Source organism: Chionomys nivalis, chromosome 5 (assembly GCF_950005125.1).
Source record: "Chionomys nivalis chromosome 5, mChiNiv1.1, whole genome shotgun sequence".
Taxonomy (NCBI): domain Eukaryota; kingdom Metazoa; phylum Chordata; class Mammalia; order Rodentia; family Cricetidae; genus Chionomys; species Chionomys nivalis.
In genome coordinates, this window is record NC_080090.1 from 33,738,709 (window position 1) to 33,880,466 (window position 141,758).

The following is a 141,758-nucleotide window of genomic DNA, read 5'->3' on the forward strand; positions in this document are numbered from 1 at the left end:
GTGTCTCACATATACTAGGCAAGCACCCTACTACTGAGTCATAAGCCCTTGCCCCTAAGGACTTCTTAGAAGCCTTAATTTTCCCAAGAATTCTTTTATTTGTTATTTACGGATGTGGGAGTGGTTGTGCTCTGTGGGTGCTGACACCCCTGAGGCCACAAGAAGGTGTCAGATCCCCTGAAGCTGGAGTTCCAGGCCTGTGACAGTTCAGCACTGGTGATGGGAACCCAGCTTAAGAAGATCAAGAACTGAGGACCGCTGAGTCATCCCTATGTCCCAGAAGCAGTAAGTGAACTGTGTATAGAAGCAGCTGCCCCCTCTGTTCAGGCTGCTGTAACAAATCCCTAGACTGGGCGGTTATGAACAACAGGAATCTATGGCTCACAGTTTTAAAGCATAAAAGAGGGACAGGTGTCAGCAGATGAAATGTCTCGTGTGAGGACCTCCTCCAAGGTCAGAGGTTGTTCTTTTCAGCTATGACGTCAGAGAGAAAACAGGGAACTGGGATTTGAATGTGAATTTTGAGGAATGAAAAAGATCCAGACTATTTTTTATGAAAGAGATAACTTAGGAAGTCATAGTTTAAACTGACGTGAAGGAGGAGGACACGAGAGGGGCCTTGACTTCCAGAGAAGCCTGGAAGCCCAGCGTGCTCATTCTGAGGAACTGTGTCACTAACAAATCCTAAGCCATGAGCTCATGTAAATCTGAATGACTGCCAAACAGCTTGTGTTGGCAACAATTCTAAGCATTGTCTGCACCTTTTGGCAGAACCATTGCCCTTCCAAAGAGATGGCATAGAAACGATGGGTCAATCCATTGCGCCAGAAATGAGCATGGACACGCTCTTGACAGATGCCACCTCCTGTCCCCCAGTGCGAACACCAGAGTTGTCAGGAACAAAGCCAGAGTCAGGCAGATCATTGATTTATTAACTCATCCATTTATTATTTCTTTCAGCAGATACCTGTTGAGTGTCTATTGCGTGTCTGCCTTGTCTGAGGTGATGGGAATACAGCAGGGAACAGACAGCAAACTCCTGCTCCTTCTAGTGAGGAGCACTACAGTGAACAAGGCAGATCTGTATGCTACTTATTATACAGGATGGAGAAAAGTACTCGAGTGGTGTGTGTGTGTCTGTGTCTTTGTGTGTCTGTGCCTGTGTGGGTCTGTGCCTGTGTGTGTCTGTGTATATTTGCGTGTGTGTATCTCTCTGTGTGTGTGTGTTTATGTGTCTGTATTTGTGCACAAGTAGCAAGATTAAGTTGAAACTGGACATGAAGAGACTAGGCCAGACTCAAGTTCCAATCTTTGAGTCGTGCCGTATGCTCCATGATCACGCTAGCTAAGCAGACATGCAGCATGCTGGATGAGACAGACTCAGATCTGGAGGTTACAGGGTTTTGTTCTTCCAACGATACACCAAAGTCTTGGAGAAGTCGTCAACCTTTTCAAGTTTGTCCTATAGTATTGTGGGGATGGTATGAAAATATAAAGTGCCCCCTGGGGACCTTATTCTGAGTGCCCTCCAGTTGCTCCTTCCTGTCCAACTCAGGATCACAAGGAAGGATGGGCCCAGAAATCATGCTGAACAAGTGATGTATTTCTGTTTTCCTCCTCACATATTCACAGTGCAAAGACCGAGATGATGGAGGAAGGTCATTGGAGTAAACAGAACAGAATGCTGGGAGGAAGAGGAGCTGCCCTGCATCTGAGCTCACTTCCTCTTCCTCCCCGCATTCTGTTCTGTTTACTACACCCACCTATGTTCTAACCTATGAGGGCCAAGCAGTTTCTTTATTATTTAACCAATGACCTTCCTCCATCACCGAGAGAACAGGACGGGTGAATTGCTAACCACTCCCTTATTATGGATTCAGCCAGGTCACTTTCCCACTTGGTCACGTTGGGCCTGGATTTACACTGACCCAGAGGTTAGGTTTGTGACCCAGGCAGAGGCAGGGAATCTAGATGGGCATTTTGGCTGCCATCAGGTGTTCCCAGCTTCACTGTGTGACCCAGCAGGGACGGGGAATAGACTTGAATGCAGCCTGAGCATGTCTACCATGTCAGGCTCACCCTCAGCTTTGCTGCAGGCTCGTGACAGAGAAACAGAGTCCTCGTTCACCCCTGAGATTTCACAAGTAATGTCGTTGACCAGCACAAGCTGTGTCCATGAGCCCCATGCGCTCGGTGCTCACAGCCTACCAGGAAACGAGCTGGCCGCTTCCCACACACCTTCCTCAAGACCGATGACATTCTGCTAGTGCACCACTTTAAAACAAGAGAACTGAGGGTCGGCAAGTTAAACAGATCCAAGTCCGCGGCTCAGCAGTTAAAGAGCCCAGACTGAATGCAGGATTGCTGGTCAGAAAAGCCAAGGTGTTGTGTCCATGTGCTCCAGGCAGAGCACTGGGAGCAGAGCCAGGAACAGCCCTGCACCCCGGGTCATGGATCCCCTTATCCCCTAATCCCATGAACAAAGCTCACGATTTCAATAAATGGCTTTCCAGGAAAACACATCACAAGGGCCGGGGGACATCTGACAAATTATAACTGAGCCATTCACCTGGGAAGCAAAGGGAACAACCTTGAAGACACCTGTGACCACCTTCTCAATGCAGGCCAGGAGTCGCCGGTGCCTCACCACTAAGCACCAGATACTATGGCCATCAGGTTCCTCCTTAGCCACCCCTAACTGTGTGACGTCATATGTCTAGAAAGATGGTGGCGCTCCCGGAAGTACTCATGGCAAATGGGGCAAGTGAGAACTTCCTCTCTGCGCTTCTTAGAATGTGGGTCAGGGCCTCCATGCTCCCTTTTGTGATGGGACCGCATGTGGAGGACCAGGTCAGCCGTCAGACGGAAGGCGAGGTTACACTTTGCACACCAGTTCTGAGTGGGCAAGCCTGGGGATGAGAGTGTGGGTGGCAAGAGAACCCGGCAGGCCGTGGTGGAAGGTGTCGAGGATGTGGAAGCTTGCACCTGGGAGTGATCCAGCCATGGTGTGGGAGCCCCGTGGAAAGTATTGCAGAATAGAATGTTCTGGGACAGCACGTGCAATCTCCAGAAATCTCCTGTGAGCTTGAAAGCTGACAGCTGAGCCCAACATGGGATATCCACTGTGGTGATGAGTCCTGAGAGCTCCCATGGGCCCTCTGCATTTCCACTGTCCGGAAATGCAGGAGAGCACCTGGGCTTCTCCACGGGGCGGGAGGCTGGCCTCCTGAAAGCGCTTCTCTTCCCACTCCGGCCTGCACCCGGCCATAATGAGCACTCTGTGCCATCAGCCGAGGCTCCGGGGAGATCCTGGGGCAGCTGCTGAGTGCCAAGCTGGCCTTTTGGGTCCTCTGGCTTCCTCTTCAAGGCTTGAATGTCGCCTGGCCTCTCCTGGAGACAGGACAGCTCTGTGAAGGAACCCTGCCTCTGCTCTGTGCAGGCCTTGTAGCCCAGAGGCCTCTGCAGTCCAGGCTTGTCCAGTGCTGTTGATAGGCTCAGTTCAGAATGGGCCAGATCTTGGCCACCCTTCCCTGCAGCAACTCCAGAGTCCAGGAGGCTTGCTTTCTTGAGCAGCCCTGCCTGAATCTGCTTAGGTCCCACGAGCCTCCATCTTTTGTCAACTGAAGGACTCAAAGAAGCTGCTTTTTCCTCAGCCATGTGATCAGAGGGGCCTGACAGGCTAAGCCAGGTGCATGTTCCAGCGACCATTAGTCTATAGGGCTTCGAAGTTCCAAAGGACTGGTCCCTAGCTCAAAGAGAAGTTATGTGATCAGAAAGTCCCCGGTGAAGGTGCAGAAAAAGAGAGCGACAGTGAGGCGGGCACTGGTCATTCAGTGTCCCCTGTAGGCTGACACCAGACAAACCCACTTTTCCTGGCCTTCCTTTGATGTCTGTGAAGTAGGAGCAGGGTCATCTGAGGAGAAAGAGAGACAATGAACTCAGATAGTTTAGACACCAGCAGCGTGCAGAGGCAGCTTTTTGCAGAGAGAGCCCTGGAGCTGCGACGCCAGATTAATATGCCATGGCTCCATGCAGGGAAAGGCAGGGAAGCCTCAGAAACACCGACTGGTTAATAAGTCTGGTTCAGAACCACAGAAGCTGGAGAGGTAGGGAAGGGCACCTGCTCTGGGACAGAAAATGGGAGATCCTGACACCTACCAATAACCTGACCCGGCAGGGAGAAAGAATGTACCACAGCTCCCCCTCCAGAAAATGTCTGGCCTTGGCCGATCCAGAGTCCGGAGGAAGCTACAGCATCGGGGGAGGCAATGTGGACGGTTCATGGCTTCACTACCTTGGTGCCTGTGGCATGCCTTTCCTTCCCTGTCTCCTACACTAGCAGCCCCTTTCTCTACATCACATCTCCAGCCTGCTTCCACTGGCTGTTTGGATTCCTCTGGACCAATCTTAGATCCTTGTCCCTGCTTTCCTCCTACTCCCACCCAAGCCTTGTATGGTCCGGCTGCTTTCCCTGTGGACCCTGCTCTGGCGGAGACCATGCAGTGACCACTGCTAGCTTTATGCACTCTTTTCCCTGCTCTGGTCCCTGATAGGGAGTGGAGTCCTTTGGGAGTCAGGGACTTGATAGACAAGCTAAGGATTGGGGGGGAAAAGGTGGGGTTCTGTTGGGGGGAGATTTGGGGGCTGTTTCATAGAGACATCGCTTTCACCTCACCTGGATATGGCCACCCTGAGTCTCAAAAGCAAAGCTATAGAGGACTCACAGTACAAGTGGAAGGGAGGAAGAAGGGCAGCCACAGCGGGGTGCAACAGCAGAGGATGAAGGCCCCAGGGTCCCGAGGGATGCCAGTGCAGGGTCCTATGGACGTTCTTCCCACACTGTGGGAGCTAAGCACCAAACACGTGCTTAGAAATGACTTTTGCTCCCAGTGCAGCTTATAACTCAGCACCACTTCCTTTGAGAGCTGCTGTGCAGACATGAGGGTCGCTCAGGAGCCTGCCTACCAAGCGAAGCCATGGCCCCCAACAGCGCCATGGCCTCTCCTGCCTTAGTCACCATATTGCCCAGCTGCAGCCCTAGGCACAGCCTTCCCTGGGCAGAATGAGAGCCACTTCTATTCTGCTGACCTCTCCGGCCCAGAAGAAAAAGCCTACGCTGCTGTCTACCCTCTGCAGCCCCCAGAGGAGTCCTAGGTGAGGCATACAGCAAGCAATCAGAAGGTACTGTCTGAATCAAAGAACCCCTAAGTTAGCCAAAAAAGAGGTGGGAGATTATTGCTTCTTGGGACAATAGAGCAGATATCTGATCGTTTGTGTCACCTAGCATTTTCCCAGCCAAGTCCTGCTCCTACTACCAAGGTTCTCTGCAGCTACTCAGTCCCTGTCTTTCTCCAGCCCAGGTCTCCAGCTACCCCTCCGATGGTGGGACCTACTCTCGCCCCTTATCCTAATAAATTCCTTCTCTGAGTTGGCCAGAGTGACTTTTGCCACTTCTATCCAAAGCACCCTGACTGTTCTAGAAGTGACAACCCCACCCAACTCCGAGAGCTCGCCTCCAGGACTCTATCAGGGAGGATGTCAACACAACACACACTCACATGTGCACACGTGTGAGCAAACACACCGGCCGAGGCTAGCACCCAGTGGCACCATTCCTGCAGCCGTCAGTACTGGGACAGCCTCTACCGTATTAGCCGAGTCTAGACAGCGTCAGCTGCCAGCTTGACTTTTCTGACAATTCTAATGTGTTTATACCCACATTAGCAGGTTTTCTTGCTGGTTGGCAGGCTGATTTTAATGCCTGTTGTCAGGTGTGCTAGGCCACTTCAGGTCTGAGGAACACTTGGCAGGGTGGGTGTGGGCTGTGTCTGGCCTTTGCCTTACACTGAGGCACAGTCCACTCTCCACCTGGCCTTGTTCCTGTCTAGAGCCTCCTTCTCACCACTCACCAGGCTCACTCTTGAGCCATTCCACAATTAACCCCACTCACTTCTCCTTGATCCATGTCCACTGTCTACTTGTCCCAAACCACTGGGCATTCACAGATGAACTAGCTTCTGACTGTGCCCTGGAGGTACTGGTTGAAAGGGAGACGCCTAGGAGGCAATGCCATCAGCTCTCTGAGGAAGGCCTTCAGCACTGCCCTATCTCTGCAGGCCCAGCCATCTGGTTCCAAAACTAAGAAATAGAACCAGACCCTCTCCTTTCACAGGTACTGGTAGAGCCACAGTGATGACTGGACCAGAATTCTAGAGGCTTCATCACTGGAACGACTTCCCCTGAACCAGAGTATGCGGAAGTGACTGGGCTCCTTACTCCCGGGGACTCGGGGGCTAGTTGGGCAGCTGCTTCCACTAGATGCCTTCTGCCTCCCTGTGCAGGGAGCACTCAGCACATGCATCTCCCACCTGCCCCTTTCTTTCAGAAGTCCCCGAGGAGATTAAAGCAGCATCAACTTTCTGAGAGAGTTAAAATACAGAAGTTACCCAAAGTGCAGGAAAGGGAACCTCAACACACTCTTCTCTGACTAAAGCGTTTGTTTGCACAGCCGCTATGGCAAAAATAAATGCAAACACAGTCGTAGCCCCCATGTGGGTCTGGGTCCTGAAGTCCCTCATCATGCATACTGTGTGCTAACGGGATGAAGTGGGTCACCTCAGCATTCTTTCTAGACCACAGCTTCAGCAGGCTGCTTCTAGCATCAGACATCATGTTGACCAGTATCTTGAGAGTGCAGAGGTGACAGCAGGCACAGGGTAACCCTGCGCAAAGCAGCCAGCCCCTCAGTGTCCCAGGTTTCTACCTGTAAAATGCGCTAAAAACATCTCCAAGTCCATGCCTGATCTCCCAGGTGTAATTAATTGATAAATTGCTCCTCCCTCTCTCAAATAATAGCAGGTCTGTTTGAATCCCCACCAGTTTCTATTCCATGAGCCCACACAGACACACATGTACATTTACATAGGCACACTTGTGCACACACACACAAACACTTAACACATATGCTTAACACAGACAAATACACATATACTTTCACACAAACAAACACTAACTCACACATGTTTGCACAAACATATTCATACACATTAATACAAACACTCCCACGATACACTAAAACACACTGTCTCCTCTCTAATCTCAGATACTTCTCCAAAGTCAGCTGGGTCTAGATAATGTTATATCCAAGGATGTTCAAGAACCTGCATCAAAATTCCCTGATCTCACCTCTGCAGAGACCCTACAGTGCCACCTTCATGGTCTAGGCAGCATTTTCCAAGCAGAGACAGCTCATGCCAGGAGCCAGAACTTTCAGTGGCATGCAAGCAGATATGACTGCCCTCTTCTGAGGGGCATGCAGGGCAGAAAGGTGGTCACCAGGATGTTCCATTATATAAAAAGAAAAGTAGTGATAATCTTCTATTTAAGTGTGTATAGACCAAAGGTTCCTTGTATTTGATTTCATTTAATTTTCACGCAAAAATTGTGGTGCATTGTGTTTCTCAACCCAACATTTTTTGCCAACCTATCCCATGTCATTTTGCTCAACTCCACAGGGTAGCTTTTGACACCACTGTGAAACTGGAGAATGCCAGATTTTGAGTTAGATATCCTATCCCACCACATGTCCCATTGATGCCATCATCCCAAACCTTAAAAATGGGGTGGGCGAGAAAAGGGGAGGAGAATAAATGATACTAAGGAGAAAGCGAAAACAGAATTGGAACAGACAAAAGCAAACTAAAACTAAATAGAGGAAGGAATAACGAAGGATGTGTATGTGTGTGTGTGAGTGAGAGAGAGAGAGAGCGAGAGAGAGAGCAAGAGAGCTATGTGTGTGTGTGTGTGTGAGAGAGAGAGAGAGAGAGAAAGAGAGAGCTATGTGTGTGTGCTTATATGAGAGTGCACACCTATCAGCATGTGCATTTGGCTGTACATGCCTTTGTACATGATTGTGTGCACGTGTATGTGGACATGTGGAATCTTTGCCTGCCTCCCTGAGACTACCTTCGGCTCGTGAATCAGCATTGTTTGGGGTTAATTGCAGGCAAGTCTCAGGATTTCCTATAAAGCCCGTCTCAGGCCCTGCTCCCACATCTACTTCCATGAAAACTGCGGGATGGAAGCCTCTCAAAATGGAAGATCATGTGAGGCTGCTGTGCCTTACTCCTGCCGGAACCCTGCTGCCTCTGTGTGCTCACCTCTCCTGTATGGACTCCCAACCCTTCCTTTAACACCGGCGTCTGTCTGAGGGCCGGGGTCAGTCTCATCCTTCTGCAGCCGCATCTACAGCCCCTCATCCCTGTGCTTCCCAGATGGCCACCACAGATGGGGGAGCTCATCTCCACATCCCGACCACAGAGCTCTGTGGGTCAGAAGTCTGACCCTGTCTCCCACCTCACCTGCACCCTCACCACCCTGTGTGTCTGTGGACCCGTGCCCTACCCCTGCGCAGCTGTTTTCTGGACAGACTGGAACTGACCCTTCCCCTTTCTCCTCCCGCAGACGCCAGCTGCCCTAGGCAGTGACGGATCTATGCAGCCCTTGTTACTTGCTCTGCACCTCATATGAAAAGACTCTTTGTTGTCCCGGGCTGTCCTCAATGGCCTCAGTTCATCCCGGGCTCTCCATCCTGACACTCTTTATGGGTGCGCATCACTCCATCATTGTATCTGCTCCACTAAAAGGCTTTTCTTATCATTCTTGGCTCTGTTCACTCTGGTGTCCACAAGGCACAAATTGAACAAAATGGTTCAGAGCCACTCACTCCATGTTCTTCTATCTGGAAAAAAAAAAAAAAAGATGACATCCTAAGACCCTTCCACTATTCTCGGAGTCCTCAGATCATATGATAATCCTATGATCCAGAGTGCTTTCTGACACCAGGATCCCCAGATCAACAAGGTAGATATCTTACCATGACCCATCTTTCCTGTCATAGATACTTCTCCCTGTAGTGCCTATCTCGTGAGCTGCCAATCGGAGTACTGCTATTGACTAACACAGCAAGTGCTACATTTTGAGAGATCAGTCTGTTTCCAGTCTTATTACTCATGCTTGAGTACAAACTGCAGCCTCATCGGTCCAATGTCTAAAGGGCTCTGGTTATATTCTCCCATGCAGCCTTGCTGTTCCCTCTGCTGTGGAGCCCCATTTACATCATCAAGGTCAAGTGCACAGACTCCAGGGACAGAAGACCTGGACTCCATCATTCTCTGCCATTATCCACACTAGGACCTCTGCTTCCCCCTCTGTAAAGGGAATGTATGGATACTCCACCCCCATGGATTGCCATGAAGATTGGTTACAATGGTCTATCTAAAGTGCCAAGGAACCTGGCTCAGCACTCGGTGTGAAGACAAATTGGGTGTCATTCTTATCACAAAGCGACAGAGTCACCTCATAGCTACCTTTCCATTGCTTGTGAACTCAAAGAAACTAGCACACAGTGCTGTTAAACGAATAAACGAATAGCAAGGGCACTTCTTTCCTTGTGCTCTGTTTATAGACGCTAAGATTCTTGTTAAACTGGATGCCTCCGAGTCTGAAAGTCCTCTGAACACTGCGTTAACTCTCACGGATCTGAGTTGCAGTTCAGAAGGTAGTTCTGCTCCAAGACACCGGACACCCGCTAGTCTGTCTCATTCATTTGCTTCTCTGTTGAAACAAAAGAAGGCATAAAACAACCCCAGTGTTCCAGTCTTTGGGTGTCCCTAGTCTCTGGAATCTTCCCTTTTGGAAGATTCCAGAATAGAATCATATATTCATATCTGTATAAGAATGGTGAGGGCCTGTGTTTTCCTGTGGGAAGTGCTCATGTAGGCATCTGATAGCTCTGGGATATTAGAAACGTTGGGAACATAAAGAGCTTTCCAGGCTTCCATAGAGAAGCAGAGCTGAGGGCTGTCTAGCCAGCTCCTAGGGGTTTCCATGTCCAGCTAAAGCTTTAGTCTTCTAGAGTAAGGCAGCTCAAACTCAAGCAACGTCAGTTCCCAGGACTACAGTGAAGCTAGACTCAGGACTAACCCAGCTTGGCCATGTAGAGCCACAAACAGGTAGATGACATATCTTCACCCCTCCAAGCCCAGGAATCTCAGAAACAGAGCCAATGAACTCAAAGGGCAAAAATGATGCTTCACAGGGGCTCTACTGGGTGGATTCAGAGTTAGCTATGGCCAAGGCTGGCCAGGACACTAAAGCAATGAGCAGTTCTCCAATAAACATCAACTGGCCAGCAAGTAGTGTTATCTGGGGTGATATTTAACTAGAACCTGTGGGGCTGAATTAGTTCTATGGACTCAGATTTCAAAGCATAGCTTGAGCTGCAGTCTCAGCCCAGCCATTCACTAGGTGCAGTACCCAGGGCAACCACTCAGGGTGTTAATCACCTTATAAATAATGCTGGAATAGTGATGTCTACTTCAGGGTGCTTCTAGTTGGATTCAGTGGGGGTGTGTGTAAGATCTCAATACAGGAGGCTCTTGCTGCTGGTACTACTGGAAAGGAAGAGCAGGTGTCGTACCCTAGGTAGGGTTTTACCTCCAGGGCAGCATTCACAGGATAAAGTACATAGCTTATCTACCAGGCTGTTCAGCAGAGACCCTTTTATACTCAAGCAGTAGCATTGTCTAAAGAGACAAGAGTAGGGACATTTTTATAAAGATATAGACTGTGCAATGAAGGGAAATAAAACTTAAAACCCCGAGGCTCAAGATTTCACTTCGTATACTTTTTAAATGGCTTATCTGTTCTAAACATGTCGCCAACTCCTGGATTTCTGGAAAAGAAATCTGCTAAACAAAACTGCCACGCGATTCTAAATCAGCCGGAAAGCTCCCCTTTCCCCACTGCCACTGCCTGTTCTGTCTCTCTGGCAACAGCGGTTGGAGGACTCACAAGACAACTGCACTCTCCACCGCGGAACATTCTCCAATCCAAAGCTCCCAGCTCATGCTCATCGATTGTCCTAACTCTTTAGTATAACACTGCGTACTCTTCTACCAACCCCACCACCACCCTCATTGACCAGATTCTACTTCCGCTCAGGTTTCTGTGGCTTACATGTTGTCAAGCTTCCTTTTCTGCATCAGTGAAAAGTTAAGCTGGCAGAATTATCATCAGAGGCACAATAGACTACAAGGTCAATTTAAATTGTGTCTAAGAAGCCAAGGCTGCCAACCTCAATGGGTAATTAACATATTCGAAAACAAGCAAGTTTGTGTATGCTTTGTATGTGCTTTTGAATAGAAAGACATACCATAAATATCATTAAACGTGAAATTATGCTTTTGCCAAGACTAAACCTTTAACAAAGCGCTTAAAATCGCTTTGATATGCATGCTGCATTTGGTTCCCTAACAATTTAAGCAGGCTGACTCTCCTAGATTTCTTCCCTTTAAAATGTATGTAAGGTAATCTTTGAGGGCAAAGTGAAATGACTTCACATCTGTCCCTTCTGTCTCATGGAGACGGAACACACCCAGCCCTGGGCTCCCATTGTCTTCCTACAGTCCAGTCCAGAACGCCACCCCCTCGGTGCCCCAGAACCTGACAGACACAGCTTGCCCAACAGGCACGCATGATTGCAGCTGTCCCCTCAACGCTACTTGGCTTTCCTGGCGTGCTGTCTGTGCCTATTAGGAAAGAAAACGGTTTCAAGGAAAGGACACAGCATCTTATCAAAACAAGGTATTTTCTTTCTGCTCACCCTGAAGACTCAGACATTAATGTATTTTTCCACACCAGACATTGAGTTACCTTTCCAGATCTTGGTAAATATCTGTCGAAGAACACATCTGTGATCGGGTCATGGTTCTTACCATGGCACTCAGCTCAAGCCCTGTTGAGAATAATAGAGTGCAGGGATGCATGCATGAAAACATAAAATCAAGAACTGCAACACACAAACACACAAATGCGCGCGCACACACACGCACACAAAGAAGTCACAGAATTATGCACAGAAAAGAAACGGGGGCAGAGGGAAGAAAAGATGAGGAAGAGAAGATTTAAAAAAAAAAAACAACGAAAGGAAAGGAAAGGAAAGGAAAGGAAAGGAAAGGAAAGGAAAGGAACGGGAGTGCAAGAAGGAACCGCCAATAAAGATAAATTTCTACAAGGAGAAAAAGTGAGAGGAGAGAGACACAAGAAGATGGGCCCCAGGGAGTGGACTAGAGAAAGATGTAGGAGGAGCAGGCCACAGACGGCAGGGAAATCCCGGCCCCAGAGCCTTGCGAATTCTGCCCGGGCAAAGGCCATGAGATGGAGAGGCATTCCACCGCCGCCCTCTCCCGCTGGCGAGTCTCCTGCCGGCGCTAGTCTCACCTGGGCTCTGCGCAGCATCAGCGAGCCTGGCGGGTACCAGCTGCAGGGCGGCCAGCCTGAGCTGCAGAACTTGGCTGGGGAGCCCAAGGGAGTCCAGGCCCCGCCTCGGGGGCGGTACCTTCAGGTCGCTAGCCCATAGGGTCCCCACCCCTGGCCCTTCTAAGCTCCCAGGGACCTAGCTCCCTGGGACTCTCCCGCCTTACCCTCAGGCTCCGGAGACTGAAGGACAGTCAGGAGCTCTAGGCTCAGTCCTGCTGCGTTTGAAAGTCGCGTCTTCTCTCACCTCTGAGCTGTTGCACAGTACACTTCAGCATCTAGGCTCTTGAACCCTCCTGGCCCTGGCTGTAGTGACAGTTTGGTGGCGCGTACCCTGCATGAGATGTACAAGGACCCGTCTGCTCTCAAACTGATTTCCCCTAACGGTCAGAAAAGCCTCCTGGGCTGCAGTTTCACAGCGCTCTCCTGGCCTTCCCTGGAGTATCCGCTGACCTCCTGCTTTATCAAGTTGTGGACAGCGGCAAGGTCCCTGGCTGCTGTCAATCAGCAAGTGTCCTCTAGAGAACTATTCTGGAAAAAGGGGTAGAGGCAGGCAGAAAGGGTCTCTGTGAGAGAGATGACTGAGATGGGTGCCCATAAGGCCATGTTCTGCAGGACCAGGGATTTTCCGGGAAGATGGGGTAGAGTCAGGGGCAGGGTGGTACTTGGCCCAGCTGCAGCACTCCTGTGTATGAACCCTGATGTTTGAACCTGGGTCGCTAATCCTCTTAAAGTCAAAAAAAAAAAAAAAAAAAAAAAAAAAAAAAAAAAAAGTCAGTAGGGAAAGGAGACTAAAAGGAAAACCGCACCAGTTCCCCAGCTCCTTCTTTCGCTCATTGATTGACACAATTACTATGAGGTCACCAGGGATCCAGGATGCACTGAGATAAACAGAGCCTTCCCCGGGGCTTTCAGAATCTGTTACCAAAGTAAATGGGAGGTGGGTAAGGTTGGAGCTGCACATCCCTTAGAATCACAGGTCTTAGTCAATGTTCTATTCCTGTGACCATGACCACGGTAACTCTTTTAAAGGAAAGCATTTAGTTGGCAGCTTGCCTAAGGCTTCCGAGGTTGAATACATTATTATCATGGTGGAGAGTTTAGCTGCATGCAGGCAGGTGGTGGAGCAGTAGCTGAGAGCTGCATCCAGGTCCACAGGCAGAGAGGTAGACTCTAGGCTTGGCATGGGCTTTTGAGACCTCAAAGCCCATCTCCAGTAACACACTTCCTCCAATAAGGCCACCCTTTCTAATGCTTCTAATACATTCAAATGCATGAGCCCATGAGAGCCATTCTTATCTAAATTACCACAAGGATGTTTTCACAGCAATTCTTTTTGTTAACAGAGAGGAGAATAGAAATTAAGCACCTGACCAGAACTCCAACCATCCACACAGACAATCATCAAGGTCAGAGAAACACATTTGCGAAGCCAGTAAGCTCAAAACATGGATTGCCGAGGAGATGCTGTCAAATAGCCACTAGTGTTCGTGGACACCAGGTTGGAAGGTCTCTGGGTGCCTTGGAAAACAAGGTACATATTTACACTTAGCTGTCCACCTGCACTGTTACTCAGGAGTGAGTACAAAGCAAAGATATCTTCAGAGGTGCAAAACCACCACCAATGTTGGTTTAAAAAAAAAAAAGCTATGCAGTACAAAGAGGCTAAAAGCATGCTAAGCTAAGTGAATGATACATTAGCATCAGTTGGAAAGTTCTTTGAAGATGAAGGAGTGGAGGAAACAGGACTGGGGAAGAAGACGCAGAGTGCTGACTGCAAGGAAGTTGTACCAGGGCAGATAGGGCATCTGAAGTTATTAACATGGGCTGACCTCCCGACTGCTGGGCCCAGCCATTGGCTAGAAGCAAGCAGCCTGGGAGGTGGTCAGTTTGATGGGGTTGTATTGTAGAGTGAGAGAATGGGGTAGATGCTAGTAATACTCCCCTCCAGCTACACACACACACACACACACACACACACACACACACATACACGGTAGAGATCTGAATGGTGACATTAAATGACACACACAGAAGGGAGAACCAAATGGTGACATTGAATGACACACTCAGAAGGGCAGGTAAAACTCATTTTGTCAAGCTACATACATTTAGAAGAGACATACCTAAGGACAAGCAAAATACAAACAAGAAGCGGTCATAAATAGGACAGGGATGGTGAGCAGACCAAAAGAAATAGTCTTCAACGTTGGAAACTTAAAGAGAACAAGTTCCTAATGAAAGTGATTTATTAACCAAGAAAACAGCAAACTTTCTAAATGTGTATGCATCTATAAAGAAAGCAAATTATATCTAAAAAGTGGCATTTTGTCAAATTCTCCATTACGCTGAATGTCAATACTACACTAGAACACGTGCCAAAATTTAGAAGATTTAAACAGTAAGACAATTACTAGGTTCTATTCAATGGGTCTCCCCCGAATCATGTGTTAAGATAAATTCTCCCCAAAAAATAAACTTAAAAGAAATTGTGCAAGTCAGGTTCTCTGATTACAATGAAATTAGTGTGGAAAGTGATGGCAAACAGAATGTTAAACACATACACAAAACTGAAAGCTTTAATCAATATATATAATTCTGTGTCTTAGGAGAAATCACTCAAAACAATGCACATAAAAATTTTAAATATTCTATGAAAGAAAAAATGGGGTTTGTAACCCAAAAAGTTTATATTAACCAAAAAGGGGAGAAATAAATGAACTAGAAATCTAACCAAATATATTAGAAAATGAATAGCAAAACAAATCTCAAAGAACTGAGAAGAAATGATTTTAAAAAGGAACATATATGTTAAATAAATAACAACAATACAGTAGATCTTAGAGCCTGTGCTCCAGAGTTTGTATCATTGCAAAGGCCCAGGGTAGAACTGACACCAACAGACACGGCAGAAGTCATGTCAGGTCACCAAGATCTCCATTTTGTCCTGGACAAGCAAATGTCTGCCCAGTCCAGCCTCCCAGTGACTCTGGTAAAGTAACAGCTATTCTCCTTGTCACTGTACTGTCACAGAAGCTCAGGGACCCCCGTTTCTACGGAAGAACAGGCAAGGCCATTGTGGTCAGACCCCGTATCACAGCCCTCTGTGACCAACTTACTTCCTGAAGGCAAGGAGCCCACTCTAGGGCTTCTGAGCACTGTACCAATGTCTTGGCCCCATCTGGGTCTTTGATACTTCTCAGCCCATTGACTACCAGAGATTTCCTTCTCAGCCATCTGGGAAGGCCACCAGGGCCTATGTGGAGATTGCAGCCACTACTGTGGCTTCTCTCTGACACTCAGAGCCCCTTGCCTTTGTAATGTGGAATTTCCCTCTGTATTCTATGATTATCATTGATTAATAAAGAACTGCTTTGAGCCTATGGCAGGGCAGAACAGAACTAGGGGAAAGCTAGGCTGTATGCTGGGAGAAAGAAGGGCAGAGTCAGAGAGACATCGTGGAGCCACAGGAGACAGACGCTGGTCAGAACTTTAGCAGGTAAGTCACAGCCACGTGGCCATACACAAATTAATAGAATTGGGTTAAATTAAGATGTAAGAGTTAGCCAATAAGAAGCTAGAGTTAAGGGGCCAAATAGTGATTTAATAAGTACAGTTTCTGTGTGATTATTTTGGGTCTGAGCCGCCGAGCAGCCAGGAGCTAACTAGCGGCCTTCCTACAACACCTTTGCTTTCTGCATTTGATTGTTTCCTGTCCTAAGAGGAGTCTAATCTGTCTAAAAGTAGAGCTGGGTAGACTGCACTGACCCTCAGGCCCTTCCTGGCTGTCAAAGGAGGGCAAAGGGACTGAATTTGAAAGAGCGGCCTGAATTCCTTCCTTCCTGAGCAAGCTGAAGACGGCAGAAGTGCAGCCAATAGAAGGTTCAGGGAGTCCTGGCTGGCTGAGTGCTTTTTTCCTTGTTGTCTGCATCCTTTTAACACCCCAGGCGGTTGGTGTCCTGGGTGTGGTGCTCGCAGGATATCCAAGGCATCCTAGGTGTTGATGACAAGATGGAGGTTTTCTTCTGGTCTGGGTTCCTTCTGTCACCCTCTCTCTCATATCTCCTTCTTCTTGGAAATCATGGTCCTAGACTTCAGCTCCCAAGCCAGGCCAGCAATCTTCCCTCTGAAAGAGAATCCCACCCTCTGCCTAGCCCAGGAACAACAAACAGATCATTGGTGGCTAAGCCAGCACAGGTGGGGAGGTGGAGGGTGAGTTTTTGGAAATGACAGTCTCATTGGGTCAGTTGTTCCAGAGAGTGCCTGTGAGGCCAAAGAAAATACTCAATGGCCACCCTGTTACCTGTGTCTTACCTTCTCCCATGGAAGCCTGCTGTGAGGGCCAGTGGGGCTAAGCCACACTCTGGGATGGATGGGAGGGCTGTTGACCCAAGGGAAGATGTGAAATATCTTTGAACTACGTACAACTGCTCTGGGCACCCCTTAGGTGATGCACTGCCAGGCAAAGACATTCTAAAGCCAGGAAGTGCACTGCTTAGACAGGGTCATAGGTCTATCTGACAGAGGCAATTCCGTTCCTCAGTTGAGTTTCTATCTTTCCCGGGGATTCGAGTCTGTGTCGAGTTGATTAAAACACCTAACCAGCACAGGTTCTTACAGGCACTCTGGAAATGTGTCTGAAAATGGGGTCAACATGAAGTTCTTCATCCTCCAAGAGGTTACGCACACAGATGCAAAACCCACAGTATATCAACTTAAGATCCACAGTGTAGCAACTGCTGGCCTCTTCTGTCAGCTCCTGTGTGCCTAGCAGCTGGGTGGTCACGTGGGCACAGTTGGGCATGCTGGGTGGTTGCACTTCACACAAGGCACCGCTCTCATGGAACATACATGATACAGACGAAGGATACAATAGATATTTGTCTCCTCCAGAGAACCCTCTAAAACCTGCTGGACTTATGGTGGGTCATAGGAAAGAGAAGTCTTGATCCTGAAATGGCCTTCCCCCCCTCTAGATTGTTTCTAGCCTAAAGCTAGAGACCAGGGTCACAGTGATGGGGAACCTCCTTCAGCCAATAACCTCTAAGAGGCTGGACCAGGTTAGGGTGTGACCTTTTGGGTACCCAGAGAAAACCACCAGCTTGCCCAGGGATCGATCTCTCTCTCTCTCATTCCTGTGTTACACACCTGAGGTTGGACTTCCCATTCCTATTCCATGAGTTTGCCCCTTACAATAAAGAAATGTAATTGGAATCAACTTGAGATTCTTTGACTTATGTCCTCGACTCAAGTAACCTCACAGAATCCAACAAATGAGAAATTCAAATGCTTTCCTTTATACAAATTGAAGGAAGGAGACTAAACTTAGTCTTTGTAACTCAAAAATTGGGAGAAAGGGAGTATTACAGAAATGTTTTCCTTTTGGGACAGATAAAGTTGTCAGAACTAACAGTGCCTTGTCTAGTCATATGGTACAAGAGATCCCTGTCCTGGCAGGTGCATGTATCTCAAGAAACAGAGCATCTCCCTGAGCAACGGATTTGTTAATGAGTAACAAGTTACAATCTATTATTTCTTTTATTAAACTCCTAGCCTGATACCTAGGATACAGCAGCAAAGATCTCTCAATCTTGGCTCTGTGGCACCTGAGAGGTACAGTACATTGACATCCGGGCTCTAGGAACCCAGGAAGGAGGGGTGACCGATGGCAACCTGGACGGAAACCTGGAGCAGCTGACTGGGAACTGGTGGCACTGGGAGCAGGAAGCTAGAGGCAGATACTCTTGGCTCGGTGGCAGGCTGACCCTGGGACTGCAGGAGTCCTGAGCACAAAGGGCCTCCAGGAGGGCAAAGTTGGTACACCGCCCCTGCAGGAGAGAGGAGAGACAGAAGGCTGAGATACCACAGCAAACAGCCCCTAAAGCTGCAGTAGCTTGGTTACCAAGTAGCGGGAAGCACCACCAAAACCACCGGGTAAACTTGGGTGACCACTCTTCTCCCCTGGGTCCTACCCTCCCACCTGCACTCTCCTTCCAGATCTGCTGCAGGTAGTGGGAGTCTGAATGGTGTGAAGACAGAGAGATCCGCAGGCTCTGACTTTGAAAAACTTTGTCCTTTGTGTCTTACCCAGCAGAAGGATTTCTGGGAAGGCGATTAGGGATTTGCGGGTGGGCTAGAGATGTCAGAGGATCTTATGCAAACCCCAGCAGGAGACATTGCCACCGTGAGATGGTGGGGGGGGCTCCTGAGGCTATGGAAGGTGAGGCCTTAGCTCCAGGGGTCAGGGCAAGGTAATGTACTCTCCTACCACCTCAGCAAGCAAGGGTTCCTGGACACAACTTGGTTTTAGCTCACAGGTAATTTGAAGCATAGCCATTCAAAGGGAAGGACCCTGTTTTCTCACACAGTAGGTGCAAGGAAGCCAGAAGTCTCTATCTCATTCTATTTCCACCCACACTGTGCACAGTCCTAGGATCCCCCCCCCCCGCCCCCGCAGACACACACACACCAGCCTGGAAGCCCTGAGTCACACAGACTGGATTCACTCCACATTTGCCTATATGTCCCTCTGCCAGCATCTTGTGCCCAGATAACTGCCTGGAGGTCTTTATTAGGCCTTTTACAAAAGTCTTCCATGTTGCTCACTCCAAGTCAGAGCAGAGGGGCCGCTTCTGAGCCCGTCTCTGCTCTGCTGTCTGTGTAACTCAGCTCTTCAGGGGGTTGGCAAGGAGCCTATGTCACGTACCCTCTGAGCAACAGCAAGCGGACTTTGCCAAAGGATGCAGGGTGCTCAGCTGGGCAGTGGCGTGTCCCAAGATGGCTAAGGGAGTTCAGCTGGGAAGTGGTGTGTCCCAAGATGGCTAAGGGAGTTCAGCTGGGCAGTGACATGTCCCAAGATGGCTAAGGGAGTGAGCTCCGGCAAGCGGAAAGCAGACAGGAATTGTGGGGTAGCGTTTCTCAAGAAGCCTCCTCCCTGGGGTACTGTTGCGTGTATCTGAGCACGAGCAGACACTTTGTAAGGGTGGGAAAAAATCATGAGTCTGGCTGACCAAAGAATTTGTCAGGCCTGCGTGTGGAATGCGCGGCTGCAGATGTAAGATGAGGCCATTTCGATAAAATTTCTTGGTGGCACTAAGCTTTCTCAAGTCAGTGTCTTCCAAAATGAAGCTTGTCTCACAATTCCTTTCTCTTTGTACTTTTTTGGTTTGGTTTGGTTTGGCTTTTCAAGACAGGGTTTCTCTGCATAGCCTTGGCTGTCTTGGAACTAGTTCTGCAGACCAAGCTTGGCTCTAACTCACAGAGATCCCCCTGCCTCTGCCTCCTGAGTGCTAGGATTAAAGGTGTGCGCCACCACTTGACTTTCTTTGGTACTTTTAATATATTTTATAACACAGCTTAGAGACCTTATACATAGACTTGCAGGCCCCTCTGTTCACTTTCTCAGACCTTGTACTCTGCCACACATCACATTCCTAGCTCCAGAGCAGCTACAGACCTTGGACTGGAGAAAGCAAAGGACCCTCTTTTTTCTAGGCTCAAGACAGAATTCACACACCACTCTTCCAACCACAATTATTGTCTGGGATGCAGACAATAAATTGGGCAGCCAGAGCCCAGGAAGGACCATTAGGATGAGCCCAGACTGGAAGCCACTCTGGAAAAGTGACCTTAGTCACATCCCCTGCACCTACATAAAAGCTGGGCATAGTCATGTATGTTCTTAACCCCAATACCGGGCAAGGCATAAGCAGATTCCATGCGACCACTGGCAGAGCAGTATAGTAGAAACAGCAAGTTACAGGTTTCATAAGAGACCCTGTCTCAGAAATTAAGGGCAGAACAATAGAGGAAGACACGCATTGTTGACTTCTGGTCTCCATTCGCTCACATACACAGGCAAGAATACATGCTTATACATGTGTATGCGCTCTCTCTCTCTCTCTCTCTCTCTCTCACACACACACACACACACACACACACAAAAGACCTTTACTACTTGCTCAATGAGGTCACTATTGTTCAGACAGACCTGTCAACCATGGCCAAAGTGACCAGTCATCGACTTCATGGAGGCTCTAGAAGGCTCTTGAGTACCAGGTCTCATGTCTTGAGAATTCTTCCTCTGCTCATGCTGGGGCATGGTTCTGAGCCGCCACAGTCCCAGAAAGTCACTATCACAGGCAACAGAAGTTGCCATTCTGCCCCTTTGTAGTAGCCTTGGGTCCCACTTACCTGGTCACCAGGATGAGGCCACATCAATGGCAACTGGTGACAGCTTAGGGGGTTGAAGTTGCACACGGTCACATTGCCCTGAAAAACGGATACATATAGTCATGAGGAAGACTAAGGGCATGGGCTCTGCCCCAGAAGGCACAAGGATCCTTGTTCTGTGCTCAAGGAATTCGGAGGAGCTGAAATGTGCTCCTGGAGAGAGGAGCCTACAACCTTGAGTGCCTGGAATCACCACTGTGGGACATAGTTTAAAAGTCTGGGATGAGACAAAGTAGTGTTTCTGTTGGAAAAGAAGCCAGCAGCTGACTTTAGAGAAGTTTAGAGGCTGGAGGGGTGTGTAGTGGCAAGCAGAGGCCTTTAGGAGAGCCTTGATGTGGGCACAGAGCTGGGGAGGGGACACACGGGAGAGGCAGGTAAACAGCCTATGTCTTGCTCAGAGGCAGGCGACACAGACCAAGGCAGAAGCGTAGAGAGTAGAAAAGCCTTAGCCCTAGGGGTTGAGAACCCCACAGCCTCAGTTCTAAAGTTCACATTCAATAAGTCTAGTGCGGTGGGCTGGGCCAGGCGCTCTATGCCAGGTTTGTCCTATGGCCGGTAGCTCTTTCTCTAGAAAACTTGTGTTGGCTTCTTTTCATGCCATAGGGAGGAGGTAGGCAGAACTGGGCTTCAGCTAGTCTGGGCGGCTACAGAGGAACTAAAAGCTTCCAGAGGCAAGCAGGGACCATCACAGAGGCAGGGCCAAGGAGGAAGAGGACTATCCAGGAAGAAACTAGAGACGAGAGCCCAGGCTGCTTTCAGGCCAAATTCTTTCTCCTTCAGACCGAGACCTCATAGATGAAAGCAGGCTTGGACTGTCTGCCCACCGGGGGTCGACTCTACGGAGGTTTCCTGTGACACCCATTAGGGTCTCCGTGCCATCCGTAACTCTTTGCCCCATCTTGGCAATAGAACCACTGAGTCAACTCTTTTCTGTGGACCCATAGAACTTGGAGCTAGTTGGCCAGGGACACTGGATTTTTCCCAGTTTTCATAGTAGGTGGATGTGTTTTGGGATTGGTGTTTCTTTTTCTATTGTCCCTAGATTTGCAAACCTCCTTGTCATTCAGTTTATCTTGACTTATTCACCTGCATGAGAGGCTCTGTCAGAGCTAAGAAAATGACCCTGAGGACCGGGCCTGGCCAGATGAGGCAGTAGTGGTCACTGTCCTGTTGTTGGGAGTTTCTTTGGGCCGCCAACCAACCCCCAAATAATGACATGAAGACTTACTTGTCAATGATGAACGCCCAGCCTTTAGCTTGTGTTTGTCTCACTAGCTCTTATAACTTAATCCAACCTGTTTGTATTGATCTGTATTTTGCCTTGGGGCTTTTTACCTTCCTTTTATTCTGTATGACCTGCTTTTCTATTTTGTCCATGGCTGGCTGGCAGGCCTCTGGCATCTCCCTGGTTTCTCCTTTTCTCCCTGTCTCTGTCAAGTCTAGATTCTTCCTCCTACTTAACTCCCTCTGCCAGAAAGTCCTGCCTATACCTCCTGCCTAGCTATTGGCCATTTGGCTTTTTATTAGCCCCATTAGCTGCCTTAGGCAGGCAGGGTAAACAAATGCAATACATCTTTGCACAGTTAAGCAAGTATTTCATAAGCAAATGCAACATGTCGCTACATAGCTGAACTAATATTCCACAACATTGGCAAATGCAATACAGCCTTGCATAGCTAAACTGATATCCCACAACAGTCCTAGAGTCTGGATGCTGCCAAAGAAGAGGGCAGGTGGTAGAAGAGGGCAAGTGGCCTTGGGACCCTCGTGCATGCTCTTCTCCCTAGGATAAGGGAAGGACTCCATGCAGTTGTCCTCAGACACATATCAGTTCAGATCCTATTCTCTAGAGATGCACCCTCCCACACCCAGGCAGGAGGGAGTCACAGCCCCCATGGGGTCCTCTCACCTCCATGTCTCTGCTAACAGTCAGGCCACGACAGGTGCAGCAACAGACGATCACAATGGGAGACGGGTTTACAGGTGGCGCTGCGGGAGACACTGGAGGAGGGGGCTGTTGCTTCCTGGGCTGATAGAAGAGAGAAAAATCTGTCTGATCCTTGTCTGTGCTTTGTCCCACACTTGGCACTGTGGGGCCACTCAGCTTTTGTTTTGGGGTAGATGGAAGGGTATGTTCCACAAGTTGGGAAGGTCTTCCACTAGAAGGAAAGCAGAGAGCTCCCTCCTCACAGTTTTCAGATATGGAGCTTCACAAAGTAAGATCAGCCCATTTCTGAGGCCAGCCTGGCTGGTAGAAACCTGGCCTGGTTGCTGTATAGTAAGCCAGCACTAGCAGGCAACTGTCCCATCCATCTGTCTCCGGCCTTTGCATAGGCTTCCTCACCCAGGCCACTCTGCAGCCAGCACAGTCTCACCAACAAAGGGAGCCTGTTGCTATGTCAGCCCAATCATAGGTCCACCAGCCCCAGCCTCTCACTATGACTTCTGATCCTCACCCGACATGAACCACAGATGGTCATCCATCTTGTTCCTGTGTTTCCCTGGTGACATCCCTCACATCTCAGGGCCATCTGGGACTCTTTCACTATCCTTATCCCCCAAAGTCCTAGGCTGACCTCAGCCAGCTTCTCTACCCTGCCAGGAGACAGGGATGAAGACAGATCTAATGGAGCAAGAAGACCTCCAACATGGGGATGGGGACCAGAGCTTGACAGAGAAGCCTGTTCTCAGGATGCTGCAACCTCAGCCTCAAACAGAGTCCTTTGAGGTCTGCTGAAAGCCACCGAGTCTGTAGAAACAGCTGCTCCCACTGAAACAGCTCCCCATGGTGCTGATTGTGTGGCCAAGGCAGGAGGCCCTAAAAGTCTGGGTGATGTCACCATGAGTCTCATCCTAGACCCTTTTAGATCCTCTGTCCTTCTTCCTTCCTGAGTACGGACAGGTCTTCCGATACCTCTTTTGAAGGTCATTGTCCTTCGACCCATGACAGAGTCAGCATCCAAAGTACAACTTACCAGTGGTTGGGGCTTAGGTGGGGGTGGCTCCTCGACAGGCTGGAGGGTAAAACAGACAAAAGAAGCTAGTAGATGTAGAATGGGCTCTGCCTTAGCTCTGCAGACTGGGGCGCCTGATGCCGCTGGGATGTCTCACAAATCCTGGAATCTGCGTGGGTGTCCATGCCTGTGCAGTTGTGCACAGCAGGGCCCACCTGATCTACTAGAGCCCCAGCTCTTCTCTGCACAGGGAAGTGATGAGCCCGGTCGAGGTGCTGATCCTGGTGAAACCCGGCAATTGAAATACTGCATCCTTGCCCTAGCCCCACCTGCATCAGCATCTATAGTCCCAGTGTCTTGCAGTATCCCCTGACCTCCAGGCTGACATCAGATTTCTCTAATGCCTGCACCTCTAGATAGAAATGGGACCTGACAGTTCTGCCTCTGTCATCCCCAGGGTCATGGCGCCACCTTGTGTCTATGCCTCTTGGATGGAGGGCGTGTTCCTGGGCTCCAGACTGAGCAGGTTAGGGAACTCACCGGAAGGCAGCACAGCTGCCATAAACAACCAGTCAGCAACAGAGTCAGCAACAGGCCCAGGAGTATTGGGGCAAAAATGAATATATCGCCGCTAGGCTTCAGTTCCTCTGTGACCAGCGGGATGGTGGTGGAACTTTCAGTGGTCGTCAGTGAGGTGGTTGCTGTAGCTGTGGTTGTGGTAGGTGTAGTTGTGGTCGCGGGTGTCGTTGTCGTGGTAGATGTTGTCTTGGTGGTAGTGGTACGTGTTGTTTTAGTTGTGGGCCTCCTAGTGGTTGTAGTTGTGGTGGTAAATGGTTCTTTGCCCTGTGAGAGGGAAAGGTCAGATGCCACCAGCGCCAGAAGCACATCCCACAGAGACCAAAGGCAATTGTGCAAGGCCCTCGTAGTTATCCACAGCTTGGCTTCTCATTCTCTCTCTTACTCCTGGGCTTCTCAGAACTGATCGTTAACCAGTAGATTCTTGGCCCTGCTCCAAGGCTCTTGCCAAGTTAAGAATGGTTCAGGATCCTCTGTGGTCTGAAGATCATGACCTTCAGGTGGCTTCGGCTGACAGTGCACTGGGCTATGGGTAACCAAATCTCTAGGAAAGGCTGCAACTCTGGGATGGGCGGGGCTACAAGACTAATATTTCTCTTCCTACCTCTCAACTCCACAGCCTAGTACTCACCTTTTCTCCTTCCATCTTGTGACCTAAATAATGCCCATCTTTGTGGGCACTTGGCAAGGTCAGAGTTCACAGTCCTGGTTCAGGTTCAGATACAGGTACAGAACTTCAGGATGGGGACTATTCTCCCAGTTACCTCCTAGAGTGGGTTGCAGCCTGTCCAACCCTACAGAGTCAGAGGCTTGTTAAGGGAAAGCTATAGAAATCACTGGAGGTGCCTGGACCCCGTGGTTGCCTGACTGAAAGCAGAGAGCACTTGGGAGACGTAACAGTAGCTGCTGCTGGGAACTGAAGACATGGGGCTTCTCTGCCTCTGCATTAGGTCTGGGATGTTAGTGAGTGAGAGCCTAAGAGGCAGAAATCTAAATTCATTCTCTCAACCTATGTGTGGATATGAGGGATGAGCCAGGGAAACCCAGAGATGCCACTCAACTCTGTAGGCTTCTTATAAGCCGAGCGAAACAACCTTTTCCTGGACACACTCTGGTCACACTGCAATGGACTTTGGTACCACCAAATATGATTGGGGACAGGGGGTCTAAAGTATGTTTGGGGCCACATTAGTGTCCAGGGCTCCCATTCTTTACCACACCCGCCCTGACTGCAACAGTGAACGTCTAAATTCCTGGACCTGGGACACCCACGTGGAAAGGCCACCTGCCCTAGACATCATGGGAAGGCCCTGGCAGACAGATTGATACACGCCTCACTGGCCCTTCTGGAAACTGGGCTGGGTCACCTAAGTTGCTTGGGTATACAAGCTGCCCTTGGGGCCTGCCTGGAAGCACCCCCTCTCTGCCACTCTGACCTAGAGGGTAGATCTGCACCAGCCAGAGGATCTGCACAGATGGGATCACAGCCCGACCCTGGTACTCACACATAGCTTGCTGGCAACGAATGCATTGTTGTTATTCAGGAAGTTCCTTCCATTGTCCAAGCTGAGTAGAATATAGATCACTCTAACACAGAGACAGACACTTAGAAACAGCCTGGTAACAAGGACCTTGGGCTTGACTGAAGAAATACTCCCAATTCTTCTCGTGGGCTATCCTAAATTGCAGACACTCTGAACTGCTGGAGAGTGGACTTGTGGGCAAAAAGCTCATTTCCAGAGGAGGTAGGACTGAGCCTATGCAATGACAGTGAAGAGCTGCAGATTAGACCATGAGAGGCAGCTGCATCACAGAGCTAAGGCATTAGGGAGGTGTGCATAGTACCACCAGGCTGGCTTGTCCCAGAAAGATGGTCAGAGAACATGTTCTGGTTGTCAGTTCCATCATCTCCTGAATCCTGCCCTCAGTAGAGCCTGGGCATTGTGCACCACTCAGCACCACGAGGGTCCACCAACAAGGCCAGGTGGGAGGGTACTGGAGCCCACCTGCAGGCAGATAGGTACTCTGCCACACCTTATATCCCACACTACACTGGTCAATACTGCCCACTGACCTCTTCCCTCCAACAAGGGGCACTTACTTTCCTGGTTCGTCCACGATTGGTCCAGGACAAGAAACTGTAGTCTTGGTTAAATTGCTGGCTTTTACATCTGAAAGAAAATGACAAACGTTGCTAATGGATGTGTCCATCCACCTCTGTTGCAATCTCATCTCTACCGTCTTCAACCCAAGGACATCCTGTAGGCCCCAACTCTGCCCAGCACCCCAGCACCAAACAGCACCCTGGTGCCTAGTAGAAGCAAGCAGAAAGAACCTCTGCTCCTCAGGGCTCACCTACTGGGGACTGAGATCAAATTTCCCTTTCATAAGCTAAGTGCACATGAGTGAGCATCTCTCTCTCTCTCTCTCTCTCTCTCTCTCTCTCTCTCTCTCTCTCTCACACACACACACACACACACACACACAGTGGGTGGAGAGAATCTTCTTGTGAGAGAAAATGTGTCATTTGTCTTTCTGGATCTGGATTATTTTGCTTAACATGATCTTCCATCCATTCTCCTGAAAAATGACATCATCTCATTTTTATTTTTAGCTGAAAAATCCATTGTGTATTTATTTATTTAGAATAAGTATCAGAATAGTAAACAAGATAAAGGACAAGATAAAGGGGAGAGGGGACAAAGGAAGTTTTTAAGTAAGTACAGGAGTTTAGGAAAAAACTATGGACAAGGAAGAAGAAAATAGTGTGAGATTAGCAAAAAAGGGGGGGGGGTCAAATTTCTCAATAATGAGAAAACCTGAAAACAGAGAAGAAGAAAAAAAAAACTGCCACACAAGGAAAAAAATCTATAGGCCACTAAGGGGTTCTGAGAGTGGGAGGGTGAAGAAGTCTCCCCAGGGCAGAGCCCTCCATGATTATCCAATGCGAATGGCCCAGCCCTGGAGTCATGCACAGGCGACAATGGTGGATCCAGCAGGTCGTATCTTTATATGTGTAACAATAACAAAGCAAAGCAGGACAGGAATTGGAGAGGGAATGAGGTCTAGGGAGATAGTAGAAGTTTAAAGAAGTATAGGAAATAATAGAAAATTAGGAATAAATGTAAAGGTCGTCCCATAACAAAAATGTGTAAGAATTGGATGAATGTAGGGCAAAGAATAAAGAATATAACATATGTTTTCTGGTATGAAATAGGTTTAAAGGAATACTGGCGAAGTGCCAACGAAGGAGGGGAGGTCCCAGGTGTCTCAGTCAGGGCTTCTTTTCGTTTCTGCACACTTTCCACTTCCAGCAGGACAGTCAACGAAGGCGGGGAGACTTGACCGAGAGAAGTGACTCCACTTACCTTCGAAACTCTTATCCATGTCGTGGAAATGGAACCTGCAAATAACCTCCTCTTTACGCACGGCAAAGTCAAAGCCATATCCACGAAGTATGACTGGGTTTGATTCTGTAAGGACAATGTTCACACTGTGAGGAGATCTGGATGCTTTGTTCTTTCTAATCTACCTTTTCAGGGCTCTCCACTCCCTAAAATGGAATTTCCAGGTGCCCTCCAACAAGGGAGAATTTGTGTGTGAACCAGCATTCGTATTGGTTCCCACTTGTTGGCAGACCCTTCCTCACAGTGGGGTAGCTGCTTGTGGACACTGATGCTCACATACAGGAGACAAAGAGTAGGCAGCAGGCTGGCTGTTACCACAAGAGCTAGGCAGAATTCCCTCAGCCCAAGCCTTTGCTCAGCTGCCTCAGGGCCCAGACAGCTGATCCCTGTACCCTTCCTTGCACAGGGTACACTGTGAAGTGCACAGATAGATACCCAACGGTAGCAGACCAAAGATGTGCCTCCCTCTTCACACCCCTGGAACCTAGGCTGACTGAAATGGGCCACTCTGCTTTGTTTGGGGTGCAGCATCCTGCCTTGGGCTTCCCCTCAAACAACAGGCACTCTGTAAGCGCCAAGTTCACACAAGATGGCCGACAGTTTCTCAGCTCTGTGGTCTCATTGGAGACAACTCATGCTTTCTTCTGGGGTTTGCCTCAGATGCCCGGACACCAAGGCCAGACACCACGGGACAATCAGAAACATGCAGGAAGGTTGCATGGCTGGGCTTCTGAAGCAGAACAGAGCCTGTAGGGAAGGCAGCTTCTTCCCTTTCCTTCTCCACACAGCTGTCTCCTCTCTCTTACACAGCATAAGGAAGGACAACGGGCAGAACAGAGCCAAGTACTAAAATGGAAATACCAGGCTCAGGTTCTGTCTTTAGCACCTACAGTCTTCTAGATGCTGACCTGTCATCTTTTTTCCATCCTTTGTATCTAATCTCATCCACAGCCTGTGCCTGCCATTTCTTTCCATTAGAGGATACACTTTGACTTAGGCTGATTGTCACAGAGAGCAGGGCTCAGCCATGATCATAGTCCTTTCTGTCCACGTCTAGAGCCTTGGGGCTCCCTGGGAAGACACAGATGTCAGGATCCACCTGCCTAGACTGAAGGAAGCAGAGCCAGACTTCCTTGTCCTGTCTTCTTTTGCAGGACACAAATGCCAGCCTTGTGGAGACCAAGCCTGGATGTACCATGATCCTGACAAAGAGGGGCAGCCGTCTCCCAAGATTATACCAAGGTGTGACCTCTGTAAACTGTCCTGGGGGGCGCGCTAGAATGGATAGATGCCACCCTGTCCACTCCAGTCCTTGGGATCAGACATCTACTATTTCAGTGCTGAGGTGAGCATAGCTATTTTTGTAGACAGTAAGAGTCCCTCATGCTTCTAGTAACATTGTGGATATCCTCTGTTCCCAATTCTTTCTCTTCATTCCTCAATGTGATCACCATTTTGTGAGTGTTGAATGCTTGACTTTTCTGGAAGGAACCAAGCTTCTCTGGGTTTACTGGTAGCTACATCTGGGCTTCAATGAGAGTTTTGTGCCCTTTTTCTAGTTTAGCAATTACACTTTTGTTATGAGATAAATCAGCAGAAATTATACACATACTGCTATGCCATCATAGAATATACCTTCCAAATGTGCATTCCATTATACCCAAATCAAAGTTACCCCATACATGTTCATCCCCGCATATACACATACCCCACCTATCCATACTCCAACACCCATAAAGTCCTTGTACACACAACACATCCAAATATACATATCATGAACCATATATATAACACAAAAATCTATACATATAGACATACAATAACAACAGCACAAAACACATGCACACAGAATATATACCCATATAAACCACATGCACACAAAACTTTACATGCCATTCAGAAACTGCACATACTCATTGCACACGTATCACCCCCACATCACAAACCTCATGCATTTGTACACAATACATTTGTCTGCCGACAATGGTGCCCTCAGCCCTTACCTCTGATACATATAATGCGTGTATCTGAAGTTTGAAGGGATGGACAGGCCTTGGAAGCTATCTGGAACATAGAGAACAGTAAACAAGGTTAGAAAAGTAAGCTGCAGGAATCCTGCGAGATGGCACACCTCTGCCTATACCCATTGCACTCACTGGGAGAATGAGGTCATGCAGGTGTTCAGCTTTCTTTTCTATATATGCATTTTCTGGTTTCTCTGCAATTCCCAGTATCTAAAAAAGAGACGTGACTTGAGCATCCAGTCGTGAATCTTTTGATTCAGTCTTAGACACTGGCTCCTGGCCACAGTCTAGATTGGAAACAGCAAGCTCTCTTCTCACCTTACCTGGGGGAAGAGTCTCAGTCATGTTTGCCACTGCATACTGCTTCAGTGAGCACCTGTTGCCTATACCACCGGGGTTCATGATGACTACCTTTGCAAGGGCTTGCTTTAACTGGGGCTCAAACCGTTACCTGATTTTTGTCAGAGTGGCCCACACCCACACAGTAAACAGACACTCCCATTTTCCGAGCATCATCAGCCTAAGAGAAAGACAGGAGTTACATATAAGCCACCAACATATACAGCGTGCAAGATATGCAGTTGAAGACAGCTGGGCTCACCTCTTCCATCGAAAACTTATAGATGTCATCGCCCAGAGGACTGTTGAGTAAGGAGATAATCATGCTGGGACGCTGGACATCTGCAGGAAAGCAAGTGACTTGGTGCTTGGGGTTCCAGGAGAGGTCTGCAGAACCATCGGGGCCCACCTTCCAGGCTATCAAACCCAGCACTACTCAACGTAGGCCCAGTTCCCTCAATCCCTTAGTTACTTGGGTCAGGAAGCCAGACCCAGAACCCACCTAGAGTGAAAAGAAACTTTTTTCACTACCTGTTCTACAGATTAGGAGGTAGAAGGGTCAGGAGCAGTCTTTGTATGAGTGGTCTATCTGTATGTACACCTTTACACTAGAAGAGTGCATCAGATCCCATCATGGACGATTATGAGCCACCATGTGGTTGTTGGGAATTGAACTCAAGACTTCTGGAAGAACAACCAGTGTTCTTAACCGCTGAGCCATCTCTCCAGCTCCAAGGAGCAGTCTATAGACTGTGAACCCCAGTCTCTACTCAGCCTATCCTTGATGCTGAGGATGCCCAGTGAGGTGGGAGAGGCTGGTGCTAAGTCTGGACACAGTCCTAGAGATGTCCTGTGGTAATAGTGGGCATGGTAATCAGGACCATAGGTCAGAAGGAGTTAGGTAACAGACTCCACACTCTCAGCATCCCGCCCCCTGCTCCTACCTACTCCAGACAAGTGCTATGGGCTTACAACTCTCTGTCCTGGGTCCTGGCTATGCATTGCCCCTTGTACTGCCTGACACGTGGGTACAAGAGACAGGTCAGGAGAAAAAAAGAATTGGAAAAGGAAGATTTGGCAGCCAAGGGGACACCAAGCCCTGGTTTCATTCATGAGTCACTGTACCTTACCCTTTTCTGCTCACAGGGCCATCTGTAGGACAAAGACCTCAGCATAACCGAGACCCACACACCCTTCTCAGAAGCATCTCAAATACAGTGCTGTGCTCACAGGGGCCTGAAGCTCAGAGAAGGGACCACAGAGTCATTCCTAGCATCAGAAAGGCATTAGAAGAGGCCTAGGGAGCTGCACATGTGCTTTCCAGGGCACCCAAGCTCTGTGAGAACCCACCCAACTAAAGTGCAGCCAGCTCACCTCCTGAGTTGATCTTTCTTATCTGCTTGTTTGCCTAAAAAGAAGCAACAACAAAAAAAGGGAGTCATTGTGAGATGACCCGATGGTTCTTAAAGCAAAGGTAGCTCCATCCAGCCCTCCGCACCTTCCACAGTCCTAGGTAAATGAGTTCATGTCCCGCAGGTATGCTATACTTCAGTCTTTCAATGCCCTTAAGGATTTCTTCTCTGGAAAAAAAAAATCAGAAATAAAGGTGACATGAAGACTATGGGTGGTGACAAAATACCTTCAAGCTTTCCCTGGGCCTTTCTTTGTCTCTGATGCCATGAGTACACAGGCAGTTTAGGACAGGGGTAGGCACCGGAGAAGTTCTCAGCCAGAGTCAGAGCCAAGGCTCTCATGGGGACCCACATCCCCGATCAAAACCCTGATGCCAAGGCCATCCTCAGGAGCAGACTATTACTCAGTGGGTAGGGCTTCAGGGGGACCATGTCACCCTGCTGAGCTACTGGCCAGCTCCCATCTCCACTGTTGCAGAGCCCTGACCTGACTTCCTCCCCTCCAGCCTGCTAGAGGCAGCAGCCAAGTCTACTTAGATATGAGCCCAGCTGTGGACTCCACAAGCGCTCAACAGAGAAGCCTAAAGGCTTCCATGGGGGCTTTCCACGAGGTATCTGTGTTGGTCTCTGGACTAGAAGCAGCATGGCCTGTGAGGTGCTGTTAAAACAGATGGAGCACACTGAGGCAGGCAGGGCTGGGTCTAGAGGCTGTTCTGGGACAGGAAGTGGGGGGTTGAGGAGAATCCAATGTGACAAGACTGCACAGACACAGCAAGATGACTCACAGTGGTCTCTAAGGTGGCTTCCTGTTGGGGATAAAGAGATCTTGCCATAAGTCGAGCTCTGAAGAAGACCTTATGCCTGGCCTAGCCCAGCCTAGACCAGCCTAGACTAGCCTAGGCAGTATGAGGGTAACATCCAGGAGGCCCAATGGAATCAAATCACAGCCTGTCAACCTCAGCCCAGCCCCCATCCATCTGCCCAGCTCCTACTGCTCCTCTGGGCTTCCGACACAAATCCTTCCCATAGGTGTTCTTTCCGCCACCTCAAACCCATTCAGGTCTCTCCAAGCCTAAGCCACAGGACACATCATTTTTTCCCTGGATTCTTGGGGCCAGTACCCCTGCTCCTTTTCCCAGATGAAAAGGAACTGCCATCTTCATAGGTATGGAACATGTTCTCTTTCACTCATTGAGCCTGGCTTTTCTCCCAGGCCCTGGACAGGGGGTTCCTAGACCTCTGCACATCCCTAATCCTAAATGCCCATGCCTCTTTCTCTCTGTTTCTCTTGCTCTATATGGAGTTCCAGGCCAGGCATCCAAAGCTCTTCCTCCCAGAAGTCCTCAACATCCTTTCCCTGGTACTCTGGGGACAAGTGGGTCAGAATTCAAGGGGCTGACAGGCTGGAGTTAGCAGAGAATAACAGGACATAGGCACACGGCAACAGCCACTGTGGATTCCATAGGAGCCCTCGTGGAGGTCTCTGCGAGCCCTCAGTTCCACGGAGGACTGAATCATCAAGCCTGAGCCAGCCTCCACATGAACACGTACCTGTCTCCAGTGATGGGCAGGATGATGTTGCCCTTACAGGAGAAGGTGATGATGGACACTCGCAGATCCTGACTGGGAGGAAGCAGGTGTTTATGAGAGGCCACCACCTCGACATGATGTCATCAAGATGTCAAGGAAGGTACTCAACAAAATTCTCTTTCCCCTGTTCTCATCACTTGCCCTTTGAGGCCTTAGCAGGCATAGTGACGCTGAGGAAACTTTGTGAAAGATTCCGAACCCTATGGAAATGTGACCCCTGAGAAAGGGAGGCCGCCAAATCTACCCCCTACTCCATCCCTGGGCTCAAACACGTGCACACTTATATGCCTTACACTCGTGCACTTACACACACTCATACACACCCACCCATGCTTAACAAGCCAAGACTCCTCCATAAGATCCTCCCTCTTGTGCCTCCCAAATCCAAAAAGTGTGTCCTCTGCCCGAGAGGACACGCCCCCTGTATTACAAAGGAGCCTGCACCATCAAGTCGTACTTTGATAATCTCTGCACCATATCCGCCACAAACTTGTAAACGTGTGGCCAGGAGTCTGCCATGCGGTCCGACCTGAAGACAAAGGATATATCCTTCAGTGGATACAGGGTTCCAGTGGATCAGCCCACTTCCTCCATTCCCAGCCTTCCACAGGCTTCTTAACTAGAGGTTTCTGCACCAACAGTGCCAGCCATACTAGAACAGCCTGAGAGGTAACTTTCTCCAGGGCCAGCAATGGGCAGAGGGTGACTACAGAGCCCCCATCTGGTGGAACAGAAAGGACTCCATGTTAGAGGCTTATTGGTGTGTCTGGCTGAGCACAGCAAGGTACGGACTGTAGTCTTGAAATCGGGAAGGGTCCTTTGTTTGGAAAAGCCCCTGAGTTCTTGTAGGTAGTCTCTCTGGATTCCCCAGTTACCCCTGGTTTTCTGTTTCCCTTTTCATCACTTAACACAACTGTTGCCAAAAGTCCTTGCTTGCTATAATCCAGGCCCAGAGGATGGCTCAGGCCTGGGTCATATTTTCTTTGTTATACTCTTGAGTTCTTGAACATCAGGTTTCCCCCAACATATACAGATCCTTTTTCATACCTGTGTGTTCTTTTTTCATGGCATTCCCCTGTTTCCAAACTCCTCCACCTTTCCCAGCATCCACAAAAGAGGCATTTTCTCTGGGAGATGGTCCTTAGCTATGGTTAGTGGCCATGAAAGTCTGTTTCAGAACCTAGTCTTCAATCAGCCTACACAACCCAGTCAACCTGGGCTAAGAAGGGCTCCTCCAGTCAACACTGCTAGGAGAAGCAGATGCAGGATCAGTCGCGCTACCATGACATCATAGTTCCCAGTCCTCATGAGAGCTGTGGGAATCTTCCAGTTCTTATACTCAAATCCCTGCTCTGTTCCTACCTCCACCGGTCTTGGTCCCTGGATGGAAAGCAAACAGTTGTGAAGGAAGTGGCCTTTGTGGCCTTCCATAGGATTCACCTCTGACCCACATCCCCCAAACAAAGGATTCTGTAATCCACAGCTTCACTGGTCTTCACTTCCATGAAGACACAAAAGGTACTTGAGATGTGGGACTGGGGGAGTGCTCAGTGGCTGTCTATTCTTTCTGAAATCTGAATAGTGGTGTGGAGCGAATCTGAGGCTGGCATAGCCTCTGGATTCTGTTGGCTCGTGTTTTAAATGCTGAGTCAGAAGCACCTACTAACAGAAATGTTCTTACCTCCAGTGACATGTGTGTTCATGAGTGTGACCTTCTTGAAGGTTATGTCCATATAACTGACTCTGAATTAGTCACTTCTCTTGCTGCTGTGACACAATATCAGGCAAAAGCAAAAAGGAAGGGAGGGAGGGAGGGAGGGAGGGAGGGAGGGAGGGAGGGAGGGAGGGAGAGAGAGAGAGAGAAAGAAAGAAAGAAAGAAAGAAAGAAAGAAAGAAAGAAAGAAAGAAAGAAAGGCTTGCTTTGTGGCTTGCATCTTGAGAATACAGTATAATATCGTGGACAAGACCTGGTCTACAAGAGCTAGTTCCAGGACAGGCTCCAAAACCACAGAGAAACCCTGTCTCGAAAAACCAAAAAAAAAAAAACATCGTGGACAAGTAAGCAGGAGCACGAGGCAGTTAAACCTATGGTGTCCATAGTCAAAGAGCAAAGAGAGCCAGGTGGTGGTGATGCACACCTTTAATCCCAGCACTCAGGAGGCAGAGATGATCTTTATGAGTTCAAAGGTAGCTTGATCTACAGAGAGAGTTCCAGGACAGCCAAGGCTAGAAAGAAAGAAAGAAAGAAAGAAAGAAAGAAAGAAAGAAAGAAAGAAAGAAAGAAAGAAAGAAAGAAAGAAAGAAAGAAAGGGGGAGGGAGGGAAGAGAAGAAGAAGAAGAAGAAGAAGAAGAAGAAGAAGAAGAAGAAGAAGAAGAAGAAGAAGAAGAAGAAGAAGAAGAAGAAGAAGAAGAAAGAGCAACAAGAGATTGCTGCAGTGCTCAGCTTGCTAGTTCTTTGGATTCAGTCTGAGACTCCAGCTTATGAAACAGTGTTACCCTCATTTACCATGGATCTTCCCACCTCAGGTAGCCTGACATAGATATTCTCTAATATCCATGTCCAGAAATGTGTCTCCTAAGCAACCCTGAAAGGTTGATAATGCTAACCATCACATGTCCAAACCTTGTCAACTGACACCAAACAAAACCAACACCCTTTCTTTGTCAGCTCACGGCTATCTCAGAAGACAAAAATGCATTCGGTCTAACTCCAAAAGTCCAGCAGCCTTTTACAGTCCCAGTACTTCTCAGAAGTGTAGACACATAATCTTTTCGGACTGAGACAGTGACACCCAATAACACCCAGAAACAAATTACATGTTTCTAACATACACTAGCACAGAGTAAAATTTTACTGTGTCAAATGGAGACACAGCAAGGATCAGACTAAAGCAAAGCCAAAACCAAGCAGGACAGACATCATTCCCAGCGTCTGGTGTCTTGAAATCATCTCCCTTGGGTAGCCCTGGCCCACAAGCTCTGCTGCCTTCAACAGAGATGCCTTCAGCTTTTCTCAGCATGTGCCCCTTGGATCTCCATTGAGACTTAGACTTCACCTCCTCAGCTTCATGTACTCAGATCCAGCCACACGTTGTCTGGACTCAATGGGTTCCTAGAACCATGGCATCATGGACCATGAACCCTGAAATCTAGCATCTTTGTGTCTACAAACATTTGTGTACTAAACCTTGCTCCTTTAGACCATCTGTCTCTGTGGGCTGGCCCCATAGAAACACTTCGGTGGACGGCTGAACTACTGCAGTGGCATTCCCAATGTAGATGTTCCCCTTCTGGTGAATCTGTACTTTTCAGAAGACCAAGTCTTTGCTAGGTAGCCTTTTTGTTCTTGGGGCATCTTTTCTATTGTTTCGGTGCAGAGAAGGTTTTTCTTTAAAGATGTTTGTTTTCATACCAATTCCAACTGCTTTCTCAGCACCCACCTTGTCTTCTGCAACTTGAACTTTCTCCTTTCCTGACAAGTCACATTTGTGTGTGTGTGTGTGTGTATCTTGCTCCCTTGTTTGCTATTTCTCACTGGACACCTGGACAAGAACAATGGGCAATATCCTTGCTATCCTGTCTTGAAATTTCTTCCACCAAAAAAATTAGTCCTTTACTTAAAAAAACAAAAAAGTCTCATGTATAGTGGTACTTCAATTGTATTTTAACAAATAAAGACTGCCTGAAGATCTGAGAGTGAACAGTCCCACTGACTGGACAACCTCACAGACCAGGTTATAGTAACACACACCCTTAATTTCAGTAGCCACAATGCTATGCACCTTTAATACCAGTAACCACACTAGTTGCCATAGAAACTGAGAAGTGCATGCCTTTAATGATGGTGGTGCACACCTTTAATCCCAGCCGTAGAAAGGATTATAAAATGGGAGGAAACAATTCTCAAACGATATTCTCATTCTGAGATTACAGGAGGCAAGATCGCCATTTCAGACTTAGGTCGAAGTAAGAGTCAGTGGCTGGCTGTTTTACTTTTCAGATCTTCAGGTTGAACCCCAATTTCTGACCCTGAGTTTTTATTAATCATGTTTCCCTCACAAATCCTGGGCTGCCCTCAAACTTGTTATGCAGAATGACCCCAAACTCATGATCTTCTTGCCTCTATTTCCTAAGTGCTATGCACCACCAAGCCTCTTTTATGTGACTCTGAGCATAGAGCCAAGGGCTTTGTGCATTTTAGTCCAAGTGCTCTGCTGACCAAGCTATCAGTTAAACACTTTCTCCCACTCAAGTTCTCAGAACCTAAGTGTAATGCAAACATATTCTTTCCCAGATCCCAGAGTCCCCATCCCTCTCTGAAACCTCGGGAGCAGATCCATCCCATTCCCACATACATCTTGGCATTGTGGTCTTCCCAGCAGCCACTGGAATACCCATGAAGCTCTGTTTTACAGCACTGTAGAGATTTTCTAGCCCAAATGTCCAAATTCTTTCACATTTTTCTATTGCAAATCAGTTCTAAAAGTCTTAAAAATCATATAGTCCAGTTTATCACAGCAGCTATCCCACATCTCAGTAGCTGGAACAAAATTGCTGACAGGAGCAGTTCAGGGGTAGTCCATCACGGAGGCAGGAAAGTCATGGGTGCAGAACTAGAGGGCAGCTGGTCATGTTGTAGCCGCAGTGCAGAAGCAAACAGGAAACCGATGCTAGTTAGCAGCTCTCTTTCTCCTTCTCTATCCACTCTGGGACCCTTGGCATGGTGCTGCCAATTTTTAAAGAAAGTCTTCCCGAACTCAGCCCAGTCTAGAAATTCCCCCATCAACATCCCCTACGGTATGTCTCCTAGGTGATGCTTAGCCCTGTCAAGTTAACAGTCAATATTAACTATCACAGTTCCACGCCAAGTAGAGATCACCACATTCGCACCCTGCTGCTGCCTCTACCCAGCTGAACTCTGTGTGGAGATGATGGGCAAACTCACTGCTAGATGATACTAACGCGACACCCACGTTCCTACCGATAAACCCCATGATATCAGCTAAGCTCTACAACAGAGAGAAGAATAAAGCTCTGAAAGGTAGAGCCGGTTTTTACAGCATTCTAACCAACTACAGGAGAATCTAGAACTTTCTCCAAATCCCATGTGTTGCTCATTGCTTCCGGAATAGTTTGTTTCAGTTGTGAATAGCTAAGTTTTGACTCTAAAAACTGAACACAGCGCTGTGCTCTGGGAACATCCCAGACCAATGTGGCAGACGAGTCCTTTTCCCTAATAGGAGGTGACAGGGCTTCTGCTTTTGTCCCTTTGTGAAGAGTCACAAGGACCCAGAGTATCTATCCTGCTCACAAACTCTGAAAGTTTTCAACCTGAGATTATACTGAAGGAGAATCTTGATTCCAGAACTCAAGACAAATTGAGGGTTCAAAGACAGTGGGAAGAAAGACCATATGACATTCAGGGGTGTAGAACTTCAGAACACAGCCTCATTTGTGGATTAATGCTGCTCTTTAAATGAAACAGTGGTGCCCTGGTGTCTGGGAATGCCTTTTGTGCTGAAATCTGAGACCTAAACGTAGTCATGTAAACATGATGGAGGGGGAGGGGTGTGACAGAATCTTTCAGGAAAAGCAAGCTACGAAAAGCTAAAGAGTTTTCCTTTAGCTATGGGTTGATAGAGGAGCTATAAACTCCAAACAGAAATGGAAGGTACTTGGTATAATCCTGCTAGCGCAGACAAGGCCGTAATACCAACAGGAAAGATCTAGCCATGCATGTACCCGCCTTGAGGGAGTGGGATCAGAAGTAACGAGTCTGACAGGTGCCTTGAGCTATGATACTCTTTGTAAGTGTTGGCATTAAATTTACCCTCATTCTCTTGTGAACCAGCAGGCTGCATTAACAGGCTACATGATTAATCATCTTTCACCACCCCTCTTTGTGCTCATAGTCCTTTCTGTGCATCATAGAGAAGGGCTCATTCCTTTCAGCACCCCACAGGGTCCCTAGAGAAGTAGCTGGGACACATACAACAGGCTAACCGTGAAAGGGCCACTCTGTAGAAGGACTGGCTCCACCAGGCTGTTGGCCCCACAATACCATAGGGCCCATCCTCATCTGGCCCTGATACCCAAGGGAAAACACCAACCTCAGCAGTGCTAACTATCAAAGGGACAGGATGTACCCATTCTTTTCAGAGTCCCTGGGCTGGACAGAGAAAAGGCTTCTCTTTGAATCCCTAGGAAGGCTCTCTATGTTGCTGGCCTCGCTTAGAAACAAGGAGCTAGGCCCATGTCCTATCACCCACCTGTCTTCAAGGAGAATGACAGAAATGAGAAGATCCAAGCCTGAACTGATGAGCAGAGCCCAGTCTTGCCACCAGAGCTCAGGAAGCAAGGTCTTGTCACCACCAAGGTTTCCTTGCCAACCCAAGAGAGCACTCCAAAATAAAAGCCCCAAGCTCCTCTGCAGCCCAGGATGTTTGATGAGGCAAGCCTTTAAGAGAGCCCAGACAGGCCTTCCCCAACCTGGCTCTGGTTGGATGAGCAGAAAATCCAGGCCCAGCCTACCAGGAAATTCGGAGAAGTGAATCCAGGCTAGCTCTTCTAACACTGGCCCACAACCCCTTCCTACTGAGAGCCACGCAGAGGCAAACAGCACAGGAACTGTCTCTGGCTCTTTGTATAGGAGAAAGTTGATCACTTAGGATAGATAAGCAAAGGCCACATGGTGCCAGCAATTATCTCTGTAGAGCCCCTGAGTGGGCTCCTAACTGGGCTGAGAAGTCAGCTCCTAACAGTCAGTAGGCTGGAGGACAGTGTAAACCCAGATGGGGACAAGACACTATAGTCAGAGTCACCAGGAGGCACCACAGTAGCCTCCCTGACCTCAGGAAATAAGTCAGTCATAGCGACTGGGTTCTGACCACCATGGCCCCTATGGAGGCTGGGCCTTCAGTGTGCCCTGTAAGGAAAAGCCACTCACTTATCCAGGACGAAGTAGATGTCAGGGGTGGCCTGGCATGGTGTCTGTTTCGAACTCCTTCGGTGCCACATATGCCTTTGGTTCTGGGCTTCATGGTGGTGGAAATTTCTGGAGCCCAAGGCCAGGCCAGGGTAGCTTTCCCAGTTAGGGTACTGGGACAGGAAGTTCCCTGTGCTGAGCAGTGATGGAAGCAGCAGCAGCAGGAACAGGAACACAGAGTGAGATCCTTGGGGGCAGCTGGCCAGCATCTTGGTGGTCTTAGGAAGGTCCCAGATAGATGGGCCACAGGCCACCTCTGACTTCCTTCTCGGTTTCTGCTGCCACTGCTTGCACTTAGGGACAATAGCCCTTGTGTCTTCTCACCAATGCTCACTGCTGCTGTCCACTCAGTGACCTCAGAGCATAGGGACTGGGGACATAGCTGCTCTGGGGGTTCCTGCCTCTCAATACCTGCATAGCCCTTCACCCAACACTCTAGGGTTATGATGGGCAGGAAGGTTGACATGGTGACTTTGTGACCTGCCCCTCTGTTCAATGTCCTGCATGCTGACAGTGCCAAGAGGCAGTCACAGATCATGTGGTGTCAGATAAAGGCTCCTTGTCCCTCACCTGTATTCCTGTATGTCAAGGAATCCAGACATTTGTTAACTGAGATGGTATTTCAAAGTGGTCAAGATCATGGGTCATCATTAGTGAGGAAGTCCCTAAGTCAGCTGACAAAGTCTAGAAGGGGGTGGAGGTACCACAATCTTCTGTGAGCAGGGGCAGTTCAGTTGTTCACTGCCGTGTGACAAGCTGCCCAAACTCAGTGATTTAACCATTTTACTATATTTGCAGGGTGGGGCCCTCAGAAGGACAGGGTATATTTCAGGACAGGGCTTCTTGGGGAGAGTTCTGGCAGGAGTCAGAATTGTCTGGTGGCTTCCTCAGCAGCCGCTGGGTTAACGCTTATCCCCTGCTCGGACCCAGCTGCATCTCTCAGTTGTGATTCAAGAGATCCACAGTATGCTAATGGAATCTTATGAATTCTAAAATACCAAATATTCAAGATATTCTCTCAAATAATTCCTGAAACAAAACAAAAGCCCACCAATTCAACACAGTGTGCTGTGAGGCATTTGCATGTTATATGAATTAAAAAATCTATTTTAGACTTACTAAGAACAATTTTATCAGATTTGTTTTCATGCATAAAGAACAAAGAAAAATTGATTGGGGGTAAATCTAAGCTTGTTCACCCTTCACTGGAAGGTTCTTAAACCTTTTTAAATGCAACTGCCTCCCCATTGCAAATCCCCTTGCCACTGCAAGTGCTATGATGTCATTGTGGACCAAGACCACCCTCAATGCTCCAAGAGCCGGGGGCCATGTCCTTGTTTCTAACTGTTCTCTGCTGCAGGAGCTCTGATCTACAAACATAGGTGTCATATTTTAATGTTGGCCCCTGTAGATGCTCTCGAAAAGATGCGCCTCCGTAAGGATAGTAGACCTCCTCTTGATGTTACCACATGTGAGGAGCCCCAAGTCAGATATCCACGGATACAAGGGTTCTGTGAACAGCTGCAGATGAGCCTTTAGAGTCCTCCAGACCAATTACCACAGGCAGTAGTGAGGATGCTTCTGGATAATTTCAGTCTCCATCACACAAGTCCTGCCTCAGTGCTGACGTTTTTCCAGGAGCTCTGTCATGCCACACTCCCCAAGGGTCTGATCCATGGAATGCGTGAGCACAATAGATGGTTCTGTGTTGTCACCAAGATCGGTCAGCTTGTCACATGGCCAAGAATGCCTGGACTGCTTCCATCCACAGAGGATGCTGACAGCAGTGCACGATCTCCATCCCTTTCTAGACCCTGCTACTGCCTGGCTGACTCGAGGGCACACAATTGGCCTCATGTGTCCCATACGTAGGCTTTCCGGTCCTTTGGCCTCCTCACCCTTAGTGATCTGGTAACCTCACTCCCTCTGCTACATTCTTAGTGAAAAAAAATGATGAGGTCCTTGAGGTGACCCCTAAGGATCTCTGTGAGGAGAGCTGTGCTGAGGGACAAGGAGGCCTTATTTGAAACCTCTGCAAAGGTCCTATGACTGCCTCTTGGCACTGTCAACATGAAGGCAGTGAGCAAAAGGGCAAGTCACAAAGTCACCATGTCAACCTCCCTATCCATCATAGGTATTGGAGGCAGGGTGATAGAGGCAGGGAGAGGAAGGATGATCCAGAGCAGCTACATACCCAGTCTCTAGGTTCTGGGGCCCCCGAGTAGACAACAGCAGGAAGGACTGGTGAGAGGGCACAAGGGTTTTGTTCAGGCAGAGGAAGACGAGAAGGAAGTCTGAGGTAGATAGAGCTCGGCCTGCATAGACTCTGGCACAGAGTCCCCATTTCTAGTAGAGTCACAGGGTCAGCCAAGAAGATGCGAGACCATAGTCCCCAGGTGTCCCGTTCGGTGCACCTGCTGCTACTGCTGCTGCTGCTATTGTCTGTGCCACTTGTCTCAGTCCAGAGTTCCCGGCATCCTCACTCTGGCCAAAATCCCTATCATGAGTATGCTGCTAGGTTCTATGGTTATGAAGACTGGAGGTCAAGGCAGGCTACGGTGGAGGCGGAAGAGGTTCTGCAGTATTGTGACGGTGACTTTGATGTTTATTTCGTCTTTGACAAGTGAGTAGCCCTTGCCACCCTGGCCCTAGATAACCCCCATGTGTTTCTATGCCCTGGTGGAACAAGGCCTACAGCATGGTACCTTCTGCCAGGAGAGAATCAGGAAAAGTCTGTGAGTGACTAGCCAGGCAGGGATGGTGCACGCCTTTAAACCCAGAACTCAGGAGGCAGAGGCAGGTAGAGTTCTGTGAGTTTGAGGCCAACCTGTCTACAGAGTGAGTTCCAGGGCAGCCAGGGCTACACAGAGAAATCCTCTCTTTAAAAACCAAAGAGGGGAAAAAAGACCAGAAAATTGGATCTCTCTGATTTCCTTTATTCCTAGACAGGGGAAACCTCAGGAGGTCCTTTGGTAGATTTTGTCTGGTATTTTTTTTTTATTTATCATCTTTCATTGGTGATGGAGGTGGGTATAAACAAAACAAAATACTAAAAAAAAAAAGCCGAGTCAATGAGTCGCCATGATTCTCCCACTCCAGACAGATACAGGTTAAAATCTTTCCTGGTAAGCCAGCTCATGGTACTACACAAAATATTAAAAATGGGTTAAATCAATATATAAGAGCTAGCCAATAAGAGGCTAAAACTAATGGGCCAGACAATAATTAAAAAATACAGTTTCCGTGTAATTATTTCGGGACATAAGCTAACCATGCGGGCGGCTGGGTGCCGGGGACGCAGCCCAGCCGCTCCTATTACAACACATTGGTTTCTTCATTGAATTTGAAGAAAACAAGTGTGCGCCTGCTTTCTAGTTCAAGTAGCTTTTGAGGACGGGGGGGGGGGGGCACCTGGACAAAGACTCTGAGATTCAAACTTCTGACGATTGCAGTAGGGTCACAGTATAAGGAGACGGGATTAGGGGGCAAGATAAGAGGGAAGACAGATATAACGGGTGTCGCTAAGAAAAAGGAGGGGGGCTCCAATATGTGTTTTCTGAGGAGCACTTTGTCTGCCTGGATGGCTGAAGGGTGGATCTGGGGGTGCAGAGCAGTGGGCTTCAGAAGCCCACGCAGTGCCTGGGAGATGTCAGATTGCAAGCTCTGTGCTGGCCATACATAATGAAGGGGGCAGGGAGATAGAAGCCAGGATGTCACTCATAAGCCTGAAGTGGACAGAGAAGAGAAGCTGGCGCACAGGAGCGAGGTCGTGCTGATGGCCGCCTGCTCTGAGAGCTAGGCTCAGCACAATGCAGCCCTGATTCACTGGAGAGAAGAAATGCTCCCCGTGGCTGTGCTGGTTGGCTTTTGTCAACTTGTCACGAAATAGTCATTTGAGAAAAGGGAGACTTTGATTGAGAAGGTGCCTCCATCAGATGGCCGGTGGACCTGTCTTGATTAATGATTGACGTGGGAGCGCCCAGCCCACATGCCCCTTCTAGACGGGTGTTCCTAGATTGTATAAGAAAGAAGACTGAGCCAGCCACGGGAACAAGTCAGCAGGTGGTGCTCCCCATGGCCTCTAACTCAGTTCCTGCCTTGAGGTTCCTCCTTGAGTTCCTCTCCTGACTTTCTTTCATGATGAAATAAACCAAGATGAAATAAACCCTTTCTTCTCCCAAGTTGGGCACAGCAAGAGAAAGCCAACTAAGGCTCCATGGCTGGTACCTGCCATCTCAGCTCCACTTCTCCCTGCTTCCTTTGGGTACGGTGACTATGGGAGCTGCCGGATAAAGCACATCTGAGTCATTGAGCTCTAGAGGCAGAGGCTCCAGTTTTCTTCCTTCTCTGCAGCACATCACCAGGGAGTCTAAGTGAGAAAAGGGTGACTTTGCTTTAGACTGTCCTACAAAGGGAAAGAAAAGGCTGGGGTGGGATGGTGGGCCCAAGGCACGAGGCTTTCTAGGTCTGTGTTTCCTATCTTCTACTGTCTGTCTTTGTAGTGAATATGGACACCCCTAATCCTAATCCCTGCATAGCCCGTAATTCTTACCACCCAGGTTTCTCTATGTCAAGGCTTTGCCTCGGTGACAGCGATGCACAAGGGACAAGATGCTGGCCTGGCTCTGTGAGGATTGAAAGCCTTTTGCTCTTAGAACTCAGTAATGTGGAGGCAGTGTTTCTGAGTCACTCCGTGATTCTCTGCTTAATGCCTCCTCCTCTGGCCTGGCTTTCTTCTCTCTGCTGTTTCCCTCCGCAGTCAGCAACCTGTGGGCAAGTTTCTACCAGTAAAGGGGCCTCAGCATCTGAGTGTCAGCCTTTGTTGGCTTCGGGACAGATGGTTGAACAGCAGCTTGAGAAAAAACCACTGCTTCTTATGGAAAAAGAAGAAGAACCTTCCTTTTGGCCCTCTCATGGCACCTGTCAGCTCCCCGCAGGTGTCTTTTACCAGTGAAGCCCCCTTTATACTTTCCTTGGACACTTCACAGATGACTGAAGGAGATACAGCAGCTGCTTGTATTTCCTCTGATAGCATAGCACTTATTTTCCTTTCATTTTCTAGCTCTCTGTGTTGTAAAATCCCTATGCTAACTGCACATCTATCCCCACACCACCACTTATCCAAATTCTTAAAATTATTTTTTTTATTTTTGAGAATTCTAAGCTTGGTGTTGTGGCTTAAAAGAAAAAGAAAAGTCTCATATATGCTTAATCCATGCCCAGTGTCTCAGATCATTTCCTGTTGCCTGTTGGTCAAGATCTAGCTCAAACTTCACTCTCAGGTCCTTCTCCAGCAGCATATTTGACTGTGTGCCCATGTCTCACCATGATGGTAATGGACTTAACCTCTGAAACTATAAGCCACCCCCAATTAAATGCTTTCCTTTATAAGAGTTGCCATGGTCATGGTGCCTCTTCAGTACAATAGACAGAATTTGGTACCAGGGATTGGGGTATTGCTGTGATAGGTCTGACCATGGTTTTATTTGAAGGAATATAGAACATGAGACTGTGGATTATAAAGGTAGTTGGATACTTTAAGTGTTGCTTAATGGGGCATGCTAATAGGAACATGGAAGATAGTGGTGTTGAGTATGATTTGATGAACTGTGACTAGGATAGCTGCTGAGGTCAGGCACATGTCAGGAGTATCCTGAATGGAAGTCTAGAGAGGCCATTTCATGAAACCTGAATTGCCTTGGAGACCCCAAGATGTTGGAGATGTCAGAACTGTGGGATTTTTCCCAAGGAGAGTTGCTACCAGGGAATGGAACCAGCCCAAGATAAAGAAGTGTGTTGCAGTCAACAAAGCTGAAAGGAGTTGGAGATCTGAAACGCATTTTTGACATCAGATATGGAGATGTAGAGTTTGGAGTTTGCCCAGCTGTTTTTCAGTCTTGCTTTAGGCCAGTACTTCCTCACTATGCTCCATTCCCTATGTTTTGGAATGATAATGTATATCCTGTGCCATTATATGTTAAATGTCTGTGATCTGCTTTTTGTTTTTTAATTTTGGTTTTACAGGAAATTACAGTTAAGAGATTGCATGAATCTCAGAAAAGACTTTGAACTTTAGACTTTTAAATAAATTTGAGATTGTTATAGACTATGGGGACTTCTGAAGTTGGATTGAATGCATTTTTGCATTATAACATTGCTACAAGTCTTTGGGAGCCAGGGAGTAGAATTTGACGTTTTGAAAGAAAATAGCCCCCAAATGGAGTGGCACTATTAGGATACGTGACCTTGTTGGAGTAGGTGTGGCCTTGTTGGGGGAAGTGTGTCACTGTCAGAGGGGTGGTGGACTTTGAGGTCTAAGCTCAAGCTATACACAGTGTCACAGCAGATCACACAGAGATCTCCCAATACCTTCTCCAGCAGCATGCCTGCCTACATGCCACCATGTTTTCCACCATGATGATAATGATGCATGTGTGCCTAGTACAATGTGTACCATGAGTAATGATGCTGCTGGTATAGGATCTTCTAGCACCAAGTTTGAGACACAGCCTGGCAGAGACAATGGAGAGGACGAGGTTGCTTATGGGGTGTAGCAATCACGTATATGAGCAACACCTTCTGAAAGGGCACATTTGTGATCACCAGGAAGAGATATAAAGCATAGTGCTAGATGCCTCTGATTCAGATAGCATCAAAGGTCTAAATCTAACACAGTACCAGAAAAGAGACTAGGTCAGGCCCAGTGTCAGTTCACCTCAAACTATCTCCAGGACCAAGATATGTAAATCATATCTAGAGCCTCATACTACTGCCCATATTTGGAATGGTCTTCCAAAGAACATGGCCCTAAAATTTCTACTAAATAGAAGGCCATGAGGAGGGCTAGCAGACAGAACTGGAGAGACCTGTGCTCATGGGACCTGTTGGATGTAGTCAGAGGCTGTTTGTTTTCCAGCCACCCAGACCCAAAATAATCACACAGAAACTGTATTAATTAAAGCACTGTTTGGCCTATTCACTTAGCTGTCGTATTAACTTAACTTTTATAACCTAAGTTAACCCATTTCTTTTAATCTGTGTATCATCACATGATTGTGGCCTACTGGTAAGATTCTGTCTGGTGTCTGTCTCCTTTGGTGACTACATGGCATCTCCTTGACTCCACCCACTTTTCCCCTCTATCACTGCTTGGAATTCCCACCTTGCTCTATTCTGTCCTGCTATAGGCCAAAGCAGCTTCATTCATTAACCAACGGTAACAAAACATATTCATAACGTACAGAGGGGAAATCCGCATCATCTCCCCATATCTATATAAATAAAAAGGAAGGTTTCAACTTTAGCATAGAAAAATTACATATAACAAAATAGGTATTAAGCAATAATTACAGTTAGAGCATTTATATCTGTTTTATCTTTTATCATAACTAAGAAAAACTGTAATTATAACTATCTATTCTTCAACTCCACCAAAGAATCCAGAAAGATATAAAATTACCTAAGTAAACAGGAAGTACATGTAAGCATCTTCCAAAACTCTAGAATTGACAGAGACATCTCACTGCCTAGACAGTCACCCAAAGTTCTTCTGTAACATTGGGGCACCCATCTTCAGCCTAAAGGCCCATAGTATCTGGCAGACTTTTCCATGAAGCAGGGAATTTCAAAGACAGTTCTGCCTATATTGGCAGTTTATCAGTCACTTTCTTCTGTGTCCTGCAGAATGTCTGGCAGACTCTTTCATGAAGCCAGAACCCTGAAGGACACCTTCTTTAGGCAACTTTAGCAGCCATTTTTCTGTGGGTCCTTCATGTCCAATTTATGTAACATACCATCAAGCAGTCCAGGCAGAAACAGTTTCTCTTGGCTAGCAAACTCCGTAAGGAGCCTCTTCACTGCCCATCGTCCTCTTGAACTAGATTGGTGCCGGCAGGAGCAGATGTGCCTCATTGTTGAGAAAAGCTCTAAGTTCTTAAACATTTTAAATGCCATATTCTGTTAGTTTTTTAAAGGTTTGACATATATCTGCACCTCTAGAAAACCTAACTAACATGACTACAAGCTTGACTATTATAGATTACTATCTATTAACCTATATTTATTAATTTACATTACATTTTTAAATTAGCTGCATAAACACAATACCTTAATCAAGAGCAGAAATATACATATAACAAAATTGACATTAAATTTGTATCAATAAACCAAGATTCATAACAATGAATTTGCATATCATATCTCCCCTTAAATGTAAACAAACATTTATAAACAATATTTGTAAATTTGGACATAGTTCTTCCCAAACTGCTTCCTAGTTCTGGTTGGGTAAAGTATTTTGGGGAATTATGGAGATCTTCTGGAGGGATCTTGGTTCAACAAGCCACATTAGCTGGAAGGAATCCATAGGTTCTTATCCTCTGTGGAAACAAAAGCAAAATCTCTTTTCCAAAGCAACATATCCTTACACCCAAATTTCGAAATCAAGATACCTTTAAAATATATATGTTGGTTTAGCTTAGCAGCCCATACAATGAAATGTCTCTCTGTACTTAGCTCAAGCTCATTTAGTCAAAAAATTCAAAGAAAACACAATCATATACAAAATCCGGGCTCTCTGTGTACATTCCATCTTTATGTATTTTTTACTCTGTTACTTTTTAAAAAAATATTTATTTATTTATTTATTATGTATACAATATTCTTTCTACGTGTATGCCTGCAGGCCAGAAGAGGGCACCAGACCTCATTACAGATGGTTGTGAGCCACCATGTAGTTGTCGGGGAATTGAACTCAGGACCTTTGGAAGAGCAGGCAATGCTCTTAACTGCTGAACCATCTCTCCAGCCCCCTCTGTTACTTTTTTTTACAAGTTTAATATTTATTTTATTATTCTTACTTCTTTAATTTATAACTGTCTGTACTCTTTTATAACTGTCTATACTCTTTCCCCCTTCTCTTTCCCCCTTCTCTCTCAAGTCTACATACATTTATCCAACACTGTGACCCATTTAGAAGTCTTTTTCATCTGAATTTGTTTTTATTGTGTGTGTATCTGTAATTATTTTCTGACCAAGAGTGGGCTCTTTTTCTTTTAAATGTTAAGCACTCATAGCTAGAACCAACTCCAGAGCCCTGCTTGCTTGCCTTGCCCAGTTCACCATGGGTGGAGGCATATTCGCTGCCTCTGAGAGCCATGCGTACTGACCCAGCTCCAGAGTTGTAGCAGATCTATGTTACCATTAAGCACTTTGTAACATGCTGTTCATAGACCCCATTTAAGTGCTCAGCCTTCTGAAAGAGCCAGAGCTATTCTCACAACTAGCACAAACCAGGAAGCCTCTCCTAAAGAAGCTGCACAGCTTTCACTGCCAATGCTGAGTCAGAAAGACATCTCTTAAAGGAGTTGCGGTGCCCTGCTCACGGTCAGCAAACAGAGCCCATCTGGAAAAAAAAATGCAGCTACCAAGAAGCTGTGATGAACTCTGTTTTTTTATTAATTTATTATGTATACAATAATATATATATTGAAGGCCAGAAGAAGGCACCAGACCTCATTACAGATGGTTATGAGCCACCACGTGGTTGCTGGGGATTGAACTCAGGACCTTTGGAAGAACAGGCAATGCTCTTAACCTCTGAGTCACCTCTCCAGTCCTGAACTCTATTTTTATTGTGTGTCTAGAATTTATTTTTAAGCTCTCTCGGGTTTTGTGTGAATGTATTTAGCCCTACATTGGGCGCCAGTTTGTAGGTGGAAGCTGTTTGTTCATTTCCTGGCTGCCTAGACCCAAATAATCATATAGAAACTCTATTAATTAAAACACTGATTTGCCTATTTGCTTGGGATTCTTATTAACAAGCCTTTACATCTTAAATTAACTCATATCTATTAATCTGTGTATTGTCATGTGACTGTGACCTACTGGTAAGGTTCTGTCTGGCATCTTTCTCCTTAGGTGACTACATGGCATCTCCTCAACTCTACCTACTTTTCCCCTCTATCTCTGCTTGGAATTGCTGCTTTGCTCTATTCTGCCCTGCTGTAGGCCAAAGCAGTTTTATTCATTAACCAATGGTAACAAAACATATTCACAGCATACAGAGGGGAGTCCCACATCAGCTGAGAACTATGATATCAGGGTAGCAGTGACCAGGCCTGTACCCACCCTCAAGTGAAGGTGCCTGAATGAAGCAGCCTTCCCAATCAGAATGTCCAAGTTCGGCAGGCTCCTAGGAAACTGGGATACTAAGTAACTTCAGCATGTGCAGAACCTTTCTGTGTGTGTGTTTGTGTGTGTGTGTGTGTGTGTGAGAGAGAGAGAGAGAGACAGAGACAGAGAGACAGAGAGAAAGAGGGGAGAGAGAGAATGTGTTGATGATGTGTTGATGAGAAGGAGGAGTAAGAAAGACCATGGGAGAGGGGAGGGAAGTTGATAGTGGGCAATATGAGAAAAGTAGAATGATGTGTGATCCACTTGGCTCTCCCATCATCCACTTCACTCTTATGATTCAAGTCTCACCTCCTTGCAGGTCCAGTGCCGTGGCAGACTGGGCTGGCATATTCACAGCCTGGGAAGATATGGTGGAGAAATACGTGAAGTATGTCTGTGCCCTAAAGATTCCTGTCAGGAGGGGTCCATTGGCAGGCAGATTAGGTTGGGGGGGCGGGATGGGAATCCCTTGTGGAGTGAGCACAGATCAAAGATAGCATGCTAGGCAGGCCAGGAAACAGAGCAGATTGGTCCCATGGATCTCTTCAGAATTAGATAATCCTGCCTCAGAAATGGGGAACAAGAATGAGAAAGGGTGATTGAATAAGTGAAGGACATGATGGTCCAAGTGCCAGGTGGGTGGGAGGGACCCATGGGGAAATATTGTTGTCGACTTGCCTGTTCAGCATGTATGTTTTATATTAGCTCCCACCACCTAGAACTGCCTGGGAAGAGAGTCTCTTTTTTTTTTTTGCAATCTTTTCTCATTTTACATAGCTATCCCATTTCCTACTCCTTCTCCTCCCACTCCCCCTACATTCCCCCATCCATTCCTTAGAGAGGGTAAGCCTTACCATGGGAAGTCAACAAAATCTGACTCATCACTTTGAGGCAAGACCAAGGTCCTCCCTCCTATATCTAGGCAGAACAAGATATTCCTCCAAAAAGAATGGGTTCCAAAAAGCCAGTTCAAGCACTAGGGATAAAACCTGGTCCCACTACCAGTGGTCCCAAAGACTGCCCAAGCCTCACAATTGTCCCCTATATTCAGTGGGCCTAGTTTTGTCCTATGCAGGTTCCCCAGCTTTCAGTCCAGAGTCGGTGAGATCTCACTAGATCAGGTCAGCTGTTTCTGTGGGTATCACCATCATGATCTTGACCCTTTTGCTCTTCTTCCTCTCTTGAACTGGTCTCTGGAAGCTTGGCCCAGTGCTTCACTGTGGATCTCTGTATCTGCTTCCATCAGCTGCTGAATGAAGGTTCTATGATGGCAATTAAGGTAGTCATCAATCTGATTACAGGGGAAGAACAGCATAGGTGTCCTCTCCACTGTTGGTTATAGTCTTAGCTGGGGTCATCCTCATGGATTCCTGGGAATATCCCTAGTGCCACACTTCTTGTTAGCCCTTTAATGGCTTCTTCTATCAAAATACCTCTTTACTTTCTCTCCTCTGTCATTCCCCCTTCTTGAGCATACTCTCTCATGTTTGAGTAATTATCAGATTGACCTGTGGGTATGTACATCTTTGGGGGCTTGCCTTGATCATTAATTGAAGGTATGCAAGGACCCAGCTCATAGTGTCCTGCACTACATAGACAGGTGAAGCAAGGCAATCATGGGTGTATTTGTTCCTCTCTGCTCTTGACTGTGGATGTAATTTGAGCAGCTGTCTCAAGATCTCATTGCTGTGATTTCTCTGAAATTATCACCTATAACCTAGAAGTGTAAGCTAACAATCCCCTTTTCCTCCCCCTGAGCTGCCTTTGCTCAGGGTTTTCTGTCACAGAAAGTTGGAATCTATTTAAGTATGTGTCTATGTGTACGTGTGTGTGTGTGTGTGTGTGTGTGTGTGTTGGGTTTAGAGCACAGGAAGGGAGCATGGGGTCATCTTAGCAATCTTTCTTCCCAAGAGCCCTACATCTCCATAGGCTTCAGAATCCTTCACTGAATTTGTCTGGACTCCCCACCTATGAAATGTCCCCCATGCAGAAGAGATGGGGTGAGAGCAGAGATTTGGCTTATTCCGCCCCCGTTGCTTCCTATCAGGCTGCTGACTTGTTATATCAGCTTCTCCCAACTGTGTTTTGTCCTCAGCCCCAATCTGCGGATGTCCTTCATTCTCTTTGATGACAAAGTCACAGTCAAAATGCCACTCACTGCAGACAGGTAGGTACCGTCTGACTGCAAACCTTGCCTTGTGGGTTGGACAAGACACCTCCAGCCTCCAGAAGACCTCCGTGTGGCTTCCATTGTTCCTAGTGTGGCTGGCCAGCACCAAACTGACTTCCAGCCCCAGATCACCAGTCCCCTTAAATCCTTGCTTCACTAGAACCCACAGCCCCTGCAATTCCAGAAATTCTCCACTCTTTCCCTCCATCACACTCCAGAATCTTCCCTTGGCCCTGATTGTGAAAACTCATAGGATCTGGGGAGCCAGCAGGGCAGGTATGTGTATCCCCTCAAAGTTTTGCCTATGTATGTTCTATTCTGAGTTGCTTTACATCTACCTGGACCAGTAGGGTGAGCAGGAAGATATAGAGACTGCATCTAGTACCCCCTTTGACTATAGGCAGAGAAACCTCAGCATAAGACTATGAATGCCCAGAGCTAGGTACTAAGAGGAAGTGTGAGGGACAGGGAGGCAGCCACTGGGTGAGGGTGGCCCTTTTGTGTCCACAGTCCCAGATGCTAAAAATTGGAGATCTCTGTCTGTCTGAAATGGAAAATTTTGGATGCCCTGTCTGGGATTCCTACAGAACAAGGGGGGCAGAGAAGGAGGCATGGATATGTGGACCTGGAGGTATACTGAATTGTGGGACCCTCTGTCCAGGGCCCTTGGAGAAAGCTAGAAATATGGAGGGCAGTGGGACAAGCCCCAGACTTATAGAGATAGCACCCCAGCAGGAGTAGGGAGGGGATCTCTTCGGGGCCTGGTGGTTTGGGTCTGGTGTTGGGGATAAGCCACGACAAAAATACCTCTCGCCAGGGTAAAGGTGTGGGGATTTAGAAAAGTAGCAAAAAATGTGAAGACGCAAATGAAAATAATAAAATAGAGAAATATATAGGATAGTATTGGGAGGGAATTCCAGTGAGTACTAAAATTCACCCACGTTTAATTTCCAACTGCTTAAAATACCCCTGACTCCAAAAGGTAGGAGTAAGACAAAAGATTGCATTAACATGATACAAGGAAATGAACAACCGGTAAGCTCCAGTCCTAGTTAAACATTCCTTGCTAGAACAAAACAAGTCACGCTTACACCCCAGACCAAAACAGTCTGTAGGCAAACCACTCCCTGGGTGGAATCCCATGTTATCTCTATTAAGAGAACTGGAACTTAGTTGGGTCCTTAGACTCTTGTTTGAGGTTGGAACACATCTACTTCTCTATTCCTGGAGCACGAGGTCTGGCCATTAGCCTCACCTGTTGACAACAACCTTGAGAGAGCAGAACTCTCTGGTCAACAACCAGGTGGGACCTTTGTTTTGAGGTAGACGCACAATGACCTTGAAGGAACGAGAGGAAAGTCCCAACTCTCTGACCTTTGCTCCCTGTGGAAACAGGCTCACCAGCCTCCTGACTGAGTGGGAGGGAGCAGGGAGGGCAAGGAGAGTAGTAGGAACCCAGAGAGCCAGCACGGACTGGGCTGGGCAGAGTAAAAGGCTAACCTGAGCAGAAAGGAAGCAGCTGACCTAGGCAGAGGGAGGATGGCTGGACTGGATCAGGGAATAGAGCGAGGCTGGACAGGAGAAAAAAAGCTGGACTGGACAGAAGGGAAAGGCTGGAGTAGGGTGGGCAAGGCCTGGTTAGGCCCGCACTGAGGATTGTGGGCATGTTGTTCTCAGCTTCTAGGCAGGGCTTAGCTGGGTCAGGCATGGGACCCTTGAAGCTTAGTCCACAGCAGGGTCTCACTGTCCCAGAAGCAAGTCACTCGGGGTTTATTCTCGGTCACTTGCTGAGCCTGCTCAGCCTTGTCACAATGGATTATCCTAAATCCCACGTGCATCTCCTTCCTGCCCTAGAACAGTCACAGAGTCAGTGCTGACTCCAGTGTGTTCTGTCCACTTTAATAGCACCCGACAGACCGTGTTCCTTTCCAGCCTTAGGAGCACAAGCCTCATGGACAGTCCTTGGGTCTCACTCCCAACGTCGGGTCTTCTGGACATGGAGTCTGCAGCAGGGCCCAAGTTTAAACAGACTGACCACTGCCTTAAGTAGAACAGAAGGAAGCGTGGCAGGCCAGGGCTCTGTGACCACGGGATAGGAGCCAGGCAGTGGTTCAACCTCACCGCAGGAGAGTGGCATGGACCTCCTCAACACCATCCACAGAAGGAAAGGAGAGCATCTATGGCATTAGGTTCTCCATTAGAAGTGTAGTGCCCCGTGACTCAGTCACACGTCCCTAAGATGCCATCCTATGCCTCAAGGGTGATACAAGTAGGGCCTTTATCAAGGTACCCAAAGTCTGAATGACCTCAGAGAAAACCAAACCTTTCTTTGGGACCCACTGGGCAACACTGTCACCTTCTGAGCTTCCTCAATGCTAAGGGGCCAGAGAAAGACTCAGGAAAGAAAGACAGAAAGACAGGGTGATGGGACCTGGTGCTCGCCCCAAGCTTGCAGTCTGTACAATGAATGAATCTGTGCAACAGCTTGGAGCAAACTTGGCACTGCCCGCATGCCTCACCTAACCCTTGTTCCACTTCAGAAAAGAAATCCGCAATGAGCTCACCAGCGCAGAGACGATTCTGATACACGGATTAACATATCTTGACGAAGCACTGGAAAAGGTTCGGAGGCCTAGAACCACATGTGGGCGCTGGCACCGCATAGACTACCACCGGGGCCATCTCACCCCATTGTCACTGAGTTTTCTTCATTTTTTGATAGGTGAATGAACAGATCCAAATGGCCAACGCAGGAGGTGAGCTGCTTGCGCACCTTCAGTGGGGCAGGACCCACAGAGCTGGGCTTCCTACAGGGTCTTGGGGCAGATCCTGAGCCTCTTCAAGTCGGACTCTGGAAGCCGGTGTGCTGCCCCCCCCCCCCCCCCCCCCCCGTATAGCACAGCACCCGACTCACGAAGCTCCTAAGAGGACCGGGTTGGCTTTGTTCCCACTAGGGTCCTTGGTATACATACAGATGAGAATACAAAGAAGAAAACACAGGGTCTAAGCAGACTGAAGACCCTGTGCTTGGAAGCCAGGGCTTAATTACCCCCCTAGGCTATTAGGCTACTTTCACCTCCTCCTTTGTTTGACTTGCCTCCTGGGCCCAAGTATCAGCCAGCACAACTTTCACGCAAAGCTAGGACCCCTGTTCCTCCCGAGGGGAGGTCTGTGGCATTTGCCTGGAATAGGTTGAACCATGTAGAAAAAAAAAATGTTAAGGGAATTGAGATTCTTTTGTCCAAAACACACCAATTTGTGATGCTGACTCACTGTGCCCACCATTACCAGAAGGGCAGCCCTGGGAATGCGCCTAGCGTTGGCACAAACCTCTCTGACATAAGGGCTGCCCTTTCCTCCTGCCATCCAGGGTAGGCTGGACTTATGGTATGTGACTGGAAGTCCTGGTCACTGGATAGCCAGGCCCTAACTCTCCAGGAGTTGTATTTAGTGGGTGATGTCCCAGGAGGCCGAGTAGTGGGGACCACCAGGCCTGCCTGTTGTAAACAGTACAGGGCTGCAGCCCCATCCAACCTGCCACTCTTCGCTTCTTTGTCAGCCACTACGAGATCTAGTCTGATTATCATTGTGGTTTGGGGGAAAATGTCGCCACGAGTATTGAAGGCATCTAAGAAGGAGGTGAGTCTGACCCATCCTCCCAAGCAGTTTGTGCATTTTGCCTGTTTAATCAATACTTCCTTTCTCTTAGGCTGATAGAGCTCGGAGCATGGGGGCTTATGTTTACTGTGTCGGTATGGACTTCTATGACAGAAATAAGGTATCTTGGCCCAAGTAAGCAGGTGCTCTCTTGAGCCTACTGGGGGAAGGTCTCAAAGGCAGCTACCCTACCTCCCAGAGGATGGTGTGTGCCTGTCCCAGGAGACACAAACAACAGGTCCCACTGCAGAAATACCTAATGGTTGAATAAGTTGTCCTCAGTCACTGGCACCTCGTAGTCATCATCACTTGAGGGCAAGAGGTTGTGTCTCACATCTAGAGATCCCCTTTGTCCCATGTCTCCTGGCTTGGGTCTCAAGATGCCTCCTCTCTCTTGTAGCTGAATGGAATTGCAGACAGCGAAGACAAGGTGTTCATTGTGGAAGGTCCAGCTATGATGTTTCATGAGTTAGTAGACTCGGTGAGTAGGGTAGAAAGAAGCAGCGTGGGTCACAGCATCTCACTGGGCCCCAGGGTTCTCATTGCCTAGCCATTCTTCTCTTTCTCCATCAGATTGGAACACTGACCTGCCTTGAACTCAGAAGTATTGAGCCTTCCTCTCTGTGCATAGAAGGTGAGATCTGAGGAGTAGCTGCTTGAGTACAGGTCATTTGTGTGTATGCAAATGGGTACTTGGGATGCATGGAATGAGCATGGCATGTTTGTACAAGCTCTGTGTGATATATGTGCCAGTGCAGATATGGGTGGATGTGGTGTAAGTAGTCTACATGGCATATGATGTGGGTGGCAGAGTGTGTTCATATTGTGTGTATTTGTTTTTTAATACCCCTACTTGTAGTATGAAAATATGTGTATATAGTATATATGATATGCATTTTTTGTACAACTTGTCTATGTGGCATGTGTCTGTGTAGCACATTTGGCGTTTGAGATATATGCATGTGTACATGTCTCCATTATGTATGTGTTGTGTTTGTGAGGTGTGAGCTGTGTTATTCTAGATGCATAAGCTCTGTGATACCTAATATCACATGTGGCTTATGGGGGTTTCGTGTGATTTGTGTATGGTATGTGTGGTGAATGTATATGGTGAGTGTGTAGGGTATGGGGTGTGTGTTATTGTGTTTGATGTGTATCTTTAAGAGGTGTGATATGTGATATAGTGTCGAAGCAAGTAAACATGGGACATTCAGTGTTGTGTGTCTTATGGACTTATGTGAACTGGAATATGTAATGGGTTTTGTGGTTTAGAGGGGACACGTAGATGTGTTATCCCCATGACTAGTTATAATGCAATGGACCTTTGTCAAGGGGTATGTGACAGTGGTGGCAATGTGGGCATGTATGCAACTGCCATCTTTTAGTCTCAAAACAAAACTTTTACTTGTAAAGCAGGAAAAGCACACAGAGAAAGCCATCACACGCTAAGCACCCTTATTCACAGCCTTACTGTTAGAATTGGTCTTGGATAGTGTACTATTGAAGTTTTTAAGATTTACATAGATATAATAGGATGTCTTGGGACTCAAGTTCCACCATACACCGCGTGCAAACAGCCTGAAGGTGACATCAGACATCATTTCTGGAGCAACTGCATTTCACCTATGACTCACGCAGGATTAAAATGTGAATTTTAAGAGTGTTTCCACTTGTGGAGTCCTGTTGAACCTCAAAAAGTTCTCGATTTCGGAGCATTTCAGATTCCACCTGTTCAGACAAAGGATGTCCAAACTGCATGCCAAGAACCATTTGGTTCCTCCACATTCATAAAACAGGAACAGCAGCGATGTGATCATGTCAATGGGTGAAAATGAAGAATCAGGCCCAGTGAGCATCCACTGTGCTACAGGGAACAGGGGGAAGCCTACGTACTTGACAGAAATATCCACATAGGCAGCCACACTCACAGACCTGACAAGGGTACCCTCTCTAAAGCCTCGAATTCTCACTTCAGTGTGCCAAGAACATGCTGGTGTGGTCTTAGGGAATGGCTGTCTCTCTTTGTTCAGGAGTTTTGTGTACAGCAGGCTTGATCCTCATGTGGATGGCATTTGAACCCTGATAAAAAGGAAGAGAGGAAACCTCAAATCTCCTGTAGGGACAGTCAGCTATGCAACTGCTTCCAGCCCAGATGCTGGGTCCTGGCTTTTGTCTTCTGTGAGGGCCCTGGTTCCGGATTTGAGAAGACAGGGCTATATTCACATCTAAGCTCTGCTCCCCGTGGTACCCAGCCTGGGGTGGGGATTCACATGTGGGGAAGGCTGCAGTGTTTCCTTCAATGGATGGGAAAACCGTCCCAGGACAGTTGGGAAGTAAGAAACAGTAGATGTAGCATTTAGAGGCTGTAAGTGCTATGACATTTTTATCTTTTATTCTTGTAGGCAGAGGCTGCTCATTTGTTTCCCGGCTGCCCAGACCCAAAATAATCACACTGAACTATATTCATTGCGACACTGCTTGGCTAAAGACTCTAGCATATTTCTAGCTAGCTCTTATATCTTAAATTAACTCATTTTTATTGTTTGATATTTTACCACGAGGCTCATGGTTTACCGGTAAGGTGGCTCACATCTTTCTCCTTCAGTGGCTACATTGGCATCTCTCTGACTCCGCCTACTCTCTCCCTCCCTCTCTCTCTCTCTCTATATATATATATATATAGAGAGAGAGAGAGAGCCAGAACCTGTTTTGGTGACTGAGAAGTGAAGGGACAGTAGACCCTTCTCCAGGCTCTCTCCTGCCTCTTGGTAAAGGAGTCCATCCTTGCAGCCTGCCCAAGTGCTGCATGTCTCCCTGGCTGTCCCTAGACTGTACATACCTAGGACTTGGTTCCTGGATAGCTATGACAAACTCCAGGTGAAAATATAAGTTGTCATTCTCCTCACTGCAGCTGAGTCACAGTGACAAGAGGCTCCAGGCACCAGCTTAGCCACTGACCTGGTAAACTATTGTTGGTCCTGTGCAAAGCTGGTATATACAGGGTGCCTGTCACTTTGGGGAACTCCAAAGGTCCTTACCCCAAATGGAGCAGAATGGGTTGTAAGCAAAATGCTCTTCTCCATCTCACTGTTCCCCTGGACCAGTTTCTCTCTGCCAGCCTGTTCCTGAATAGCCACTCGGAGGCTTAATATCAGTTACAATCATTTGGCCAATGGCTAGGCTATTTCTGGTTAGCTCTCTCTATAAACTGACCCATTTTTATTAGTTTATATTTTACCATGAGGCTCGTGGCTTGTTACCTCACAACTTGCTTCTTGTGCAGCTATATGGTTTCTCCTCAACTCTGCCTATTATCTCTCTCTTTGTTTGAACTTCTTGTCTAGCTTTACTCTGCTAAGCTATTGGCTGAAACAGCTTTATTATTCAACCAATAAAAGCAACACACATACAGAAGGACACCCACATCAATGGGTTATTTCCTTGAGCTTTTTCTGAGTCAATCTGTGTGCCATAGAGATTGAAGCAGGGTCCATTGCAGGGGACATCTGAAACATACAGAGGTCAGGAATGGGCCAGAACCATCCCCATGGTATTTGCTCAGATAAATGACATTGAGAGAAGCCTGCCTTCCTCCTGTGGGAATAGCTAGCAAGATTTCCTCTTTGTGTCCCCTGTTTATTGAACTCAAAGCCAGGGAGCAACCCCACTGCTGTCAGAAGGAAATTGCTAATGAGCTGTAGTCTTCAGCTGGTAAGGCAGAAGGAGAAGGTGAGGAAGGGATATGTTGGCCTCTGGCTTTGCAGCTGAAACAAAATGTCTTCTGTGAAAGACACCCTTGGGTGGGTCAGGGGCCTCCCTTGTCCCCTCTTGTTCTAGCCTTATTTCTAGGGTCTCCAACCTGAAGCCAGGGGGGTTTAGAACTGGCCCCTGTACACTTGGTGGGTTTTGCAGACTATTAAATCTGGAATGGTGGAGAGAGGTAACCAGCATGTGGGAGGCTCCACTCAGCTATATTGGCATGGCCCCACGGTGACATAGGATTTGGCCTGCGGATCCCACAAATGTGGATACAGACATAGCTGCTGCTTCTCATGGGGCCCTGGAAATCCTGTCTGGGGTCATCATAAATAAGGCAATTGGGGCCATACCACCTCTTCCTCACGTTGTCCTTGCAGAAGATGACCCGCTCATCTTAAAAGGATACGGCTTTCATAATGCAAAGGAACTCAGCGAAGTTATCTGCAGATTCAAGTTCAGTGACTCCAAGGTCATCGGTAAGTAAGCCCTCTCAGTGACTCAGACTCGCGCATCTTCCACACAAATCTGTCCTCTCAACCAGGCAAGCGTCCGACCCTTGCTGGCCCATGCCCAGAGGATACTGTGAGGCAGTATGAAGAGCGTCCACATGGCATAAGCAGTCACCTCTCTTTATAGGAACATAAGAAAGTGATAAATCCCCTGCCTCTGTGGGCATCTGGTGTAGGCTTCATTCCTCAGGGAGGCTGGGCTGATACTGACGGGTCCTTGTCACAGAATCTGCCCAGCTCCTTCTCAGTTTACCCCCTCCCGAGTCCACAGCTAATGCTATCTCTCCACTTCTATTTTGCTATTTTGCAGAATGTATCATTTTTATTAGAGAAATCATAATGAGGAAAGTTAAAAGAATGTTAAGCCCTTGTAACGTTGAATACAACAGCTGCGAGACTCAGAGCCTAGAAGTTGTACACAGGGGTCCCACTTCTAAGTCGCTTTGTATGGCCATGCTTTTACAACATAAGATGAAATTTTCTTTGACAGCAGAGTTGGTTCTCATCAGCCTGCACCTTACAGTGTCTCCGTCCACCCTGATCCAGAGTGGCTGCCTCCATGGACCCGGTGTATCTGCTTCCCTCCATCTCCCTGACCAAGTAGACTGCTGGCTGCAGTCAGTGCCCTCTGTGGGGACTTCCTTCCCACCCAGAATCCCAACTCTTCCATCTATGGAAGCAAACCCTTTCCCAGACCAGGTTACCTACCTGGACTTAGGGCCAGAAAACTGGTCCAGGTAACAAACTATTTCATACATAGCATGAAAGATAGAAAATAAAGGGACCATATAAGATGAGATTTTAATTTTGTATTTAATGTTACAAGGGCTTAGTACTCTTTTAACATTGCTCATTATGATTTCTCTAATAAAAATGATACATACTGCAAAATAGCAAAATAGAAGTGGAGAGCATTAGAACATTAACACTTATTAATGGTAAGAGTTAATAATCAAACCTCAAATACGCAATAAGAAGTTTAATTCTACTAAAATGTGGTTTACAACAGATAACTCAAGTGGGATGGAGAAACTGTTGTTATGACCGATATGTTCCTAGCAGTGCCCCAAATGTAAAGGACACCACTCAGACACTGAGAGGTCAGGGACATGACTAGTGGTCTTTGTTAGATTACTGGTCTGTATGTAGGTGTCACGATTGAAGTGTCCAGGTGGCCACGATGATAACTCTCTCACAGAGCATCCTAAATAGCTAAAGAGTCTATTTGTGCGAATATTAAGAGTGACCTATAAACTTAGTTCTGACACCAGGAAAATGTCCTGAATGCCCCCTGGAGGATGGGCATGACCATTACTAGAGATGGCAGAGCAGCCTCCCTACCCTTTGTCCTGGTCCCGGGGCTGAGGTCAGCAAGGAAATTTCCTGTCTCTCTTACTGGTGGCCAGACGTCCGCAGGTACAGGGCTGTGGCTTTAATTTTGGGGAAGGAGAGACTCAACGGGTTTCAGGAAATGGAAGCCGTAACAGGGAAGTGGTTGTCCTCCGTTGAGCACAAATAGCAGGACCAACAGGGCTCTCTGAGGCCAGGCAGTCCAGTTCACCCTGGAGAAAACAAGCACCTAGGAAGGTGGGGATGGACAGGCAAGAAAAGTGGAATCCTCGCCAGTATAAATCCAGCTAGATGCCTCCTCTGGATCAAGCTTAGGTGAGATGAAACCATCACAATCATGGTACCCTTCTCAGGTCCCCACAGAAATAATCCCACAAAACCTCCCTCTTGGCTTCCCTAACTTGGTAGATAGTATCCATGCAATCACACTGGCTGTAAATCCCAAAGTCACCCTTGACTCCTCTTAATCCAACCCCCACACCCACCAGCAAGTTCTGGGTCCTCTATGCCCAGTGTCTGTATAGCCCCAAAAGAATCAGTAACCTTGAAAGGAAACCCAGACCTCCCCCACAGTTCTGCCTACATATCCTTGTCTTCTCACCAGCTCAGATCAGTTTCTTCCCTGGTTCCTTCTCACTGGTTGATCTCAGCTTTAAACATCAGCTCAAAAAGGATGGCCATGGTCCACAGTATGCAAAACTCCCAAGAACTATATGTGGGTTTGAAGCACCAACCATGTGTTTACAGTCATTACTGGAGTGCTAAGATGTCAGCTCTGCCTGCCATACATAGCTTGGGGTGACATGGTAGGTGATAAACATGACTATTGACATTCTTCTCATGTCTCTTTCTTTAGATAAAAATCCTACTGATAAGAACTTCACTGTCATTATTTGTCCTAGACCAGAAATAGAGCAACCTGGACAGTAAGTGCCCATAATTCTTGGCCCTATACATCTAGAGAGAATGTCATCATAATAGTGCACAGAATTTGGTTTCCCTTCTACTGGAGAACATCCTAATGCTCTATCTCCTGACCTTGTTGGTGATCCCCATGATAAACAGGGATTGCCCAGTGTCCAGGCCCTGTGCAGAGCTGGGGATAAGGGATGATAAGCCCAAGCCCCAATACCTGGTATTTCAGGCAATCGTATAAAGCTAAGACAACAAACTCTGTAAGCCCACAGAACAGCTAGGATGGCAGCAAATGAGGGCCTCTCATGTTCTGAGCCATGCACGTGGCCATAATTGCACATGATGACTCTTTGAGCTTTGGGCAATAATCTCTCATGGTTCACCAGCCCACTCTGAGAGGCCCAAGTCCTGGAAGTCCAGAGTTGTTGCCATGAAGAAAGCCCCTGACCCCTAGGCTGCTTCCTGAGGTCTGCCTTTCTGTGCATTAGAACCCTCTCAGTTGAAGTTAGCCTGAACAACGGAAGAGATTTCCTTACCCACACCATCCCTGTGAAGACTTCCGACTGTGTGAGTATCCCAAGTGGGTTTAATGGCAGAGGCCCTGTGAGAAGGCAGACTCTCCTGGTATGTCAAAGATGGGGAGGGCGCTAGGTAAGACCCAGCGGCAGCTCATGATATACAAGCACTTAGGGTGGCCCATTCTAGTTTCTAGAAAGATAGAGGTGCTACCCACCCCTAGCAGCAGTCATCACCATCACTGCCGCCCTCCTCCACGTGACCCATGTTTCAGCAAAGATGTTCCTAAGTCCCAGGGATCTCACATCAGTGCTCTCTTTGTTCCTTGCTCTAAGCAAGAATGTGACCCTTCGGGGAAGGGTCAGATAGGCTGAGCTCATTGTGAGTGACAACCTATAGAGCAGCCAGGATGGTGTCTGAGCTCTAAGCTTGCAAGTGCCTGTGAGGGAAGGGACTCCTTCCTTTGTAGAGATGGCAAGCTAGGGCCCAGGAGGAGGAGGGGCAAGTTCCCCATTGTAGAGGTGGAAGGAAAGATAGAGTCCTATATCTGTGGGGTGGGGGTTAGGCAAGCAGCAACCTGGCCCCTTTTCTCAGCGAGCTGGTCACCCCTAGTCCAGCATATTGCCATCTGAGACTACAGTGAGAGGTGAAACCCAAAGGGTGCAGAGGAGCTGGGTCTATCCTCACCTGGGTTCAGAGCAGAGCCTTGGAACAAGGCCAGAGCTAGGCAAGAGACCTATCCTCCAGCCCTACTATGGTACCTTGAGACCAGGTAACCTGGGAGAATGGAAAGGATGCACTGGGCATCCAGGAAGGTTGCCCTGTAGTGTCCTACAACAAAGCTAGGCTGTCTGCTAAATATGGTGATCTTCCTTTCCCACAGAGACCTCCACCACTGACCACTACTGTCATCCCTGAGACCACCACCCTACCAACAACAACTCCCATAACTTCACCGACAACCTCTACCCCAGAAACTACTATCCCAACGACTACTCCTGTCCCCACTACTTCACCTCCTCCTCCACTACCTCCACAACTACCACCACCTCCTCTACCTCCTCCTCCTCCACCCCCTCCACCTCTGCCTCTGCCTCCCCCTCCGACTCTGCCTCCACCACTGGCCATTGTGCCCCCAGCAGCTGAGCCAAGCAAGCAAGTTTTGCTCAGCACCATGGTGCTGGCGCTGCTGCTGATCCCTGTGTTGCTGTGGTGGATCTGGTGGCTGTGCTGCCGACAGGTGAGCAGCCCCTGCCCACACATGGATATGGGACAACACCATGACATCTACAGCCTGCTGAGGTGCTGAGGCAGGTGCTGAGCGCTCTTGGGGGGCTCCCTTGGGGTCAGGTGGAGTACTCCAGCATCACCATTTTCAACCCCTTACACCAGATGAGGGTCACCTGCAGGGCTGAGGGGCAACAGAACTGTTATCCAGCCTCCCGTACTGCAACAAAATGCATGAAATCATCAAGTTTCAAAGAGAAAAGTTTTCTTTTGGCTCACAGATCTGAAGGTTTTAGTTCATAAGGTCCCATTCCTTCAAGCCTGTGGCAAAGGGGCATATTGTGATGAGATCGTGGGGCAAGGAAGTCCACACCTCATCTACAGTTCTGAAAGAGAAAGAACCACTCTAGGACACATGGGCAATGATTAACTTCCTCCCACGGATCCCCCGATGTCCACCCTAGGCTGTAGCACCATAGGCTGGGATCAAGACTTCAGCCATGGGGCATCTGGGGAACTGTAATCCAAACCATAGTGCCATCAAGCCTTCATTTCACTCCTGTTTCCTCCTCTAGCCCCCCAAGGCACGGCCCTCTCCTGTACCACAGCCAAAGGTAAGTCATTCTTTGTATCCTGTGACCAGCAAACGAGGCATTGTGCAGCCTGTACCTGGGGCCTCCCACTCCTCAGCAAAGACAAGCAAAGGCTCTGCAAAGCTGTGGGACTCTCAGTATCACCAGATCACAAACAGACCTTGGTCAAACGATCAGTATGAACAACTGCCTCAGTGGCTTTCAGGAGACTCCCATGGACTCTGTTTGATGCTGAGGTTGCAACATCCCAAGAACAGGCTTCTCTGTCAAGCCCTGGTTTCCATTCCCATGCTGGAGGTCTTCTTGCTCCATTAGATCTGTCTTCATCCCTGTCTCCTGGAAGGATAGAGGGGCTGGCTGGGGTCAGCCTAGGGACCTGAGGGATAAGGGTGGTGAAAGAGTCCCAGCTAGCCCTGAGCTGTGAGGGATGTCACCAGGGAAGCACAGGAACAAGGTAGATGAGCATCTGTGGTTCACATCAGGTGAGGATCAGAAGTTGTAGTGAGAGACTGGGGCTGGTGGACCTGGGTTTGGGCTGAGATAGGAACAGGCTCCCTGTCTTGATGGGACTTTGTTGGCCTGGGTGAGGATGCCCGTGCAAAGGCCAAGCCATATGGGACATTTGCCTGCTAGTGCTGGCCTAATGCAATGTCTAGACCAGGCTTCTGCCAGCGAGGGTGACCCTAGGAGAACCAAGGACAGATTGTCAATTTGTGAAACCCCATATATGAAAACCGCAGGGAGCATGGGTTCACCTTCAGTTACTTTGGAGGACCTCCCCAAGATAATAAAGTGTATCCTGTTGTTCACCCCAAAACAATAGCTGAGGGGACCCACAATGTCAGGCGCTGCACAGGGCACACAATGCCCCTTTCCAGAAGCTGCAGACAAAGCTCAAACTTGTTTCCCACCCTTTGACCAGCCCAGAGAGAAGAAAGAGGCCCCTCCTCCAGTGTCTCCTCCAGCACCTGCGCCACCAGCGAATGTGCCCCCCACTGTGATCATCTGTTGCTGCACCTGCTGCAACGTGTGTGTGAGCAGAGGCATAGAGGTAAGAGGACCCCGCGAAGGCCGTGACTCCAGGCTGGGTTCAGGGTCACAGGCACACCTAGACCTGAGAGCAGAGCCTGGGAGTGGGAGGGAATGCGGCTGAGTGGGACAGACCCAAACTGATTGATTCAAGATCACATCCAGTGCCTGTTCCTCCACAGTTGGAAGGACGGCACAAAGGTTTCCCCCACCCCACCTGAACTCTCTAAATGCTGAAGTCTCCCTTTGGCACAGTCTAGGTGTAAGGACAGTAGCCACTGCATGCTCTAACTGGCCAGTCCCTAGTCCTCAGAGTCATTGTTCCCACCCCAGCAGTGTCTCTGGTGTCACCCTTAGGAATGTGGGAAGTCAAGGCACACTGAGTGACAAAGATGCTCATGAAGTCAGAGACAGTAAAAACAGCAAGGATTAGCCCTGCATAAAACCTCTGCCTACCAGAAAGTTGCTGAAAGCCAGTGGCCCTGGACTCTGGGTCCCTTCATGCACATGGAGAAAAGGAGCTGGCCCGGTGTTTTTGTTTCCTGTTGACACAGAGACCCTACAAAGGCATTACAAAGGCCTTGTAGGGAGTCAAGCCCTGGGAAGCAGCCAGGCAGTCTGAGAAGGTCTAGGTTCATCATGGGGAGGGAGAAACCAGCAGAGAAGCAGCCCCGGGCCCTGGGCAGAGAGGACTCATGAGGCCAGCATTGAGGAAGAAAGAACCCCGGCTCCCATCGGACTTGGTTTTCTTCTCTACTTTTCTCTCTGTAAGGGACCTACCACTTCATTTTGAGAACCTTGGGTTCTCTATAGTCATTCAGGCCAGCTGAGAGTCAGTCTTGCCCCTCCCATGCCTGTGGGTGGCCAGAGAGAAGTCAATCCACACCTTCCAGAAAGGGAGGATGCCTCTGACAGTTACATGACCTAGCCTGAAGGTCCTGCCCCCACCCATCAGGGCCTTTAGCATCTGAGACGCAGAGCCTAGGTTACAGGGTCCCTCACCATTACAGCCAGGGATCTTCCGGCCTCTCTTTCCTTCCTCTTCTCTCTGCCCTGGCCCAGGATACCTGCTTCTGAACAGGACATGGGCCTTTAACTTGCCTCTCAAGTGTGGCCCCAGGTACAGGCGCTTCCATTTCCAGTGCCCCTCTCCAGGTCTGTGCCCACATCAAGGCTCCCCTAAAGGCCCACAAGCACACAATCCCTCAAGCCTCTACACATCTCCAAAGCCAGCTACTGGCTTTTCTTCCCACATAAACACTGCTTTGTCCCAGATTCTGAAACTGTGTCCCACAGCGAGCATCCCAGGCATTCAAGCTTGTATACTCCCCAAGGAGCATGCTGGGGATTTCTTCATGGCTCCCTAGGGACAGAGTCCTGCGAAGTGATGCTCACTGGGCCTTCTGGGGCCGAGTCCATGACCACCTTCTTCCTCACGATTGCATCTGCTTTTCAGGGCAATGTGGCCGTGTGCAACTTCAATCCCCTAAGCTGCCACCAATTGCCCCTGATGTGGTCTCGGTCTAGCGACCAGGTAAGTGTGACCCAGGGCCACTCCTAAAGGGCAGAATGACCTTTGGTTTCTTTTGGGAAGAGTTGGGGTCTTGCTTTGGAGGGGTTGTTTATTTGTTTGTTTTGTTTTGCCTGTGCTGGTTTCTCTCTGGTTTGATTTGTTCCTGAGGACATGGGCATGCAGAACCATGGTCTCAATATAAGCTGAGAAAAGCCCCATCACATGGGACCTGATGCTCATGAACCTCCCAGGTGGCTTCAGGACATGGCACTTAGGCAATCCTTGGCTGATCACTGATCCAGGAGGACTGGCTGGCAGGCATGATTGACAGTACTGGATTGCCATTGCTGATAGACTTACCAGATACTAAAAGTACCCAGCTATGGCTTAACCTTGCATTCACCCCATTCCTGACCAGCATGCATGCAGCCCTCAGCCTCTGTACCTGTCCTGAGATTCTGTATGTGGGAGTCTTGAGCAGAAATTTTTCTAGAACTGAAACCTCAGCCTTCTTTGGCAGGTAGCCCCTCATTTACTTGCAAAGTGAGCCTTCCCGGGCTCCACTTGCCTGCATCTTCACAAGGAACTCCTCCCACTGCCCTGTGACCTCACACAGAAGCTCCTGGTATGTCTCCTGGTGTTTATCCCATGGAGACCCTTGGGTTGCACAGGGTCCCTCACCCTTATCCCCGGCATTGTCTTCCCACCCACCCCCAAATCCTAACTGAGACACAGAGTCCATTCCGACAGGAACAAAAGACTCAGGTTCCAAAAATTGGGGAGACAAATCCTTGGGGCCCCATACCAGGCCAGCTTCTGCCTCTAGCACCATATCTAGAATGAGAGTAGAGGCTGGAGGACAACTTCCAGGGGATAGGAGAAGTTTGTCCAGGACCCCTCTGTGCTGATGCTGGTGCTGACCCTACCTGCTGAGTAGGGACTGTACCTTCTGAGCTAGTTTCAATGACACTTTTGTGCCCTCACCTTTCTTTTCTCCCCACAGAGGCAGTGCATCAACTTTGACCTCCTGAAGGCCCTCTGCTCTCCTGTTCCCTGCACCTCTAAGGCCAGCTTACCCCCAGGTCAGGAGTGCCTGCCCCTGGCCTCCTGTTATCATCTCCCAAACACTTGTTCCCAGTCACTTCCTGCCCAGGAGTCTCCCAGAGCCCCTCTATCGCCACTCCCTCCCATGTAGCAGGCCACAGAGGCAAGACCAAGAGGTCTTTGTTGCTAAATTGGACCATGTATCTGTTCTTGGATTTTAATTTTGAAAGAGTTGGGAGCTGCTTATTAGTTGGAGTTGCTTATTAGGAAGTTTCTCATCTGGAGATAAACCTCAGAAGTGTTTCTGCTGTGCCCTGAAGGACCAAACCTCATGGTGTTAAGTGACTAGGTATGAATGAATCCCACCACTTTGTCACCAGATCTGTGATACATAGGGTTCTTATGTCAAGATCTCCATGAAGAGCAATCCCAAATTTATGCTGACTGATCCTGAGTAAGTTTAATAGCTGCCGAGGCATTCCCAGGGCTATAGGTGTGGACCACTGCACCTGTCTTTCCAGGGAGATGCTGGGGACCCCAAACTGAGGTCCCCATACTTGTGTGTCAAGTACTTCACTAACTGAACCACTTTCTAGCCCCTTGGTTAGTCTTTTGTTTTATGTCTAATGTCATATGGAACCTACCCGGACAGTGGCAAGGTCCCATGAGGCGGGGTCCAGAGAGAAGGGACACAGATATCTCTGTCGTCTATGTTTACCCTGTGCATGTCACCTAAGGTGACATGTAGATATGGCTAGAGCAGCTACCTGTAAACTTACAAAGGGTATCAGGACAATGGATCCCTAGAAACCCAGAGAATAAATATTTTTGGTACTTATGACACCCAGAAAAGTATAAATGTGCAAACAAGACTTAGTCTATTCCCTGGAAGCAGTTCACACTTCTCTGAAGTCAGCCCCGAGCTCTCTATGTGAATGTCATGTAGCCTGTCCTAGAGAAGCTAGGACCCTCCTACCGTGCGCTTTGGTCCAGCAGGCTAGCTCCCTTAAAGTGAAAGGCCAGTTTATGAATGCAGCAGGCACCTCAGTGCTCTGGCTATCATGAACTCGAGTTGCAGCCCTGACTGGAGGAGAAAAGCTTTGCTCAGGAGCCATAGGACTTTGGATACAAAGTTCTCTCCACTCTGACCATCCACAGGGAACCTCAGTAGGCTGTGATCAGTGTCAGAGAAAGCCAGGGGAAAGGGCCTGTAACAAGTCTCCCTGGTCATTCGTGATCTTTTCTAGTTCAGCCCACCCGGATCTTTTCTAGTTCAGCCCACCCTACCTTAGTGGAAAAAAAGCACCTAGCCTAGATAAAAGGAAGGTAGGGTGTCGTTACCTGACTTGCAGGGAGACTGCACTTTGCTCCATCCATCTCTTCTCAACCCCCGTGTCTTTGGGATACGCAGGATATTTTTAGGCAATTCTCGCTGCGAAGCATCACCAAAGAAGATGGAGGCAATTCTTATCCTTGGCCAGGAGGGTCGAGACCCCATGACTGAACATTACCTGAGTCACATGATGCAGCCTTAAAAGAGTCAAAATGAGCCCTGATGGGCAAGGTAATGCGTGGTCCCAACACAGACCGCAAAGCACTCTTCCTACAGAAGGCGGCATGGGTGACACACGACCACACGGAGAGTCGATTCTGCTACTTCTACACAGACCTCTCTGAGGGCAGCTTCCAGGCCAGGCAGAATAAAAACATAACTGATGGGCTGGCCTTCCAGGGCTCCTCTCATTTAATGGACAAGTGAAAAAGAGATCCAGGCTCTGATGCTTGTCCAATGACTTATGTATACAAATGATATGATGTATAGATGGAGAATCTGATTGAGGGAGAAGCTGTTGAACCCTCCGGACTCTGATACTTGCCCAATGACTTATGTGGTTGATGTGATGTATAGATGGAGAATCTGTTTGAGGGAGAAGCTGTTGAACCCTCTGGGCTCTGATACTTGCCCAATGACTTATGTGGTTGATGTGATATATAGATGGAGAGTCTGATTGAGGGGGGAAGCTGTTGAACCCTTAGATGTACACTCTTCCCTTTGGTGACTCCACACCTCCTTTTTGGGACCTGAACTTCACTGAAGCTGGCCTTTGGAACAACAGCAGAGCTATTCCCCCAGCAACCAGATCCCCAGCTTTCTGTCTATGTGACCCCGCTTCCCTGGTCCCTGACTGCTTCTCCGTGGGATTGAATTGCGAACTCAGAGGATCCCAGGGGTCTTGCCATCTGTACTTCAGGAAAGAAATCTCCTTCCCAGTCTGACTTCAGTTTCTGATTTCCTCTTCCCAGAGGCCAAAAGTGCAACTCTGCCCTTGGTCGAGGGTGACTTCCGGCACTGATGAGAGACAGAGGTCTCATACCACCCTCAACTGAGGATGCTCTGCCCTCTCCAGCAGACCACATGCCTGTAGTACCAGAGATACTCTTGGGAGACATCTCCCCAACGGCAGACCTGGGTACCAGGTTGTTCTTTAATGCTTAGGAAAGAAGTTTCATCATTTGTCTCAAATAATCTGTGATTTCCACAAGGCAAGGGCCATATGGCTACAGTGGGACAATGGTCTTGTACCCTGTAAAGATTGGTCACTTGTGGTGGTTTAATAAAATGCTGGTTGGCCAGTAGCCAGGCAGGAAGTATAGGCAGGATGACCAGAATAGGAGAATTCTGGGAAGAGGAAAGTTTCAGTCTGCAGTTGTCACGTAGGCAGGTTGAGAATGCCTCACTGATAAATGTACCAAGCCACGTGGCTAACACAGACAAGAATTATGGGTTAATGTGAGATGTAAGAGTTAATAAGAAGCCTGGACTAATAGGTCAACCAGTTTATAATTAATGTAGGCCTCTGTGTGTTTCTTTGGGACAAACGGCTGCGAGACCTAGTGGGACAGAAACCTCAGTCAACATATAGCTAACTGGACACTTGAATTGCAGGACCCACAAATCAATAATTAGAAAATCATCAGTCACATTCTACCCTATCAGTCCTTCACATGTCTTGGTTCTGGAAGAGAATGGACGCATTCTAATGAAAGACCATTTGTATAATGGCAATTTTCTTCATCCCTCTTGAGCATCTTTCTCCATTCTGTTGAAGTTAATCTGAACATATCACTGTTTATTTGGGAGTGCTAAAGCACTTGCCTTGCTCAACTGTTACAGGTAATGTTTTTATTCCTTCATTCCCTTCCTTTCTGCAATATGACTTTTTAAATAAAGTATTTTGCTTAAAATTTAAATTATTGCAGAAACTGATAACATTTACTTGGGATGGGTTATTTTTTGTTTTGAGATAGGGCCTTACTTTGTAGCTAGGGTGGGTCTTAAATCCTGCGTGCTCCCCTCTTTCATTCATAGTGTTAGGATTACGGGAACATGATATGAAGTTATAATCTCATTATCAAATGTTCATTTTATAAACAAAAATATTTTCTACAAATAAACCATTTTTACAGCTTAGGAAATTCTTGCTACAACCTCTCAAACTGAAGCCACATGCACACACACAGGAACTGCCCAGTATTCTTTGATATGACAAAATAGTGGCAAATTCACTAAATGCAATGTAACTCCCTACATAAAATTTGGTTTCTGCTCATTTCTGTGTAACCTAATGCCAAGTTTCCTGTGAAGAATCAGATGAAAGCCTCAGCCAACTGATTTTACATTAATGAACAGAATAAACTACTAAATCGGTTTTAAATGGTAATTAAACAACTTTGGTAGCTTGTGTTTTAGGGCATATTTATAATAAAATACGTATCAGAAAAGAAGTCATGTCTCTCTAACAAGACTGAATTCTATAAGAAATATAAGGTCTCTATATCTTATTTCTGCTTTTTCCCCAAATTAAACAGACTTGTTTTTCTAGACATCTTTACTTGAAATGTGGCCAAGAAAACCTGGTATTAACATAAAATACTTTCACAATGGCCCTCCTACCTAACAAACACATGAACGTTAATTTCAACTACCACAGTTAGAATTTTAAAATGCTGCATGCCTCACTTAGCAGTAAAAACATGTTGCTTGTTGTGTGTATTGTCAGGGGCGTTCACAAGCACTTAGTGTCCTGTCACTTTTCCGCGCTCTCCCACCAATCAGAAACATCTAAAACCAACTATTATGTTCTTTCCACTCACCCTGAAAACTCAGAAATGTATAATTACATCATTTGCTCCTTTTTCCCATGATGGGCAGCGAGCATGCTACATTTCCAGATGTTTGGAAATACGGGTTCAAGAAAGATTTGTGGCTGGGGTTTGATCCTCACCCTCGTGCCCAGCACACACCCTGACCAAGAAGAGCAGAACACTCACCAGGGATGGAAACAAGACCCAGAAAGTCAACTTGGGAGGAAAGAAATTAAAGTCAGAATTCACATCTGCAGGGAGGTTAAGGAAGAAGGAAGGGCAGAGAGGCAGACAACTGAGAGGGGAGCACTGGGATGGATCTTGTTCCCCATAGCTTCTGGGTTTTGCATGGGGCACCCAAGGAGGGCTAATGCCTCTGAGACCCACATTTTCAAGAGTTTATAGACTGTAGCCCCGCACCCCCACCACCCAGTAAGAGGAGCCAGGCTAATAGGCACACAGGAGAGACTACCAAAACAGAGTCAACCCAGGTCCCAAGTTTTTGGTCTGCAACCTGCAGCTCCCAAGACCTGGGCCAGCTGCCTCTAACTGTAGCCAGGTTCAGGTGCCTGTGTAAGAGTAGGGTACTTGAAAAAAAAAATCCTCTTGCCTAGTATTTACTTGATGTGCTTTAACCTTTGGAGGGGGAGGAATCTCATTCAAGCTGCCAGTATTGATCTCCGGACTGTAGCAGTACACTGAGCTGTGCTGATGCGGGGATGGCGAGATGCTCTGGGATGTATTGGATACCTCCAGTTTCTTCATTTTTGGATTGAGTTTTCTTTTCTTGATGTTGGTCTTTATATCACCTCAACATTTAGACTTGTGAAGAAACAAGTCTCATGAGGGTAATAGTCTTGAAATGAGACACTGCACAGAATTGGAAGGCGGAAAGAAAGACTTGTTCATTGTGATGCTTTCCGTAGGTGGCCAGTTTGTTTCTCATAGGGAAATCCTGGATCACCTGCCATGTTGGCTCCTAAGGAACTGTTGTAAGCAGCTCATTAAGAGTTGAGGTTCATGTAGCCTTGTTGGGAATATGGAAAAGAAGAAAGCCACAGGACTGCCCATTCAGTCTGGGAAGATCTGGATGATTCTGCACATGCAAAAATGACTTGAAATTTATGTATAGACACTTGTACCAATCCATCTTCAGCTGACTGCTGTAAGATAGGCCTTCTCCAAAGCAGGGGAGGAATGTTCTGCTTTCAGCATGCATAAACAGATTTTCTTTTTGAATTGACCTGTAGATTGTAGGTCCCTTTTGTATATAACCCCTATTCTTTTGCTTTAAAAAAAAGTCTGTTCATATTGAATGCCCTGTATTCATCAATGATTTGTGTTCAACATTATTTGAACCATTTGCCATTACTGAAAGAGAAATACTTATTTGTGTTTTAAATAAAACTGATATAGGAAATAAAAAAATAAGAGTAGGGTACTTGAGCATTTTCTTAAGTGTCTTTCAACCATTTTAGATTCTTCTGCTGAGAGTTCTCTGTTTAGGTCTGTACTTCATTTTTTATTGGATTATTTGTTCTTTTGATGACCAATTTCTTGAGTTCGTTGTATATTTTGGAGATCAAACCTCTGTCTGATGTGAGGTTGGTGAAGATCTTTTCCCATTCTGTAGGCTGTCGTTTTGTCTTGTTGATTGTGTCCTTTGATTTACAGAAGCTTTTCAGTTTCTGAAGGTCCCATTTATTAATTATTTCAGTGTCTGTGCTACTGGGGTTGTATTTAGGAAGTTGTCTCCTATGTCAATGCATTCAAGTGTACTTCCCACTTTTTCTTCTATGAGGTTCAGTGCGGCTGACTTTATGTTGAGGTCTTTGATCCATTTGGACTTGATTTTTGTGCATGGATATAGATATGGATCTATTTTCATTCTTCTACATGTTGATATACAGTTATGCCAGCACCACTTGTTAAATATGCTTTCTTTTTTCCATTTTATATTTTTTTTTGTTTTTTTGCCAAAATCAGGTGTTTGTAGGTGTGTGGATTAATATCCGGGTCTTCGATTCAGTTCCATTAGTCCTCCTGTCTGTTTTTATGCCAATGGCAGGCCCAGCAATACCACTTTTTGGCATATACTCAAAGGATGCTCAATCATACCACAAGGACATGTGCTCAACTATGTTCATAACAGCATTGTTTGTCATAGCCAGAACCTAAAAGCAACCCAAATGCCCCTCGACCAAAGAATGGGTAAGGAAAGTGTAGTACATTTACACAATGGAGTACTACACAGCAGAAAAAAATAACATCTTGAATTTTGAGGGCAAATGTATGGATCTAGAAAACATCATATTGAGTGAAGTAACCCAGACCTAGAAAGACAAATGTCATATGTTGTTGAAATAGGAGCGGCGGGGCTACATTCCTGGCACCCGGCTGCCTGCATGGCTTTACCCAAAATAATTACACGGAAACTGTATTCTTTTAATTACTGTCTGGCCCATTAGTTTTAACCTCTTATTGGCTAGCTCTTACATATTGATCTAACCCATTTCTAATATTTTGTGTAGCACCATGAGCTGGCTTACCAGGAAAGATCTTAACCTGCGTCTGTCTGGAGTGGGAGAATCATGGCGACTCCTGACTCGGCTTCTTTTTCCCAGCATTTTGTTCTGTTTATTCCACCCACCTAAGGGTTGGCCTATTAAATGGGCCTAGGCAGTTTTTTTATTTAACCAATGAAATTAACTCCTCCATCAATATGTACTCACTCATAAATGTTTTTTTTAAACATAAAGCAAAGAAAACCAGCCTACAAATCATAACCCCAGAGAACCTAGACAACAATGAAGACCCTAAGAGAGATATACCTAGATCTAATCTACATGGGAAGTAGAAAAAGACAAGATCTCCTGAGTAAATTGGGAGCATGGGGACCTTGGGAGAGTGTTGAAGGGGAGGGGAGAGGCAGGGAGGGGAGCAGAGAAAAATGTAGAGCTCAATAAAAATCAATTTAAGAAAGAGTAGGATACTTGTCTGGTTCTGTCACTGCTGCTGAAGGTTACCTCCCACCTCAGCCACTCACCACCCAAACTCCACCCCTGCACTCCACCCCTCCCCACCCCAACATCCCTGGCGCTCAAACCTGTACCGCCACCTCCTCCGCTAGTGCCACTCTGACCTCTGCTTTTGTGGTTCCTGCCTTTTCTACACCAAACTCCCCGAAATCCTCCAGCATTCCTGAGGTCTTCACGGATGGATTCGGTCCAGCAGCCACCAGAGTTGGGTCTTCCCAGGGCCTCCAAACTCTTCCTGGGTATTTGCTGAAGCTTCCCACGGCCTCTTTACCCTTCTGATCGCCTCCATGCCCCACGTGTAGAAAGACAGCCCTGTACCAGGTTAGGACAAGTTCTGTGACACTGGAGAATTTGAAGGTGTTCAGGGACACAGCTGCCTTGGGAGTAGTAAAAGGTGGAAAGCAACAGTTAATCTGTGTGTTAGCTCTGGGACGCCATAACAAAGCACCTGAAGCAATTAGCTATTTTAAAAGATGGGTTTATTTTTATAACATATCTGTTCAGCTATAAAAAATAATATATAACAATAGCACTAACTTCCATAATAGTAGCCAATTAAATCACATTTTAAAAATATTAGATTTCTAAAACTAAGCATAAAAATTTCAAACTAACAGAGATCTGCCTGCCTCTGCCTCCCAGTCTACAAGAGCTAGTTCCAGGACAGGAACCAAAAAAGCTACGAAGAAACCCTGTCTCGAAAATCAAAAAAAAAAAAAAAAATTCAAACTAAGATTTTTTTTCTCTTTGTAAACCTCAGAATCTAATTAGAACTGCAGGCGTGCGTGGGTATAGGGCCAGCACAGAGTGTGGGCGCACCCATCCAGAAAGCATTCTGTACCCCAGCAACCACAGCTGCCAAGAGTTCCCAACTAGGAGAGGGGTTTTAGCAGCCTCTCCTCCATCCAGGTTTTGGTTCACAGTTCTGAAATCTCCAAAACTAGGCGGTCTTATTTAGTTGGGACTTTTTAGGAAGGTAGAACTTCCAGTCAGCACCTGGTGGGCTGGCATAGCTCACAAGCCAGGAAAAGAAATGGAAGTGATTGCGGGCTCATCACCCCTTAAAGGATGCCTCAGTAAGGAAAGATTTTCATTGGATACAGGTTATTACCTTGGAAACCAGGATCTTTCATCTAACGCATAGCAATCTGCATCAAAACTAAGAAGTTGCGCGTTGTTCTTTCAAAATTAACTGAAAAGCAAGTCATGCACTGGAAGAAGATATTGTCAAGCCTGACAAAGGTCCTGGTGTGCAGAATACACAAAGTAAATGGGCCAATACGAAAGGGTAAGCACCCAGGATGGAGAAAGAGCGCATACACACAGGTTCTTCTGTAGCACAAAGTTTAATTGTTCAAAAAAAAAAGTCATAAAGGATCTACAGAAACAGAGCAGCCACCCAATAGAGAGACCTTTTACCTCTACCAGTGCTCAGACAGAAGGGACAATCTTGTCAGCAGACTGTTCCTGTCTCCACCTCCCTAGTGCTGGGATTAAAGGCATGGGATCCCCAAGTGCTGGGGTCACCTTTGTTTGAGCTCTCTTTCTCTCTTAGACTGAAGTGATGTCATGTAGCCCAGGGTAGCCTTGAACTAACAGAGATCCCTCTGCCTCTGTCTCTCTGGAGTCCGGGGATTAAAGGTGTGTGCCTCCGCTCCCTGGCCTGTAGCGGTTTAACGCTACACTCTGATTTTCAGGCTTTGTTTGTTAAAACACAAACAAAATATCACCACACTCTTCAAAGTATATAAGTGCCCAGGTCATGTGAACAGATGGCCAGTCCACTTAGCGATGGATAAAAGGCAGATTAAGGTCACAGTCTAAGAGATATCTATCCAATGAGAAAAACTATAAAACTATGACAATAAGGATTGTCATGGAAGATGTGACGAGAACTCCAATGTGATAAAGCAAGTATCCTAAATTTGATCAATTTCAACATGTTACTTATTTGAGGTAGTCATTAAAGACAACAACAAAAGAAAACATAAGATTTCTTTATGTTGTATGTATTGAGATCTAATTTAGAATTAGTTAGAGGAAAGGTTTCAATTCTTACTGTCTTTCATAAGCATACCGTCCTATAAAGAAAAGTGAGCATGATATTTCGAAACCTGATTTTCCTCATGCTCTGGCTGGTTCTGAATCCCTTATGAAGGAAGTTGTCTGGTGCTGGCACTATCTCTCCACACCATGTCCCCTCTGTCACTCCAGCTACTTTAATACAGAAGGGTGAAGAAGAGGGTGAGCCCACCAAAACTCCTCTCTCAACCTGGACAGGCTGGTGAAGCTCTGACCAGAAGACAGCATAAAATGACACTGTGCCTGAAGTGATGTCATAAAGGGCTCCATATCTCAAACCGCTCACAGCAGACCTTGTCCCCTCAAGCTCTTGAGCCTCCATGAAGAAAGTTCATACCCATTGATGCTGTAAAGAGGCCCAAGTCACAAGAAGAGACCACAGGCTAAGGCTTCATGACTATCCCAATTGAGTCCCACCCTGGAATTCCTCAATGCTGGTGCCACAGGGGACAATGAGGAAGCTTCCAGACAATTCCAGTCTCTGCTAGTGATTGGCACTTCCCAGGTTTCTTTTCCTAGGGGCCTCCTACTCTACCTTTCCTGAGGGTCTGACCCACTTAACTCGAGATCACAATAAAATGGTTCTGTTAAGTCATCAGTTGGGCCACTTGTCATATGGCGGTGGATGGAGGAACTCTCCCCACTCACAGGGGACACTGGCAGCAGTCCACAATCTCCATCTCTTGCCTGCTGATTTTAGGACCCACAACTGGCCTCCCATTTTCCACACCCCATGAGATTATGGGGTCAATTACATTCAAACTACCACAAGGACCAAATGAAGTCCAGTTAGGAGACTTTGAAAACTATAAAGCACCCCAAGAAACTTGAATGAAGCCTGGGTGCATGACACAGCAGACAGACGTATTTCAATCATGTCACAAAGCGCTCTCTCACAGGCATCAAATCTCTTATTTGTTTATTCTAACGCTGGGCATCAAATCCAGGGCTTTGCACTTGCGTACACAAGCACTGTATTTGTGAGCTACCTCTCTAGTTTCATAAGCACTTTAATAACCCAGATTGGCCATTGAGGTCTTGATTGCTTTGTCCACGGTAACTAGTGAGCTCAGCCACCTTTTCAGTTAACAAAGCACATGGGTTCCTTGAGGTACCCCCTAAGGATGCCCTGTGAGGGGCTACTAGGATTGGAGACAAGGAGCCCTCATCTGAGACTCCTGCAAAGGACCCATGACTGCCACTTGTCACTGTCAGCATAAAGGCTAAGAGGAGGGGCAGGTCACAAAGTAACCATGTCAACCTTTCTGTCCATCACAACCCTAGGGTGTTTTTCCCCTGGTAGGGGAAGGGCTCTGCAGGTAGTTGGGGTAAGGATACCTTCTAGCCCGTGTCCTGAGTTTATCAGGTGCAGTGCTAGAATACAAGCTGTGATCCTCAATCCCTGGGTTCAAGCAGAGGTGGTGGAGACAAAGACCAAGAGTAGCTGTCATTCAGCTACTTGGAACCTTCCACAGCATCTCTAGAGCTAGAAAGGCCACAGGGACAGATAGCATGGGTATTCACGGTCTCCGCATGTCTTGCTTGGCATTCTTTCTGTTACTGTTCCTATTACCACCTCCCATTTCTAAGGCCAAGAGCCTCCGCTACCATGGCCCTGGCTGGAAACTCTTCCGCCGCCTGGGCAAGGGCTCCAAAAGTTCCCAGCAACGCCAGGTTCAACAGATGAGGCAAAACTGGAGCCAGGGCAAGAGCCCAATGTCAGAGGACTGCCTTGGTGTTTTCGACCTCTACATCATCCTGGACAAGTGAGTTGCCCTCCTGCACTGTCCCTAGAGAGTCCTTGGGCATCAGTGGTAGGTCTGACTCTGTAGGACAGGCAAGATCATTGTGAGCAGACCCCGGAATGTAGGCTGTCACTTGTTTCCTGAATGCAAAGAGGCCAACACAGGCCTTCTGGATGGCTCTGTCCCCAACATCTTGACCCTGATCTGGTCACCATGCCCCTCAGGCCCAGAGGCTACTAGGAGCTACCCACAGAGGGACCTTGGAGATTGCCGTGGCCACTGTGGGAACTCTCTCAGCTTTGCTGCTCCAAGTAGCCTTTATTTTAATGCCTTAAAGGTTTACCTTTTTTCTCCCAACACAAGAGCCTACCCTGGGAAGAGCCTGTTTTTTCTCAGTGTGGTAGGGAAGTTAGGCTGGTCTTTAGACCCCTCCTGGCGACGAAGAGAGGGAATGGAGATGGGGTCAGAGACCCAGAGAGGCTCAGGGCTTCTCTGATGGTGCCCCATCCAACTATCCAATTTCTTGGATTACAGAAATTCGCAGTGTGCTCTTAATTTCTATAAAATGAGAAATCTTGCTTGCACTTCTATCTCCTCAGCTTAGCCATTTGACGTGTCTGTATTTTTCTCTTATTTTCATACATGTATGAAATGTATTTTAGCATTTTATTGCCATTTACCTGCTCTCCTCCTTCCCCTGATAATCCTTTGCTCTCTCTCCCTGTCTACCCTCGTGTTTGTTTTTTTGATGACCCAGTGAGTTTCATTAGGTTGTGTACAGGTCCATCCTTTCCCAGTTTTTCCTTTCTTTTAACCCAATCTTGGGTGATAGTCCCCTGACCTCACAGGGTGTGATATAAATGTCTCACTTCCACCTGAATTTCAAGTCATTCCACGTGGAAGGAATCACTTACTCTTTAACCAAGTATGAGCCTCTGCGATTGCTGTTGCTCATTGCAAAATACAAACAAATTTTTTGGCCAAGGTTGTTTGGTCAAAGTCGATGCTGATAGTAATCATAGTTGTTTAGAAAGAAGTTTAATGGGTCTGTTGTATCCTGTTAACAAAACAATAGGAGTAGCTTCTCCACCAAAGCCTGTGATCTCCCCGCCACAGGCTTGACTATGTTTTATAAGACCAGATAAGAAGTCCCTTTTGTGGAGTAGGACTCAAATTCAACCAGAAAGCAACTGGTTATCAATAACAGATCTGTTTCAATTGCACTAGTGGGCACAAGGCTTACTTGGCCTCTTTCTCAATTCTTAGGATATGTGCACACTCCAACATAAATGGCACATGTAAAAATTAAGAACTAGGATTCACATACCTCACTTGAAATCATGCTTTCCCATTCCATCTATTCTCCTGCAAATATGAAAGGACAGAGGGGGAGGTCCTGGGAGCTTCAAGTTTAAGCAGAAGTGCGCACAGGTGGGTAAAGAGAATGGAGCAGTAAGTGGGTTCTCCAAAGATGAGCATATAGGGGAAGCCTTATGAAGCCTAACTACTTTGGACACTAACTTAAAAATTTATTAGTCATTTGATGTTGACAGAGGTTTCTGCTTCATTTCCTAATGTATGATCACTTTTAGAGAAGTTCCACAGACTGCTGAGAAGAGCATACATTCTGTAATAGTTGAGTGGAATGTTCCAGAACTGTCTACTGGGTTCATTTGAACAATGACATCATTTAACATTAATGTTTCTGGCTTTTTGTCAGGAAGACCAATTTATTGCTGACAATGGATGCTAAAGTCACCTTCTGGTTAAGTTGTGGTTTTATGTTTAGTGCTGTTGTTGCTGTTGTTTGTTTTAGCTTGTTTAGGTTTTGTTTTCTCAAGACAGGCTTTTCTTGTGTGGCCCTGGCTGCCCCAGAACACAGTCAGTAGACCAGGTTGGCCTCAGTCTCACAGAGGTCCACCTGTCTCTGCCTCTGCCTCCCAAGTGCTGTGATGAAAGGCATGTGCTGCCACCACACAGCTTTAGTAGTTTTTTTTTTTTAACGAAATAAGGTGTGCCCATGCTCAGTGTGTATGTGTTTACAATTGCAATGTCCTCTTGATGGAGTCACCGTAATCAGAAAAAAGTGAGTTTCTTTATCTCCAGGTTAGTTTTGACTTGAAGCCCTTTCTGTCAGACCCTCAATGGTGTGAATCTTGTAACAGACAAGCAGGAAACAATGGAGAGTTTTGTTCTGGCTCAGTGGACTAGGCTATCCTGGTAGGCAAGACATGACAGCTACAGCTGGTATGATATGGGGGCCAACAAAGAGCTGGGAAGACCTAACAATCCTCAGGACCCAACCTATGCCCCAAATGTTCCACAAGCTCCAGAGTAATCTCACCTGAGAAGGAACTTTGATACTTAATAACCCATAACCCAAGAGTTTAATAAGGGAACTCCAGGCCAACCCTGGGTCATCTTCTAGACCTTTCCTAGTGTTCAAAAGCCTTCTGATAACAATAGTGCCAGTAACCCTGACCCACACATTCATGGACAGGACTGGGAATTGGTAAGTTAAAAGGCAGTAGAGGCAGAGTGGAAAGCCTCACACATCAAATCATAGGTAGCTCTTCCAGTCAAGACATCATCCTTCATCGTGAGACAACACAACCCTCACCTAGCATAGTCAGACACTGTGGGGAGCCACTAAAGGCCCTTTTGGGGACCTCACAGTCTCTATAGATGAAGCTGTTTGACTACCTTCTGCTCACTACTGACCCTGAAGAAGATCACTTCTCATGATGATCCACCATGGTCAGCACTGACACAGCAACATGTTGCTAAAATAAAAATAAACAAACCAACAAATAAATAAAAACAATGAACCCTTGGGAAGGCTAAAACTGCCCTTCCCTACCTTATGATGTTACATCATACCTTAACATACATCTCCTTTGTCTTCAGGTCAGGCAGTGTGGGCTCAAACTGGATCCACGTTTATTCATTTGCAGAGGATTTGGTGAAGAAATTTCAGAAGTATGGCTTCTTCTGGCTGTAATCTCTGTGTTTCAAGGGAGTAGTTCTTTTGTCTCTTAGATTTGATGGGCATGAGATCCCCTCATAGAGGGAGCATAGGCCCAGGCTGGTGTGCTAACATGGGGGACAGCATCTAGTTGGGGTACAGCAACACTGGCTGATCCTCCTTGGGGATTTGGTGTCGTACAGTGACAGAGTCCACCCTCCAGGACCCCTCTGAGTGGAAAGGACACCATGATAGGTTGTAACCTATACTGAGCATAGGATGTTCAGGGCCAGAGGAGTGAGCTGGGGAGCTTGTCATATAAAAACAACGGAAAAGGCAGGAATCCTCAGAAAAAAAGTCTCAGGGTCCTAGAGAAACTGGAGTCCTCAAGGCAGGAGGACAACCAGGGTCAAAGGGTGACATTACTGCGGCCACAGTGCTTATCAGACACAACTTAAGAGAGGTGTCTATGGCTCACAGGTTCCAGGGGGTTCAGTTCCTCCCTCACAGGCATGTCAAGAGGAGCGTGTAGCCAAGACTGTTCACACCGTGTAGACCAACAAGAAGAAAGCTAATGGCAGGGACAGGGACCGGGCTCTAACTGTTGATGGTCTGACTTGATAATCTGCCTCAACCAGCTAGATACCACCTAAAGATTCTACAGGCCCCTGAAATAGTGTCACCAGATGGGGAACGAGTGCTCAAAATCTCGGTTATAAGGGATGTTTCCAACTCAAACTATAGTAGTGACCCCCAGTAAGTGGGTAGTCCCTAAGACTAGGGGAGTGAAGGTTGCTCGGAAAAGGCTGGGAGAAGAGGACCACAGGTAGTTTGGGGACAAAGCCATAGTAAAGGTTATGCTAAGTCAAGGGAATCTGATTTCCTGCTGAGTTATAGGGAGAGAGGAGGGGGAGGCATGTATGTGAAAGGCTTCCCAGACAGAGAGTGACCTCGTTGAGTTGGAGGCAGGGAGGGTGAAGAAAGGTGGCTAGAGATGCAAAGAATCTGATAGCCGGGACCAGGGATGATGATGTCCCCATGGGGGAGCATGAGAGCCTCTCTGCCTGTTCAGAATGGGTGACCTGAATGTGTGCATATATGAAAGAGGAAAGGCAAAGGGAGAGAAAAGAGTAAGGGGAGATGGGAAGAGAGGGAGACTGAGGGAAAGAGACACTGAGGGAGAGAAGAGAAGAGAGGCGAAACATGGGAAGGAGCAGGGGTTGTCCTGACGCATTCTCTCTCTTCCCCGGAGCTACACATCTCTGTGGGCTTCAGAATCCTTTGCTGATTTCACCTTAACCCCTCACCTCTTAATATCCCCAGTGCGAAGGAGCTGGGGTAGGAGCAGGGATTTTTGTGTATGTCTGCTCCCTGACAGACTGATGATCTAGTCCATTGGCTTCTCAGTACATGTGCTTTGTCCCCAGCCCTAAAATGCGGATTTCCGTCATTACCTTCTCAACAGACGCTGAAGTTATCATACCACTCACCTCAGACAGGTAGGTCTTGCCCAGTGGCCGGGACACTGGCACCTCGAGGAAATTGAAGGTTTGTAGAGACGTCTGAGTCTCCAACATTGCCCATCCATAGGGGACCTATGGACCCAACTTGACCCCGAACCCAGTTTACTAGCACCCTTAGGCCTGTACTTAAGCAGAACTCATAGGCTTGATACTTCTAGAAGTTCTCCACCTCTGAATCTTACATACGCCCTGCCTATGACAACATATGGGAACTGGGGAGGTACACATGTCAGTACCCTTAACACCCATAATAACAGGGGATTGGTGAGACATGCATGTTCTCTGAGAATTCTGGCCTGTGTCGCTCTCTGATTGGGTAAGTGAAACAGGGAGGCATCTGGGAAAACCTGAGGAGAGCCCTGGAGTATGGGGAGCACAGGTCACCTGTGGTTATCAATCAATAAGGAAGCGTCAAGATGAGAGCCACAGGAAGATATGGGGAACAGGTAGCCACAAAGTGGGGTGACCCAACAGTGAGAGCATCCCAGAGGTAAGAAGTTGGGGGCTTCTGACTGATGAGGAGGAAGATCAACTTTACATGCTCTTCCAGAGACTCCATACAAAGTTAAAAAGCCAGAAAGAGATGTGGAGACATGAAGGATTGGGGTGACTGGAGGTGTGAAAATCTCTGTCCTGCACCCTAAAGGAAAGGCAGGAGCAAGAGTGAGGGGACAAGCTCAGGGAAGGGACAAGAGTCTCTGAGTCTATGGGCATGGCACCCAAGGTCCATCTGGGAGGTGGGGCAGGAATGGACTAACTCCCAAGGTTCCAGGCCAGGCCCGCTGCAGTGTACCCTAGTGGCTGGGTTTGGGGAAAACTTGATTAAATTTGAGTGGTAGAGAGAATTCCTGAGGGTGATTCTGGCAAGGAGTGCAGAGAAGCCACGGGGCATAGGAGAAATAGAAGGAGATGCTGGGTGTCTCAGGGGTTATCCTGGGCTGAGTGGAGAATAGAAATAGAAAAAGGATAGTGAATCCCAGCACTCGGGAGGCAGAGGCAGGTGGATCTCTGTGAGTTCAAGGCCAGCCTGGTCTACAAGCTAGTTCCAGGACAGGAACCAAAGGCTATGGAGAAACCCTGTCTCGAAAAATCCAAAAAAAAAAAAAAAGATAGTGGGCTAACTCAGGCAGAAGGATAGAATCTAAGGCCAGATAGAGGGGTAAGCGATGGGATGACCGAAGGCTGGGGGTTGGCATAGAGTGGAGCTAAGCTGGCCAAAGGGGGGAGAACTGGATTGGGTTGTGCTGGCAAAGGGATGAGGGCAGAACTGTGGCTGGAACTCCCCAGCTTGGGCCCTGATCAGCTCATCTTCTAGTAGGACGTATCTGGGCCAGGCATGGCCAGCTCTCAAGGCCTGGGTCCCAGGTTCAGGCTTCTCTGGTGGGAGCCAGTGGAGTCCACAGTCATATCTAAGTAGACAGACTGCTGCCTTTAGCAGGCTGGAGGGAAGGAAGTCAGGTCAGGGTGCTGTGACAGTGGAGACGTGAGCTGGTCAGTAAGTCAGCAGGGTAGCATGGCCCCCTCTAGACCTACACAGCAGATAATAGACTGTTCAGAAGGAGGGTGACCACGGCGTTAGGTCACCCATTCAGAATGCAGAGACCCACTGTGAATCCCTACCTTAAATCCCAGGATGTTCTCCAAGGACTTAACAGACAAGGACTCTGTCCAAATCTCCAAGGCCCTGGGTGCCTAAAAACTTAAACAAACTCAAAGAAAACCAGACCTTCCTGTGGGGCCCACTGAATTCCCTGCCCCATCCCGCCTTCATGCTCATGGATCAGAGGAAGACCTGGCTCAGAAGGGAGAGAGAATGTCCCTTGTCCAGTACCCTCTCTCAGCCGGGCGGCCTGCAGGGTGGACAAGGCCGTAGGACTGCTAAGAGATGTTTTGCCACTGCCAATATCTTTCATGCCACTTTTCTGTTTTATCCCTTTCAGAGAAGAAATCCAAAAGGGCCTTCTCACTCTCCTCGAAGAGGTGCCTGACGGATTCACACACATGCAGAAAGGAATTCATAAGGTACAGAGAGCTGTAGCCCCCTCTGGGCACAGCTAAACTGGCTTGGTGTAGAGGGCCACATCTCTGCATCTCACTATTCCTTTTTCTTCTTTTCCTGGCAGGCCATAGAGCAGATCAAAAAGGCCAACTCGGAAGGTGAGCTGTCTGTGCCTTCAGTGGGGCGGGACCCACAGAGCTAGGCTCCCTACAGGGTCTGTGTGTAGATCCTGGGCCTCTTCAAGGCTAACTCTTGAAGCCTGTCACTGCCCCTCCCACACACACACACACACACACACACACACACACACACATAGTAGCTGGCCCCTCTGGAGCACAACACCCCACTCAGGAGGCTTCAGAGAGGACCAGAAGCTGCATGGGGTCATGTGTAGGCTTTGTTCTCACTAGGGTCCTTGGCGTAGAGATGGACTGGGAAATAGAAGGAAACACAGGGCCTGGGTAGACTGAAGACCCTGTGCTGGAAGCCAGGGTTTGGTTTCCCTCTGGCTGCTAAGTCTTCTCCTACCTCTTGCTTTGTTTGGTCAGCTTCTTAAGCCCATGAGTCAATCATGTCCACCCAAGACCTGTGTCCCTCTGGACTATGGGTCTTATGGAATTCGGTGGGGACTTTTGATGAGGGGCCATTGGGTTCCCTGCCTAAGACTTTCTGACTTGGAGCCTTGTGGCTAACAAGAAGGCAGTTAGTATAACAAAAGCTATATTTTATTATGCTGAGGGTCATCACACAAGGCTCATGCTCTAAACCCCAACTCCAGTCCTAAGTCTAGCTCCCCAAGGCTGCTCTCCTGTGCAGGTATCTTAGCTGAAGGTCAGGCCCAGACTAACAGAAGTCTCCAGCCCCAGGGCAGATCAAGGTGGTGTCTCTCCCAATACACGGAGCAGAGCATTGCTCTTGGTCTCCGATATATAAGTATATGATTATGGAGTGTCCAGTGGGTGTCATGGAGTTCTAGGACTGTGTCTGGTTATCTTGTGTGAGTGATGTCACTGGGTTCTGGTTATCAGGTGCAGCATTGGGTGTAGTGGGGATCCTGACTAAGCTATTTTTACATCTCTAAAAGGCATTTTTCACTATGCTCATTGCAGGTCTTGACTCACTGGGTCTACTGTTCCCATTAAGATGTCCCTAACGTAATGCCTGAAGCTGGCCCCAGGCTCCACCTGCCTCAGTGGGCATCCTCATCGAGGAAGGACGTTTCCCTTCCTGTTTCCCCGCCAGCCCAGGGAGAGGCTGGGCTTGTGGCACAACCCTTAGTTAAGGGAGAGGTTCCACAGCCAGGGAATAAGAAGTCAGACCTGCTGGGAGAATCTCAAACCCCTCCTGCTCCTAATCTGTAGAACAAGTAGTACCCAAGTCTTTTCATTCTATGAGACCAAGGAGTTAGAAACAAGCAACCAACTTTATTGCTCTGAATAGTGCTGGCTCTGCAGCCTCACCCAGTAGGCCACTCCCACTAAGCCCACCCATGTCTTGCTTCTTCTGCAGGCAGCAATGTCAACAGTGTGATAATTGCTCTGACTGATGGGACATTGATAGATAAGCCATTTAAGCAGACTGTGGATGAGGTGAGTCCAGTCTACAAGTATCAGCATTTTGCCTCTGATATTTAGGGCTGGGTTTTTTGTTTGTTTGTTTGTTTGTTTTTTGTTTTTTTTTTTAGCATATTCTTTCTTTTAGGCCCAAAAAGCTCGAGAACTTGGAGCCATCATTTTCACCGTGGGTGTGCATGATTTTGACAAAACACAGGTACTTCAGACCAGGTGACCAAGTACCCCTGTATAACCTATTAGAGCAAGACTGTAAAGGCATCTTCACAGTGCCAAGAGAGTGGAACTCTCACCTACCCAAAGTGCCCTGTCTAGAATTAGCACTGCACAAGGGTAGCTCACATAGTTGAGTAAGCCAACCCCCTCCATAGAATGGGTAGGAGAGCTTCCCATTCCTGAAGTTTGGACTTTGAATGAAAGTCAGGGTGTGTCTGACACCCTCCTGTCATCATGGCCTCAGGGCAACAGTAACTGCCCCAGGTCTGGGAATCTGTTGCATCAGGCTTCTGGTTTCTGCCTCTGAGGTTCTAACCGGTGGTGAGTTTTCTCCTATCATAGATGGTAGAGATTGCAGACAGCCCAAGTCACAGTCTCGCGGTCCAAAAAGGGTTCTCTGCTCTGCAGAGCATCGTTGACACAGTGAGCAAGTGGGATGTTGGGACACTGGGGAACCCTGTCTGCATTCCCTAAGGCTTACTATCCTTCCCCCCCCCCCTCTCTCTCTCTTTCTCTCTCTCTCTCAGCTTGCTGCCAAGACATGTATTGAAGTGTTATCTGTGCAGCCTTCCTATGTGTGTATAAAAGGTAAGAGCTGAGGGGTCACAGACATGGGCAAATGGTATAACTCAAGAGGGTGTGTATGTTTGCATAGGTACATGTGATATATGTATTGTGGTAGTATTGATAGTGATCATCACCTTAACATGATCTGGAATTGCCTAGAAGACAAACCCCTTAGCGTGACTGCAAGGGAGTTTCTCGACTGGGTTAATTGAAGTGGGAGACAGCATTCTAGACACAGGCAGCAGCATCCAATGGCCTGCGGTCCCAAGCTGAGTAGTTAGAGAAGAAGAGAGTGAGCTGAGCACTGGCATTTACATTCTTCATGACTGTGGATATGATATGACCAAATGCCTCACGTTCCTGCCACCATGAACTTCCTCCCACACATGATGGATTGTATTCTTGAACTGTGAACTAAAATGTAAACTTAAGCTTATTTGGTCTGGCATTTTGCTGTCACTGATACAGAAAACTGGTATCAGGAGTGATATTGTTGTTAAATTCTGGTACTTCTTAAGCCTTTGAAAACACCTTATAGGAGAAAATTGTCTGAAAGTTTGGAAAATTGACACAGAAAAGTGCAAGAATTCTCTAAGAAAAGCTTAATGAATCATTTTGTTTGTTTTGTTTTTGTTTTTTGTTTTTCAATACAGGGTTTCTGTGTGTAATAGTCTTAGCTGTCCTGGAATTAGCTCTTGTAGACCAGGATGGCCTCAAACTCACAGAGATCTGCCTGCCTCTGCCTCCAGAGTGCACCACCACCGCATGGCGCAGTGGGTCGTTCTAGTGGAAGTCTGGAAGACCAGTATGCCAAGAGAAACACAGACAGTGGAGGCCCTTAAAGACTGTTGGGAGCCTGGATAGCCTGGGTAGAAATTTGGCTGTATTGTGTTTGTGTCCTGAGCACTTGAGTGAAGCTGAATTCAAACTTAAAGGGATATTTTTTGACAGAAGAAATCTCAAGACATAATAACACTCAGGGTTGTCATGATTATCGCTCATTGCTAACCGGGTCTACAGTGAAGAGAGCCACAGAAGGAAAAGGATATGGAAAAAAAATGTGCTTTTTGACTGGAGAAAAGGAGTGAATTTTAAGGTTGCAAGTGAGGCTGGAACTGAGAAAGCACCTGTAATTATTTAAAGTCCTTAGCATCATTCAAGAGAAATCTGCTCAGAACAAGGATAGTCAGAAAGGTCCCTGAGGACAAGACTCATAAACTAGTCTATCCTATGAAATGCAAATTTATTTAAAAAGAGAGAGCCTGAACTCAGAAGGGATTTCCAGGTCAAAAGTGACCTTCTAGGAAAGTGGTTTCTCAGAGTCAGAAACCAACACATATAATTACCACTACGGCTTTGTCGTACAGGGGACCCAGCGCCATCCCAAGCTGACAGCAGAACTTGGCAGTGTCAGTCATCTGGTACTGATTTTGTGGACACACAAGATACAATGCTGAGGGGGTAACAGATTCTTGAGAGAGCTCTTTGAGCCACCCAATGTGCAGCAGAGCCAGAGAGAGCTCCTTAGAGACCTTTGCTTAAAGCTGTGAAATTGAAGCCCCTCTTACAGTGGAGACCCCAGTGTGTTAGGGATTCTAGAACCACAGAGCATCCACTAAAGAAAACTGCAGGCATGTAGTGGGGCCAGCCAAAGAGAGGCTCTGTGTGCTGAAGGAGTCAGAGCCAGAAAGGCAGGGCTACACAAGCCCTTTGAATCCAGTGGTTCCAATACAAGCTCCAAGATGCAGGACTTCCGAGGTCTGTACTCTTGAACTGTCAGTCAAAATAAGCCCTTCTTTCTTAAGCTGCTTTAATGAGACAGTTTGTTACAATGAATGAAAAAGGTAATTAACTTGTGTACGGCTGATGTATGGTTTGTGCACATGTGTTTCTCTGTAGAAATGTGTGTAGACAGGAAATTTGGTTTGTGTGTGTATGTGATATGTTTATGACATGTGACATGCATGTGGGTGTATATGATGGATGAATTGTAGGTGTGATATTTTGTGTAGTATAAGTATGGAAAACTGAGCTGGAGTTTTTTGTATAAATTATATGTTCTGTGTGTGATTTGTATGTTTTGTAGGTAGGGCATCTTCATGTGATACTTTTGTGGTAAGGTTTATATGTATGTATGTAGTATATCTTGTCCCCTCTACATTGGGAAAATTTAGGAGAATATTATGGGAAGGAGGGTATGTGTGTGGTTTGATGTTTGGGGAAGTGAATATATATGGTATCTTGTGGTATAGGTAGTGTCTGTAGTCTGTCTTGTAGAGATGTCTTGAGTGTGGTAAGTGTGCTTTTGATGGATGTGTATGAGCAGTGTGTATGTGTATGGCATATGTAATATGATATGAGTTGTGGAAGGGCTGTGGAGTGAGTGGCTCAAATAGGCATGGGTGAAGAAAGTGATGATTGTGCTATGTATGTTGGGATGTTCTGCGTTGTGATGCATTGTGGTGGAAGGGTATATAATGTGTATGTACCATATGATGTGTTTTTATGACATGTAATACATGTCTGAGTTTTATGTGGCATGTGGTGTCTAGTATATATTTAAGGAATTTAAGGCATGCATTTATGTTGTCTGCTATATGAGAAGAGTATATATGATATCTGTGGTGCATGTTTACAACTGTGAGTGTAGAATAAATCATGTGTGCTGTTTTATGTAGGACATGGAGCATGTCCATTTATGAGTATATATGAGGTATTAAAGAGCTTGAAGTGTGTGTGTGTATGAGATGTATGATACTGGTGATTAAATATGTAGTATTTCTAAAGGCACATGATATTTGTGTGCTTGTGTTTTATGGCTGCAAATGCCATAGGCAGTATGCATGTGTATGCAGTATGTAATACATATTATAGTTAATATGTGTGTTACCCAGTGTATAAAATATGTACATATGGTGTATGTGTGCCTCTGAAGGTACTGTGTGTATTGCAGTATATGTGAGGATGAGCATGCATGAGGTGACTATGCTTTGGGTATAGTATGATCTACATTTAAGGTACATTCTGTGATTTGTATATACATCACATTACATTGTGATGTACGTGCGAATACTGCCTATTTATCTCAAAACAGAAGGTGTCATAAGGCTAAGAAGAAGGTATTTTTGAAATTCTCAAGGAAACCCTAGAAAGTGGGATGGAACCACCAACACATTCAGAACACTTTGGCTTTGCTAGAAAGACCAGGAGCAGCTGAAGTGGAAATCCGTGTGCAGTTTCCACGTTTGCAAGATGGGGTCAGTAACAAGATGATCATATCGATGGGTGAACAAACCATTGGGCACAGTGGGCATCTACACTGCTCCTGGAAATGAGGAAACACCCAGTGCCTGGCAAAGACACCCACAAAGACAGGAATGCTTACCGCACTCAGGCTCTGTCATGGCCAACACCTGACCTCCAGGACTAGAACTGGCAAAGATGACCTCTGTCCGTCCCCAGGTCCCTGCATCTGTGTGCCAGGAACACACGTGTGTTTGTTTCTGGAGGAAGGATGCCTTTCTTTGTCAGTACATGCATGCAGACTTGGCCTCATAGAGCTGGATCTTATGTCCTGCAGAAGAGAGAGAGGCAGGGAGCCCTAAGTCTCCTTTTACTACTGTGGACAGCTTGGCTCTTCCTCTGCTTCTAGTTCAGGCAGCTGAGTCCTGACCTCCAAATTCTTCAATGGGAGTCCAAGACTCCAGGCCGAAGAAGACAAGACTAAGCTTGCTTGGGGACTGTGCCACCCTCAACACCTATGTAAGCCAGAGGGCCATGTATATGCTCCAGTACACAGAACTATGTTGTGAGATGTAGAGACAAAAGAAGGTGTGAGAACGGGCAGCATTCTTCAGCAGACAGAAGCTGGCCCTGATGTTTCCATCCTAGTCACTGGCTCCGGGCTGTCCCTGCCCCTCCCCGTTTTATGGAAAGTGAGGAGTCTGCTATGCTGTAAGATGAAGGGAAAAAAGACCTCCGCTTCTGGGATAAAAAATAAAAATAAAAAGGCCAGCAGTATAGCCTGCTTTTGACTGTCCTGGAGCCCACAGGCTTTGGTGTCTGGAAAGCTGTGACGATCCCCAGGTAAAAGCATGAGGTTGTCACTCTTTCCTGCCTGAAGCTGAACGGAGGCAACAGGTGCTTCCAGATGTCCATCCGTTCAGTCACTGATCTGCTAAAGTGTTGGCCAAAAGTTTGTGTTAAGCTCTCGCGTGAAGAATACCGGCCAATTTCAGAGAAACCCGAGGCAGAAACCAGGACCCCGAATGCAACAGAATTGGCTGTTTGCTTGAGGTGGTACTGAGTCATCCTGTGTGCTATGGAGCCTGAGGAGAGTCCTTGTAGAGAAGGGTCCTTGATCAACCATCCTGAGGCATCTGAAATACAAGGACCGCAGGAATGAGCTGGCCCTGGGCCCCGAAGCAGCTCTGCAGGCAAATGAGGAAAAGGTAGAGGAATCCGGTCTGTGGAATCACCCACCCAGCCATCCTCACTGATGTTAGGAAGACCTTGTTAAACCTCAGAGTGATTGGCAGGATGAATGAAGATGAAGAAGAATGTGTTGGCCTTGGGACCTGGATCTGAGAGGCGCCATCTCTTATGAGGGACTCTCTTGGGTGGGTCAGGGACTGGATCCATTCCTTATGCCCCAGCCCTTATTCTTGGGGTCTCTATTCATATACCATAAACATAGGAAAGAACTGATATTCTTCATGCTCAGGGGTACCACAGGCATTAAGTAGGAAGCTGGTACCTAACCCTGTGCAAAGAAGGCCCTGAGTCTGTACAGTGCCCAAGTAAAGTAAGGAATGCAGAGGTTTCCAAGCAGGAAGGTTTCAGCTGAGTTAGCCTAGCTTGGAACAGGTCTGGGACTCCCGCATGAACTTCAAATTTGTTGGCTCAGGGATCCCAGAAGGACTCCTAACTTGGCAAGGCCCCTCCCTGTTACATTAGCATGGATGCTCAGTGACATCCAGATAAGGATTTGCCCTACAAGTCCCACAGATGACGGTTCAGACACTGCTGTCATTTCACAAGGGCTCCCGAGAATTCCCTCTTCAGGGTAGCCCTTCATGAAAGGTGAGACTAGAGAGAACATGGCACCCAACTCCTCTGCTCCAATGCTCAAATGTTCTTCTTGCAGGTGCCTACCAAGTAAACATTAGCGGACGTGGGTTTAGTAATGCGAAAGACGTGAGCCAAGTTATTTGCAGATTCATGTTCAATGATTCCAGAATCGTTGGTAAGTAGTCCCTTGGCATCCCTGAGGTATATGTTACCATACAGAATCATTTCTCTAAGTCAGCCTTGCCTTCTGTTCTTGCTGACCACGTGCAATGGACACTGGAGAGTTAAGGCAGCATGGACCAATGGAAAAAGGACCAAGTGGCATGCCTAGGTCCGTCTGCCTTCATACAAACATAGGGAAAGAATAACCCCCCAGCTCCCAAAGGCGTCTGGAGGCTGGCATGACACTGGCCCATCCCCCTGTCTTCTGCTCCCCTTCCCAAAAGTCAAACACTAGAAACTGGTATCTACAGTTGGGACAGAACAGAAGCCTCCAGACTGACCCTGGAAGATGTCTGGGAAGTCTTTTTGGAAAACCATTCATTACAACACACAGAGGGGAAACTAAGGATTGGGAAATTGGAAGCCTAGCCAATGGGAATATAGCTCAGCCCTTGACTTTTGCCCCAGCTCAGTGGACCGGGAAAGGAATGTGTGTTAAAGATAAGTGGCCTCTGTCACTGTTACAGAATTCTTCTCTGGCTCCCAAAGGAGCAAAAGAAGAATCTCTATTTCCTTATGAACCTTCTCCAGTTCAGTAAACAGTCCAACTATCCACCCACCTCCTGGGTCTAAGCCTGGTTGCCGTTCTTGGTCCTTTTTTTCCTATTCCTGTACCGAGTCTGCCAGCACTTCATCTTGCCTTTATCTTGAGCCTCCACAGTCCCTGGCAGACCCATCTCCCTAGTAGTAAAGTCCAAACTTCTTCCCAGAGCCCACACTTCCAGCAACCTAGTAGTAGGTGCCGTACCATGTGCCTCTCACTTAGCCTGGAGCCCCCAGCCCTAAGATCATTTCCTGACTGCTCCTAGCTCAGACATCAGCAATTCCCACAGAATCAGTGTCAGTGCACATGGTGCACCAAACACAAACATACCAAGAATTATTGTCCATGGTCTTGACGCACCCATGGCCCATGCTCAGTAACTCACATCCCACCCAGTGCAACTGCCTGACGGTCTCACCACTGGATATCTTTAGCTAATCCCAGACAAGGCATCATTGCATGTGTGTATGCTCATTTTTTAAAATAAGAAATCATATCTCTAAAAGAAGGAACCTTCACCAGTGACTGAGCATCTGTCTTCTCCCCAATATGCCCTACCCATCTCTCTGCCCACCCATGTTACAGCACACTGCACTCTGTCTTTTGCGTTATCCTGTGTGTGTGTGTGTCTTTTCTTTTCTCTCTTCCCTGGGGTGCAGGAGCCCTTGGCTGTGTGTGCCTGCTGGGTATCAGAATGTGGTTCAGTAGTGGGCAGAGCTGGGACTCAGCGGGTGCCCTTCAACAAAGAGAGACAGGGGGATGTAGGCAGTCATCAAGCGGTGTGAGCCTCAGACAGAGGGTGCCAGTGGAGGAAGGACACCCCTATTGATAATCTTGTGTCATTCTCTTTTAGATGAAAGCCCTACTGATATGAATGACAAAAGTATATCCTGTCCTGGACCAAGGATACAGCGTGCTGGAGAGTAAGTGCCCCTTGCTGGAGGTCCAGTAGTTTGTTTATCAGAGTAAGTGCCCCTTATCAGTAGCTTAGTGCAGAGTGCAGTGGTTGGTGTTTACCAGTTCGTGGGGAATCTAGGGTGTACCCTCTGCTGTGAATCACTTATCTGCCTATATGTGGGTTCCATTTCCCTTCCACAGGTCCATGTTAGTGTCCCTGGTAGTATTCAGGAATACACAGTGCTCAGGCACTGCTGAGGGCAGAATGGAGGAGGTGATGGGTCTGAGGGTTCAAACCATTGTTTCAATATCTCCCTGACCCCTTAGCTCATGGCCATTATGGCCATATGACATGAAGTCCTCTTCTGACCTCATCTGTAGCCTTCACCATCCCTGAAGAGGTTGACTTGTTATGCACTGGGGATTAAAGTTCTCTACCTACCTACTCACTATCAGGGAACTCTACTCTAGCGTGTCAGCATCGTAACTGAAGGCTGATGTGTGTGACCATTTCAGCAAACCAAGGCTCCAGGGCTCTTTCCATTATCTAACTCTCTTTTCTGTGCACTAGGGAAGTCTCTCTTCAGGTCAGTCTGAATAATGGCATCTCCTTCATTGGGAACAAACTCATCATAACCGGTACCAACTGTGGGAGTACCAGGGTAAGAACCCAGGGGTGTTACAGATCCACCTAGAGGTCAAAAGATTAGTCACAAAAGGCCTGGAGGTGCACACAAGTCCCTTAGGTAGTCTGTGGCAGTTTCTCAAAGAGCCACCTGGGACAGGTACAAGGCTTTGCCAAAAACTGTCTAAGACATGCAGGGCACACAACAGCACCACATGGATGTGCCAAGCCTGAGTTTCTGCCAGCAGCAATCAAAGACGTGAATCAGAGTCCCAGTAGCTAATGTGGACCCAAACCTACTCAGGGTCTCATCTGCCAAGTACCTGCTGGCTTGGTGATTCCTGTCATTTACAGGGTCCTCAGTTGCCCCTCTCCTCTCCATCCTTGGCTGCCCCCTCTGCAGGCTTACTATCACCTGCAGGGCATCCTCTCCCACCATGGTGGGGGAACTGTCTGGCCTGTGGACCCCACAGCTCATTCAGGGACCCTGAGGGGAAAGAGCTGCTCCTCAAGGGCTGCCTTCCCAACTCCACATCTGTCTTTCAAGCACCTGAGACCAGTGCAGTGTGACTGAGGGGTATGCCCAAGAGAAAGAGCTTTGTGTCCACCTGTGACAACTCTTGAGTTTCTCTCAATATTCAGAGGAAGGAGGGGTGAGCTTCTCGGACAAAACTGAGAGATACAGAGAGCAGCCAGGGATGGAGAGGAGCCCACATCTCCCGGCCCTACACCTCTTTAGTGGCCCAGCAGCCCAACCCTCTCCTTGAGATCTGATCACCCGTAGCCTAGGGCACTGTCCACCAAGGCCACAGCAAGAACTGGCATCCTCAGACCTGGGAGATACTGAGTCATCCTTTTCTAGGTTCAAGGCTGGGAAAGGTTGACTGCCCTCTGAAGACCAGCCTGGGCCACTAACTCAGCTGTAGCCCCTTGGGTCTAGGCAAGCTGGGTGGAGAGAGTGTATGCACAAATAAGAAACAAGGGGTGGGCACATGGGAAGAAGCCACTGTTATCAATCACAGGGGATTGCAGTAGGCAGCAGCAGCGACAGAAGCAGCAGTAGCAGCAGCGGCGGCAGCAGCAGCAGCAGCAGCAGCAGGGGCAGCAGGAGCAGCAGCAGGAGCGACCTTAAACCCAACCAGTTACAGGAAGAAGACCCAGATCCAGACCCAGACCCAGACCCAGCAGACAAAACACAAGGCAAAGTCACCACTGCTTCCAACAAACCACCAGAAAAGAACCTTCACTGGAACTGGGAAACTTTTATCTTCATATCAATCTTTCCGGTGTCCTTCCTGTTGCTGTGCTGCTTATGGATATGGTGCCACATGAAGGTTAAGTCCACTGCCCACCCCTCCCCCTTGCCCTGGCTCCCACACACATGTCCCCTCTCCAAGGAACAATGTCATAGCGCAGTATTATAAACCAGCCTGTTGGCAATTTTCCATCTGTTCCAAAGTCCTCCTGTCATCCAGGAGAGACACAGACTCTTAAGTTTAAAGCCCCAAGCCCTAGAGCAGCCTGGGTTCTGAGAATTCTCCAGCCTTGTTGACGCAGAAGTTCCATTTGAGATGCCTGGGCGATGGGCTGAGGCTGGCCCTGGAGAGAGGTCATCCCAGCACCCATTGACCGTAACCATCTTGTATCAGCTACACATCTACAGGCCTCAGAGGTGCCCTGTATGTCAGGACAGGATCCCTCATGTAGTCCCAGTAGTCCCATATGCAGGGTGATGCCTATCAGACACGATTAGTTAGGGCAGAGCTACCCTTGATACCAACTCCTTTCCCGAGCCGGGTATAGCATACAGCCCCATACTGGGCTGCAGAAGTACAAAGAAGCAGCAGAGCCACCCTCCCCCACCAGGGACTGCAGTTACTGTTCAGCTTCAGGGGGAAATGCACCCGTCCAGAGACGTAACCAGAGCTTGGCTAAAGCAGAGCCAGATGCAAAGATGGCACTGGCATCCTGAGGACAGGGTGTGAGAAGGCAGAAGAGCTGGGGAGCTAGGATGGAAGGAACCCTCCAGAGAGCTGAAGGAGGAGGAGGAAGTAGCAGCCCTGGGGGACAGCATGCAACACAGAGCTGCCAAGGCCCACCTCCTCTCAAGGGCACAACGAACAGAGAAATCTGGGCAGTAAACTAGAGAGTGAGGAGGCGGAAGGATGAAGGGGGAGGCTGAAGGACAGTGAGCTTCTGCCAAGGGGAAGTGTGGGCTCCACTATAGTTGGGATGGGACTGATGAGCCATGCTCCAGTTGTGGGCCTCTCCAGGGACCAGAACTTTGATTCGTGTAGCCTCCCCTCTACCAGAGAGGAAGGAGGTCTGCCTTAGGCCAGGTAGAGCCCACTGGACACAACACCACAGGCAGTGAACACCTACATAGTCACCCAGAGGCCTTGTTGTCTCCCTGTTCCAAGTCAGGGTCCCCACTGGCTGCAGGGCCAAGGCAAAGCCCACTCTTCCCACTCAAGCCCACATCTGTCTGTTTTACGTTCCAGCATAAGGAAAAGCCGACGCCACCAGAACCAGAGAAGGTGAGTTGGGTAAGGGAAGAGGGTGACGCTGTCACATGACGAGGCATCATGAAGTCTGAGCCCAGAATCGCTCACTACTTTGGCAGTGAATGGGTGGAATGCAGATCAATGGGAAAGTCGCGGGACTCAAAATAATGTCACCCAGACTCCCTGCATTTCACAATCATTAGGGCTTTGGTGACCTGCGCCACTGTGTGCAGCTGTCCATTGATGAACTGGTGTCTTTCAGTGGATCCCATAGGATTCCCTATAGAATGCCAAGGACACAAACGAGTGCTTAGTATAGGAGCTGCACGCATCAGACCCAGGTCTCCATCTCCGGGCTCAGAGCCTTTGGGCTTCTCTACTCCTTGTCTGTCACCTGCTGAAAGGGCTTCACTGAGGTCTGCCTAGGATGTCCAGAACTGGGGAAAACAGAGGATATCCTAACTGACCATGAGCTATGAGAGATGTTCCCAGCTGAGCAGAGGGACTAGATGGGGAAGCAACTGTGTCTTCTTTAGGGGTGGGGACCAGAAGAGGTAACAAAAGGCCAGAGCAAGCAGAACCTGGACCTGGGCCTGGGCCGGAGTTGGAGCGGCTTTCCTGTCCATGTGGGAGAGGGCTAGCTGCAGAGTTGCCCTGGGAACTTGCCCCTGTATAGGCCAGAACCTAGTGGAGGAGAATGCCACCTGGCACTGCCCACCCTCTGCACAGCCTCCAGGCTAGGTTTCTGCCAGCAAGAGTGGCCCCAGGAGAATCAAGAGCACAGCAGTGGGCTCTTGGCATTTAGGAAAGCTCAATATCTACAAACCAGAGGGGCTTTCTTGGCTGTTCTTCTCATGAATGACCTCCCGGGTGTGGGTTACAGTCTTCCATTGGCTCCATAACATTAGTTGATTAACTCCCCAGTGCAGGGGTATGTAAGGCACGGTGTGCCTCTCCCTGTTCAAGAAGCTGCAGGCAAAACACACACCAACCCTTTTCACTTCCAGGATCCAGAAGAGAACAAGTCCCCTCCTTCTATATCACCACCGGCTCCTCCCATCCCTCCTTCATCTCCATCACCTGTCAACCCAAGCCCTACTGTGATCGTTGCCTGCTGTGGCTGTGGAAGCAGAGGCATCCAGGTGACTGGGGGATGGGCATGCTGTGACCCTAGGCTCAGCTCAGGGGGGATGGGCACAGCCAATCATCACTACAGAGGTCTGACTGTGGACAGGATGCAGGACATGTAACACTTTACGTCTGAGGACACCCGGCTCCCTGTCTTTCTTCCAGGGATAGAGGGGAGCAGCACACAGGAGGGTCTTCCAAGTGCTTGCATCACTGTTGTTGCAGGTTCCCTGGACATGGTCACTGTGTCCTGTCTTGCCAGTGTCTGGTTCCAATGTCATTGTCTCTGCCCCAACGATGTCATTGCTGTCCCCTTAGTCTATGGACGAACGAATCAAGATATATTGGGTATATCTTGCAAAGTCTGATACAGTAAAAACAAAAAAGACCAGTCATGAGTTACCATCTGTCCACCAAGAACTGGCCAAACGCCAGTTGCCCTGGCCAGCCAGGACCAAGGCTCTTCCTATACATGCGGAAGAGCTGATTGAGTGGTCTTAACGGCCACTGAGGTGGACAAAGAGAGACAAGACGGAGGTAGATGACATGGAGTTCTGAAGGGGCATCACAAGCTTCCTATGTGGAACTGAGCTCCAGGGCAAACAGCCTTTCATCTGAAGCCCCTCCTTCCAGGAGGTTCAGGCCACCTCAAGAAAAGGGGAAGACAGACAGCAGCCCCAGATCCCAATATGGAGACCCTACCAGAACAGTGCTAAGGAACAAAGAGCCCCAGTCCCCTCGGGGCTTTGAAGTCTTCCTCCCTGCCCTGTCTCTATCTGTGGTGGGCCCATTACTCCCTCCAGAGAGCTTCTAAGTCTTCGGCCATTACCAATGACATCTGAGAGCCATGCCAGCCCATTCCCTGCCTGTGAGCTACAGTGAAACCAACACAGGTCTTCTAAGAGGAAAACAGCCACTGCCAGTAGCCTGGCCTCTCTGGCTCAGCCCCACCCACTCCATAGGACCCAAGGACTTTGAGCTGTAGGGCTGAGACCATGAAGTTCTCTACAGTTAGGCCCGGGGTTCCTCCAGCCTCCCCTTGCTTTACCTGGGACCATGGGGCAGCAGACCCTGATCGAGACCTGGACCTCTTGCCAGCCTGACCTGTGTGGCCCAAGTTCTGGCTTTTTCCCCCTTCCCAGGCCTTCTACCCAGACACTTCACAAAGCCCATAGCTCCCCTGGAGGCCTCTGCTTGCCACCACGTACCCGTCAAACCTCTGAACTTCTCCAAAGCACCTTTTCTTCCACATTGTCCTAACTTCTTCGTCCTCCAGTGCCTACTCCAGACACCAAGTCTTTAGACTGGTCCCTCTTAGGAGAGGATGGGATTTGATTTCTTGCACCCATGTTGTCAGAGTTCTAGTGAGTGCAGAACCCTGTGTCTTTGGGGGGGCAGCTCCCATGCACTTCTGCTTGCTCATGATCCCGAATGCTTTTCAGGGAAACCTGGACCCATGCTGCCGCTGCTTTCACCCAGGTTACCACCAGATGCCATTGATGTGGTGTCATCCCAAGGTCCAGGTGAGTCAGACACAGGAAAACTCCAGGGCACAGAATGGCCATCGCTTTTGTATTTTGAATTTGCAGTGTTCTGGATCCACGGTTTCACGAGAGCCATGCACTGGAAAGGGTAGGTTTTAGCTGAGATGACTTCCTTCAGGGCTTACTGTGAGTAAGTGGCAGGAGGGGCCTAAAGTCCCCGACAAGGTACAAAGTTAAGTGAGCATCAACCAGCACCTGTTGCTCCCTTCGAGGCACAAAGTAAGATGTCCACTGCTGTGCCCTCTGCAGGGACAAATAAAGGGATAAATAAAGCTGGGAACTGTTTAGGGCATGGATTCAGTAGGGGTTGGTCTGGGTCCTAAAGCCTCTTGCAGGACAGTCATCTTGCGGCACTGGGCTTGTATAAGTAGAAATCAACACTAACCCAGCTCACTTGGCAAGTTCAGACAGGCTCCTGTATGAAGGCACTCTGGGATGCTCCACCAGGCTGGTCTTCTGCCTGAGCAAGGAAGTACTGTCTAAGTGGGACCCACTTAAGAACATTCTGGAGACCTTAACCCTAGTCTAGCAGCAGGTAGTGGAGGTTGTGGTCAGGGACCCTGCTCACATACCCTGTCTCCCACTAGAGGCCACTGAGTGTCCGGTGCCACCCTTCCCGAAGGCGCCTTCAGGCACAGCCTCACCTAGACAAAAGCAACAGGAATAAGATTCTGGTGGGACTGGGTGTGCCTCTCCTCCCACTCTGCGTCACCCAGTGGGAAGGCTGTCCCTAAGCTCCCGATCCTGGGTAGGAGTGGCGCGCAAGCTTGAGGACTTGAAAGGAGCCTGCTTGTTCTAGTCACCTCATAAGCTTTCGTGCCTCAGCTAATCACAACCCAGGGAATTCTTTACAAGTTTCAGTTTACCGCAAACCTGGGCATTTATGGAGTAGGAGTAAGTGGCTTTTCTGCCTTGAACTTTGACAGCATGAATGTCTGCCCCGTGGCCCTCCACTTCCCGAAGGAATTTGTCTAGTTGGTGCCAGCTCCTTCGTAAATACGCACAAACTGTAGTCAAGTTTGTGAGTCACATCCACTGAGGTCTGGGTTCTCTTCAGTTCATGCTTTATCTCTCTGCCTGTTAAACTGATGGAGATCTGGCTTGGTAGATGTACAACTGAGAAGCCTCCCCCTGCCCTGAACAGAGTATCTACCACAATGATGGGGCGCTCCCAACCCCACTCATCTTTCTATGCCTACCCCCTCCACCCAGGAGCTGCTTGGAGCCTGGAAACTCATTCCATTCTCACGACTGCTCAGAGAAACTCTAACTTCCATATAGTTAGCCATGGTCTAAGGACTTCCCATAAGCTAATGATGAACCAAACCAATAACTCTCTTGTTGGGAGGAAACTCGAAACCTTTCATCAGTCATAGTCAGGAGCCAGACCAGCACCCTCCAGGCATTGTGTGTGTGCTTCCTTCTCTGTCCTGCTATCTTTGCAGCTGTGCAAACTGAGGCACTGGCATTTAGTTTGTGGCTCAGCATGGTGAGGCTGTTGAGTGGTACAACCAGGTTGTGAACTGAGCCTTCCATCCAGGCTCTGTCCCAGGAGTCAGGGGTGTCAGGGTGACCAACAGAAACATTTGGACAGTACATCTTCTAGTATAAAGTGTGATGTATGCAAAGTGTTTATGAATATTCCTATCTCAGGGGCCTTAAAGTGATTATTTAATGCCCAACATCCAGAATGTCCCTTTTTGTTCTTGAAGTTTACAAATACACAAGATAGAAAAGAGCCGAGTTATTTACAGACATGCATAAACAAACCAACATGGAGATAAAAATTTCCACAGCATCTTAACTGTGCAGAGGAAGCAGAATTATTAGACCCGTAAAGCCAAGTGTGAATTCACCAAAAACAATCATGAGGTCCTGTGAAGTCTTTGCAGACATATTTTACGTTCACAGAAACCAGATCTAGAAAGTTTGAAGAAAACTACTCACAGTCCTGAGGTAGAGGCCAGATTCTTGAAGGCAACTTACTTAAAACAGCTGAGGAAAGGGGGACTTTTCTGATACCAGCCTAATCGACAGTCAGAGAAATTCTCCAAAAATAATGATTTACTTGGGAAATTTATTACGGCCTTGCGAGGTGCTCCCACATTCCAGAGTGGGCCGTGCGCATATGAAGAATAAAGGGAAACTTTAAAGACCAAATTAGAAGGTTCACACAAGTTTCTCTGAGCCAATAACCTTTAGTCACAGGAATCATAAGAGGACAATAAAGGACCAAGAACAAAGGGGGCAATGGCACCAGTCCACACCTTTGAACTGGTCACTCATGGGCAGACATCCTTGAAGACTATGTTTGTGTGAAAGGGATTTAAAAGGCAATGTATATCTAGGCATATGGGCTACCGGCTGCTATGGAGTTACTGTGTGTATACAGCCATTGATGTGAAAACTTTATAAAGATCTTTGGGCGGTGTGGTCCTAGCAGTGTTTTGTGACCGTTTTTCTATATGACTTATATTTCCTCCTTCATAAATAATCAGCTTTCCCTATTTTAATTTCCGTTTCTATTAGGACTTGATACATGTGACTCCGTATTGATTATGATTTGTTTTGATTCAAAGGAGCATTGACAAGGCCAGCACTGCCAGCCGAATCCTGATAAGTCCTCACTCTACCACCTTAAGTGAGGCAACTTTAGCTTTCCGCCTCAATTCCAGTGACTTCTCTGTGACCTTCTGTTTTTGTCCTTCCTCCAGGGGAGATGCACCAACTTTGCTCTTGGGAATCCCAGCTGCACACATGCCTCCTGCAGCCCAAAGCTTTGCCTTCCTTCCAATAGAGACTGTCTCCATCTCACAAAACCTTCATACTCCTCAAGGATTGTTATTCAACCCAGTGGGGAGTGCTTCGGCATCTCCCAGGCATCCTGCAGCCCAAAGATCTGCCTTAAAGCCGGCCAAGAATGTCTCCCTGTTGCACCGAGCCTGTGCTCAAAAGTGTGCCCACCGAGTCAGAAGTGCTACACTCTCGACTGTTCACAGTCCTCATACTCAAACAGGTGTATCCCATCTCCCTCCAGAATGCTGCCTCTGCTCCCTCCCCGTGCCCGCCAATCTGTAGAAACCCTTTGTCAAGCCTACCCTTGTCGTCCATCCTCTAAAGAACCAAAATTCTAAGTTTAAGAGGTGTTTGTTTCTTATATTGGACATGTGTGCCAGGTCTTAGATTGTAGGGAGAAAGCTACAATTGACTACTCATCCGCAGGCTCCATATCTAGGGAGATGCTCGCCATGTGAGGTGAGATTATGTTACATGTACCAGGCAATACCCACTTGTCTCACTTCCTGTAAGTCTATCTTCATCTGTCTGCAAAAGCTTGGACAAATGGGAACTTCCTCGAAGGTCTCTGTGAAACTGAGACCTCCTCCCAGTCTTTAAATACTCTTCTGAGTTTTCTTTCCCTCAGTTTTTTTGGCAAACAGAAGTACTTGAATGTTTCAACCTGGTTGCATGTTCCTGGTTTCCATTTTCTAGATCCTTGAATCTTGAAAGTATCCTAGGAGGAAAGAAAGCCCCTTCTAAAAGCAAGACTTCTCTCTCTAGATAAGCCATATACTCCCAACATCCAAGAGAGCCTCCCATCTGCTGCATCAGGCAAACCTCACCTGAGTGTCCTTAGAATCAGGCTTCAATGGGACTGAGTGTTACAGTGTTCAGCCACCCAGCCTGTGACCCGTGCCTATGTGATCCAGCAGGTACTAGATACATCAGCATGAGGACCCAACAAGGGGCCCCAGGGTCCTCTGGAGACTCCCCAGGGAGGCCATGACACAGGCTATTCAGTAGTCCCAAATCTTGATCATTGAAGTGTCAGCTTCTACCCTCTCCATTTCCCTGAAGGTTATACTCAGGCATTGTGGTTGGATTTCTCTAATGCAAATCCAGGTGGAAATATGCCACACCTTGGCTTGTAACTGGTTTTGACTAAGTCGGTGGGTAATGCTGGTTCTACCATTCTCCATGTTTCCACAACGAAAGCCATGCTGGAATGCTTTATGTTGTGTGAAGGGATTTTGGGGGCTTTTTCTCTCCATTGCATAGTGACCTCCAAGCACTCATTCAAGGGATTCCTGTTACTACCCCAACTTCCCTGTTTGGTACTGCCCTTGACGTCATCACAACTTGGGCTGCGTACTTGAGTCCCATTTTTTACCTGGATGGGACCTGAGCTTCTCCCATCCTTCCAGTCCTCTCTGGCTTCTGTCAATCAAACATCTCTTCTGGGAGAAGAATGGACAGATTGAAACAGAGGTTCCTGGTGACAATGTGTGAACTTAGATACCTGTGATTCTCTCCTATTGCCAAAGACCTGTGCTGCATCAAGACTGTGATAGACACACATGGAGCACAGCAGACTGGGTTGGTCCTCAGTGGCCAGGCCTTCTGTCTCTGTAGCCCAGGGTTCTGTCACTACCCAGCAGGCCCTGCCCTTAGCAGTCACAGGCTGTCACTTTTATCAGTGGTACAGCTAGAACCTCCAGAGTGCAGATGTGGCCTTGGTTTGTAGGATGCCCTTTCTCAACTCTTGACCCTCAGCCTGGAAGCTATGAGATATCATAGAAGGGCCTAGGGGTCTCTGCCCACCTAACTTTGTGCTTAGTCTGCCTATGTGTCTGAGGCGCCACCAGAGTGTCATGGTGTCCTCGCCAGTGTTTTGTGAGGTTGGCTGTTGCCTTCCTCTCCGCAGAGGAAAGGATGCTCTGCTCTGATCATTTATGAGTGCTTTCCTGAGGTCTCACAGTCTTTGAGTGGAGGGACCAGGGTCAGTGCAAAGAAGCTGCCCCTAAGTGCATCCTGGGGACTTTGCCCTTGTCGCCGAGGTAGAGGATTCTTCCTGGCTGCAATGCTCTGAACCTCCTCACTGCTTTGCATGACTTATCATCCTGGACTCCCGTTTGGGCTCCTTGAAGCCAGGAGTGTCCCTCACACCCCTAGCAGTGACAGTGCAATGTCCCTCTGCAAGCACACAGCACGAGCCTACCTTCACACTCAACAGGAACTCATGTTCCCCAAAGCTGAGGTCTCAGTGCTATGACTCCATTCCTTTGTCTCTGTACCACGATTGGCCCAGAATGTAGACGCCTAGATGGCAGAAGAGAACTCGTAAGTTAAAAGACCCCCTCCGTCTTCCTCCTCCCATTCTCCTCCCTTCTCTCTCCCTCTCTCCCCTCCTCCCCTTCCCATCTCTCTCCCTCCCCTTCTGCTTCCTTCCCTCCTTTTTTTCCTCCTTCCCTTTAATCCCATAACTACTACTTTTTTTACCCTTTCATTCTGTTCTCAACTTCACCTTCCCAGCAGGCAAGTAGTGAGGGGTTTGTCATGTTTCTTGGTCAGGATTCTCCAGAGGAGCTGAAGTAACGGATCAGCACAGGGTATGGAAACCGGGTAACAGCACTATCTCCACTGGGTCATGAGGTTACAGAGAAAGGGAAGTCCTGTGTCTGCCCTGGGGAGGAGAGAGGGAGCAGAAAGTTCAGCCAACTTACAGTAAGACCTCAATGTGTCCTGTCCTCCTGAAATACCTGCGTGGAAACCCCTACCCTCCCAGCAAGACGTGAGACCATAGAGGGTGACTAAGTCACGAGAGCAGAGTCCCCTCAGTGCGATCCATCTGTCCTATGAGAACACAGCCAGTGTCCCCACAAAGAGCTACAGGACTGACTGGCCAGGCACGAGTCTCCTCAGCCTTAGACTCCACCCTCCTGAGCAGTGAGCAGTAAATTCCTATCGAAGCCAACACAGTATATGTTAGTTTATCACAGCTTCCAGAATGATCAGACCCAGGGGAAACCGATGGACTCAGGGGACCTTCCTCCATCTTTCAGGACAGAGGCTTCTAAAAGGTGGCAGAGTCTCTGAATAGTGAGGTGGTACAGAGAGAGTAGGGGGGCAGAAGTCAAGGGTCACAGAGAGGTCATCTTCATTGTAACAATACCTTAGGGTGGCTAAGTAGTGACCAGGCCCAGAGACCTAGCCCCACCTGTCCCGTCTGGCTGAAGCTGAATTGAAATATCCATGAAGGCTGGGCACTTGGTGACATGAGGGCAGCCATGACAGCTGGTCGGTGCCTTCTGGTCATAGTACTTTTGTCCAACACCAGAGGAAGAGAGTCCCCAGATGAAATGTATCTCCAATTATAAAGAACTCTATCTCTTTCTTGAGTCTCTTAGATAAAACAGAAAGCTTGCTAAAACGCCACAGGGCACTTCAGAATGCACGCCCAGATTACAAGTGTACATCTCCTTTGTCAGCTGAATGCCCTTGGGAATAGGGGTTGGCTTTAAGGACGTGGCCACAGACTGAGCAGTTGTCTCCAAAGTAATCTTCAAGGTACTGAGGAACCTGGTCCACAGTCTCCCCATGTGTGAGCCACATACTTTATTTCTGCTCCTCCACCCACCTTTCTCGAGATGCCCAGGAAGCAGAGAGCTGCATGGGCAGAGAAGAGTCCATCAGCCTGTACCCACCCAAGGAGGGCCTCTCCTGCCAGTGAAAGCCCCACCCCTGCCTGCTGCCTCCATCCTACAAACTGGCATACATGGACATTGCACGGCCCAGGCAGTGGGGAGCCTGAGAGTTCCACCAACAGTGTTCAAGAATCAGGGGCTGTGTATGAACTCATCTCACATATGCTGTAGCAGAATGAGCAAGACCGGCCCAAGTTCCAGCCAGACAGGGTCCAGCACTGGAAGGGGGAACGGACACAGACTGCCGCCTCTGACTAAGATGATATCTGTAACTGATACCCACCGGCAAAAGGAAAAATCGTTCTTCTCCAATGGGGTGTCACTATGTGAATTAACACACTTTGGGGCTGGCCACACTCCCAGGAGTTACTGGGCAAATGCAAACATGCTCAAACATGTACCTGGTATGCGTATGGTATCATTTTGTTTCGTTTGGCATATTTTTCATCTTATCGGTCTTTTGCTTGTTTATTTTTATTTCTGTTTTCGTGGGGGCGGGGTGTGTTTCTTGGGTTTTTGTTTTGTTTGAGGAAAGATGGAAAAAGACACCTGAGGCTGAGTGGATAAGGAAATGAGGATCTGGTAAGAACTGGGGAGGAGAAAACACAGTAAAAATACATTGTGTGAAACCTTCAGTTAAGAAAAAAAAAGAAACATGGGTGTGTGGTGTCAAAGCATCGTTGCTGCATTGGTTTTCCTGAGGTGCCTTGACCGAGCACCTCTGACCAGGACCAAGACAACAGATCTTTCTCTGGAGGCCGGATAGCTGCTCAAGCCGCACCCACCAGCTTCCCGTCACATGTCAAACATATGTCCTCACGGTGGCTTGGGGCCCAGCCGCTCAGGCCAGGCTGCAAGGTTGTGGAGGAAGAAGGCACATCATCCCTTGGACAGATGAGGGAGAGGGTGACCCGGGACTCACCATCCCTGTGACAGTTTGGGGAGGTAAAGGACACCAAGGCTAGAAGGCCAAGGTTCAGCTTAGGAGCCTGGAATTAACTCAGGAGTCTCAAACTCAGAGGCATAATTCCTGTGACTAAAATTCCTGCAGCCTTTTTCCCTATTTACTGTGGTCTGAAGATCTCAGGAAAGGGAACCCAGAGAGTCATGGGCCTGGTGGGATTCTCCAGGCAAGGAGGAGGCCAGGGCTTAGTTAGGAGGCAGACACAGGCTACATTTGTGGCAGCTGTGTCCTGAGGATAGAGGGGACTGAGAATAAACACACTGCTGCCTAGGCAACCTCACATCTTCTTCATTCTGTGCCCAGAAGTCCCAGGCGTCATTCTGAGATCTGGGGAATGAGGGCGAGGGAGCCGGTGTTAATGCTATTATTCCAGAAGGTGGCGCTCAGAGCTTAAGCTTGCCCACTAAACCACTCTCCAAATTCCAAAAAACAACTACAAGGCAGACTTGTTCCATCTTTTAGCTGGCTTTGTACTACATTTCTAATTGTTAGAACTACGTTCCCCTTTCTAGAGATGTTTCTTTAAAGAGTCGAGAGTCTGGAGGTGCATAGAGCCGCACACGGGGCATCCCCAAAGCCACACATTTCCCAACCAAACACGCATTTCCAGCTCTGAGCAGAACCACAACTAGGGCCCATCAGCCTTGAGCCTGTCAATCAGCTCCACCCTCTCTCTGGGGCTGATAAATTGGAGGTCTGTACCCTACACAAGTGTCCATCAAAGAGCCCTGCCCCTCCCAACATCTTCCATATCTTTCTGTTCTGGGAAACTTGGACACTTGACTCACACACCTTGCATCTTGATGCCAAGTGGCATTCAGGGCACCTCAACACCTGTGATAGACAACCCATCCGATGTGGTGGTCTGGAACCTTTCCTTATGTTATAATCCTCCCCTACCCTCTGCCAGTTCTTGAACTTAACCATCTGCTAAACACACAGCTCAGATATGCTCTTATCAGCTCCATGGAACCTTCCATGTGTACATTCTTTAGATACATACTCCCATCCCATAATTGAAGTTTATTTTAGCCCTCAACCACACCTGCATTTTCTCTCCAGTGCCACCCCTGAGTCAAGCTCATGGCCCACTCTTATTACAACATGCTACGTACGTGTCTCTGATACCCCCCTAACTTCCCCTTCCTCATCTTCTTTTAAAATAATCTCATTCTATTGCCTAGGCTGACCTGTAACCCACTACATAGGCCAGGCTACCTCAGTCCCGTGAGAGCCCTCATGTTTCTGCCTTCTCAGAGTTGAGTTTACAGATCTGAGCCACCGCACCTGTCTCTGACTTTTCTCTCTATGTCCTGTTCAGGTTAGCACTCTGAATCCTGGTGGACGGAGGCACCTGTTTGCCCTCTCTGTGCCTGTCCTGGGCTACCGAGGGCTGCTAGCGGAAAACAAACACCAGACATGTTTGCCTACCAACCCCTCACATAGGCTTGTTCTCACCAACTTAGCCAAAGCCTCCATGCTGAGCACAACGCACCAATGCAACATTAGCTAAAAGGAAGAAATAAGAAAATTTGTAAGGAATGTCATAATGAAAAAAAAAAAACAAAGCCAAATTATTGAACGATTGTTTAAGGGAATAAGGACAAACTACATGTGGTGGTGCACACCTTTAATCCTAGCACTCAGGAAGCAGAGGCAGGCAGATCTCTATGAGTTCCAGGCCGTCCTTGTCTACATAGTGAGTTCCAAGACAGGGCTATGTAAAGAGACCCTGCCTCAAAAAATAAAAATAAAAAAGGACAGGGCTTCTGCCTAAAGGGTTAAAAAAGCTTCTTGCAAGACTTTAGAGTTGGAATCTGCACCCCTACAAGCCAAAGTTATGAGGGATAATGCTATCCCAATCCCAACTTCCTAAAACAGAGCCAAAAACCTCACCCCCTGCCCGGACTTAGCTCCTGCTGTGGACTTCGCGGGAGATCAGTGCTCCAAGTCTGCAGAGAGAAATGAACATTACAGTCCATCACTGCTGATAGAGTTTTATGGGTTTCAGATAATTCCCCCTGGAGACACCTTGCCCACCCAGCGTACTAGGGCTTCCTGGGAAAATCTTCCTGCAGAAGTGGGTCAAGGAGCAGGGGAGTCCTCTGCATCCAAACAAGGAGAGGCAAGAAACAAAATCCAAGAAGCCAAGAGGTTAAAATCTAGTGCCAGTCATGTGTTAGCTTTGTGTTCCGATTTTTTTACTGCCTATAGCTGTGCATACGGATTACAGAATTGCCAGCTCCAATGAACTTTTAAAATGTTTTGAAAAGTCTTGAGATTAGAAGCCACGAAAAGAGCGAACAGAAAAGCCTGGAAAAGGCAAGTTTGGCAAAGAACAAAAAGCAACGTTTTGAAAGCAAATTCACTTAGAAACTTAACACGGCTAGATGGAGCCGAAAAAGGGTTGACTGCCATGGTGCAGCCCTGGAAACTGGAGGAATGCGACCTCTGAGGAGCAGATGAGAGACGTGGGTATGTGGCAGCTCTCCACTCTCAGTGGTCAAAGGTGACAGGGAGATGCCCGAGCAGAACACACAAACCCACAAGCTGGGTGTGCTGCCTTGCTGAGCAAACAGTGGAAAACTCCACAAAGGGGCCTGCTATGATGAGGGACGCAAGAGGTTCAGATTCCAGAAGACCTAGGACGGGCGGATGCTAAAAGACAAACTGAGCAGAGGTGGAAATCTGCCCCGTTCACCCAGCAAACGCCATTGCTGGGCTTCTTTCTATATGGGTCTATGTTCTGGGACCACCACATAGGTGTTTCCTCAGATCTGATAGGCTGGATCACTTATCTCTAACCAACACCAGGGCTGAGCAGCTTCGCTTACACCACATGACTATTAAAACCTCTGCTGTTTAATCCTCTTTGGCCTGATCTTCCTTATCTCATTTAAACCACAGTCATACTGAGTTTGGCAGGTTATCTAAGCACCCTGAGCCAGGCCCTCACAGAAGAACACATTGTATCATGCACTTCCCACCAGTCGGGTAGGACCCGGGAGTACAGCTGGGTGGAACCCTTGCTGCACCTTACTCTGTGTTCTCAGCATCTCAGATACCCTTGCTCAGTCTGTGAGCCTCAGCCGGTCCCAAACCCCACCTGCTTATTTCCTAGGCAGGGCTCATTTTCAACTGCAGCAGGCCACGCCCTTCAAAACTACAAGCTCATGCATGCCTCTCCCTCCTCTGCCTGATGTTTCTGTGGTGACAATGAGCTCTGAGGCACAAGCCGCATCTCTACGCCCACACATGCTCTGACCCCCTGCACGCATGCTCCATCAGTATACAAGCTCTATGCTCAGGCCTCCTTTGACCCCCTCCAAATAGCTAGCCCCGATGACACTGATGACCCAGTGGAAAATCCTTTTTTCTGAACCGCCTTTCCCAGTACTTCAGGCCCCAGGCTAAACAGACTTCCTGCCCTGTGCTCAAGCTAAATCCTATGCTTTCCTCTAAGTCAGCAGTTCTCGACCTGTGGGTCATGATCCCTTTGGCAAACCTCTATCTCCAGAAATATTTACATTATGATTCACAACAGCAGTAAAATTATAGTTAGGATGTAGCAACACAATTAATTTTATGGTGAGGGGTCCCAGCAGTATGAAGAACTGTATTAAAGGGTCACAGCATTAGGAAGGTTGAGAACCACTGTTCTATGCTTTCACCCCTAATATTCAGGGCTACTTATGCTCCTTCCAGGACTCGAGGTGCACAAGCCGTTACCATGTACTCAGTTCAGTGTCTAGAATGCAACCAAAAGCCGCACTCTGAACTTTGAGATGGATGGGACATAGAGTAAGATCTAGGAGCCCACAGCACTCAGTGGGATTAGGTCTGGGTGCTGAGCACCCCCAGATCTCAGGCAAGTTCCTGCCATCATTTTCCTGTGTGGTCCTCTCAGAGGGAGAAGACAGAGGGAACAGTGAATTCCTCTGTGAGGACCCTTTCTAGTGCACTTAATCTCTCAGGTTCTGTATTACTCCAATACTCAGTGAGGGAAGAATGTGGGTACACGTTGGGTAGATAAGGGGTGCTGTATCACACCAGAGGCACATGGTGACATGAAGCTTAATAGGTGATGCATGGATGGAATGGCTGAGCCCAGATGTCCCTAAAGAGGCTGGCATTTAATCCAAGGACTCTCTACCCACCTCAGTCACCTGTCCTGCCAGGCTTTGGCCAGACCCTCTAGTTCCAGAAACTCACATGAATGTACCTGGATAGAAGCATCTCAATGCACACAAGCATGAGTATACACCAATATACACCAACCCTAAAAATGCAGAGGAGTCCAAGCTTCCAAGGCCTGCAATGGATCCTCCATCATCCTGTGGTGCAGAGGCAGCTAGAGTCTTCTTCCTTTGGTAGCATTTCACAGCATGGTTGCTCAGTGGCTCTCTGGTTTTCCCGGTAGCTGCCTTCTCAGGGCATAGATGTCCCCCTCCCCTTTGCTTGCCATCTGGGGTCTACCCTTACCCACCACAGCCCATGCGGCAAGAAGGAGCAGGCTGAAGACCCTGCCTGTAGAGCAAAGGGCACTGGAGTCGGGGTGGGGACTTTGATCGTTTCATGGGTCATTCTTAAAAGGTCATTCTACAAGGTTTTCTTAGATTTGAAGAATCACTATGGAACTGTTTTTGTGACAGCTGAGATCTCTATATGAGCCTCCCTGGAACTAGGTGGTGCTCCCAGAGGCAGTGACTTCACGCAGACAGGTAAGTAGGAGTTAGCTAAGTTAAGGGGTGGGGTAGGGACAGCTGTGCTGAGGAACGTTCTAAGAAGAGTAGACAAATCCCCCCAGATGAGTATTTTGTGGAAAAAGCCCTTCTCCTTGGCAACTAGCATATCCTAGGCTCCCAGTGGGAGGCAGCAGCCTCCTAGTCTACAAGAGCCGACTGACAATGACTCCACTCTCATGGGACCTGCCATTTGAGCAAATTATCCAGGTGCTTGAGATGTTTCTCCCTCTAGCACCTCATACCTGCTTCCTAGGACTGTAACAATGTTTCAAGGGGACAACACTACAGGGGGGTTGAAGTGGGAGTTAGACACAGTGCACCCCAGTGAGTGGGGGGTGACTGTCTTCTTGTCCTTTGCTGAGCTCATTGCAGTTAATTATGTCGAGATGGCAACAAACCAAAGGGCTGCGTGTGGGATTCCGTTCTTCTGTGACTGAGATCTGCCCAACCTAGAAGAAGAAGCAGCTTTGTTTGTTTGTTTGTTTACCAAGTTGCCTTTCAAAGGCTACCTCAGAGTTTCCGAGCTGTGTGGAGGCCACAGCCCAAACATTTGCAGCAAATGATGTGATCCTCAGGGCAGGCCTGGGCAGTGCCTGGGTGGGGCCTGGGAGCCACAGGAGGGGCCCAGAGCCAAACCAAGCCTGAGGTGGCAAGGAGGGAGTGCTGGGTGGAGCCTGGGCCTGTGTATACAACCACACCTACTAGCTGGGGAGTAGCTGTGTCCAGTCACTGAGTAGAGCCCAATTAGTGAATCTTCATCTCCCTGGGAAAAGTGGCTCTGAGGCGAACAGGATGGCCTGGTGGAAAGCCTGGGTGAGTAGGAATGATCTGAGGAGGTGGGTTCTTGCTCCGTGTTGGGTGATGATCACTCAGTGAGGACAGAACCTGTTAGGCCACGTCCTGGTGAGGAAGCTGAAAAAAAAAATTGCCAATGCTTAAAAAAGTTACTACCGGGATGTGAAAAGTAAGACAGTTTAAATAAAATGAAACAAAATGTTTTTTAAAATCTTGAAATGCAAGAGGGAGCTGATGGATAAGAGAGTCTAGAGGGAGGCTTCTGAGGACAAAGGCCACTTAAGAGAAGGGCTTCTGTGGATGTGTGTAGGGTGTGCATTTGTGCGTGGAGAGACTCTGGGGGGCTGCACCTTGCAGAGGTAACGGCGTGTGAACCTCTGGAGAAAAATCGCCCTGTGTGGTTTGAATGTCCTGGGTAAATTGGATCTAGATCTGGAGAAGTAGCCAGGATGGAGCATCAAGGGCCTTGAATAACAACAGGCTAAGGTGCTGGAATTCAACTTTTGAACAACAGGGAGCTGCTGGTATACTTTAAGCTAGAGAACGCTCTGGGCGAACGCATTGTCGTTGAAGGAAACCGTTGGTGCCCACAGCTCAAGGTCCCAAAGGGAATAGACTCATACCAAAAAGTACCCATGTTTATGTGTCAAAGCCAGGAGAAGGGGGAGTTGGCAGCGGGACCCGGTTCATGGGAGCCATGTACACCTGGAATACTGCATGGGCAGGCACAAGGCTGTGTATGGCACACACCTTCCCCATCTCAGCTAGGGCGCTTTCAGGGGAGAGCAGAGGCCCTGGGACATCAGGCAGCTGGCTCAGGTCTCTTGGACAGGAAGCATAGACCAGAGAAAGCCCAGGTCTCTGCAGCAGCCCTCGGGTTCTATGTAGCAGAAAAGTCAAGCTTTTCTAGCTCCAGGGAAATCTCTGTGGCCGGGTCACCACCCAGAAAGAGCTTTAGGTGTAGATGCCCTGGACAAATAGGACAGATTAGAAGGCAGGGTGAAAGGGGTGGTCATCCTGACCCTCAGGGGAAGCAGCTGGCATCCAGGACAGTGGCTGTCTCTGGTTTCACAGCAGCTGCTGGGAACACTCCTTCTGCAGATGCAGACAGCAGGGAGATCTCAGTGGTGAGCAGTTCCTAACAGTGGGTGCTGGCCCCAGTGGCCTGATGCTTAGGACAGGGCTAGGGGTCATCCTCCTGGAGACCTGTTCAGAATGATGATGATGATGCTGGCACTCTCAGAACCTTCTGCACGGAGACCCTCCTCCAGGCACCTCTCCTTCAGGGCCCTTAGAGCCTCACAGCAAGTCTGTAAGGCTGGTACTGACAGCCTCAAACACAAGTGAGGAAACTGAGCCTCAGGTGCACTAGACAGGCGCTGAAGTAGCCACACTAGTAAGTGTTTAGGTCTGTACAGCCTGAGTCCAGATCAGACTCAGTCATCCAGGGATGTTGACCCTTGGGAGAGCCGACTCGGGACAACAAGGCCTCAGTGTCTGGCCAGGCAACCAATGAGAACCAAATGTCCTCTGAGCACGAATCTGGATCGGAGCAGGACTGAAGGGAGTGGGAGAGTGGCCAGAGGAGGCTGTCTTCAGAACAGGTTCCCCTTGGGGCCCCCTTGAGGAAGCAGCCTGTGATAGATCAGGCAAAAGTCTGGCAGCTCCTGCGTGCCCATGACAGAAGGTGTTCTAGACACAGCATCCAGGACTGCGAGCCTAAGACCGACCTACAGGGGCTGGGATAGATGCCTCCAGATCCCCACTCCAGGCAGGAGCCACCTGATCTTTGGCCCCCAGAACACTTCCCTCTTTCCAAAATAAATAAATAAATAAATAAAAATAACCTTAGGAAGGAAGTGAGACTGACTTGTCAATGTGGTGATACCCCAGCCAGCCCTAAAGTTGCTGACAAATGCTGGTCTCTGAATGGTATGGAGACACCCCTTAATCAATAGGTCTCTGAGAACAAAGAGCAAAACTAAGAAGTGAGAACTTAGAGGCTCCCCACCCCCACACTCCCAGAAGACTGGCGTGCCTTTGGGTGAGGCTCTTTCCAGTGAAACACTCCAAGAAAACCAGTGTCTGGGGAAGAGTGAATCATCTGAAGAGTGGGGGAGGCAGACAGAGCTCGGATTCTGAGTCAGGCTGTGGGTGAAATGCCAGCAGCGCCATTTACTAGCTATGCGACCAAGCCCAGCCTCCTGGAGCATTAACACCTAATATGACTCAAGGCGGGGGGGGGGGGGGGGCTGAGCATCATGTCCAGTGCACTCTGCAGAGGGGACACTCACCTGGCTTTTAGTAATAGCATGTGACCTCACAGCAAGAACTATTCATTTGTGGACAGTGGGGCAGCATCTGAAAGGCCACCCAGAGCCTGGCTCACCCCAGGAATTCCTTCTAACAGTTCCTGTTATAAAAACATGGTCCAGTAGATGGGACATGAAGATCTATTTCTGGGCCTGTGAAAAATGAAGCAAAGGACACAGAAAGATGTTTGCTTCTTACTCAAAAGAAGAACCCTTAAGGATATACCATCTGTGCGGACCTATTCTGCATTTTCAGGATCTAACGTGAGGCTTGGGTGGAAGGTTGGATAAATGAATCAATGCAGGGAATAAAGGGAAGATAGGTGGAGGATGTTTGAAAGGAAACAAAAAAAAAGGGAAGAAAATGGGAAGAGAAAGAAAAGGAGAGGGGAGTGGGAAGAAAGAGGAAGGAAGTGCAGAAGAGGAAGGGCAGGCATATGTCGTAAGGGTTGTCTAGCTGGGGTAGAGAATTAGTCAACAGCTGGAAGGATGCATGAGTAGAAACACAGATGGGTGGGTGGGGACAATGAGCCAAAGAGGGAATGACCAAAACGCATTTGACTAAACTCTCCATTTGAAGGACCTGGGTCTCCCTCATTCAATTCCTTCCATTCTTTCTGCTCCTTCCCCTCAAACACACACTTTAGAAGAGTCATCCATAGTAAGCCTCTGATTAGTTGTGCAGAACACAGAGAAGTGGCCCTAGGACACGCCCTGGATTGGAGGTTTGTAAGACAAGGTTCTGCATACTTTGGTTTTCAAGTCTATGCCACAAGCTAAGGACATCCTGCAGTTCTTTCTGAACACAACGCTCTGCCCCATATGATGCTGTGGCCTTGAAAAGGAGCTGAGCCTGGGGGAGATGCTCAGCTTGGCTCCTGGCCTTCTGAAATACCCACACCTCATCACAGGAAAGGCCAAGACAGGCTTAGACCCTTCTCTGCAAAGTGAGACCTGTATCCAGCTCCCCATTCCCTAGGCAGCCACTCAGCTTTTAGAAGTCATTCCTTATGAATTCATTTCCTCCCATCCTCATGTATACGGGACTTGAAAGAAGTACGTGTAACCAGTCTGCTACCTTCTCTCAGTCAACAGGTGCTTTTTGCTTTGTTTTGGATTTATAGGTGTGTGTGTGTGTGTGTGTGTAGATAGATAGATAGATAGATAGATAGATAGATAGATAGATAGATAGATAGATAGATAGATAGATAACTTTTTATTTTGTGTTCATTAGTGCTTTGCTTTGTACATGTCTGTATGAGGATATCAGAAACCCTGAAACTGGACTTATAGACAGTTTCAGGGCTGCCATGTGTGTGCTGGGAATCGAATCAGGGTTCTCTGGAAGAACAGCCAATGCTCTTAACCCCTGAACCACCTCTGCAGCCCTGAGGTGGTTTCTTTTTACAAGCTCTGGTCTCAGCCACACCCACCTGTTAGCTAAGGGGCCGGAGAGGTCAGTCGCTCCATTGGTCTCAATGCCCAGGGGAGATCCTTAGCCTAACGGGGTACACGACCAAGCCCCCATGCCATTCCTTTACTTCTCATGATGAGCATCCCTGGCTGTCTTGCAGGTTGAACAGGAGGGTGTCACTGTGAAGGGCAGTTCTCACTTCAACCCAGACCCTGATGCAGAGACTCTCTACAAAGCCATGAAGGGGATTGGTGAGTACCAGCCACGGTCTGGTGACTGGGGCCCCACATGCTCACATCCCCAGGAAGGAGATACCAAGGACAGTCAGGCATCAAAGGTGTAGCCATTTTATTCTGACTGACTACATTTCCTAGGGAATCACGCCAGCTCTGAGGTGGGTGACTGTTCGTTCCCAATGGACAATGACAGGGAGACTGTCAGTCTGAGATTTCTCACTTGGAAAATGGCTGCAAGAACGCTGGGCCCACTGTGTCACTGTGGACTCAGAAAATGGATTGACATAGGGCCTGCTTTGAGCATGGGGATGGGAGTTTAGATGCTGCACCAGGGGTACCAGCCATGTGGATTCTGAAGCTTGTCTCCTGCCCCATGTTGGTTGACCAGATGACCACCTGCTTCTGCCCCGTGTTGACTGACCAGATGGTCAACTGCTTCCAGTACCACCCTCACATGACTGAGTGGGAAAGGACTGGCTTAAGATAGGACTTGGTCTCACTCCAGATGGGAGTCACCCATTGGCTGGTTCCGCCTAGTGAGCTGGGGCACTAAAGAGAACACCCATTCCCAGAGGTGCCTATACTGAATTCTCCTACCTACTGCTACCTATAAGATCTTTATTGTTATCCCTGCTCCCCACCTGAGCAAGTGGAGGCTCCAGGAGATAAGCTTAATTGTCCATGATCTACAGGACAGGCTCTCAGACACAGTGGTCTGGACCTTCCTCTAATGTGACCACCACAAGGAAAGAGAGTAAGAATATCTCACTTGGCCACACTTCAAAGGTCCAAGCCCATAGTCCTTGGGTTCTATATTATAAAGTCAAGCCCGAGCCACACCCCAACACTGTGTAACTTGGAGTTGGATGACAAAGAAATGAGATAACTGGCTGTCGTGTTTACACCATGGAAATTGAGCATTTGTGGCATTCAGGTAGTGTGGCCCAATTGCCCAGCCAGCAAGCATTTCCCTCCCCCCTCCCCAGTCATCTCCGATGCCCCCAGAGGTGGAGGGGATTCTCATACTGTACACCCCTGCAGGAACCAATGAGCAGGCCATCATAGATGTGCTCACCAAGAGAAGCAATGTGCAGAGGCAGCAGATTGCCAAGTCCTTTAAGGCTCAATTTGGCAAGGTAAGCAGGGTGCACACTGAAGACCGGGCAGCTCCTCCAGAGATGGGCACATATTCATAGGGGACAATGCAGTAAAATGATCCTTCCTTCCATCTGTAGTCATTTCCCTGGCCATTCTGTTGTGTCTGGTAGACTCATTTATGGCTCCATCAGTCACAGTCTGGAATTGGCCTTGCATGGTGGAGTCCCACTTCTTCCCCATTCTCTCTCGCTGCAGTCCTCAGTTGTCCCTCAGGATCCAGCCTCAGTTCTCTTCAGCTTTGTCCTGAACCTCTTCCGTGCTCCCTGGCAGTACACGCCTGGCCCTCATCCCTTCCACAGCACAGACACATGCTTCTCATGATCACTCACGTGTCCCTCATCTCTCCTGCCACTGGGGATCTAGCAGCTCTTAGCACAGAGCCAGGAATTTGAAGGTACACACTGAATACCACAAGTCTGTGCCTAGACATGGGTGCCTGGAGAACCTCCCTCTGCTCACAGATTTAACACAAAAACACCAGTGATGAGGTGCAAGCCTCCCCAGGGGAAATCACACATTTGCAACTCCTGATCCTTACCATTTCAAGCTACACATTGTTCTCTGTGTTCAACTGATGTTCACTCTGATGAGAGGCAGAGTAACTTCCAAAGTTACTTTCAGAGCCTATAAGCAACAGTGGCAAGGATCAGGGATGTGGCCCCTGGTGACTTTTTGTAGACACATGCGCCCTTAGAAAGAGACAGACGTGAGATAGAACCTTTGAATCTTCTCCTCTCCCTTCCTCCCTCTTTCTCTCATTGTTTTTTTCTTTCCCTCATTGAATCATTTAATGATGTTAAGCTGGTGCTGCCACACCCAGGTCTTGCCTTTTGAAAGCGATGACAATTCTATTTTCTGGAGTTTAGAATGTGTCCAGAATTTAATTGTTCCCAGAGCTGTCACACATGCCTGTCACCCCATAAGCAATGGTATGAAGCACAAATTCTGTTGTCTGTATTTAACAGGCACTAAACAACAGTATGAAGAACAAGTTCTGTTGTCCCTATTCAACAGGCACAGATGCTGTTGCTTAGAGAGGCTCAGGACCTGGCCCAAGAGATCACATCAGCATGACAACTCTGTCATGTGGAGAGGAAGAGTCTCCAGGCCAGGTCCCGCCTTCTCTCTGACTCCAGTGGGCTTGAAGGACACATCATCTCACCTTCCCTTTTGCCTGCCCTAGGACCTCACTGAGACCTTAAAGTCGGAGCTGAGTGGCAAATTTGAGAGACTCATTGTGGCCCTCATGTACCCGCCATACAGATACGAGGCCAAGGAGCTTCATGACGCCATGAAGGTACTCCACTTTGCCATACGTTAGAATGGCCGCCTGGTCCCCAACTTACCTAATGAGCTTGCAGCCTGCTCAAACAGTCACCCCACAGTGCGGCTGGCCAGTCATAGTGAAGAACCAATCAGTACTTCTTAGAATAGGGACCAGAAAGAATGCAAGGGACTCAGAAACCCGTCTCTACGGTCCAACCACCGCCCTTTGGCCATCTTTCTCTCCTCACCATTCCTATTACTCTCATAGATGAGGTGGTGTTGGAGACCCAGAAACCACAATCCTTCTCACTGGAAGGATACCTTTGTGATCTATGCCAGGCATTCTAGCTGTGTTCTCTAATCCCACCTTCAGGGTAGGGTTGGCTCATTCTCCTCATTGACAGATGAGTATACATAAGGATGGGCAGGTGAGACCACCCAGCTAAAGAAGGAGAGCCGAGATAGTTTGCCCTGATAGCTGTCACAAGAAACAAAGGTGGGGATTCAATACCACCCCTCTAACAGAGGCCCCAGCAGAGGAGGGCAGAGAGGTGGCCATAGCTTCTGAGAAGACAGTGCAGGCAGAGCAGGAGACTGGGAGCAGAACACTCCAGAACATAGAGGCTTCTCTCCCCAGGGCTTAGGAACCAAAGAAGGGGTCATCATTGAGATCCTGGCTTCTCGGACCAAGAACCAGCTAAAAGAGATCATGAAGGCCTATGAGGAAGGTAAGGGGGTGGCAAAGATGGCGGGGTGGAAGCCTCGGAATGGCTGAAGTGTTAGCAGCCTAAGAGGCAATGAGAGTCGGGAAGCTCCCAAGGGAACTATGCCAAGTTGGAAAGGACCCTTTGGAGGTCTTTTCATACCGGTCCCAGCACCTATATATGCCAAATCCTATGCCCAACTGTGGTTGAGCATGGGGAGAGAGATGTGTGCCAACTAAGTTCATGTCCCTTAATGCTGTGACAGTATTGGGGAACAGAGGCAGCAGTGGATGGGAGAGTGCTTACTGGATGCCCATGGGCTAAGTCAGAACACTAGAGAGGGCCATCTACTAGGGCCACACTTTGCTAAGGGAAGCCCATATAGTGCATAGTTTGCCAAATAAGCAAAGGTCAGCCAGTCCTCCATGTGGTACAACCAGCCAGGGTAGCCTGAAGTTTCTGGTTTCGCTGAACTTGGAACAGAATGGCCTCCATCTGCAGGTCTTGGCCTGGTTCTCTGGCCTGGTCTGTCTCCCTTTAGCTTGGTTGCTCATTTATGTCACTTTGGGGTTTGGATGATTACCTAGGTTAGTCTCTATCTCTAGGACATCTAACTGTTAGGCATACACCTTCTATGCCAAGAACGTGTCCTCCCAGGCCCATGGGAAGAAGAGGCAGGAAGTAGGTATGGAGGAAGAAGTACGTTGCAGGCCCTGGGTCACTCACTGTCGATGCCTTCTGGTTCTCTTCTCCTGCAGACTACGGGACTAACCTGGAAGAAGATATCCAAGCAGACACAAGTGGCTATCTGGAGCGGATTCTAGTGTGCCTCCTTCAGGTATCACAACCAGGGTCCAGGAATCTGTGGCTTGGGACCTAGCAGCAACTCTTGAGCAGTGCCTTTGAGTGGCATCTGGGATACAGGGAACCTGAGTGATCTGAGGACACTACCTATGCCTCAGCATGATAAAAAGGGTCCTAACTACAGTGCCCTTTTTCCTCAACCTTTGTGTGGCTAAGTGCCAGGCTCTGCCTAGCTTAACTCCCTGAATCCACCATTGCAATCTGCTCATATCAGACAAAAGCCAAAAATGAGACTTGGTGAGGACAGCTGGCTTGCAAGTCTCATGGTCTCTAGAAGCAGCAGCCCTTACCTACCTGCCCTCTGAGCCCCACAATCCCCTCGGCCATATGTTCTGATTGTTGACCTGCCTTACAGAGCCATTTCCTCTGATCCTAGGGCAGCAGAGACGACGTGAGCGGCTTCGTGGACCCAGGACTGGCCCTCCAAGATGCACAGGTGATACTGTGCCCTGGTCTTACCAGCTGAACTCTGAGTTTTGTAATTCCCTTTGCCAAGGGGAGCCTTCTTTAGTATAGACCCCACCCTACAGCCTTCACCTTGTGGTGACAAAGGAGGAAAGAGAGGTCTCTGGAAAGCTCCAGAAGAAGAAAAAGCTGGAGAACCTGGGAAAGGAAAGTATTAAGACTCTCCTGGCAGAGACGGCCTCTCTCAGAGCCCAGAGCTCATTCATGCACAGATCTCTGTTTATCTGTCTCTTGGTAGAGCTCAGTGTTCCCAGAGCAACTGGGAAGGAGCATTTCCTAAAGTAGCTTCTGGCCCCAGATAGAGAAGACCCTTGAGCCAATGTTGTTGGTGGAACAGGAGCCCAGGACAGTGAGCCACCATATTGGACTGTCCAAGTGAAATGGAGGCTGACTCCAGATCTGGGGCCCTGGAGTCCTCTCTCACCTCCTCGTTTCCCAACCCTAGGATCTGTATGCAGCAGGTGAGAAGATCCATGGGACTGATGAGATGAAATTCATCACCATCCTGTGTACACGCAGTGCCACTCACCTGATGCGAGGTACTGGGCAGAGGGGGGAAACAGGGTGCGTGGTCAGGGTTCATCCTCGATGGGTTTGCACATTTCGGGGTAGGGGGATGTGGATTAGAAAAATTAGGTTGGAGGAACAAAGATACGAAAGACACACAGAGACATGGGATAGCACCAGGAGGGCAACTCAGTAAATACTGAAACGGAATCCTGAATCTTCCCACATTTATTTTCCATATGTTTTATTTTATATACCCCAATCCTGAAGAGGGGAAGAAGACCAAAGACCACTTTAACATGACACAAAGGACAACCAGAACAATTGCTTGCTTCAGTACTTGAAACATCAAGTCACTATTTCCTGAGTTAAGCATTAGATTTGGGCGGCAGGATATGTAGTGACTACACCCTAGAGCAAGTATCCTGTAGGCAGCCACTCCCTGGGTCAAACCTCCTGTTTTGAAATGAAGGGGCAGGAATAGGCTTGAATTCTCTGAACTTTGGTCAAGGTGGAACGGATCCACCTCTATGGGCCAAAACACCAAATAACCACACCCTAGGTCAGGACAAAAATAAGCTCAAACTCTCTGCCCTTTAGTCAAGGTGGAACAGGACTCACGTCTGTGGGCCCTGGCAGTGTGTGGTGCCCTAGCCACACATCCTCTCCCTTTGTGGGAAGAGAGCCATGGAGACCTGAACTCTTTCCCCTGTGCCAAGAGGGAGGAAAAGATGGCACACGGATGTGCAGCATGTAATCTATGTGTTTCTTGAGTAAATTCTTCTCTCCATAGTGTTCGAGGAATATGAAAAAATTGCCAATAAGAGCATTGAGGATAGCATCAAGAGCGAGACCCATGGTTCACTGGAGGAGGCCATGCTCACTGTGGGTAAGAAGGGGTGTGGCTCTTGGCACATATGCATCCACAGCCCATGAAGGTAAAAGCACAGGATGGGATCTCTATAGTCAAAGGTCACACCTCATGCCCAACGTTTTTAACCAAGAGTCTCAGTGTGACCTGGTGAGAACTATTTTCTGTGCTATCTATACAGTGCCCCATGTTGCATGAGTGTGTATGTGTGTGTGTGTGTGTGTGTGTGTGTGTGTGTGTGTGTACACATGAGTGTTACCACAGTAACTCCAGGACCAGGACCCACAGATACTACTTAGTGAGCATCCTACTTCTGTTCCTGTACCCTGCTCAAAGTCTCCTTCCTGGGTCTAATTGAAGTTCCAAATCACTACCTTAGTCGCTAACTGAGGGGATGTGTGATTTGAGGCCCAGCCAAGAGAAACATGGAAAACTTTGCCTGCCAGAGGACTGAGTCAGCTTACTATAACCTGATCATAGCACATCGTGGGCCTAAAGTTGAAGTCATATGGAAAGAGTCACAGTAGAGAATAGCCTTGAGCCAGGCAGAGAACCATCCCTGTACCACCTCACATAATGGACCCGAGATGAGGATTTCCAGGCTAGGCACTCTTTCCAGGACAGTGTTGATGACTGTGGTAAAGTGTATTTGGTTTATTCCGTGTTTCAAGAGCTAATCACACCCTCTGACGTCACCTAGAATTCTACCCATGGACCCTACATAACAATGCCTCCTAAACAGCAAAGGTGTGCAGAACCACACTGTGACTGGCAGTTCCTGCTCGTTTTTTCTTAAAGCCTTGGTTAGTCAACCTCAGGTCACAGATGTGTCAGAAGGTTGAGTAACAAAGTCATACAGAATCAACAGAGTTTACGCACATTCCTATCCCCCATGCAACCCACACTCTCCCAGCCTTGGGTTAAAACACCATCTCCCAATAGAAGATGTCACGGTCCATGAAAGATATTTCTATGGAAAAGAAAAATTGAGGTCCATGTTCCAAGCCAAGGACTCATGGTGTCTTAGTCCTTAAAGCCAAGCTTCTTTTGTTACATGAAAATACAAAATGTGGGGTTCTCACTCGCAAGTGACTCTGAGACGTGTAGCCACCAATCTGTGGCAACCTGTGTGGAACCACGTTGTCAATCAAAATCTTAATGGAGAGGCTTCCTGAATGGGACAGCTTAGAGGTATCCTCCTGAAGACCCGAGGTGGTGACTCCAGACGAGACCCACAGGTGCCCACTGCATTCACATCTCACCCTTTGACCTGGCTGCTCTGGGCTCTTGGAGCTCTGCCCAGTTCCCAAGGCTCTGCTCCTTGCCTCATTCTCTCTGCCTAACACAAAGCCTCCATTTTGAAGCTAGGTGGCACACAAAGAAACATGTCAGCCTTTACACAACAGTAACCCTTAACACACACAGGAACACGTAAACAAATGCAAGTGTGTGCAACGCGACCTGCACCCTCCTCTTGTTGCTAATACAGTTTTCCTGTTTGCCAGTGAAATGCACTCGGAACCTCCACAGCTACTTTGCTGAGAGACTCCACTATGCCATGAAGGTAACTGTCCTGCCTGCCGCCTCCTTCACAATGAGTCACCCCGACAGGATGCCGGATGCACAGCCAGGGGGCTCAGAGCCACTGCTGTCTGAACTCTGGGGTCCCTTTGTTCTAATCTCTCATATGTCAGAAAGGTTTGCATTCTCGAGGGCAAACTAGGGAAGGGAAGCCACAGCACCAGAAGGGACATTTGAGCAGGTGCATTGACAGATGTTTGTTGAAGGCTCACTGAACGTTGTTGACACATAATTGCCAGCTGAAATGTTGTGAAGCTAAGGCTGGATCGAGGTCACATGACTGCTAAGTGGGAGAGTCATGCGTCAGTCTTGAACCCATTGGGTTGGGCTTTTCATTGCACTATCCCTCCTTTTTAAGAACACATTTGTTGTTGCAGGCCGTAACACCCTTGACACAGACAGACTGTAGGGACATTCCCACATCTGGCGTGCCAGTTTTCTCCCCAAGACCAGGTGCTAGCTTCGGAGTTCCCATTGTTTACAAGGCTGCCCTGGCTACAGAAGTGGACATGTTGCTCTTTACAAGTAGAGTTGCTGGGATTCGGAACTAAACAGGAAGAGAGACGTTGAAAGCAGTAATCAGTGACTAACATCAGTGCCCAACCTCTCTAGTACATGACTCTGGCACCACCTGAAGTGCGAGCCATACCAGCACCCCAAGCCCTCCGGACACACTGTCTCATGAAGGAGAAAGTGTGCTGTTTCCTTGGTCATGAAGTTCCATCTGACCCAAGACTAGTAAGGGATGAGAGAGAGCCAGAAGGTCCTGCTGTGAAATGGCCAGTTGAGTAACATTGGCAGTGACGCTGCTCAAACAGAAAACCTTCCTGGAGCAGTGAAGGTTTGGGGTATAGAACCCTATGTGGCAAAGCAAATGCATATGGCAACCCAAGGTATTGGGCTTCTACTAAGGAAAGGCGCAGCCCCTGAGTGAGGAGACTGAGAGAGGTCCATTGTCATGGGCTATAAAGGAAGCTCAGTCCCAGAGCACTTGCCTAGCAAGCACAAGCCCTTGGGTTCTATCCCCACACCACCAAGAAAAAGAATTTGAAAAAAAAAAAACTGTTTTAGCAAAGCCCCCCACTTAGTGTTCTTCCCACTGATGCAGAGGCCCCTCCATGCAGTTCTAGCCCTTCATAAACCCCACACAGGTCTGTTCATCATTACAGAGGTAGATAGGAAAGGTGAGACGTGATGGCTGATTGGCACTGTCTTCTCCAGGGAGCAGGGACGCGTGATGGGACCCTGATAAGGAACATTGTCTCAAGGAGTGAGATTGATCTAAACCTTATCAAGGGTCAGTTCCAGAAGATGTATGGCAAGACTCTGAGCAGCATGATCATGGTAAGACACAGGCCCCTCCCTTCACCACTAGCCTGTGACACAAACATTCCTGGGACACAGATGTCATAAGTGGCCTTCCCTTCTAGCAGGCATCTCATGCTTGTACTGCTTACCATGTGGCACATGTAGGGACCAGGGGAAGGAGGAAGTGTAACTATGGGGAGTGTGTAGAGCTCAGAGGCTGCTCTTATCCCAGAGACTGGCTTTGTGTCTGAGCTGCAGGATATGCCGAAGCCTTGAAAAGGAACTATTTCTGAAGGGGCAATGAGACTAAGAAGTTTCATAGAAATGGGGATTCCCTCTCGCTCCAGATCTAAGGAGTTCTAGCAGGGAACTCAGGCTCCAGTGATTACCCACCTACATTCCAATTAGTGAAGGTCCCAGGGTGTTAAGTGCAGAGGGCTGTTCCCGTGTTATGACTGAGGCCAACAGCCTGTCTGGAAACTGGTGCAAATTGAGACCAGAAGTCAAATCATGACAAGCATATCCCCAAGTCTTCCCTAGCTACTCAGTCAAATGCTAGTTCTCTTAGCAGGACAGATTGCTGACTACGTTTGAGAAACAACTCGTAGTTTACAATATAACTGGCATTTGCTGGTTCAGACAACCTAGGACCAAAATCATTCAGGAAAAGACATGTCTGTACTAAACACATACATATTTTTTTTCTTGTCATTATTTCCTGAACAATATGGTATGACTATTTACATAGTATTCCCATTGCATTTGATATTATAAATAATCTAGAGATCATTTAAGGTATAGAAAGATGTATGTAATTTATATCCAAGGCCAGTGGCATTCCCTACTAGGGATTTAAGCATATACACTTTGATATCTGTGGAGTCCTGGAACTATTCTTCCATGGATACTGAGGGCAACTGAGGTTTCAGACAGGATGGCATCAGGGAGGCAGGCAGTCATCAGACAGGAGAGTTGCAATTGTTATTTGCTATGGTTTAGACTTCACAACCAACGTGTCAGGTGACAGGAGACTAAGAACAAGCCAGCCTGTGCTGCTGCTAGGTCACCCACAAGATGCACCTCATCCCAAATGGTGTTTTATAGATGAGAGTGCAGGTACCACAGATGTGAAAGGAGAGTCTGTGTATTCTAACAGAACCATGGTCCATGCCTACAGAACCTAAACCCAAGCTTTCTCTACCCCATGCTCTGCGTCCAGATGTGACTCTGGGCTCCCTGCTTTCAGCCATGGCGGGTGTTGAATGCACATGGATCATGTTGAATAAGTGAATAACTCTGTGCCTCTGGAACCCGAGAGAAACATGAGGAAGAACCCCGGGACAGTTGACTGTATGAGGAAACCTCCCACAGGCCGTCCTCGTCTGAGAGCTTTGGAGCGGCTCTGTCTCTGTGACTCATTTTCTACAAGCACCCCCATTTAACCAGACAGAGAATTAAAAGGAGAATCAGCGGAGCAGTGTGAAATGAGGAAGAAAGAGGGATGGTGTTACACAGAACTGTGGCATAGAAACCCTTGAAGGGACAGGCCGCACCCAAGGAGCCCAACTCTTAGTCATGGTAACAGAAGACCAAGGCCAACATCACAAACACCCCTTCTAACTCACATGTTCCTCTTCCTCCAGGATGACACCAGTGGTGACTACAAGAATGCCCTGCTGAACCTTGTGGGCAGTGACCCCTGAAGACATCAAAAGAGCAAGGGCAAGAAGAGTGAGCCGTAGGCCCAGCTGCTTCAGCCCTGACCTTGGGTGGGGTGGGGGAACACCTCACCCAGCCTGTAGTCCCTGTTCCCCAGTTTCCAGTGCTTTTCACCCAATGCTCCTGACCCACAAGGTGAGCCCAGCCTGGGTTCGTCCTTCCACCTCTTCCCTGGGTCGTCTCTAGGTATTGCAAAGCCCACCCTAGCCTTACATCTGACCAAACAGAAACGTCAGCAGGAAGGAGCCTGTGGGTCATTCCTTCCTCCTACAAAAGCTCCTGGGTGCAGGTTACACAGATGCCTGGGCTCTGATCCATCTGCTGAATCAGGGTCTTTGAGAAGCCAACAAACATTGATTTCCAGCAGGTGTCTCAGCGGCTGAGCTTCATCAGGCAGCCAGTGGGAGTGCCGGAGAGTAACTTAGCCAGGGGAACTGAGAAAGACCTGTGTCTCTGGCATTTGGGGTGTCTATAACACTTATTTACCAGAATTGTTAGGTTGTAGGTGGATGAAAATTCTTACACCATCCTAATAACAATAATTAGAGTAGACAATAAACCAGTCCTGACCCAAGTCCACTGTGGCCTGGGAGACTTAGGCTTGTCCAGGTGTTGACCAAATCAGCCACTTGTTCCCTCCATGGCAAAGCTTGCAGAGCAGGAAGGCCCCCAACCCTGAGCATGAACCCTGTCCTCCTCCTGTGGTCCCTAAGCCTGAAGAAGCTGAGAGAACTCTTCCTAATATTCATTGAGCTTTCAGAATCATAAATATTTGTACTTTCAAAAACTCTGTGGCTTTGTAGCGGGTTTCTGTGCGTGCCCTGGGGTGAGAGTGTGCTTGCGTCCTGGGGAGACCATAGGTCAGCATCAAGTTGTCTTCTTCATTTTTTTCTCCACCTTCATTTCTTGTTGTTTCATTTCTTAAGACAGGGTTTTCTTGTGTAGTCTGGCTATCCTAGAACTAGCTCTGCAGACCAGGCTGACCTCAAACTCAGAGATTTGCCTTCTGGGATTAAAGGTGTGGGCCACCCTGCCTGGCTCTCCACCTCATTTTTGAAACAGTAAACCTGGAGCTCACTATGTCCACTAAGCTTACTGATAGGTGGGCTCCTGGGGTCTGCCTGTCCCCACTCCTAATGATGAGGTTACAGACATGGAAGGCATACCCAGCCTTTGTGTGTGTGTTGGGGATCCTAACTCAAGTCTTTGTAGTCTTTGTACTCACACAGTGAGCACTTTCCTCCTTGGCCCATTGGCCCAGCTCATCGATGGATGCTTAGCAAGGATCAGAGTGAGAAGCAGAGCTTTAGGGGAGAACCTGTGGACGTTTCCCTAAGGGGATGCTTGGAGTGACATATGTCCAACGTTGCTCTGGGGACAGAACTTCTAAATGATGATAGTTTGCTTTCCCTTCCTAGTTTGTGACCAAAACTCCAATATCTCAGAGCTAGACAGGGCATTAAAGCTAGTTGGTCCTATTCCAACCTGAAGGTTTTTTGTATTCTACGGCATTCACACATCCAGGGTCATCCTTGCTGAACTTGGTATATATAGGGTATACTTGGCAGCATCCAAAGATGGGAACTTACTGATTTTTTGGGTGGTCCTGTCTTTTTCCTGTTAGTACGCCTGGAGATCCTTTCCCACCTAAGCCAAAGTCTGCCCCATCGTGCTCACTTTTCACCATGCTCCAACAAGGTACAAAATGTTTATTCTTTCCCCAACAATGCTTTATCAGATGCAGGCTACATAGTCCATTAAGAGGTATGCCCAAGCTAAATTTCTGTACGCCTTCTAACTTTTCCTCCTGGATCCAGTTTTTAGCCATCATCTCTGAACATGTTCCAGTTTGCAAACTCCAAGAAGTGGCCCCTGAGGTAAAGGCACTTCCAGGTGAGAGGTCAGGCTAGAAAAAGTATGGATGCAGCATGGGGGCTGGGATCTGCCTCTGCCACGCTGGCTCCATGACTCTGACCTAGTCACTTTTGTGTATGTTTATTTTCCTTACCCGTCAATGCAAGTAGCATCCTGTATGTTAAACAGCCCTGGACCGGGGTGGAAACCATAATGTTCTGGTGCTCACAGATTGCGTAGGTCAGGAGCTCAACCATGGAACAGTGACAACATCTTATCTCTACTCCAAAATGTCTGGAGACATCACAGAGAAAAGCTAAAGGCCGGGGCAACTAAAGCAAAGACTAGAAACATCTGCACCTGTGCCTGGCGAGTCATGGAAGACTGCACTCCACTGTGCCCTCAAGCTCTTACATACAGCTTTCCTCGCGAGGCAGCCTTACGGTGGGAGAGTTCTTCTTTGGTAGCTTAAGTTGCCATAGCTACCAGTGGACAGGAAGAACAGTATTGTCCTCTGTGACTCATATGGCTGCACTTTCCCCATGCGCTATTGATTAAAGGCATCACATGACACCCCATCTTTAAGGAAATGGGACACAGTCCTCATCTGTCAATGGGAAAATGGTCAAACAGTTGAGTGGTTGTACTTTAATTCACGCTTAGTGGTTCTTAAAATATATCACAGTGTGCAGCACAGTCTACTCATATGAAAGGCTATGTCACAGGGGTAGAGTAAGCTCCAGAAGACTTGCAAGGATGCCAGGCTGTAGGGTTGCTACGGGACCCAAGGAAGGCTTCAGGGTAGGAAGGGTGGAAGCTGTCTTAGTTAGGGTTTACTATTGCTGTGCAGAGATTGACCATGGTAAATCTTATAAAGAACATTTTAATTGAGAGGGCTTGTTTCCAGTTCAGAGGCTCAGTCCATCTTGGAGGGGAGCATGGTGGCATGCAGGCAAGCACGATGCTGGAGAAATAGCGAGTGTCCTACATCTTGCAGGTGACTGTCACACTGAGTGAAGCTTGAGAAAATGACTTCAAAGCCCACCCCCCCCCCCACGTAGAGACACACTTCCTACAGAAGGTGTAGTCCAGATTAAAAGTGTGCCCTTCAGCCTCAAGGTCTGGATTAAAGGTCTGTGTCATTCAGTCTCCTCCAACAAGACCACACTTCCTCTAACAAGGCCACACCTCCTGAGTGCCACTCCCTATGAGTTTATGGGAGGGGCTAATTATATCCGTACTACTCCAGACGCTCTATGCAACATTTCCTAGTGCACTGGAGCCCCCATAAATCAGCCGTATCTTCAGCTGTGAGCACTGTAAAGAACATACACCTTTTCCTCACTGCTTGAGGGGCTTGAAAACCCAAGGGCAAGATGTGGTTTATTTAGTTCCTAGTGGGTTGTCTTCCCAGCTTGCAGATGGCTGCCTTCTCTCTATGTCCTTTGTGTTCACACACAGAGGAAAAGAATGCTCTCTGCCTTTCTCTTCTATGTCACCAATCCCACCATGAGCAGTCACCTAAGACTACAAAAAAAAAAGGGGGAGGGTCCCTATCTCCAATGCCATTCCACTAGGAGGGTAGGAGGACTTCAGCTACACTACATTGTTGAAGCATGGCTGCTGCTAACGGCTGAGGCAGGCTATGTCACCTGGATACTGTCCCGGATGACGACACTTTCTTCCTTCTTGTTACTAGATAAAGTCCTATGCCCATCTTCCATCCAGTGCCGAGTCACTGTCAACCCAAGGGGTTTAGGAGGAATCAGAATTGTTCAACTCTACAGTCTCATTCTTACCAGGAACTCACTGGGTGCACAATCTGCTCAGAGTCCAACCCAAAACAGATTTAGTGTGGAGACCTCCCAGGAAATACCATGTCCAAGTTCACACCTCACAGACTAATCTTTCACATAATCACACGAAACAGAACACGTGGCCACGTCTCATAGAAGAGGACACAGGGACAGTGTAGCGACAGGAGTTCTCTTTCTTCCCTCCATGCTCTCAGTGCAAGAGCTTTGGGGACATGGAGGGCTCATGTGCTATCTCTTCCAGGTGGATGTGTTGAGTATAACTGGACGCATGACCCTGATGGTGCTGGAGAAGAAAAGGGACCTGACCATCAGCCTCCCCAGCCCTCCTGATCACTTTTGTTGGAACAACCTTTGGTCCAGACTGATCAATCCTATTCCCAAGACACAACTGCAACCATGGGACTCTTTAAAAACACACCCTGTTTAAAGACACTTTAGGGGCTGCTTAACGCAAAGGAGGAACATGGAGTCATGACGAGGATTCTATGTTTGACCAAACTTCAGTCAGCCTCCTGTACCTTCTCCAAGGCCCATCCACGCCCTTCTCCAGTTCCAGCTACAGCAGCAACCATCTCACCCAGCATGACACTCTCCCTGGTGACATGACATCTGAACACTCTGACCTGCGTTTAGCAAGAATCCTGTTTGGTGACTTTTGTCAGAGTTTCTCTCTATCCCTGTCTCCTCTGACCCTTAACCCTACTCCTTGATTCTATGTCCTCTTTACTTCTACTGTGCCTAGAAAAAATAGAATCTGTGTGAGGTCTCTTTTCCCTTCGTGCAAGCCCCAAATAGAATCCATTCTTACAACACTAGCTGTTGCCTAGCTCTGGTTTCTCTATGACCATGAGTTCTCTCTGCGTGCGGTCTAGTCCCAGTGTTCCTGCTTCTAGCTCTCTCAGAGAGACAACATGTCCGGGGTCTGCTCCAGCCTTCTGTCAAGGTGTGTGACTCTCTTGGAGATAGATTCATGTTCCTCCCTTGTGACATGAACTGACAAACAGGGACTGACTGAGCTGATTCCAGGAATTTCAGCCCCAATATGTCTTATGACTGTGATTTAAAACATGGTTTCTTCCTGTAAGAGCTTCTGAGGACTTCCAATAACCTTTTAGGAATTCCTTCCTGCTCAAGAAAGCTGTAGTATCCAGACCTGCTGGCAGCTCTGTTACACAGTATTACTGTTCCGATCCTTTTTTTTTTTCTCAGAAAAACTGAGTGCCATGAAGGTTAGAACTTTGCCCTGTTTGGTTTTGAGTGTTCAGTGTCTGAATTAGTTCTTTTTCTAGTTGCCATAGCCAAATATGACATAAGCAACTTAAAATAAGAAAGATGTGTTTGGGCCCATGGTTCCAAAGGCTTGGTGTTATGGTAAAAATAAAATGGCACCATTCCCCCAAGTGGCTGCAGTAGGCAGCGGGCCACAAGGAGCTGCAGTGGTAAAACACTGGGGTGCCCCAAGTGGCCTGTGGGCCACAAGGGCTAGCAGGTGCCAGGCAAGGAGCTATGTGGCAGGTGAGAGTAAGAGACAGAGACGCACCATGCAGAGAAAATGGGTATGTATTCAGTGGGTTATGGAAAGGGAAAAGGAAAGGAGGTAAGTGGAGAAGGGAGAAGAGCAGAGAGAGAGAAAGAGAAACAGAGAGAGGGGGAGAGGAGAGGAGCCACTTCGGGAGAGAGACAGAAAGGAAGGAGCTCAGGCTGCAAGCGGAAGGAAGATCTGCTTGCCTCAGTAGATGGTGGGGGAGTGGGCAGGGCTTTTCTCATAAAGGGACAGGACAGACCATTACACTTGGTCCACAGCTATTGGCTCCGCATTAACTGGAACAGAGCATCGTGGTGGTAGGCGCATGTCAGAGAAGGTTATAGCATCATAGCCAGCGGAGAGAATAATGGACCAAACATCACCAAAGACCCCCTATGACCTACTTCTTCCAGCTAGGTCCCACCTTGTAAGCTTTCAAGAACTTCCCAAATAGCACCACCAACTCAGGACCAGGCATTTAACACATGAGCCTTTGGGGACAGTTCAAATTCCAAACATCAACTGTGTATAACATACATCTGGCACTCAGTGAATGTTTCTTAATGAACAGCAATAAGGGTACAGAATTCAAGGGCAAAACATCTCACAGGGGTTAAACAGGATCAATCCTGTATGATCTCCCATTCTGAGGGGTCTCTGTGGGCCTTCAACTAACCCTACTAAACAGTAGTTCAGAGGCAGGTCTAAGGGAAGACGGTAGTTGCTCTCAACCCTTTTGACCCCAGACCCTATTTCTGAGCCTGCCACTGTTAGAACCCCTTGAGAAGGCTGTACCAGACAGCCAATCAAGGGAGGCATAAGGGCAGTGGCCAGAGCGAGCACTCAGAGTCTTGGTATCGTGCTCTGAGAGGGCAAGACTGGAATGTTGGGCTGGGCCCATCTAGTGTTTATTCTTGAGCCCCGCACAGAAGGATTACCTTCCTGGAAGTTGAATACTTGGGTAATATTAGGATCCTCTTGGCAAGAAATAAAAAGGGGGGGTTACTTTGTGGTCAATCATTCATTGTTACCTGAACTATGCATTTTATGTGGTGCCAAGTTGAGGTTGAGCTAGGTAAAATGTCAAGGTAAAGCTTGCCCAACTGACTCAATACTTGTCAGGTAGACAGGGCGGGAAAGAACGTTCCCTTCCAGGAAGAATGCAAACAGCAGAAAGGATGGCCTGTCCCAGATGCAATAAAAGAGCAGTATATTCAAGCTCACAGAGATAGTAAAATGTTAAAGATAGATAGTAAAACAGATGTTAAAGATAGATAGTAAAATGTTAAAGACAGAAGTATCATGATGGTGGAGGCCACTTGTTCATTCCTGGCTGCCCAGAACTGAATAATCACTCAGAAATTATATTAATTGCACTACTGTTTGGCCAATAGCTTAAGCGTATTTCTGGCTCTTATATCCTAAACTAACCCATCTCCATTAATCTGTGTACCGCCACATGACTGTGGCTTACCGGGTAAAGAGCTTTCTCACCTGGGCTTCAGAAAGATTCTGGCAACGGTGTGGCAACCCAGCAAGCAGAAGCCTAGGCCTAAAGCCATGGCTGCACTTGCAGCCCAACACTTTTGTCCTGAGTCACTTCCATAGGAGGCGGGTCTTCATCATCCTCAGATGTGATGGTACCCCAAGCCTGTGCACTCCTGCCCCCTTAGTAAAGAGCAGGCCCTGGTAGCCATAGCTCCTACGGAAACTTAAGTACCTGGAATTCATCTGTGAGCCCCTAACCTAAGCCTGAGACTCCAGGCACTGTTGTGACTCCTTCATAACATGAGATCAAGGAGGGCTCTGCCTGTTGCCTTAGTGGCCTGTGTTTTCCCTTATCCCTCTGCCCGACCATTCCTGGTTCTGGGCCTGGCCCTTGGACTACCATCTGATGGAATACCAAGACCACCTGTTTGGTAATTAGGGCTTGTCCATCTCTGTTGGGTTGTGAGGTAGTTTCTGACAGTGTCTGTCAACCCTGAATGCCAGGGTGCCTAATACCCAATATTAAGTAGACGCAGTCACTTGGTCAGTCTAGACTGTCTAGTAACACCCTAGGGTCCCAATTTGTAGCTACACCTTTCTCTCCAAAACTCAGTAACTTTTTTCTGTTCCCAGAATGCCTTGCTGCTAAAGCATGTTTGGCCCTGGTGAATTGTCACCTCCCCACAGTTACCCCATCTTTGCTGTCTCTGGCTCCTAGCCGCCAAGCTTCTCATCCTGAACCTTTCCCTATCCCACATCGAAAGTTGGCACTAATAGAACAAAGACAGAGCCTCTTACATAAGGTCACCTCACCCCGCCTCCAAGTGTAACTGTAATGACTCATAAAGCCTCCCTTTGTCCACAGGACCTCATTGGACAGCCAGGGAGGACAACAAACTACATCCCTGGGTAAAGTGGCGCCAAGCTTGCGTGGAAATCTATTCTCACAGTGCCCTCTAGTGGCTCCCTTTGACCAGAAGAAAGGTTATATGGCATTAGCTGTCTCCTACTGGCCCATTCCAGAGGAACTGTGGAGGGAAACCCGGGCTCTCCTCAGCACTGGGTTGAGATAGGTGTGTTCTGTCATGGACCCCAGGTTCCTAGAGTGTTGTGTGTCCCTCACACTGAGAAATCCATATCTCCTGTAAGATCTTCAAAACCTCATGGGTCAGTGTTGACCTTCTTGCCCACCCTGTTCCCCAAGAAATGGCCTATCCACATCACTTGGTTAAACAAAACTAAAGCAATTCTACAATAAAACATAGACTATCTTTTTTGTGAAGGGAAGGGTATGTGTCAATATGGTTTCTCTGCCTTGACTGTCCTGGAACTCTGTCGACCAGGCAGGTCTTGAACTCACAGAGCTCTCTGCTGCCTCCCAAGCGCTGGCATGAGCTACTATCTCCTGGCTAAAACAGATTATCTTTAAACTTGGACTAGAATAATTTTTCTTAGGCAAGACATATAAGTCATAACTACGATAGAAAAATAATGATAAATTAGACGTAATTAAAAATTTCAACTTAGTCATTAAGAAAATCAACAAATAAAAAGGTTAGAAAAATACAAGACATAAAACAATAAGGGGCTTGTTTCCAGAGTATTTAGGAATTTCCATATCTCCATAATAACAAGATGTAATTTAAAGCATGGACTTCACAAAGAGACAACTATGACTGGCAAACTTATACATAAAAACACGTGTGCATTTAAAAGCGTCAGTAAGACTCAGGTCTCATATTGCTAATAAGAATATAAAATGGTGTACACATTTTCAAAAAGTGTTTGGTCATTTCTTATAACTTTTAAGCAAATACTTTTTTATAGGAGCCAACAATTCTACTCCTGAGTTTTTAATCTGGAAGAAATGAAAACTCTTATCTTTTTTTTTTAAAAAAAAAAAAAGAGGCAATGTTTAAAGAAGAATTCTTCATAAAAGTTAAAAATCAGAAAGGATCCCAGTGTCCACTTACAGGCGATGAATCAACAAGCTGGAGTATATTCCCACAGCGAAATGCCAACAGGTAATAAAAGATGAATAAATTATTTCTACAGACTTTACACAGGAGGAATTCAAGCACTCCTGAGCAGATGTCAGATATAAAGGAATATATGGTATTCAACTCCATTTATGCAAAAATAATCCTTAGTGAATGAAATGAGACTGGCAGTTGCCTTGGGGACAGAGCGATACCGCAGGAGCCAGCTGAGACAAAAGCTCTCTCTAAAGTGCTAGAAGTGTTCCAGATCTTACAACCAGCGCGCAGCAGGAGTGTGGTGGGGGAAACATCAGGTTTATGGATGTAGTCATATGCAGATTATCCAACAATAAAAATAAAGTTGCCATGAATATATGTGTGCAGCTCATGCAGACTTCTGGGTGAATAAATGCCTGGGAATGTAATTTCTGAGCAGTACCGTGTTTCTATACACATTTCTGAAGGTGTTCTTTTCATTGGGATGGCAGTGAGATTCCAAAGAGCACTTTGGAAAATACTGTCATCTTAACAGGAAGTGCTCCAAACCCTTGACCACAAGGCATTTTTCCATTTACACAAGTATCCTTTAGTTTCTGTCTGTGGGTGTCTTTTGGTTTTTACTGCTCAAGTCTTGCATTCTTTTTTAGTTAAATTTGTGCCTGGGTGTGCTGTTCTTTCTGATGTTGTTGTAAATTTCCAGTTATACCTATAAATTTATATTTGAATTTAGAGTGTTCATTGCTATTTTAAAGAGATACAGTTGCTTTATTTTTAATTATTGTGTATATGTATTGTACAGATGTTGACCTCAAGGTCTTCCTCAACCAGTTGCCACCCTAAGTTTTGATACTGAACCCAACGTTTGCCAATTCTGCTAGACTGGATGCCCAGCCAGTCCCAGGGTTCTTTCTGCCTCTGCCTCCCAGCAGTGAATCATAGAGGTTTTTTTATACACATGCTGCGGATTGAACTCAGACCCTTACATAGCAAGCTCTCTACCAGCATAGCCGTCTCCTCAGCCACAAGATACAACCAATTTCTAATACAGATCTGTGTCTACAGATTGGCTGGGCTTATTCTTAGCACGTGAACGCCTGCTGTGATAACAGGCGTGTACTGCTACACCGTGCTGCTTTATTATTGCTGTTTGGGATAGCACATGAAAGCATTTTAAGTCAGAAAATAGTATCCCTCTAACTTAATGTCAATGTTATAAGAAGTGCTCCAATGTTGTTCGCTTCCTTCCCTGTCCTTTGTCTTGATGTCATCAACACGTTACATCTTTAGGCAGTGTAAGTTCATTAGGGTTTCTTATTTAGGAAGTTTTCTTCTAAATCAGACAGAGTAGAAAACGTTATAAGAATATATTAGACTATACCATCTTTACATTTAATTATACAGTGGCATTTATGTGTTCGCTATTTCTCCATCTGGATCAGAGTTGCCATCTAACGGCCTCTCGTTGCTTGTGTTTTTCTTCTCGTAGGTGTTTTGGTCACCTCATTATTATCTGCAGCTGATACTGGCACAGCAGGTAGCTGCAGTGTTAGGTAAGTTCTACCGATTGGCTCATTTCAGCTTGAAGGACTTCTGTAATACCAGGGAATTTATGCATATTTCACTGTCTAGACATTTCTCTTTTTTTTTCAAGGATGATTTTCTAGGCATAGAATTCTTAGGCAGCAGTCTCTTTCCTTTTCCCCTTTGACTGTAAGGTCCCTTGGCTCTCTGTCCTCTGGAGTTTCCATCAGAAAGCCGTAGGCAATCATATTAAAGTGTGCGTGGACTTGTAGCTTATTTTTCTAATACCACTTTCAAGATTCTCTCTGGCTTTGACCATTTTGGTTCTGTTGTATGTTTGGGATTCTGTATCTTTTTAATCAACCTAATGTTTCCTGGATTTCTTGAATATATAAATCCATGTTTTGTGTCAAACTTGGGGAATGGAGGGCAACTGTTTCTTCAATTATCCTTCCAGCCACTTTCTCATCTTGGCTCCAGTCTCTGAAACTGTCCTCACTCTCCTTTCTGCTCCTCACACGGTCTTTAACTCACAGACCCTTTCCTGTGCATATTCTAAATGCCACACACATTTTCACTTCTTAATTTTTACTTTCTAACTTGACTTTGATCCTCTCTTTAGCTTTACGTCCTTCCCTGAGATCTGCTGTTTTCCGGGACAGCGTTACTTGCCCTGTGTTTTGATTCTGTAAGTGTGTCTTCCTTTCTTTCCTTTCCCATGCTTGTGGAGGTTGGTCTAAAATCTTTGACAGCATGCACCATGTCTAGGCTTCCTCAGGGACAGCTCATATGGACCAGTTGTTATATACATATTTTTCTCTCTCTGCAAATGGGCCATATTCTCCTGTGCACATCTCATTTTTTATTATAAAGTGGATGCTTTAAGTAAAACAAAAGTGACATCTCCAAATAACACATGATCCTTCTCTAGGATTTACCATAATTGTTGTTACTGTTGGCAGTTTTTTGTTTTGTTTTGTTACTTTTCGGAACCACTTAGTACTTGTCTAACTAGCGAATTATAACTAATAATGACCTAATCTTTTGTTATATGCAGTCACAGAAATGGTTTCTTGACTTAATGGTCATATAACGGCTGCATGAAGGTATCTTTAGATCCCTTGGATTAATGGTCAGCTAATGATTGCACAGAGATATCTTTAGATCCCTTGCACCACGAAGTCCATCCTTTATGGAGAAAGGTTTTGTGTATTGGATCTCATATTCAATGCTCCAGCAAGTACCTTCCATTATCTGTAAGTTATCAAGGGTTAGCTCTTATTTGACCCTTCTACAGTGCCAGGAATCTGTTAAAGCTCTCCTAAGGCATGGGCAGATTCATCCCCCAATGTTTCCTTTTAAGCTTTGACCCATGTTTTTGTAGTTATCTTGAAGTATTTTTTAACCTTTTTTTAAATTGATTTTTATTGAGCGCTACATTTTTCTCTGCTCCCCTCCCTGCCTCTCCCCTAACATTCAACCCTCTCCCAAGGTCCCATTGTTCCCCATTTATTCAGGAGGTCTTGTCTTTTTCTACTTCCCAAGTAGATTAGATCTATGTATGTATCTCTTAGGGTCCTCATTGATGTCCAGGTTCTCTGGGATTGTGATTTGTAAGCTGATTTTCTTTTATTTATGTTTAAAAACCACTTATGAGTGAGTATATATGATATTTGTCTTTCTGTGAGGGATAACCTCACTCAAAATTATGTTTTCTAGCTCCATCCATTTGCTTGCCTACAAAGTTCAAGATGGCGTTTTTTTTTCTGCTGTGTAGTACTCCATTGTGTAAACGTACCACATTTTCCTCATCCATTCTTCAGTCGAGGGGCATTTAGGTTGTTTCCAAGTTCTGGCTATGACAAACAATGCTGCTATGAACATAGTTGAGCACATGTCCTTGTAACATGATTGAGCATCCTTTGGTGTTACTGGGTCTTGAGGAAAGCTGTTTCCTAATTTTCTGAGAAATTGCCACACTGACATCCAAAGGGGCTGTACCAGCTTGCATTCCCACCAGCAATGCAGGAGTGTTCCCTTTCCTCCACAACCTCTCCAGCATAAGCTGTCATTAGTGTTTTTGATCTTAGCCGTTCTTACAGATGAAAGATGGAATCTCAGAGTTGTTTTGATTTGTATTTCTCTGATGACTAAGGATGTTGAACATTTCCTTAAGTGTCTTTCAGCCATTTTTGATTCCTCTGTTGAGAGTTCTCTGTACTCCATTTTTTATTGGATTATTTTGATGACTAATTTCTTGAGTTCTTTGTATATTTTGGAGACCAGACCTCTGTCCAATATGGGGTTATTGAAGATCTCTTCCCCTCTGCCTTTGTTTCTATTTTGTTGATTTCAGCTCTCAATTTGATTATTTCCTTCCATGTGGTTCTCTTGGGTGAGTTTGCTTTTTTTGTTCTAAAGTTTTCAAATGTTCTGTTAATTCACTAGTGTGGGATTTTTCCAGCCTCTTTATGTAGGCATTTAGTGCTATGAACTTTCCTCTTAACACTGCTTTCATTGTGTCCCATAAATTTGGGTATGTTGTGTGATCATTTTTATTGAAATTTAGGAAGTCTTTAATTTCTCCCTTTATTTCTTCTTTGACCCATTGATGATTCAGGTGAGCATTGTTTAACTTCCATGTGTTTGTGGGCTTTCTGGAATTAGTATTGTTGTTGAATTCTAGTTTTAAACCATGGTGATCTGATAAGATACATGGGGTTATTCCAATTTTTTTATTTGTTGAAGATTTTTTTGAGTATGTGGTAAATTTTTGAGAAGGTTCCATGAGGTTCTGAGAAGAAGGTATATTCTTTTCTGTTTGGATGGAATAGTCTATAGATGTCTGTTAAGTCCATTTGAATCATAACATCTGTTAGTTTTCTTATTTCTCTGTTAATTTTTTGTCTGACAGACCTGTCCAGTGGTGAGAGTGGAGTGTTGAAGTCTCCCACTATTAGTGTGTGGGTTTTAATGTATGATTTAAACTTTAAAAGTATTTCTTTTACATATGAGGGTACCCTTGTATTTGGGGCATAGACGTTCAGTATTGAGATTTTCTCTTGATAATTTTTTCTGTAACTAAAATGAAATGTCCTTCTTAGTCTCTTTTGATTGATTTTAGTTTGAGATCTATTTTGTTAGATATTAGGATAGCTACACACGCTTGTTTCTTAGGTCCATTTGATTGGAATATTTTTCCCAACCCTTTACTCTGAGATGATGTCTCTCTTTGAGGTTGAGGTGTGTTTCTTGTATGCAGAAGAAGAATGGATTCTGTTTTCATATCCAATCTGTTAGCCTGTGCATTTTTATAGGTGAGTTGAGTCCATTTATATTAAGAGATATTAATAACCAGTGATTGCTATCTCTTGTTATTTAATTTTCATTGTTGGTGATGTTAATTTGTGTGTTTTTCCCTTCTTTAGGATTTGATGCTATGAGACCATTAATCATCTGTGCTTTTGTTGATGTAGCCAACTTCCTTGGGTTGGAGTTTTAC

General features: G+C 47.6%; 5 protein-coding genes across 6 annotated transcripts; 3 read left to right on the plus strand and 2 right to left on the minus strand.

Annotated features, from left to right (window-relative positions):
* Window positions 1-1,770: 1,770 nt before the first annotated feature.
* On the minus strand, window positions 1,771-12,331 carry Znf488 (zinc finger protein 488). 2 transcript variants are annotated; one of them, XM_057770413.1, is made up of 4 exons: window positions 12,283-12,331; window positions 11,716-11,797; window positions 8,521-8,740; window positions 1,771-3,913 (listed from the first exon to the last, which is right to left on the minus strand). In XM_057770413.1, exon 4 carries the CDS (start codon window positions 3,706-3,708, stop codon window positions 2,695-2,697), a length of 1,014 nt encoding a protein of 337 aa, XP_057626396.1. In that variant the 5' UTR covers window positions 3,709-3,913; window positions 8,521-8,740; window positions 11,716-11,797; window positions 12,283-12,331; the 3' UTR covers window positions 1,771-2,694. The 2 variants fall into 2 exon arrangements, with proteins under 2 accessions (XP_057626396.1, XP_057626397.1); XM_057770414.1 differs by lacking the exon at window positions 8,521-8,740 and having other exon boundaries at window positions 12,283-12,311.
* Window positions 12,332-19,236: 6,905 nt separating this feature from the next.
* Window positions 19,237-40,046, minus strand: LOC130874619 (anthrax toxin receptor-like). The gene is made up of 18 exons (XM_057770010.1): window positions 39,799-40,046; window positions 33,310-33,381; window positions 32,814-32,885; window positions 31,349-31,430; window positions 31,225-31,258; window positions 30,113-30,192; window positions 29,963-30,031; window positions 29,644-29,721; window positions 29,491-29,551; window positions 27,449-27,553; window positions 26,182-26,251; window positions 25,586-25,667; window positions 24,213-24,347; window positions 24,045-24,149; window positions 23,526-23,564; window positions 22,460-22,579; window positions 20,512-20,589; window positions 19,237-19,290 (listed from the first exon to the last, which is right to left on the minus strand). Exons 1-18 carry the CDS (start codon window positions 40,044-40,046, stop codon window positions 19,237-19,239), a joined length of 1,584 nt encoding a protein of 527 aa, XP_057625993.1.
* A 2,166-nt stretch (window positions 40,047-42,212) lies between these two features.
* LOC130874620 (anthrax toxin receptor-like) lies at window positions 42,213-70,051 on the plus strand. Its single transcript, XM_057770011.1, has 17 exons — window positions 42,213-42,460; window positions 50,330-50,398; window positions 52,106-52,177; window positions 54,721-54,802; window positions 54,903-54,936; window positions 55,740-55,819; window positions 55,890-55,958; window positions 56,238-56,318; window positions 56,411-56,471; window positions 59,974-60,072; window positions 62,312-62,381; window positions 62,859-62,937; window positions 63,770-64,126; window positions 64,689-64,727; window positions 67,192-67,269; window positions 68,252-68,330; window positions 69,879-70,051. The coding sequence occupies exons 1-17, from the start codon at window positions 42,213-42,215 to the stop codon at window positions 70,049-70,051; spliced, it is 1,770 nt and encodes a 589-aa protein (XP_057625994.1).
* Window positions 70,052-79,091: 9,040 nt separating this feature from the next.
* Window positions 79,092-103,812, plus strand: Antxrl (ANTXR like). Its single transcript, XM_057769116.1, has 16 exons — window positions 79,092-79,324; window positions 82,211-82,282; window positions 83,696-83,767; window positions 85,732-85,813; window positions 85,915-85,948; window positions 87,300-87,379; window positions 87,492-87,560; window positions 87,920-88,000; window positions 88,105-88,165; window positions 93,291-93,389; window positions 94,834-94,903; window positions 95,449-95,539; window positions 98,004-98,039; window positions 99,014-99,148; window positions 100,577-100,657; window positions 103,393-103,812. Exons 1-16 carry the CDS (start codon window positions 79,092-79,094, stop codon window positions 103,810-103,812), a joined length of 1,716 nt encoding a protein of 571 aa, XP_057625099.1.
* A 9,711-nt stretch (window positions 103,813-113,523) lies between these two features.
* On the plus strand, window positions 113,524-128,314 carry LOC130874434 (annexin A8). Its single transcript, XM_057769774.1, has 12 exons — window positions 113,524-113,685; window positions 117,554-117,644; window positions 118,671-118,765; window positions 119,971-120,084; window positions 120,691-120,781; window positions 121,516-121,595; window positions 121,998-122,057; window positions 122,532-122,625; window positions 123,387-123,482; window positions 124,970-125,028; window positions 126,267-126,389; window positions 127,997-128,314. Exons 1-12 carry the CDS (start codon window positions 113,665-113,667, stop codon window positions 128,054-128,056), a joined length of 984 nt encoding a protein of 327 aa, XP_057625757.1. The 5' UTR covers window positions 113,524-113,664; the 3' UTR covers window positions 128,057-128,314.
* Window positions 128,315-141,758: the final 13,444 nt, after the last annotated feature.

Excerpts from the sequence above, each read along its gene's own strand:
- LOC130874619 (XM_057770010.1), bottom strand. The coding sequence starts at position 40,046 with ATGCTGGCCAGCTGCCCCCAAGGATCTCACTCTGTGTTCCTGTTCCTG. Across the intron at positions 29,722-29,962 it reads GCCACTCTGACAAAAATCAG|ATACTGGGAATTGCAGAGAA; the intron begins GTAACGGTTTGA and ends TCTCTTTTTTAG. Across the intron at positions 23,565-24,044 it reads GGCAGCTGTGCTGCCTTCCG|CCTGTCGAGGAGCCACCCCC; the intron begins GTGAGTTCCCTA and ends TTTACCCTCCAG.
- Antxrl (XM_057769116.1), top strand. The coding sequence starts at position 79,092 with ATGTCTTGCTTGGCATTCTTTCTGTTACTGTTCCTATTACCACCTCCC. Across the intron at positions 85,814-85,914 it reads TGCAGAAAGGAATTCATAAG|GCCATAGAGCAGATCAAAAA; the intron begins GTACAGAGAGCT and ends TTTTCCTGGCAG. Across the intron at positions 93,390-94,833 it reads CAATGATTCCAGAATCGTTG|ATGAAAGCCCTACTGATATG; the intron begins GTAAGTAGTCCC and ends ATTCTCTTTTAG.
- Znf488 (XM_057770413.1), bottom strand. The coding sequence starts at position 3,708 with ATGGTCGCTGGAACATGCACCTGGCTTAGCCTGTCAGGCCCCTCTGAT.
- LOC130874434 (XM_057769774.1), top strand. The coding sequence starts at position 113,665 with ATGGCCTGGTGGAAAGCCTGG. Across the intron at positions 117,645-118,670 it reads CAAAGCCATGAAGGGGATTG|GAACCAATGAGCAGGCCATC; the intron begins GTGAGTACCAGC and ends ACACCCCTGCAG. Across the intron at positions 122,058-122,531 it reads TGGCCCTCCAAGATGCACAG|GATCTGTATGCAGCAGGTGA; the intron begins GTGATACTGTGC and ends TCCCAACCCTAG.
- LOC130874620 (XM_057770011.1), top strand. The coding sequence starts at position 42,213 with ATGCGAGACCATAGTCCCCAGGTGTCCCGTTCGGTGCACCTGCTGCTA. Across the intron at positions 50,399-52,105 it reads ATGGTGGAGAAATACGTGAA|CCCCAATCTGCGGATGTCCT; the intron begins GTATGTCTGTGC and ends TTTTGTCCTCAG. Across the intron at positions 54,803-54,902 it reads TTGACGAAGCACTGGAAAAG|GTGAATGAACAGATCCAAAT; the intron begins GTTCGGAGGCCT and ends ATTTTTTGATAG.